This window comes from Equus caballus, chromosome 5 (assembly GCF_041296265.1).
Source record: "Equus caballus isolate H_3958 breed thoroughbred chromosome 5, TB-T2T, whole genome shotgun sequence".
NCBI classification, from domain to species: domain Eukaryota; kingdom Metazoa; phylum Chordata; class Mammalia; order Perissodactyla; family Equidae; genus Equus; species Equus caballus.
The window spans coordinates 59826446-59948341 of record NC_091688.1 but is presented as its reverse complement, the minus strand read 5'-3'; the positions used below and the strand labels follow the sequence as shown (position 1 = coordinate 59948341).

The window sequence follows — 121896 nt, the reverse complement described above, 5'->3', positions numbered from 1 at the left end:
AGGGTGGGGCTGGGTAAGCAGATGAAGCGTGGCGGCTAGACTGATTCTCAGAATCAGGCAAGTCTTGCAGTTCCAGGTGATCAGCCCATTTGGGAGCAGAAGCCAAGGTAGCAATGGAGGGAGGAGGAGCAGTGGGTCTAGTTCCCAGGGGAGGCCACTGCAAGGACTAGGCAGGGCCAGGTCTGTAGCCTGGTGGTGTGGGGCTCAGGGCAGGGGAAAGGAGGGCTCTTCAGGTAGCTCTCCAGGCACTCTGCCTGTGCCGACCAAACAAGCAGGGTGGCTATTGGGCTCACAGGTTCATTGTCTCCCTGAATTCAGGGTGTTTGGCAGCCCTGGGAATTCCTCTGCTCTGGCCCTTCAGCTGTCTGGACCACTCAGCCTGGAATATGCCTCCTCCTCACAACTTCCATATCCCCAGGTCCTTCCCAACCTTAAAAGGTCTAGCTCAGATGCCCCTTCTTTTTTGAGGCTGTCACTCATTTTGCTGAGCTGGCATATTCTTTCTTGGATTTCTGTAGTCTTTTATTTCACCTCGGTTCCTGCACTTACTGCTTTCTACCTTGGAATACAGTTACTTATGCTGCCAACTCACTAGACTAAAAGCTTTTTGAGGGCAAGATTCAAGTCTGAGGCTAGCACAGTTGGATGGCCCCATACATAGTTGTGTGGCTCAATAGATAGTCATTGATTTCATTCAACAATAAGTAGAACACAGTTTCCCCTTATTAGTTTCTCTGAATTAGCCATTCAGTATCTGTCACCCTCCACAGGTCTGCTAAGTTGCTGTGTTCTTCCCAAGTGCTGCTAACCAAGTATTTCCAGTTCTTCTTCCCATGGGCACCTGAACCCCTATGTTTTGGAGGCCACATGAGTAGTTCTGGGCAATGAACTGTGAAAGAAAGTAACATGTATTCTTTTCAGGCCAGAGCACTAGGGCCAGTATGCGACCTTTCTGAGTGCTCTTTTCCCTTGGGCATGGCAAGTGGCAACATTTGAGATATTGGCTGCTCTGTCATCTCGAGTCCCCCTGAATAAGTCCATGAGCAGCTCCCCCTTTCTGATCTGTGATGGACACCTAGCATGAATAAGAAATAAACCTTTGTTGTTTTCAGCCACTGAAATCTGAAGGTTGTTATTGCTGCATACCCCAGCCTAGCCAGCCAGACACATTTACCCCATTGGTTGATCAGCTCGAGATACAATGAGCATATCACTGAATCCTGCTGGCTGATGGGGGGCCTAATGGGAAGACAGAAGCAAGCAGAAGCTGCATCTTTAGGCAGCAGAGTGCATTTCTCAGCAGTTCAGCTCCCTCAGTCGTGTCTCACTGTGGAGTCCAGCAATTTAGATGCAGATGTGCAAGAACGGATGCCGCCTTCCACTCTCCTCTCTATGGGCTGCCTTTGAAATTAATTAAACCTGGGGGTGAGCAGAGAGGGTATTCTATTAAGTTAGAATGTTCTTTTTAAGTTTTCGAGTCTGCAATGGGATCTTCTCATCTCTCGGCCAAAATGTGTTTTACAAGAGTTAGCAGGATTCCTCTCCTGGTGGGCGAAAGCATCACACTTTCCAGATCGGAGCATGTGACCTGCTTCCCTAGAGAAGCTTTGGCATCTGGAGGGACTGCTTGTTGAACAGCTGAGGAAACAGCCAAGCCCTGTGCACCAACTGCTCTGTGAGCAAGAAGCCTGACAAAACACAGGTGAGGCGCAGCCTTAGACGGTATGCAGGTATTCCTTGGGCAGAATAAAAAACCAACAAGTACCTCTGACTGAAGGGAAGTGGTCATCTATATGAAACAAAGATTACAAATAGAAGCTTTGCAGTGTCCTGTGTGTGTGCTGACTGCAAAACCTCAGGAATATACAATGCTAAAAGAAATGGGCAAGAGACAGAGATTTAATTGAATAAAAACGCCAGTCTGTGACAGGGGGCGGAAGACACGAAGCAGAAATTAACAACATAATTTTTTAAATGACGATGCAATTAATTAACATCCTGAGTATGTGAGAGGTGGGGAGGGGAGAAGCATCTTTCAGAAACACTGCTAAATAAAGAAGGGAATTGCATTAAAAAAAAAAAAGAAAATCTATGTGCAAAAGGCCCTGGTTATCGTGACCTCAGCAAAGCTCACAATAGCAACTGAAGAGGTTTCTCATGGCGGGGGAAGCTAACAAATGAATCAACCTTGTATTTCATTTTATTCTGAAACTTGTAATTCCTTTTATTCTCATCTGTAGGGGAGAGATATTGGGCTAGATAATGAAGTTGGCAGACATTTGGGTTTCATTCATGCTTCAGGTTGAGGACTAGTCTCCTCTGAGAATGCTGGGGGTGGGCTCCTGAACCTGCAGAAATTTACCGAGATTGCTGGAGCAGGAGTGATAGCAATTGTTACGGTGGTGTCGGGTCTGACCATAATCTGCTCAGGAAATGATTTTCCGAAGCTAGTGTGAGGTTCCTATGAGAGATAGGTACTTGGACACAAGAGGAAAGTCTGAGAGCAATAACTTCCATCATTCACACCAATTACATTCCCTTCTCCAAAAGTTTAGAGTGGTCATCCTCCTCTGCCTACAGGTTTAAAGATGACAGCTGGACATGCATTTTGAGCTCACTTCTGGAAGGACCCCCTTACACTAATTTCTGGGCTCCTTATGACGCAGGAAACTCAATTGTCGCCTTCATCGTTGCAGGACACACAGTATCTGCCCAAGGAGTGAAATGGCCATCTAGATGGATCAATCTAGAATCAAGAAACAGAATGAAGTTCACAGCCGGCCAGAAGTCTTGTCGTGACCTTGGGATTTTTCTTACTCTAGAGAGAATCCCCAGCTGCAGGACTGCCTGACTTGAAAGGCCTATCAATCACAAGACACTTGGGGAGAAAACTACATTAGCCCCTAGCCTGAGGCCCAGTATAGGGTAGAGTTTGCGTTTATCTACATTTACTTTTCCAAGATGAAAACTTCTTTTGTCCCAATATCCTGTTACCTCATGCCCCATCTGGTCATTTTTAGGACAAGGAGATACTACCCAAAGTTATATCAGCAGAGAAACCTGATAACTTGGCTTAAAATGAGGGTTACTTTATTGAGTTGCTGCTCCTAAAGCATGTGACATATACAAAGAATAAGACACGAGGTGTGTGAATAGCTTTTATGTTTTTGACCTTCCATTGTTGAAAGAAGGGTTCTTCAGCAGACTTACCTCTCGCAAGTCACACACACGGCTCTGGAAATTGACATTGTGTAAGTCACAAGTTGAAGTGGAAGTTCACCTCCACACATTTACCAGGGCAATACAGACCCATCTGAGCAAATCAACCTAGGTATAGGGGGTTGGTGGGGAGGCCGCTAGTAACTGAACAGAAATGTACTATTACAATACAGAATAGTTTAAACATTTTTTTTTCCTAAACTGAATTGGGCCTAGGGTAGAGATCTAAAGCAAAAAAACCCTTCACTACCACTGAAACAAACGAACACTACAGTACTTAGTAATTTATAGAACTAAAGTGTAAGATGAATCTTGTCCCAGAGTCAAGGGGGCTGAAATAGGATTAAGCTGACTTGGTTGCAATCAAGAAGATGCTCTTCGTAGAAAGATGGACTCCGACTATTACTTGGATTTGAAAACTCCCCATTCAGAAAAAAAAATTTTATCTAGGCTTTTCTTTGATCTGTTTAGGCATTTTAAACAGCTGCTTGATATTTCATGGAATTATGAAGCTATGTATAATGCAAAAATCATTCTGGAACATATGGGCTTCCTTTTCTTTACAATGAAGATTATTTTCGAGAACAAAGATTCCGTTTTCAAACAAATGTGGGCATTAACTGTGGTGTGCCAGAAAACGTGGCCTGTTTAGTTTCAGCAGAATCATTCCTAAAGAAAGCGACTCAGTTCCCATGAGGAATCAAGACGTTTTCAATTCATGAAGAAAGCCAGTGAGAAAGGGGAGTGAGGAGCCCCGAACGACCAGCGGAAGTGTCACAGACACTGCAGGGCGCTCGCGATGTCAACACGGGATAGGAAGTCCATCTCAGCGTGTGTCCTATCCGCGAAGAGCTTCAAAGCGTCATAATCAGTCTTGTAAAGGCTCTTTGACCAATGTGCACCGTTCCTGTGGGCTGCTGAGGACGCAGCCACGGCTCCATCCCACTTCCTTCTTCTCCAGGGTTATGGAGCTTGGTGGAGACAAAATTTCAGAAACTCAAACCACCTCCCCCCAAAAGACGACTATTTTACATTGTCTTTTATAGAACCAATTCCTGGGCTCTCTACTCTTGGTTTTTTTCCCTACTTTTTTTCCCTTCTTTTCTTGACAGCAGATCCATAAAAAGTGAAAACCACAAAAAACATCACCTTGGGAGACAGACAAGACTAAGACAGATCTGACCACATGACAAGTTGTCTCGGCCTTGCCCTACACAGGAGCAGTTAAGACTCTGGAGTGAGGGACCCGCTGTGGCTGCTACCACACAACACTGAGTTTAGACGGTTGAACAAGTGCAGAAAGAACATTGCTGAGTCCTGTTCGTGCCGCTGGGCCGCGCAGCTCACGGTGTTGGAGGTGGTTTCGGAGACGGGCAGGAGCTCTCGCTGTCGAAGCTGGCAGCTCGGCCCTGCCACTGCGGAGGGGAGAAAAAGCCGGTTATTGATTGCCGAGGGAATTCACTTCCAAAACTTATCTGGCCCATGCACTGAATTCACCTTTCCCGGCTTTTCGTAAGCTTTCTTGAATTTTGCTGTCAGCCATGCAAAAACAGAAGGAAAACAGCTTTACAGCTTCTAGTTTGGAATACCCGATTTTTAAAAAAGACCTATGGCAGAGATAATTAAAGCTTTCTTCACTGTGTGGACTGTGTGTGTGTGCGCGTGCGCGTGCGTGTGTGTATATATGTGCGTGCATGTCTGTGTTTTAATGAGGTGCTATGACTGGACCATTTCTGAGTGCTTCAGCCATTTTTCATAGCAGAAATCGGATTATGTTAGCAGCGAAAGAGGCAGTCTGCAGAGTATGCCCTTACTGCCAAGAACCCACGATCATGAATTATTAGCAATTTGTCCAGGAGCTGTTAGTACAGCTAAAACCTGATATTGCTTTAGCTTTGGACTCTTTTCTTCAGTCTTAATGCTTCCTATGGGCATTCACACCCGACTGTGAAGAGGTAGGAGGTGCTCGGAGACAGCCCCCACTTCCTTTGAGCACCTCCATCTTTGTTCTCCTCAGCGCTCTCCTCTCACAGGTTGCCTCCTCTCAACCCAGCTCTAACCCCTCTGTGGAGGTGGGTGATGTAATGAGGCACAATGGAGTGAGGAGAGGGCTGAGGATGCATGGACCCACGCTTGAGCCGTTCAACCCTTCTTTAAATTGAACAGCCAGTCATAGCTAGAGCAATGTTTGCTGGGCAAAGATCTGACCCTGTGAATATTCTTGCCCTGTCTGGAGCTGTAGGACTTCAAAGTGAGTCTGGGTCCAACACTCGTTCAATCCTTTTTGTGAGCTGAGGAGACCCAATACTCTCCTAGGTGCCCACAGAACAACACTCCAGAGAGATTTTACAGAGGGGTCAAGATGGTCTTTCTGAACCTGAAGTGCAGCCCCTCTGCTTCTCAGGATCTTCAGGGGACTGATGGGGCTGTGGCGTGATGGGGCCGAGGAGAAGCTGCACTATGCATTTGTGCATGTGTGGGGGTGGGATGGGGAAGGACACAGTTCCCCCCTCAACACAGCCATTCCTAGGCAGAGCCAAGCCACCTAAGGAACAGACCATTTGCCTATGGAATAAATGGGAAACCAGACCTACTGAACACCTGCATGCTCCTAGTCCAAAGGAAAGCCTCTGACATCCTCCGTCAGGCTCAGATCTTCATGGCCCCTTAGTACTCCCTGTAAGGCCAACCTGCAGATCTTGACAACTAACCAAAGGCTGGACATTCAGGTATTGATGACCTATTGTGGGACTTAGACCTGAGCAATCTTAGCATGCCAGAGCTGGAGGCAGGCCTGGGAAAACATCCAGTCTAACTCTCTTGTTCTTGCAGATAAGAAAGACACAGAGAAGTTAACACAGTTGGCTAGGGGCACAGCTGGGATCCAAAACCAGGTCTCCTACTCCCAACTCAGTGCTCCTTCCACTCCATCCTGCTGCCATCTTAGTCTCTGGCCACACGAGGGGAAAAAGGAGACACAAATGTAATATGAAACCTAACCTCTTTGGGTCCACAACAGGTACTTACTCCTAACTCCAGGTGGCAGTCTCTCTGCTTGCAGCATCCACGTGAATGAAATCACAACCGAGGGTTTCCCTGGTGAAATATTGTAGATAAATAAATGCCTGGGTGTTGAGCCCATGGTGACTTCTGACTCAAGTGTTTCTTAACCAGAAGGTGACATAAGACGATTAATAACGCTTCCATTTAACAGACTTTAATTTTAGAAGTTCTACTTTTTCTGTTATAACCTTTAATGTTGGTAAAAGGTACATTGTAATTACTGGCTTCTCCCCTGGGTAAGCATGCCACTTAATCTGATTGATGGGCCTGTTCAGAGGAGAAAAAACAAAATGGCTACACAGAGTACGATTTTTTCTTTATATAATTGCCCAAAGACAAGTCACACAGAGCATAATTGTTTATCCAGGACAAGTGAAGAAGGCACACTGGCTGCTCTGCTAGCCCCTGATTTTTCCTATGAAGACAAACAAAGGGAGGAGACAGGGTTCCTGGACAATGGGAAGGTGAATGATTCCAGGAAGCCTATCCTGATGGCTCTGAAATAGCAGAGAACTGGTCCCCAGCACACAGGATGATGATTGTTCCAGGGTGGCTGTGTTCCAGTAAGATCTTTTATTGTTCTGAAATGGGTCACATTCCAACAGAGATCTAAAATCTCTGGCAGATGATCTGAACTTGGCCCTTCAAAATAAAACGCCTTGGAGAAGGTGGCTGGTGAACCTGGGCTCTGTGTGTGGCGACAGCGATGACAGGCAGCCCTGGGCGGGAGTGCTGACAGGGAAGGGGGCCACAGCCACGGCCAGGGAAGGACACTTGCTATGGCTTAATCAATTTTTATTCATGAAAAAATCCCAGCAGGGAAAAATACCTTTTCGGTTAATTTGTTCCCCTCAACTTTATTTTAAAACCTCAAACAAGTGAGCAAGTATGGTGCCCTCTGTTCTCACTAATAAAAAAGAAATGATCACAGCGCTTAAAACTCCTCTAAGAAAGGTGCAATATAAATGCAGAGTGCTTTACAGATGCGATGCCATTTATCTTCCCGGGAGCAGGAGAAGGAGATTTCCTTACGTATTGTACACATGGGAGAAGCAAGTTCCAGGAGCAAACGCTTGCTCAATGTCCAAAACAGGACCAGAAAGAAGGCAGGCTGTGAGCTCCAAGGATGACTGAGATGACAACTGTCCAAGTCCAGTGCCTACCATGAACACAACGAGGGCTTGCTTAATATCAGCCTGGAGGGGTCTCAGAGGCATTTTTATAAAAGTCCTTAAACTGTGGGTGCTAAAAGTGTAGGTACAAATTTTTACAAATTTCTACTGATGAAATCCTGAGTGGCCAAGATGAATGTCATTTTCAGCTTCTTTGTACAAAGAAATGATCCGCTGAGCAGAAAACGGTAGGACGGCGTGTGGGGGAGGGGACGGTCTCGGGAGCTTGGTGCACGAGGTCAAGAAAAAAGTAAACCCAAAGGATAGGAATCAATTTATTCTCTCTTCGTTTTCCATATACTGTTACTTTCCCTTTACTGTCTCATCAAATATTCATTTTCAAGGGCTTGATTCTACTTTATCTTTCTTTCTTTTGTAGTCTGGAGTAGTGAGTTGGAGTTCTCACAGAAATAGGACTTGAAATCAATTATTTGGCTTAATTAGGTTGTATTCATCATGGAGAGGGATTCTGGGGCTGAGTCCCAGCACCTCTGTGCTACTCTGCACCCCACCCCCAACTCCAGCCTAGGCTGGTCTGTTGCTTCCAGTTTTCGAGGACAGACCCAGCCCGGTAACAGCGATGGGCTATTGCAGCTCCAAGATTAGAAAGGTGATACAAGATGCAGGCTCATTGGCCCCATTGTCCATCATTTAGGGTCAGAGTTTCCAGAAAAGCAGACCTGGGAGGAGCCTACCCCCTCGTTTTACCAACCAGGAAACTGAAGACCAGAGTGGAGCAGTGAGTTGCCTGAGGCAGCACAGCCCATCAGAAGCCTCTCAGCTCCCCTTCCACGCCCCTGCCCCTAAACCATTCTGAACATTTTCACTTATTTGTTCTATTCTTAAATATCTCCAAAGGATTTAAAAAACAGGAGGGGGCAATGGCACCCGCCCTGGGTTGAATCACCCCTGCATTCAGCGAGGCGCCAGATGCTGTCTTCAGGTCAGCTCCCGTTCTGCTCAGTAGCTGCCTCCTGTGTCGGTAGAGGCTGGTCATACCTCCTTGAAGCCCTGCAGAGAGGGCCTTCTGGAAAAGAGGGGGCAGAGGCTCCCCTGGGGGAGAGGAGCGCAGAGTTAAGGAACTAGTGTCCTTCATACAAGCTCCACAGCTGTGGTCAAATCAAGGCCACCACGAGACAAACATGAGGCTTCAGATGGGCAGGAACTTTGTGTCTTTGTCTTACTCCTCCGTGCTGGCCTCAAGGACCACAGGGCAGGGGCTTCACAAAGCACATGCCTGCTTGGGGAGGTATATCCACCAGGTCGGCTCCCCGGAGCCTCTGTCTCCCACAGGATTGCACAAATCCAATCCCCTCAGCTCTCAGTCTCTCTTGAGACCCCTCACACTGCTGGAAACAGGTGGAAACGGGCTTGTCTGCCCTGAGAAGGGAAGGAGCCGGCAGGTCCTCTGGGTTTGCAGCCCACACCTTTTCTGTGTTGCAGAGTGCGGGGAGGGGATTACACTGTTTTTAAGCTGAGGGGCTATGCGGTGTAAAGGTTAAAGCTGTATTTTTTTCATTAGTAGATTTCCCAGTTTTATCCAATTCTCTAGACGTACTGGGCTTGAAGCCTGTTAAGATGAGTGAATGATCACCTGGCTTTCTAGGACATGGATTGGGGTATGAGATACTCAAAATGAGTTACACACTGGAGGAGAAGCCCGTGGCCCCCACACCCCCCAGGAAGGACCCACGAAGGCGAGGTCTCGCAGCAGCCGACTGCCATTCTCCAGCCCGAGCTGCCATGCAGCAAACATGCCAAGGGCCAAGCACGACCTCACCCACCTCTTTGAAGGATTTCTTTACCTCCACCAAGGAGTGCCAGTGTGCAATGGGCTTCCGTGGGTACGCCAGCATCTCGTTCCAGTGGTCCCTGCCCAGGCCCTCAGCGCTGATCCCCACACGACAGACTCCAATGATCTCATTGTGGCCCACTCTGAGGGAGAAACAAAGGGCCCGGCAGTGGTGACCAGACATGCTCTCAGAAAGGGAGTCCCCAGGGTCTGAGACTCTGCCTGGCAGGACTAATGCAGAACGCTGAGCTCTGAAAATAGATGCTTGGCAGGGCCACAGGGCGCCAGCAGCAGTGACACTTTGCGTAGCTTCCTTGGGTGGACATTGGACACAGAATGGATGAGCAAAAAGTTATAAAGTTGTTTGGAACCTCAGGAAAAGGTGGGCAGATGGTGTGACTTTGGGGACTGGGAGAGTTTAAGTCTCTTCCCTTATTTGACTCGGCTAGTGCACCACTCTCTCCCTCGAGACATGAGCATTTGGAAATAAATCAACCTGCTCTGAGTACCACGTCTTCATACCCCCAGCAGATGGGATGTGATTTATTCACTCAGCAAGAACATCAGTAACCACTCAAATATGTTCACCAAGCACCTACTATGACCAAGAACTTGTGCTAAAAATCTTGGATTGAGGTTTTACTGCATGGCTTCTTTCTTCTTCAGCTAAACTGACAACTGGAGAGAGGAGTCATGTAGGTAAGTAGTTGGAAAATATTTTTGAGCCAGCCTTGATGGAGGAGCAGGGTTTGGATAAATGGGAGAGAAGAAATGTATCCAAGGAAGGAAGGAAGAAATGTATCCAAGGAAGGAAAAATCAAGTTGGATGGATACACTGGGTCCAGATTATGGAAGGGCTTGAGAGTCCAGGGGAAGAGCCTGGACAATAGGAGCCATTGATGGTTCTTGAGAAGGGCAGGTCCACGAAGAAAGTGATCTTTTAGGAAGGTTTGCCTTTAGTATGTTGGCTGGATTGAGGTAGGGAGTGACGGCGGCAGGGGTCAGCTAGGAGGCTGCATAGCCATTCCCAAGCAGAAGTGGCAGCAGAGGCAGAGATGGAGAGGATAGAGAGGCATTTTAAAGGACAGATGATAGGATTCAGAGCCAGACAGAGGAACAGGAATAGTCAGGAGTGAATTCAGGGAGCTGATGGCTGGAGCTGCCCTGATGGAAATGGGGCAGTTGGGAAGCAAAGCTTGAGCTTCTGCTTAGGGGAATCCATGCTCTTCCTCAAACTCCATACTCTTCTTGGGTGGAGCCAGATTTGAGGCCACTGGGTGCCTGAGCCACGAACCACAAGTTCAAGATCAAGGAGCCCTGTGCTACATTGGAGTGGGGGTAGAGGCAGGGAATCACGTCCCTCTGGGACCCGCACTTACCTATCATAATCCATAACCGAGATGAGCAAGCTGACTTGATCCATGTTCTCTGGGGGAATGTCAAAGATGATGGCTTCATTGTAGACAGGATTGAGAGTGTTCTTCTTTATGGTTGTTTTCTTCTTCTTTAATCTCCGCCCATCACAAAGTAGGGACACTTTGACATATGGGTCTGTGCCAATGGGGGCGGTGGGAAGGGAAAGGAACATGTTAAACAGATGTCCTCGAACATCATTTGCAGCAGAAGGATGGAAGTCCCAGACCTACTGTTGCTCATCAGATGGTATCAGTGGGTTGTTAAAATAATTAAACCACTTTGTATTTATGTAGCACACCTGTCTCTCAGGGCACTCCAAGCTTAATAAAGACAGAGTCTTTAGTGACCTCAGGATTCTTGGGAGAGCACTAATGGACTTTCACTAATGGAGAAGCTGGCCCCAAATCAGCCAAGACACTTGCCCGTGAGTATGCAGTTCACAGCCCTAAATCTCAGCTCCATGATGGCCGGCTGGCTCCAGAGGGTGGTGAGGCTGAACAAAGGCACTCTAATTCTTTCACCTACTTGGAGTCCTTTTCTCTGGGGAGTTTTGACAGCATTATTAACCAAAAGATAAGGGAGGTAAAAATAGAACTCGATGACGCCTCAGGAGTAGCAACATGTCAGAGTAAATGAACAGCCACAATCACAATGCTATTCATGTCCTTCCCACCTGACAAAAGGATTATGGGTCCCATTGTCCCAACAAGCTCATTTGCAGCTGGCATTAAGAAGGGGAGTAGTAGCCACTCCCTGCTTCCCTGGAAGCCATTTCCTGCCCACTTCTGGGCAGTGGAGGAAGAGAGGGAGCTGTGGTGGGGGGAGTGAATGAGGTGGCCTCCTGAGATTCAGGGCAGCAGGCTGACATTTCATTTCTCAGTGGGATCTTGGATTCTTTCCATCCCACAAGGAGATGTCTTTTTACTGAATCTCCATGTGCCTCGCATCCTTGTCTCTTCTTCAGTTTTCTGAATGGGTATTTCATGGTCATCTTTCTACCCTGAAATTTTCTACTCTTCCAAGTGAAGTGACACCTATTGTATCTCATAGCACAGGTGTCTGGGTCACCATCATAATTGTTATTTATGCTGCACAGCTCAAGAAACAAGAGGGCGACTCATAGGTAATAACAGCTTTTGAGACACTGATGTGCTGAGACATTTTCTTGCCCAGAAGCCAGGGATCATGTGAATCTGCCAGGTCTGGGCCAAGCAGCTGCTCCTGGCTCCTTGATTCACAGGCCTATGGTTCTATCTCCAGGGCACCCGAGCACCCACTAGGCCCCCCTGCTCCCTGGGCATCAGTCGGGGGACAGATGAGGCACACAGCTATAGGGAAGCTAGAAAGAACTGTGACACCTGATCTGAACTCCAAGCCTTAAAGGCATTTCTGTAGAAACCCAAATGGCCACTGACTAACCAATGTGACAGCAGCAGTTGTGCCTTGACCATGGGGACACTTGGCTTTAGGAAGGAACTGGGGACACCATGAGGTGTTTAATCACCCTGCGGTCTCTGACTACCCATTTGAAAGGGCCCTGTCTCAGGGAGATTCTCAACAAAAAGGAAGGGGGGGTTCTGAGAACTGCTATGAGACAGCTTTTTGTTTTCTGCAGGCTCCATTCTTTATGGATATGCTCAGGACAGTGTTCAGGTCCAAGCAGACAGGTGGGAAAGCTAGCTCCAAGACCTGTCAGTGACGTGGCAACTTCTAAACACCTTAAGGGTGTACATTGTTTTGAAAAGTGTCTTCAGGCTTGAGGCTGTTCATGTGCTGCCTCATCCCTAGATGCCCATTTCCACACCCTCCCACAGCAGACCAAATTTCCATGTCACCAGGCTTAGAAAAATATGGCGGAGCCACCTGTGCCAGGGACCACTAGATGAATGCCTTATGACTGACTGGGATCCTCAGCTTCCTTCCCCAGCTCTGTTCACTGCTATGAGGCACATCCAATTTATAAAATTCAGAGGCTGTGTTTCCCTTGAAGGAACCAACAATCTCATCAGCATTGAAGAGGCTAAACAGAGAGATGACTGTTCCCTAGGGCAAAAATTTGTGGCTTGTAGTGGAATGCTGGCTCCAGGCGACCTTTGAGATCCTTTCTTCTCTAACAGCCTATGACGTTCCATGCAGCTGAAGAAGGGGGCACAAAGACCAGCAGCGTATTTCAGCTCCTCGTCATAAGAGCCATCGTAATTCAGCATCTGGTATGTGCCAGACACTGTGCTAAGAGAGTTATGTACATCATGTCATTTAAACTTCACATCAACCGAATAAAATATTTATCATCATCATCCCCATTTTATAGATAGGGAAATTGAGATTAAGAAACTTGCGTAAGATTTGAACTTAGGTCTGTCTGACTCCAAAGTTCACATTTTTAACCATTAGACTCAAAGCAGTACAGACCAGATATGCCAGAGGTGGGTGAGTTTACTCACTCATCACCCCTTTGCCGCATGCTGATCCTTATTATTATTTTGTATTACTTTTATTGTCATCATTCCAGTAGATACGCTTAGAGAATTGATTCATGACTGGTTTAGATGAAGGAGAATAGGAAGATCCTTGCTTTTAGAGGTCAATGTCACATAAATCAAGAAGAGGCAATTAATAAGCTCCATTCACTCCCTAGTTTAGTCCAACATCAAAGCAGTCTGGGCAGAAGGCAACCTCAAATTCATCCTCAGAAACAGAAGATCTAGTTTGACAGGCCTCTGGATGCACGTCCCCACTGCATCACCCTCTGACAAGGTTCCTCATGCTATAAATTCATTCATTCAACACATGTTAATTCAGTTCTTAGTGTGTTCCGTGCACTGTTCCAGACACTGGCTTACATCGGTGAACAAAAGAGACAAATCCCTGACAAAGGGAGGACCCCTGAATTTTTAGAATCAAGCTGAGATTTAATACCAGATTCCAAATCCAGGTAGAACAAAGGAACAATTTTGAGAGGGAGGTTAGGACCTAGCAAGAGAAAAATCTCTCACCCCCAACCCTCTGAAGTGAAATGGCCTGGATGATTACCTCAGTAGCTTCGCCATAAGCTCTCTCTCCAGCACATCAATTTAATTACACCAGAGAAGATAGTGTGGGGACTTGGGCAGCAAAATCCTATTTCCCTCAGCAGCCTTGAGAGTCCTCAGTGAATTTCTGTCCCTGGCATGCACTTATTTTGACATTACAATGAAATCTACATTGGCTGTATTTTTGGAGGAAGCCGACTTGCGGCTGCCTGAGAACTTTGCACAGGTCGGAAGAGGTTCTTGAAGCTCTTCACACGTCCCCCTGTGTCGGGGGAGCTGCAGTGGGAGCAGAGGCATTAGGGTGGGCACTCTCTGGGGGGGCTTTCGGCCTGGAAGTCATGAGCACTGCAGAGACAGCGGAGCCTGGGAGCAGGGGCTCCGAGGGATTCAGAACTGCAACAAACACACGTTACTTCAGCGCTTCCCGACCACCTTCTCCTGAAACCCCATTTTTCAAGGTCTAATACCCCATATTTCAACTGCACCAGGTTGCGCCTGGGCCAGATGTTTTCAGCTGGACCATCACCTCTTTAGAGCAACTGTGATTACACTAAGGAGTTTTCCAGGAAATAATTAATGAATGAAAGGAAAAATCTTTCATATATTCCCCTCCAAGTTCAGAGGCCCCTCTGGAGGGTTTTACACCAGTAATTTGAACCATCGGAAGAGCCTCCTGGGCGGGTGTCTAGAGAAAGAAACCGAGCCTTTTCCCCACGTGCTGCTCTGCGTGTGGCCGGGCGGCCTGTGCACTTGCTCGTTGGGAGGCTTCAGCCCATTTCACTTCTCAGGCTAATCTGAGGCAATGGGGGGGAAGGAGGCTCCAGCTACTCCTCTGTTACATCAAAACTCAAATACCTTCTCTGACAACGACTTGCGGAATCATAGACGAGGACTGAACCTCGGACACCATGTCCAGCCTGCAGCCTCTGCAGCGGCCCCCAAACCAGTGCTTCCTTGTCGCTAGAATAGGACTTATTTCCCCTGCTGCACATGCAGCTCTCCCGGGGCTGGGGCTGAGGCGGGGGCCTTGCAAGAAAAACTCCAACACAAACGCACCGCGCTTTTCACGGATTCTGCCCCTTGGCGTCTGTCTGCAGGGCTGCCGCAGGGCCGTGCGGACCTACAAACACACGCTCAAACTCCACAGAACCCTTGGAAGTCCTGGGGCCTCCTAGAAACTGAAAGATTTTCCTTCATTTTTTTCCCTCCTATATATTTACTTCTTAATCTCTCCCTCCTCTAAGAGAAAGAATGACAGTAACAGCTAATATCTACTGAGTGCTTACTATGTGTCTGGCACAATTCTAAGCATTTACATGAATTAACTCATTTATCCTCAAAGCAACATGAGTAAGTCATTGCTTCAGATTAGGAAACCAAAGCATTATACCGCCAGGAAGTGGCAGAACTGGAAACCGAATCCAGGCAGTTTGCCTCCAGGGCTGGGGCTCCTACTCCAAGAACACTGACAATCCTTCCACCTTCTCTCTGTACACCTTTCCAAACCCCAGTGTCTGGGCTGCTGGGAGGCCACGTGGCAGGCCGCTTGGGTGGAGAGGTACCTGAATAGCCTGTGATGTCCATGGCCTTGAGGTTCCGACACTTGATCACCGTGAGGGTGAGCCGGCCTGCTGTGGGCAGGTAGCAGAGGGAGAACATGATCTCTCCCAAATCCACACTTTCCTGCAAAGAAGCAGACGAGAGGGCAGATGAGCGGCCTGCGGCTCCCTGTGCAGCGGCTGCAGGGCAGCGCCAGGGCCCAGGAGAATTCTCTTTGAGGCAGAGTGCCTTGTCTTTAAGACCTGATGGTCTGGCCTCCATGCTGGGACTAACTGGGTATAAAAGGCAGTGATGACAATATTGCCTCTTCAGCAGAATTTGTCCCCTTCAGCATTCCCTCTCAGCTCCAAGCAGTCTTTGGTCCTGGTCCTGGCCCTCCTGCTGTGGTCTTGACCTGCCTCCGTGAGCCCCTGGGCTGCAGCCCTTTGGGGCCCTGCCCTGCTCTCCTCCAGCTCACCCTTCTCAGTCGCTGGTCCCCTGGGCCTCCCGCCCCACCTGGCCTGTGGTCATGACTGTGTCTTGTACAAGACACACTCTGGCCATCAGGTGTCCCCTCTCACAACAGATCTGCTTCTGGCCTCAGCTCAGTTGTTCTGCATCAGTCTCTCTGCCTCAGCAGCTTCCTTGCCTCTCCCGAAACACACCTAGCAGTCTCACTTCCAGGTCTTGCACGGGAGCAGAAGGCTCCGTGATCCCGCTCAGGACATGCTGCTGACCACGGCGACGCACACTCGCCATCCCATGTTCGTGCCAGGTCTTGGGTTCACTTTGTCCTTTTTCCCTAAGTGTGGTCATCCTTCAAAAATGGGCACAGCACAGAGCACGCTCTCTGCCGCCTCTCCTGCCTCCAGGAGCATCACAGCCAGGGGTCCCAGTCCCTGGAGGTTTCTGAGCCAGAGGGAACAGGAAAGCACCAGGGATGGTAAACACGTCTGTCTGTTGAATTAAACAGCACCTCCCAGACTGCATCCTCATCCTGCTCTCCACCTGAAGGAAGAGGGTGCTGTCACTGTACCACCTCCCCTCAGGCGCTGAGGCTGGCTCGGGGCTTCCCTTAGGGTTCCCAGATGCAGAGTGGAGGAGGAGGAGCTCAGGGGTTAGGGTGGCTCTGATTTCAGAAGGGGCCATTTGTTCATTCATTCAGTCGGTCAGTTAGTTAGTCAACAGATATTAGTTGAGCACCTGCCCTGTGGTAGGTGTTACTCTGGGTGCTGGAGACACAGGAAAGAACAAAATAGACAAAAAGCCCACCTTCACGGAGCTTACATTTTACTAGGGCAAAGGACAAGGAAAAAAGTATCCAGGAGAACAAAGTAAGGCAGGGGAAGGGGATATGAAATGCTCATTGCGGAGGCCGTAGTGGTTGAAATTTTAGATAGGCTGGCCAGGGAAGACCCTCTGAGGAGGTTACCTCCGAGGAAGAGAGCAGTCAAGGGAGACACCAAGGTTTTTGTTCCTTCTCCTCACAAAGAACCACCCTCGACTGCGACTCCTAGGGAGCCTGATACTTGGCCCCACCTAGAGAATGATCCAAGGCCCCCCTCACCCTCCCAGAGCATGTGGTCCCAATGCTCTCCTCTAGGTGGCGCTGACACCCACCCTTTCCCTAGCTCAAGACTCTTTTTTTTACACCCCCAATCAAATCCTGGGAGTAGCAGAAGGTGAATCCTCCCAGCTCCTCAGGAGAGGGTCTGGCTGGGGCCGGCGCTGGATACCCTGTGGAGGCAGCCATCCGCACCAGCACACAGAGCCCTGGGGCTCCACAGAGCCAGCGAGCTGAGACCAAACCCGTGAGGTGTGCTCCACGAAGCTCTTCCTCAAACAGCGGTTCCACCTTCGAGGCTCACAGCCGCTCCGTGAGGCAGCGATTATTGTCATTATTCCCTCCAACTCACAGAGGAAGAACTCGGTGTTTAAACTCAGTTTTAAAAGCCCTGCCCAGGCTTACACATCCAGCACAAGACACAGCTGGACTCCGACTCTTAGGAGAACAGCGTCCTTCCACTCACCTAGGGAGCATCTCAAGGTAACCTGGCTCCTCCAGACCTTAGACCACAACTTCCGTTTGCTGGCCCGTCCATATTTACTGAGCACCTGCTGGAGGCCCCGGGCTTTGTGGAGAGTGTACAGTCCCCCTTCAATTGCACACGGTCCAGTGTGGTGTGACCAGCTACAAGAAGGCACAAGGATCCCCATCTTCCTCAGGTGCATCTCCTGTCTCTCTAGTCCCCTAGTTCAGGGAGGGAGACCCAGGAAACAGCCCTGCGACACAGTGCTGAGGGAGCATGACTGTCCCCTCATGCGACAGCAGTCAGGTCAGCAGTGCGCCTGGCTGAGTGCTCCATCTCTGACAGTGGCTCCGAGATACAAGGAGGCCCCCAGCTCCCTTTATTTCCCATATAACCCCGCAAGGTTGGGTCCTGCCCAAAGTTAGAGAAACCCTGCCAGACTCAATAACAGCAATAAGAACTAACACTGTTGCACACTTACCATGTGCCAAGGCCTTAGCTAAATTATCTCAGCGAGTCTTACCATGGCCCTGCGAGGTAGGTGCTCTTATCATCCCCACTGCAAATGGGAGAAAATGACTGTTTCAGGAAGTCACGTAACTCGCCCAAGGTTGCATGACCAGTGAGCGCTCTAGGGCCAGACCTTCAGAGACCAGTGCTGCTGCTCAAATGCCCTCAGCGGCTCCCCTAGTTCGGCCCATCTTCTAGCTTGCACTCAGGACCCTCAACAGCTGGATCCTGTGTTACCTTTTCACCTGATTATTTCTCTCTGTTCCTCTGTGCCAACCCTCTGCTCCATGTGGCTGGTATATCTTTGGTCCCTTTTGCCAAAATGCCCCTTCCTCTTATCTTTTCTTGGACAATTCCATGTATCTTGTAGGGCCCAGGGCCACGTGCCTCACAGGGATCCTCGCCCAGGGTCCAGCCCACAGAGAGCATCTCTCCCCTATGTCCCTGCAGCCTTCCTGCCCCTGAGCTGCTCACAGGTGTTCCCAAGGCCCCCTTGTTGCCGCTGTGCCTCCCACTACCATCTGGTGACTGGAGGCCCCTTTGGGGCAGGGGCTTGCCTTACACCTACTTGTGCTTTGGACGTGCCCAATAGTGCAAGAGGAGCTACACAAATGCCCATAGAAACGGATGGTGACATTTTAGCCAGAAGAACCCTCAAAGAAGTGATTCTTAATATCAACGTTATGACCAAGTCAGGGTCCTGGGAAGGAACCTGGAAGATCCTGTGGCCCCTCTGAGAGGGAATGAACAAAGGCTGCTGTCATGGTTTCTCCACCACTGCCACCCTACAGATGCAGAGTGGAGCTTTCAAAGTCTGTCTTGTCTAGGGGAGTCCAAGTTGATTTGTTTATGGCCTTGGGAGACTTGCCTGGGGATGTGGGGCTACCTCAGGGTAAAGAGAATCAGCTGGGACTCTGTGAACTGCTCTCAAGGATGGCTCCCTCCAGGGAGAGCCCTGACGCAGCAGGCCCCTCTGTTTTCTGCAGGGGTGCCCTTTCTTGATAGGACTGTGGCAGCTGGGGAGCATGCAGGGTGCTGAGTCTACAGCATGGTATGGAACCCCCTATTCCCACCCTGATTCTGCACCCAACACTGAACTCCACTTTCCGTCGTTGGGCCCAGACAGGCGAAGGGAGTGGGCCAAGATCCCACCATGGCTTGGAGACAGAGGGGAAACAAGAGCCAGGGAGCCCGAAGCCCGGTCGCAGGACCTTCTGCTGTGGGTGAGTGGGCCTCACTAGGCCTGACAGCAAGTTGGCTGCTTTTGGCTCAATGGATTGAGGGGGATATTGTTCCTCTGCACACAGAGGCAGCAGAGAACTGGGTGATTAGATAAAAGAAAATAAGTAGGTTACTTTTGAGTAAATAGAGAGAGAGGGACTAAGCAAAGAGAGAGTCAGCATCTCCTGGAAGCCACCTCCCTCTCTGGAAAGGCAGACCCCAGCCTGGCCCCATGGGTGGCCTTGCGAGGCCCTCTCTCTGCACCACCCCATTTCTCAAGAGGCTTCAGCCTCAGATCCTCTGTGCCTTGCCAGCCTTTATCCTCAGTGGGATGTTTGAGAGTCTGGCTTTAATAAAACCAGGGGTGACCAGGGGCTGCAGAACAAAACCAGTACATTATTGCTTTCATCTTCACTTGCTGTTGGAGGGGGCGCTGCCTTAGGGCCTCTGACTAGTATTGAGCTCCCCGGTGCTGGAGAGGTCACTCCTGTCTAGAAAGCAGCAGAAACCAACCTGGCCCTCTTGACTGCTAACCTAGGGGCTGACAGGGTGGATCCGAGCCCAGTAGCAGCTAGCTAAAAGTCTTAGCTAGTGCTTGGAGGGGGTGGGCCTGCTGCCAGGGAGGGGGAACCAGGATGTTGGCTCCTGGAGAATTCTGTCCTTAAGTGCAACCTGGCTACCTGATGTCACTGCCCATTATAGTAGCACTCTCCCCTGGCTGCGGTGCCTTGGCATCTGGGCAGTAAGATTCCTAAAGGCCCATCCGTTGCACAGCATTGCTCTTGCTGGTTCCCAGCAGCCCATTTGCAACAGCTCATTAAAGCACTTCTCTCTCCTTGATGCACTCACATAGCCCCAGGCACAGAAAAAAATCTTATCTCTGGGCTGTCCAGGAAAGAGCAGTGAACCACAAGTCAGGCGACTTGGGCATTAGTCCTTCTGCCACCAACTAGCTGCGAGACCTCGGGCGCATCATTTCACATCTCTGGGCTTCAGTCGGTAAAATGAGGGAGTTGAACTAGATGTTTTGGCCTTAAGGTCCCTGCCAGCCATAAACATCAAGGATCCAAACTGGAAAATCTACCATCAGCCATCACCAGTTGAGATGGCCCAAGGAGGCGTAACTGGCCTCAAGGAATCTACCAACTTTGTCTTGAATCCAAATGCTCTGATTCCTTCCGCTCGCACTGCCTCCAAGTGTTTTGGGCTTCTCTGGGCCTGGCCCTCTTTCTCCTAAACAGGCAATGAGTGGCGTCAATGCCTCTGCGTCTGTCTTGGGAATCCAGGCTGAGCGAAGCAAGAACGATGCTTCCTCATCTCTTAGAGAATACTTCTAGTCTCTTAATCATTAAGTGGCTTGTCTGAATCTCTCATCATCAGCAAAGAAACATCCGCTACACTTTCAAGAAAGCCACAGGAGACCTAAAAGGATCTCTGAAGCACTGGGCAGGAAGTGCTGTTAAGTTACCCTGGGGCAGAGGGGCTTGGAAGAGAGACGGGGTGGAAGCCAATTTGGCTCCAATGGGTAAAGAAGCATTCAGTGAGCAAGCCCTCTGTGCAGGCCTGGGGCTTGAGATTGGGGGCAGAGATGAGTCAGGTGTGGAGGCTGGCCTCCTCTGGTATCTGCCCCCACAGCACCACAGACCTCCTCTTCATAGCCCACGCACCACATTTCATGTTGACTGTGGGGATTATATGATGAATACTGTGTTCTCCCTAGATTACAGCTTTTTAAAGGCAGGGGTGGGGTCTGGTTTTACTCATCATTATTCCTCTCATGTCTAGTCCAGGGCCTGATGCTTAGTAAGTGCTCAGTAAATACTGGCTGATGAATGAATGGTTGAGAATACGCATTTGGGGTCAGGCAGCTCTGGGTCCAAGTGCCAGCTCTGATGTTTATGAGTAGCGCGACTTACTTAACCTTTCATAGTCTTGGTTTCCTAACCCATAAAATGGGGCTAGTAACAGTACCTGCCTCTTAGGGTTGTTGCAAAGATTAAAGGAAGTAATTTGTGCAAAGTGCTTGGCACAGAGTAAGCTCTCAGTAGGTATTATTACTACTATAATGACTACAGTTCTTAGGAGCTCACAGTCTTGGGGCAGGGGCAGAGGAGAGAAAGGCAGAGAAGGACCACCGTTTGGTTTGATGGGAGCTATGAGAGAGGTGTGGACCGACGTGGGAGAGGAGAGGAGGGAACAATAACTCTGCCAGGGACTTCTGGGTAGGCTCCCCAGAGGGGTGCTATGCAGTAGGATCTGGCAAGGTGAGTAAAGGGATTTGCTAGCAGAGGACATTCCAGGCAGAGGGATGCTTGGGCACATAAAGACACAGAGGGAGGGGACATGAGAGGTTCCATGTGGGGGTGGGGGGCCAGAGCACCCAGATGGCACTGGGAACGCTGCAGGGCCTGGCTGTGTCTGCCTCATGGCCCACACCGCGGGTGTGCCGTTGCCTCTGCAGGCCACGGCAGACGTCCTCTACACTGGCTCCTCCTCCCCTATTTCCCTCAGTCCACACTGTCACTTTCCTTCCCCCCAGACCCTCACAGCAGACTATTTCATGTGTGTCATTCATTCGTTACCCACCAACCAAATGTTCAGGAACATGGGAGACAGTCATGATAAGACAGACCAAGTCTCAGCCCTCCGAGCTTGTATTCTAGGAAAGGGAGACAGAAATCAACCAAGCAAGAGCGCATCCGAGGGCGACGAGTGAACCAGTGACAAGACAGAGGGTATAGGAGGGGTGGGCTTTAGACTGAGTGGTCGGGAAGGCCGGTCAGACCTGAAAGAGGGAGGAGGTGGCCAGCCAAGAGGAGGAAGAGCACCGGGCAGAGGGACAGCAAGGAGCACGTGGGGCTGGCACACGCCCGGGGGTGGGAGGTGACTGCTGTGCTGGAGCACAGTGGGGAAAGGGGTGGAGGCGGGGGGTGGGATCTCAGGGGCAGGGCCAGACCTCAGGGGCCATGAAAGATGTTTGGATTCTGTTCCCTGTGAAAAGCAGAGCCGTGGGAAGCAGTTTGGAGACCTCGGCAGGCTTGTCGAGAATGGACGGCAGAGGAACAGCAGAAGCCAGAAGTATCCTGGATTCCCTGCGTTCCTGCAGCCTCACACCTAGCCACCCGCCCAGCCACGCAGTTCTGCCTTCTAAGTGTCCCCACGCTGAGCCCTCTCATCCCCTCCCCTCAGCACTACGGTAGCTCTGACCCACACCCTCCCTCGCCAGGACATCCAAGCTTTCTAACCCCCTTCAACCTCTCCTCCTTGCTGGAACCAGTGGGTGCTTCTCCTGCTCAAAATTCTTCCATGGCTCCCCATTCCACACCTGCTTTGTAGTTGGAAAACCTCTTCTTCAAATGAAGTATTATCCGGAAGCCCAAATATATACAACAGATAAAAAGTGGCTCGAGACAGGGCACCCAGAACTCCTGCCTCCAAGCCCTCAGCCTCCCTCCTTGGAGCTTCCCAGAGTCAGCGTGACGTCACTTGTCCACAGAACCCAATGGCACTTGGGTTTCTTCAGGATGTGGCCTGCCACTCTTGCCAGCCATCCTGCTCCACTGCCCCACATCCTGTGCCCTAATCACCATTAACACTTACTGAGTGTTAACTATGAACCATCCCATCCCAAGTGCTGATGCATATTAAGCTGTATGATCTTCACAAAAGCCTTATCAGATGGGTACTATTATTATCCTCATTTTCTATATGGGGACACTGAAGTACAGAGACATTATGCAGTTAGCCCAAGGACACACAGCTACTAAATGGCAGAGCTGGGATGTGAACCCGCACAGCCAGGCTCAAGAGACCACAGTTTTAGCTACTACACCATCTCGCCTCTCTGTGACTCCCCTCCAAACACTCCAGGTTCTTCTGTACCTCCATGCCTTTGCCCTGTTCTTTCCACTGCACGAAATAACCTCTGCCTACTTCTGGCTGTCCTGAACCACACTCATCTTTCCAGGCCTGCTGTCCTGCTCCCTCCTCATGGGTCATCTTCACTCCCCTGCTCTGACTTGGGGGTGTGCTCCCATTGATCCAGGGTCTAAAGGCCTAGGGACAAGTATTACAAATGCCATAAAGCAAAGGCAAGGCATATCTGAGACAAAATCTGCAGGATCTGGTGACCCACTGGATGAGGGGGCTGCCGTGGAGAAGAGCGGAGACTGACACTCTGCCCGCCCTGCGCCCCCATGGCTGGCTCAGCTGTCTGCTGGGAGAGGGGGGCCGAGGGGGTGGGCGCTCCTTCCTGGGGTGCTGAGACTGGGCTCCTGCTGTGAGCACTGGGCCTGGCTGCCGTGGGTTGGTTCCCTGCTCCTCCTAAGGTCTGGGCTTCCAGGGCTCCAGGGAGAAGGCTAGGGGTGGCCGAGGTGGAAGGACGGATGCTCCTTCCGTGCTCCCTGCTGGGTGCTGGGGCAGGTTCTGTTTGTTCTGAGTTCCATGCCTGCTTTCTCTCTCAAGGACTTTCAGCCCAAGGGCTTTGCAGTGTTATGAATAAAGGATCCAGCAGAACTGAGGCGCCTTAAACAAACACCATACACTCCAACTGCAGCCTGTGGTGTGGGCACTGAGCACTTGAGACCAGCCATGGAGAAGAGAGAGACCCTCTGGCTCCCATGGAGCCAGGAGATGCGAGAGGAAGTGGGCGAGATCCTCAAGACTGGGTTTGGTCCTGGGGGATCTGTTGAGCAACTAAAGCACATCGGTGGGAGGCAAATGTTTCTGCATCTGAGCATCTTCAGGGAAACAGATGGTTTTATTTAGGAAACTTTCTCAGCCTCTCCTCCGTGAACCTGCCCTCAAAAAGAGGTTTGGTGTTTCGCACGCACCATTACTTTTTGGGCAAATATCCGCGAGTGAGTCAGAATCACCCTGGGAGGTGCAGATCTCTTGCTAACAACTTTTAGAAAGGTGGGCGGAGAGGGAGAGGGGCTAGGAGGGTGGAAGGAGCTTGAGGCAAGTGGAGTTTGGAGAAGTTCTAGAAGAGATGGAGACAACATCTGGTCAAGCTGAAAATTCTGCACCTTGGGTGCTTGTCCATGAGAGGCCAGGGCCTTGGAGCTCACCTCCCCTCTGGTCCTTCCCCTGGCATCTTCATTAATGACAGAGAAGAAGAAGTGGCGCGTTAATGAAGTTAACGATAAGAATCTGTCTTCATTTCTTGCCTCAAGTTGTCATGCTGTGTGGCTGTCAGACAGCCGTCAATTTCCCCCAGGAAAGGGTGGGCGAGTCGGTGGTGAGTGATCTGATCTCTGCCCCGAGCAGGGCTGCGGCAGCAGGGGCTCTCAGCAGGAGGGAGGATGCCCTGGTCCCAGTGGGGTGGTCTCCTGGGGCAGCTGCAAACAGGTGCCCTGGGGGATGCCAACAGGCGGGGCTTCGGTCTTAGCCAAGTGCACACAACTGAGCTGCCAGTGACAGGGGCTTTAGCTTCAGTGTTTCTTTGCTGACCTGAAGGGTTAGGTCCTTACCCGCCGCCTGCACCAGACTCTTCAGAATCTCTTGGTCTGGCTGTGGTGAGGCTGCTCTGTGAAGAGCCTCTTTACAGCCCTTCATGGAGTTGACCATCCTGCTCTTGAAACATCTACTTCCTTCGCTTCTCCTCGCACCTCTCCAGCTACTCCTTCCCAGCCTCTGCTGGGTCCTCTTCCCGTCCCTGCCTGTGCACAGCAGCACAGTTCTAAACACTCCTTCTCTCCTCGCTCATCCATAATGTTAATGCCCATCTCCACGCTCATGACTCCCAGATTTATGGCCCCTTCACAGACCTCTTTTCTAGACTCCAGACTCATATATCCAACACGACATCTCACTGTGGACGTCTCACAGAAATCTAAAACTTTTCAGATGCTCAAAGGTGAACTTTCATCTTCCATTTACATTCTCCTCTTGTTTTCCCCAACTCGGGAAATGGCCCCTTCATCCACCTAGTTGCTCAAGCCAGAAGCCAGACATCATCACCGATGCCTGCCTTCCTCCCTCCTTTGAATTTAGGTTATCACCAAGCCCTGTCAATCCTATCTCCAAATTCCATCTCGAGTGTACCCACTTCTCTCCAACTCCAGTGCCACCCAGAGGGCAAAATCATCCCTCACCAGCCTGCATGCAACCGCCTCCTCATGGACCCCCCTGCTTCTCTTTGTGCTTCTGCTGCATTTCCACACAGCAGCCAGAGAGCTCCTTCAAAATCGTAAGATGGATCACGCCACTCCTCTATTCAGAACCCTCCAATGGCTTCTCCTTGCAGTAGAATAAAAACTCAAACTCTTACCGAGACCTACAGGCCCTACATGATTAGGGCCCAACTCCTTACCCTCGCCCCTACCACGGCCCTCCTTACCACACTTCAGACTCGCAGGCTTTCCTTCAGCTCCTCAAGTGTCCCAGGCTCTTCCTGCCCCCAGCACTTTGCACATTCTACTCCCTCTGTTTGATCATTCTTTCCCCAACTCTTCCCTTGGCAAGTGTCCACTGATCCATCAGGCCACTTCCTCCAGAGTCACAGACCCTGCTCTAGACTGTGTGTTCCCAAAGCACAGGAACTGGAGCTGTTTTCTGAGGGCCAGGACTAAGGTGAAGCAACCAGGTGCCCAGGGTGCAAAACGGAAGGATGCCCTCATTCTCAGGCTTGTACCTGCCTCCAAAGGTGGGCGCCTCCTTAAATCTTGCCTTGTTTTCATTACCCTAGTCCCAGCCCTATATTTTACTCACTGCTGTGTTCTTAGGTCCGAGCACAGTGCCTGGTATATGACACATGCTCAACAAATATTTGTTGAATTAACGAGCAACTCAGCTTTGTGGGGCTTGTCTGATTGAGAAGGTAGTGAAAAGGATTGGTGACAAGAGTGGGCCCTTGCTTAACCTCAGCCCCTGGTCTGTCCAGGGCTGTCCCTATGGGTGATGAGATGGCTTCAGGGTGGAGCCCCACAAAGTGTTCCTCAGCATGTGGTCTGAAGATCTCCTGCACTGGACTCACTTGGGGAGGTGGGGACTTGATTCCCGAGCTGCGCCCAAGATCTACGGAGTCAGAATCTCCGAAGGTGGTGTCTGGAGGTGTGAACAATCAGTGAGCTTCCTGGGTGATTCTTATGTATCCTCAGTTTGTAACATAAGGAAAAGAAGAGGTTCTGAGGCCGCCCTGCATCAGACTCTATCAGAATCTCTGTGACATGGAACATGTCCTCATGAAGCATGACCAAAGTCATTCACCATCAGTGCTGCCAAGTAAAAGTCATGATCATAAAAGGGCCTCTTCTTTGTTAGGTGCAAAGGAGGGTTCCGACGGATCAAAGCCACGTGGGGTCCTCATGGAGCAGCTTACTCTCACCCTTCACCTTTTCCCTATGCACCACAGGTACACTGGAGACCTAAATTTTTGCAAGAAGGTGACTCACCCAAATTTAGAGGGTTTAAGAAAATTGGATAGTGTTTTAAAGATGTCTGACGCCACTCTGTAAATATTCCTTATTGTAATGGTTCTCGGGTCCCTGATCAGCAGCATCAGCATCACTTGGAAACTACCAGAAATGTACCTTATTGGGCCCCACTGCCACTAGGGGTGGGCCGAGCAATCTGTGTTAACATGCCCTCCAGGGAAGTCTTAGGAACTGAGAACCATTGCCTTATTGAGTGAGAAGAACCAATTGAGCATTCACACTCCAGCCAGGACTTGGAAGTTTCTTCCACTTCTTTTAACCTACTTATTTTGGCAAGAAAAGCCAAAGTCAAGAGAGGAGAAGGGGACTAAGAGTTATGGAACATCTATTAGTTTGTGGAGACCATGCTTAACATATATTTAATCCATCTCATTCTTCCAACATTCCTCGGAGGAACCCATAATTATTGCCATATTGAGGTTCATAGAGATCAGGTAACTTGCCTAAGGTCTCAGAGTGATCAACCAAGTCTGAGTTTGGACTCCTGTCTGTTGACTCTGAAGGCCTTGCTCTTCTCCACCATCCCACCCAGCCTCCCCTGGAAATGTGCATGCTCCACCCTCTCCACCCTACCTTCTGCCCCTGATTATTGAGGATCAGGTGGGCTAAGGACCCATGTGGGCTTTGAGGGAAAAATTTCTTGGTGTTCTGGAAGTGAGAAGCACTAGAGAGGAACTCTCTGAGACTTAGAGCATTCATCTCTCTCTGCCTGCCCCAGCCTGCTTCCTCTTGAAAGGAGACAAATGGGTGGTGTCAGCCCGCATTACAGATTGTGAGGGGAACCAACTCCTGCTTACTTAACCCAGCTAGTGCTGGCACCCTGGCCTCAGCCTGTCATTCCTCACAAAAAGAACCTGTATGTCATCATCTCATGAAGTACTCAGTTGCTCCAGTGGACACTGCCTTGTGGGAGAGGTTGGAAGAGGAGGAGGCTGGGCCAGCGGTGGGCAGAATCCCTGGGACAGAAGCTCTCGTCCCTATGCAGCCACTCAGCGGAAGGAACCTGGGCTCTTTCTGTACAGATCTTCCCACCTGAGCTTCTTAGGGGTGCAGCCCCTAGGACTGGGAGGAGGAAACCCATATGGGAAGAAGCTGGGCCAGGAGAAGCATTTCCCTCTGTCTCCTGCAGAGTTGGAGTTATTTTCCTCACTTCTATTTTCTTGCTTCCTTAGGTCGTGAGGGAGGTGAAGGGATGATTTGCAGTCCCTGTGGGCTTCCTGGGAGTTTGCAGGTGTCATATGTCAGGATTCATTCCCTTGGTGTAGGATCTTTGTGGATCAGAGCAAGGTGACGGCAATCACATGTCACCAGGGAGCAAGAGACCACAAGTGATTGGTCCATCATCCAGTCCTAACTCCCAAGCAGGACCACACTAAAACAAACAACAGAGGCCTCTTTTTAAAACATCTCACTCACACATTTTCCAGTGTTTCATCATCCTGGAACTCAGGAAGTTCTCCCTGATGTCTAACCCCATGCTTCTCAGGGCACTTATGCCCTTCCCTCCTAGTTCCCACCTACTGTTTCAGTCATCAAAGACTTGAAGACTGTATCAGTTTTTAGTGTCTTCCCTTCTCCAAAGCTGAGAAAGTCAGTTTCCTTGGCCTTATAAAATGTCCAGGCATTTTGACCTCATCTAGGCCCATGATAGTCATCAAGAAAGAACTCTCAACTCGGGGTCTGGTGAGAAGCTAGGGTCTTGGATTTTCATCCCACCAGGGGAAAGAGATCATGAATCAGCCACAAGGGAATTAGTACAAACAACCCCAGTAGGGATGCAGAGGGTTTGGGGCAGGACCCGGGGTTCAAATCCTTGCTCTATTGCTTTCCAGCTGTGTGACTATGAAAGTCATTGAACTTCTCTGAGCCTCTCTGACAATGAGCATCAGCCTCCTTGAGCTCGTTCCCCATTGGGCAGCTGCTCTAAGCCCCTGATTTGGAGGCATGTAAGGAAACCACAAGGAAGACTTTGCCAGCTGTGAGTAGAAAAATCAAGATTCATATGCAGCAAGCATACAGTCTGTTTGTAAACCTCTTATTCTCCTGGCATGTTGGGGCAGGTGGTGGCCCTGTACCCACGGGGTGTGCTGTCCAGAGCCCATCTGGTGGGGTGAGTGACCAGGTGTGCCTGTAGACATCTGCGTTAGCTAGAGGAAAAGGAAAGGGCAGCTGCCTTGGGTATGCCCCTGGGTGTTGGGTGGGAATGAGGACTTTATCTTTTAGCCTGGGTTTCAGAGGCCAAGCTCCTGGCTTCAGGGCCCATGGCAAGCTGTGCTGTGGAATTAGGGAGGGCAACTTGTGAGTCTTCTCAGGCTTCAGCTCAGGTGTCCCCAGCAGCAGGATAAACTTAGGGGTAACATCGAACATCGAGCCAGGAGGCCAGGGTTCAAATCCCAGCTCTGCTGCTAACTAGTGAATGATCTAGGGCAAGCCACTGTGCCTCCCTGAGCTGCGGTTTCCTCAGCTGTAAAATGAAAGCCTTGTACCAGACGACCTGCCCTTCTGAGGGGTTACCCGTGAGGATGAATGATGTGTGCATTTAAACAGCTTGCGTGGTGTCCAGTGCAGAGCAGACTTTTCATACATTTCCTCAAATTTTCAGGTCCCTTCCTGCTTTGTCCTGCTGTGGAGCTGCATCTGGTGGCTGACTGGGGGTGGCTTCAGCCATCTCTAAGCTGCATTCTGACAATGCATCACCGGAAGAAGAAGCCAGTGGTGGGAGAGGAGGATAAGGAAGGAGGGAACATGGTTCCACAACCTCTAAAGACGCCTGAGGAAGTGCAGAGCTCTGTGCCGGGAGGCTGTTCTGAACCAGGCCCCAGGCCTCCCTTCCCCCTCTGCTCACCCAGGAGCACGATGATGAAACACCAAATTAGCTTCATTATTGTAACTCCTCCAAAAATTATAGGCCGCATGTTCTGCCAGAGCCAGCTAATGTCTCCTACTGGTGAGCAGGTGACACTAATGGTTATTTCCTCCCTTCCAGGCACCAAGTGCAGAATGGCAGAAACAGAGTGTAAGGCTCAGGCTGGCAGGCAGCGTTGGGGTGGGGAGGAGAGAGACCCATGGAGCCAAAGCTCCTGGCCGCCCCTGTACCAGAGCCACGGCTAGTGGGTGCCTGGGCTCCAGAGCAGGACTTCTTTCAGATCCTCCCCTCCTAAAGGGACTGCCTCGTGGTGCTGAATGGGCCTGGAAGAGCTCCCAGGAAGACGCCAGCCTGCTATCAAGGAAAGGCCATTCCCCAGGGCCACACCCCTGGCCCAGCCTCAGCCCCTCTGCCTGGGCATCCGCAGGGCTCCTGCTACCGCTGATGTTGCTGCTGTTGAGGAGGGGCCTGCTGCTCCCTGGATCTCCCCGTCTCTCAGGCTCCTTCCCCAAGTCGCTGCCCAGCTTTTCCTGTGCTCCCACGCAGCAGCAGTATTTTCTCTCTCACCTCTGCCTGCCTCCCTCCCCACATCTGCCTCTCCTGTCACACCAGACAGAGCCATCTCCTGTCTGTGTCAGCTGAGGTCACTCTTCCTCAATGGGGTAGGCCTCAAACTGGAGTGGAAACAGCCCATTCTCAGGCAGACCCAGGACCCTTCCTGCCAGGCTGGGCAATGGGAAATCAGATTCCAGGACCTGGGCTGGCTCCTGGAAACCTGTGTTCACTGCCGTCCACACACCCCAGAGCTCTGCCAAGCACCCAGAGACTCTGTTCTAGCCCACCCTCTTTTTAGAGAGTAGGGTGGGAACGGGGTCTCTTAAAGAATTCCTAAACTGAGCACTTTCTGCATTTAGTAGTTTCAGAGTAAAGACGTCTCTGTGATCCTCGGTGTAAGAGCCCAAGAGTCCTTAGATATTACAAAGATCCCTTCCCAATTTGACAGATCAGAAAACCAAGGCTTTGAAAGGCTGTGTGGCCCAGTTAGTGGGGTTTTCCAATTCCCAAACCACTTTGGAATCCCTTTCTCTAACTTTCAAATTTCATTCCACATGTATAAACTGAATACCTACTAGATGAAGGCAAGGGTTACGGGCTACAGGGGACAAACAAATAAACAAGACCAATGGGTGGCAGTGGAAAGTCGAGAACCCTGGATTCCAGGGACTGCCTGCTTCTACCATGGTGAGGATGATGACAAGAAAGAACCTTCAAGATACTGCTCATAGCTGGCATGAATCGAGTGCTCGCCGTGTGCGGGGCCCTTGGCTGGGAGCTCTGTGTGTTTACGGAGTAGGCATTATGCCTACTCACATTTTACAGATGAGGAACGAGGCCCAGAGACATTCACAGATATTAACCAGGCCACTTTGCTAAAGGGGAGGGGGTGTGGCTCGAACACACACAGCCAGACCCAGGGGCCACCCTCTGACCACCATGCTGAACCAGCTTGGTCTTCTGAAAGGTTGTCATGGGGAACCATATTCGTTATACTCAGTACCCAGTGTCTTGGTTTCCCCTGAAGCTTCTGCAGCCCTGATTGTGTGTGACAGTGCTTTGCATATGTTACCCGTTTTTATAAATCTTTTTAAAAGAATCTCATTTGTCACAACAAATTTATGAACTAGATCTTATGAGTACCCTTCTTTGTAGATGAAGAAACTGAGGCTCAGCGGTGTTAATAAGGTTTCAGAATTCAAAGACCACGCTCTGAACTGGGTGTTCCTTATTCGCTCCTGTCCTAGGACCAGGAATACCTTTGTTTTTCCTAAGCATCTGGTTTACTTCAGGGACACAGAATAATTGTGTGACCGTTTCTCCTCCTGTGTAGCAGCCAGAATGCATAAAATCGACTGTGTGCCGCTCCAGGCAGTGTGTGGACGGCAGGGCACGCACCTTGTGCTGTGGCCTCTCTGGACTCCACTTGACTTTCTTTCATTTATGCTTTTGCTATATTTATATGATGTTTTAAGCTTATTTTTAATCATGTTATGGGTCTTGTGAGCTAGCTAAATCCTGTTTGGAGCAACACAAAGTGACAGACAAAAATAAATCAAAGTTTTTATTACATGCTGTGCAAGCTTCAGACAATTCACTTGGTCTGTTTTAGCTTAAATTTTCTCTATCTGTAGAATTAGGATAAGGCCTCTACAAACACTTGCTGAGGATTAAATGAGACAATGTGTGCAAAAAGGCTCTGTAAACTCAAAATGCTATATACAAGGCCAGGTGGACTTGTTATTAATAACAAGATGGGGGTCCCTGCCCCTGGGTACCTGTACCCTGAGTGGTCTGGACCCAGGGATTGGTGAGCAGGGCCTGGCTGGCTGGGACTCAGTCCCACATATTGGGAAGACAACCAGAGCTGCTGGTGGGTTTCTCAGAGTCACTCAGTGCTGCCCCAGCGGGCGAACAGAGCCGTGCCAGACCTCACACTTCCCATACCTGGAGGCAGGACCTAGATTGAAGCTGTTCCTGTCGCTCTGCCACTGGCGAGCTGACTGGCTGAGGAGGGGCAGGTGATATCCCCAGGGCCACCCCAGACCCAAGGGGAAGGTCAACAGTTCATTGTGAGGTTGTAGGGCTTCCCAAAGAGTCTTCCAGGATGTCTCAACCTCATTGCCTGGGAAGAGGAGACCAGCAGCCCCTCCCACTCCTTATATCTCAGAGAACTCAGGGATTCACAGACAATAGATAAGCTGTGGCCATGGTGTATGGCGAGAAAGCAGGCCTGGGGCCCCCCAGATCCATAAGCCTGTCTTCACTACCCCACCTCTAAGCCTTGGCCTTGCACACCTAACAGGTGCCTTCCTCGTGTTCTCCACACCACATCCTCCCTTTCTTTCCACCATTCTTCCAGAATCACTTAATCCCGAAAGTTCCAGCCCTAACCTAGCCAGTGCATCCCTCTTTCTCTGTCTCCAGCACATCCCTGGCCCTCTCTGCGTTCATGTGATTTTTCTAAGCAATAGGAAGACTTTGGATTTCATCAAAATGTTAATGGTGGTTATCTCGGAATAATGGGTTTATGGTGAATTGTATTTTTTTTTTGTGGCTTTCTATGTTTTCCAAAATATTTAGAACAAGAATATAACGCTTTGCCTTGAGGCAAAGAAGGGTAAAATATATTAGAATCATATAGCTTTTAAAGAAAATGATCTCAATTTTGATTCTCTGTTCTATCACTTTAAAACTGACTCTGGGGAATTTCCTCAGTTTGCCTCATCTATAAAATTGAAATACTGATTTCTTACTGCGTTGAGAGGGTTAACTTAGATAATGTGCTTGGAAAGTGGTATTATTGTTGTTAGAATCAGGAGCAGTAAACTGTGGCGAGAACCTCTGAAGGCCCTTTCTCACTGACAGTTTATTACATCCTCACTGCAACCTTGTGAGATAGGGGTTATTTTCCACGTTTTACTAAGGAGGAAACAGAGAGCTGGTGTGATTTGTCTGAGGCCACACAGTAGAGGAAGGATTCAAGGCCTGGTCTCCTGCTCCAACTCCTGCTTACCTGCGGATACTTGAGGGCTGGCACCGTGTTGGCCTAATGCCTTGCAGAGGCCTCATGGATGCCGCCTGACAGACCAGAGCTGACCATGTGGTCTGGAACAGTTTGCCCCCTTATCAGTGCCTCAGCTTCCCCAAGAGTGAACGGAAAGGAGAATCTTTATACTCCTTTCTCCACATGTGAGAGACACAATCTGAGGTGGAAGCAGTTGTGGGCTTATTATAGTCAGCCACATGGGTATGTAACAAGCTGCATAATATTCAGGACACAAGGTCTTCCCGAAATTCTTCTTTTCCAATTGCAGTTTCTTGGGGCAACCAAAAAGTATCCCCCTCTGGGCCGCTGGAGTCCTCTGGGGAGGGGAAGTGACAAAAAGCCAATCAAACAAGTTTGTGTCAGGGACCCAGCGTACGCACGCATGTGTGTGTGTGTTTGTGTCTGGGTCTGGCCCAGGGAGGCCCAGGCTGGCTCCAGCTGGCCAGACTCGAGGTGGCAGGGAACTCTGGTGGGATTCTCCCTTCCTATCTGATAGAGGAGGAAACAATCACTCAGCCAGGGTTCTCTGGTAAACATGGCCCAGATAGGGTTGGGGGATAGTTTTCCTTAGAGAACACTCACTCCCTAAAGAGAGCTGGGTGTCTGCCCAGTCTTGGATAGGATTTACTAATACAAAAAAAAAAGCCCTGTCAGCAGGAATTGGAATTATAAGGGCACTTGCGGCTTGCCTTTTTCTCTGACCCTGGCCTCTTTTTCTCCCTAACTGTGCCAAGAAAGTCCAGAAGCAAGAAGGAAGTTTGGTCCTCATGTTTCCCCCCTTAAAAGCCACCTCAGGGCCCCAACCCCCACCTTCAAAATGCCTGTGTAGGGTCTCCCACCCAGGACAGCTTGTCTGCTCCAGAATTCTCCTGAGTTACACTTCCGTCTCCCCACCGCCCTCAGGCCCTCGAGACTTAGCTGTTCTGTGTGTCTTGTTTTCTGCCTTCTCGCTTCCAGCGGACTCTCTGTTCATCGACACACCGAGCTTGGGGGATGGTGGGGAGGGCTCCTCAGTACCACTCTGGCAGGGCCCTCAGGGAGTGACTCAGCTGGAGATGGTTTCTGACAACGTGGAGGAGGCATTTTAAATGAGCAGGTGCCTCAAGTCACCAAGCCAGCCTGTCCCCAACTTCTCAAGAAGAGAAATGCTTATCATGTTTTCATGACACACCACCAGAGCTGTTTTTCTCTCTGGAAGTTGGACTGTCCCCAGCACATGGTCCAATGTGTCACTACAGAGATGTGTCACGCGGCCCCTGGGGAAGGAGCCCCACACCAGCGCTGTTCTGGGGGTGTGGGAACAACCCCTCCCGCCCCTCCCCTCAAAGACGCGGCCCCCTTATTCCAAGACGCTGCCTTCCTGGGGGCAGCAAAGCAGCTCTGGGGCGGGCTCGCTAGGTGGGGAGGGGGCTGAGGCAGTGGCTCCGTCCTGTCCCCCCTGAGTTTCTCCTTTGTTTCTTCTGAGTTTTCTCTTTGGTTCTAGCTGCCCCATCGTGTTCTGCACCTGCACTCTCTTTAAAGCTCCAACCCAAGTGTCGACACAAATCTGGTCTCATGGCTCCCACAGCATCCCTGAAATAGCCTGGCAATGTGAACAAGATCCTTGTGAAGAGATAGCTTGGTATCTCTAAATACCAAGGTAAACAAAAGGAAGTCATCACAGACAATGCCATGGCCCACAGGTGGAATGCCTTCGGAGTCCTCAGTCACTGGGCTCCACCCTGCAGGGCTGGGACAACTTCACAGGCCCCTCCCTGCATTTTTTCCCTGGCAGCTTTCTGCCCATTTCTAGGAGTGGCATCCTCTCTTTTCTCCACATCCATCTGTGGTCTCCTAACAGCCTGCATCCTTCCTGGCTGAGACCCCATCCAATCCTTCTACCAGTCTGGGGCTCCCTCTTAGGCCTCATTTTGGTGAGAAGGGCTGTTTCATTCTCAGCCCACTGGCAGAACTGGGAGGGCTGAGATGGAAAGTGGCTTCCCCTTTCCTATCTCCGGTGGCAACTCCACCTATCCCCCTAAGGAGAGGGTTCTTTCCACACACACAGGGCCAGCCCAACACGCCCCTTTATGGGCTCACAGAAGGCCAATGGCCATAGCAGTTCTTAATTAACAAGAGAAAAGGAACGCTATTTAAAACCACAGTTGCCTTCTACAGAGGGTGGAGCCTGGGAAAGGCAGTATACCACTCCCAGGGTCCCACTGCTCCCAGAGAAGATGGCCCTGTTATTCAATTGAACTTTTTGGGTTCTGAATGTTCAAAGATGTAGCTGGAACTAAGCCTGGGTACAGCGGCTGGAGAGAAGTAAATTGCCCAGGGCAATTTAAAGAGGGGCATTGTTTGTTTATTTGTTTGTGTTTTGAGGCCTGGAGCCTTGGGGAAGGTAGAGAGGAGCCAGCAGGATGACAGGAGCCAGCACCCTATGGGAGGCAAGACAGAAGAACCTTTCCGGGCATGTGCCCACCAGCAGTCTACTGTGCCATGTGAGGCTGTTCACTGGGCGGTGGGGCGGTAAATACCCAATTCCCAGGACAACAAACCTCCAGTTGAAGCACTGCTACTCACTGTGTGTTGCTTGGGGTGAGGTGGAGCTGGGCTTGTGTCCCATGACTGGATCAATGAAGGAAGAGCCACCAGAGGTGGAGAGGAGGACATTTCAGAAGAGGCAGAAAATTAGAGCCCAAAGCTATCAGGGGAACATCTGCTTTCCCCATCCCAGGAGGAGGCAGGATCTTGGGGAAAGCTGCTCTTAGCCAGCTCTGGGAGGCAGCAGAGAGGAGAGTTAGGCGCACAGACAGCGGAGCCAGCTCGCCTGGGTTTGACTCCTGGCTCTGCCTCTCATTGGCTTTGTGACCTTGAGCAGGTTGCCTGAGTTTCTTCTTCTGGAAACTGGAGATAATAACAGTACCCACCCTGCAGGGTGGTGGTGAGGATTAAATGTAAGCTATAGCACTCAGAGCCTGGCACGAGGAGGCAGGGAAGCCCAGCCGACACTCTGGGTACACCTGCAGATGGATTCCGCACATAGACAGTAATCTGAGTCCTGTTCTGTCATCCATTCCCCATCTCACCTCAACTCCCTCCCACCCCATACACACGCAGAAACATGATTTCTGATCATAGTATAAAATAGCTCCTGGGGAAACCAGTCTCGTAGTCAAGGATGTTGGTACCCTCCCTGGATTCCAAGCTGTGCCAAGTCCAGATCAGCAGGGTAGAACTCAAAAATGACAGACATGGAAGTCTTCTGATGTAGTCATTGGTGTTTCTCAGGCCATCAAGAGAGCAATGCCAGCCTGCGCTGGCCAGAGAGGAGTGAACGTTTAAACACCTTGCGCCACCCCTCCCATCCCAGGGGCTGTCTCCCTACTCTAATTCCCTCATCCCAAGGCCAAGTGGACTCCATGGAAAACCCTCCATCCCAAGTTTCGTGGCAGCCCTAGAGAGACCCTCAAGGTCTCAGAGACTTTGTCTAGGAAGGAAGGTATTAAGTATTCACGGAGAATGGGTAGGTGTCAATTCAGACAGGAGAGAAAAATGTGGCTACGGGGGACGACTGATGAGGATGAATGAGGGCCAGATGTTGCACAGGGTTGGCGGGGGGAGTGGGGTGGGAGGAGGCTGACTGCTGGAGAGGGAACACTTCTCTACATTGTTGCCAACACTGAAACACCATAAAAATATGCTAGCAATTGGACAAGGTTGACCTAAACTCTACAGCTCGCCTTGTCTCCTCCCTCCTCCAGGGTATAAACATTGATGCGCAGTGGGAGGCTTTAAGGTTGGGGGTGAGTTGGTTTAGGGTCCAAGGCACTTTGATAAACGGTCTCTCTTTCCTCTTTGGCTTTCTTGCTGATGTTGCTTATAGGTTTGCCTATTTCTAGTCTCAGGAGAGACTGTAAGTCTCTTGCACGGAAGAGACCAACTGTTGACAGAGAGAATGCCATCTTTGCTCTGCTCCCTCTGACACTGCATGCACGGGCTCCTGGTCTTTCCTTGGCCCTCCTTCCTGCAGGATAGAGAGCTCACAGGCACAGAATGATGACAGTGAGTGGGCAATGGCCTAGGAAGGGAAGGGGGAATAGTGAATTAAAAAAAAAACAGGGTAAGAGAATTCCCTATAAAAACCTAAAGACAAGGAAGGCAGTGGGCAGAGCACAGGACTGAGTTTCATGAGCCCTGGGTTCTGGGTCTAGATTTGTCTGGACTCACTGAGCCACCCCAGACAAGTTGTATGACTTCTCTGGTCTTAACTTGCTCACCTGTGGCAGGAGGACATTGGGCCAGATCATCTCCAGGGCCCTTTCCTGCTCTGACCTTCCCCAGGTCCATGAGCATATGCAGTCATGACACAATAGTCCACAGGAAATTAGAACACCCTCAGGGGCCGCCCCAATTCTCCCAAGTTGGTTGCTATTCTGGTCATAGTCCCATGCTGTGACCCCAGTCTCTTTGGATTATGGCTGATCTAGGGGACCCACTGCAGTCCCTTCCTCCTGAATGAATCCTGGAGTTCGAGCATCCTTGACAGTGTCTAGAGGGGATGTTTGGCTGTTGTTTTCCTTGTGACCAAATAATCTCTTTCCAGGAGAAAATGTCACTGTGGGTTATCAGGTGATAGAAGCAACAAGACAAGCACATACGCTCTGCGCAGCAAGGTGGGGGGAAGTGCATAAAGGCACCAGTGTTAGAGGAATAGATTTTTGTTGATGCATGAGCTTGTTGCTTAATGATTTCCCATTCATTCTCATGTAAGGGAAAGATTAGATATTTATACCATTGAGATGCACAGCTTACCAATGAGGTGCACGTGGGGCCGGGGCAGGGCAGGGTTGGCTGGCCCAGCCAGCTCGGAGTTGTAGCAGCTGCAAGTGGAGAAGGGAGGCCGAGCAGGGCTGCAGTCTGGTTGCCAGTGGGAGCTGGGTTCTGCAGGAAGCTGGCCAGAGTGGGCAGTGGGGCTGTCTGGATGCTAGGAATTTATCAAGGGTGAGATTAGAACTGTCTCCACTGTTCTAAGCCTCTGGCAGCCTCTTAAGGCCATTTCCTCTGAGTCTGCAGGGAAGGACCTATTGTGAAAGGCTGAGTTTAGAAACAACTTAAACAAGAATACCCAAGGCCAGTCAAACGGCTATTGAGCAGCTCTGCTTACAGGCAGGTCAGAGCCCTGTCTGGACCAATTTTCTTTGTTTTCCAGCACCACATGGGAAACCTTTAACTCGTGTACCCAAGAACTGCTACTGGTCCCAGTCGACCTCAGTGAGAGGGCGGGGAAGTGCCAGTGCACATCCATCACCCTGCTGGAGGGAGGACACGTAGACCAGGAGCTCTCAGCTTGGTGCAGGGCCTGGTGGCTCTCTGGAAGTGTGAGCCCTGTCTCCTGAAAGGACATGCCACCTGTGGGATGGAGCGCAGAGCCCACACCCCGCCTCTCCCCCTTTCTTGATGGCTATTCAGCACTCCTTTTCTATAGGACCTTTGGCCTCCTGGACAGTTCCAGAAAAGCCGTCCTATTGGCTTCAGAACCTGGGACCCGACAGGGTGAGCCACATTCTCAGGCCCTGAGCTTCGAGCATGGAGGGACTCCTTGGTATACCCCCTCCCAGTTTCCTCCCAGTCCTTATAGGATATAAGCTCTGAGGGTAGAGCTGCTGTTCTTGTTACCTGGAGCAGGAAAAGCTGCTCCTGGCTTTGATGTTCCCATCTGACCAAGACATCCTTCCAGAGAGGCTACTGGGCCCCTCCTCTCCTCCCTCTTCAGGAAAGAGAGCAAAAGAAAGATCCCACCCAGCTGCCCTCTGCATTGGCAGGGGCTGGAGGAATAAACTGGGTGGGGGCTTGGTCTGGATATTTCCCCCCGTTGGCCTGAGGGCACGGGTGCAGGGGGAGAGCTCAGCAATCCAGCGGATAATGAGGATAATGAGGCCAGGCCCGAGGGGGTGCAGGGGTAAATGAACGTTAGCGAAGACAAGCAGGCAGTGAGGCAGCTCCCGCTGAGCAGCAAGTAAACAAGGGAGCCTTGCAGCCCCGCAGCAGCTCAGGCGGCTTCGGGGTCAGGCGGGGTCAGGCAGCCGCTGAGGGCACAGCCAGGGCTCACTGGGGCAGCTCGCAGAGCAGGCAGGGCTGGCCGGTTTCATACATTATTCACAGCAGCCCTGGCTGAGGGCTTGGGGATCAGTCTTCTTGACTTTGGGCAGCAGCCCAGGCCCAGCCTTGCTCCCTTCACACCTCCTGGGGCTTCCATGTGACCCTGATCTGCCTGCAGGCCTCTTTTGGAAAGCTCTCCCTCTCTGCTTCTATGCTGGCTTGATCCTACCTGCTAAAGTTCAGACACCAGGGAATTTAAGGCAGAATTCTAGAGACACTGAGCCTTGCTGCAGATTCCTGACGGAATGTGTTGTCTTGGTCTGAGTTGCTCTGTGTGGCTGGGGCTGCTCACCCACTCCCCCATCCCCACCCACTCTTTCTCCCAAGGGATGGCCCATCCATGGAACCCGCCTGCCGGCACACTGCAAAACCAGCCTTCCTAGGCCTTGAAATGACTACCCACTCAAGAAAGGTTCCCTAAAATGATACAGTCTGTATCCCAATCTTCCACAAATGATCTCTTTCCCAGTCGGGCTCCACCAAAACAGCTCTTGTTAAGGCCAATGCTGAACAAAATGGTCAAGTCTCAGTCTGCATCGTATGTGACCAATCACAGCATCTGATACAGTTGATCTTTCCCTCTCTCGTCCTGGAAGCACTGTCTTTGTTTCCACTGCACTTTCCTGGTTTTCCGCCTGTTTCACTGGCTGCTGGTTGTCAGTCTCCTTTGCTGCTTTTTCCACATAGTCCCCACGTCTAAGCGTTAGAGTGTCCCAAGGCTCAGGCTTGGGTCCTTCCTCTTGTCTTCTCCAAACTTAGGATCTGAACTAGTCTCATGGCTTTTTTTTCCCTGCTTTTTCTCCCCAAATTCCCCCAGTACATAGTTGTATATCTTAGTTGTGGGTCCTTCTGGTTGTGGCATGTGGGACACGGCCTCACATTGCCTGACGAGCGGTGCCATGTCCACGCTCAGGATCTGAACTAGTGAAACCCTGGGCTGCCAAAGAGGAGCGCACGAACTTAACCACTCAGCCACGGGGCCAGCCCCTCTCACGGCTTTTAGTACTATTTATACGTTGACATCTCCTAAATGTATTTCTTTAGCCAAGGCCTCTCTCCTGGACTCTAGACTCTACATCCAAGTTCCTACCCAGCATCTCCACTTGGATGTCCCAGAGGCATCTCCAGTATACCAGGTCTGAATCCGAGCTCCTGATCTTCCTCCCCAGATGGGTTCTTCCTCCAGGATTCCCCAACTCAGTGAATGGCAATTCCCTCCTGAGTTCTCAGGCTGAAAACCTTGATTCTTCTCTTTCTCTATACCCTAGACCCTATACCCAATCTGTCAGCAAATACTACTAGGTCTACTTTCAAAATATTTCCAGAGTCAAGCCACATCTTACATCTCCACCACCATCCTTGTCCGAGGCACTGTTGTCTCTTTTTATGGCAATAGCCTCCCAACTGATTCGCCTGCCTTTGCCCTGATTGCATAGTCTATTCCCAACCTGTCAGCTACAGCAATCCTTTAAACTTTTGACGGTAGAACCCATTAACCTTTCCTGCCCCTTTACCTCTCTCACTTCATCTCTTACTGTCTCCCTCCCAGCTCCATTTCTGCTTCAGACACACTGGCCCCCTTACTGTTCTTTGAATAAGCCAGGCATCCTCCCACTTCAGGAAGTCTGCATTTACCTTTCTCTCTGCCTGAGCCTTTCTTCTTCCAGATATCTGCCTAGCTCTCTCCCTCTCATCTGTTGGGTCTATCAAATCGCTCCCTCTGGGGGACATCTCCCCTGACCACCCTGTTTTATCCTGCAATCCTCTCTTCAAGCCATCCTCCCTAGCCCAAAACTCCCCACCACGCTCCCCTGCTTTAGTTTCTCCATACCACTAACCACTCTCAGACACACTATTTATCTCACTTATTCATTCGTCTCCCCCTACTAGAGTGGAAGCCCCACAAGAGCAGGACTTCCTTTAGTCCTGCATCCCCAGTGCCAGGACTGTGCTTGGTACCTCACAGATGCTCAGACAGATCACTGCTGAATGCACAGTTCCCGAACTCTCCCTCCTTTAACTTCCTCGGCTCTCTTCTCTCTTGGCTCTCCTCCTGCTTGGTATGCTTGGCTGGCCCCTTGACCTCCTTCTTCTTGACTGTGGGTGTTTCCCAAAGCTCAGTTTTTATTCCCAAATTCTCCTTCCATCAGCAGCATCCCCCATCCCACTCACTCACTCTCCCAGCTTCTATTATCACCTCTGTCTGCCCCTTTTTCCTTTTAATGTAACTTAAATAATTACATTCCTTTGATTACGTTTTACTGGCTCTGAAACCTCCATTCAACTCTAAGCTCCTTGAAAGCAAGGACTATGTTCGTCCCTTCAATATCCAGTTGTTCTTGAACCCAAATAAGTTCTTTGAGGAGTAATCGAAGACGTTGCGTGGGTGAAGATTCATCCTGCTTCCCCCTTCTCCTGCCCGCCTCCCAGTCAGGATAGAACAACCGGGAGCCTGAGATCCAAGGGGGGCACTTAGGAGGCGTTGCATCAAGCTGTTGGTCAACGAGCCTTTTGAAGGCTTCATCCCGGGTTGATTTAATGAGTCACAGTGGAGCAATTTAGCCAGTTCTTTGGCTCTACTTGAAAAGGCCTTTTGAAGCTCATTAGACTTGAGTATGTAGGTGTGAGAAGAGGAGGCAACTTAACTTTTTTCTGGCAAGGAAGGCAATTTTGCATTTTGGGAGGCCAGCCTTCCCTCAACACGCTGGGCTGGTGAGGACCTGCGTGTCCCCCAGGACAGCAGAGCTGCCTCCCTGCCTTCCTGCCTCGCCCCCTCCCACCCCCCATAAGACTGTGAGGCTTTGAGGACAGGCCTGGAGTTGAATCATTGTATTCCCAAGGCGAGCCTGGTGCCTGGCACATAGTAATTACACCTCAAGTAGCTATTGCACAGAGAAAAGAAACCCAATCTTATGTGAGAGAAGTTCTTTCTAGATCTTTCCCCCAATCCAAAGAAAATAGAGAAACACTCTCCCCTACCTCCGCCCCTCGCCCCTCGCCCCCCTCTAAGCACTCTCTACCTTCACTACCATCAAAACCTGGCCTAAAACTTTCCTTTCCTAGAAACTTTCTCAGATCAATCTCATCTGACTCTGACTCCTTTTCTCCATCGCTCCTCAGCACTTCTCCACATGGCTTGTTGTAAGCATCCTGAACCAGTCTGCCCCCAGTGTATGCCCTGTGTGAGGGGGTCAGGGGGTTTGGGGGACACCGAACATACTCTCCAGTTCCCACTAGCCTGGCACTCTGAGGGGGAGGGCTTGCTCTTTGCCATCCTTTCCACAGCCCAGCTCAAGGTTCTGTATCCAACAAGCGCTCAGTGGCACAACTGACCAGACGTAGTTGCACTCAATGAATGTTTGTTGAATGAAAAAGGACTGAATGTCAAACTCAATGCCCACAGGAAGAATACTGGGGAAATGGTAAAGGAATCCAAGTGTCAGCACAAAAGCTGACCCTTGAAATGAGAGGAATGAGAGAAGCTAACCCGGCCACAAAGGAAAAACAAAACCAAACCAAACACTCTTCTGGATCCCCTGGTGAGCTGCACGCTTTCAGGGTCCGTCTTCTGTCCCAAGGAGCAATGTGATCACACTCCCTCTAGCCGTGCAAGGACCATGGGCTCTGTTGAAGACCTGGATTTGAATCTTGGCTCTCAACCACCTTCTCTGTGGGTGACACTGGGTGAGTCACTTAACCTGGAACCTTCATTTCTTTATTTACATATAGGGGACGATAATCAGGCTTGTGGTGCTGGCATGTGATCAAGTTAGCTGTGCTCTTCAAGTTAGCTGTGCTCTTGGTTCCTGGTAGGAGTTCAAGTAATAACCCACATATCCCAGTAAGTGGGGGATCTGAAGGGAGCTAGACAGGCGAGGAGGGAGCTGAGACCCTGTGTGGGACTGTGCCTTGGGGGAAAAGAAGGAAGACAGCTTGTTGTGGGAACTTCCCCGTGGCAGGAACCCCCTAGAGGGCATTTCTCAGGGGCTTGAAGAGAGAACTGATTCAGAGTGACCTTTGAGGGAGCAAGGTATATCTGGAAATTCTGCCTGTCAAGCTGGGGTTTCGGCCTCTCCTGTGCAGACCACACTCCCTGGAACTGGGTGGCTCTGCTCTGTAACGAAGAGAGCCAAGCACTCCTCTATAGGAAAAGCCGAGAATCCCAGAACCGCAGAACTTTGAAGCTGGTTTAATACTGAGGAAACCACAGCCCAGAGAAGGCAATCACTTTTCCAGGTCACACAGAGGACACATGGCATAGCTATGACAAGAAATAAAATAGGAATAATAATAACCAACAACCTGTCAGAATGGATGGTCAGGACCAAAGTAGGGGGTCAGGCCCAGGAGTGGTACAAATAGCGACCCACTGGCTGAGCTAGAAGGAAAGACACACGGGAATGGGGCTCAGGAGGCTGCTCTGTGGCAGTGCTGTCCTAGGCATCTGGAGTATTTTATTTAATTTACTACACGTAACGCCACTATGAGCTATATACTGTTGTTATCCCTATTTTACTGAGGCATGATTTACATAACGTCCTCAAGGTCTCAAAGCTAGAAAGTGCGGAAGCTGGGGTGTAACACAGGTGTGTTTGGCACCAAAGCCTGAGCTTTTTCTGTACAGCTCTGCTCATCCCCAGGCTGGAGACCCTTCCACCTCACAGGCCTCTCTCCCTCCCTGCAGGCTCTGAGGCTGGGCTCCCTGGACCTACACTGAGCACCCCTTCACCCCCAAACACACGCACGCATGCATGCTCTCGCACGCTCACTCTGACCTGGCGGGGACCTGGTAAGGCAGGGCGATGGCTGAGTCCATTAACGCCACCAAGCACAACACATATTTATGGCCCCAATTACAGCCTTCACCTCCCGCCGCCATGAAGGTGCAGGAATAGCGACAGGAATAGTTGTGTGCGCTGGGGTCTCAGGCCTCTGCGGCAATAACTAGAAGATTACAGAGATGTTGGCAAACCCTGGTGACGGCGGCTCTATGATAATGATAAATCTACAGCTTTATGCAGAAATAATGAGGCTGAGGGCAGCCAAGGGGGAAGGGAGGAGCAGGGTGATCCCTGCCAATCGAAGTCCTGGGTAGAGAGAAAATGGCGAGCTGCTGGGAACGCCCAGGAGACCAACAGGGACCCTCGTCAAGCCAGGCAGGGGTGGGGCAGCAGGAGCACCAGGGGCAGCCCTGCCCAGGGCTGGAGTGGATTTGATCAACTGCCTCCATTCCTTCCCACGCCTGACCTTCTTGATTCGGTGAACAGCAGAAGCCTCCGACCGACGCCTTCGCACGGCCGGCTATGGCCGGCTTGCCTGCTCCGCGCCCTCCAGGCCAGGGGGGAGTATATAGCTCCCTCGCCACCTAGGCTTCCCTCCAGAACAGCCTGGGGGTGGCGAGGTGAGTGTCCCTTGCAGCTTAAGATTTGCAATTAACAAAGAGCTAGACGCCCCCCACCACCATCCTGTACACCTCCCCTTCACTAGCCTTGAAGCTCCATGTTCAGTGGTTGTGAGAAAACAACACACATGCCCCAGGCTTTGCTAGCGTAAACCAACTTGAGCGCTGGGGCAGGGCCAAAACAAGGGACACCCCTGGTTCCACCTGCAAGGCTGAATCTGATTCCTCGATACAAGCGCGGGAACCACAAGGGGAGCAGCCTCCTGTGGCCCCATTCTCATGGTGTCTCTCCTTCTATCCAGCCTGTATGCCACCGACCCTCTACTTCAGTCCAGACTACCTGATCTGACTGGTTAATTTCTTTGCCACTCCAGACACAAACCACCTATCTGAACCATACCTCTGAAGTACCTCTGAAGCACAGGCTGGGTCTCTCTCCACCAAGCCTGGCTCTATCTACTTTCAAAGGACTACTTGACCTTCTCCTCCAGGAAGCCTTCCTAGGTTAACTGCACCCAACTTCCATGACTTCTTTAACAGTCATTTCCTTGTGCACCAACGTACAGTTTTAATGAAATTAACTAAGCCATTGGTCATTCACCAAGAATGTACTGAGTTCTTATGTTTGCACAATGCGATATGCTTAGCCCTGAAGGAAAATACAAGAGAAAGTCAAACATGGACCACAAGCCATTTCTGAACCATTGGGAGAACTTTACAAGACAGAATATGATTCAGGATGTAACTAAGGGACACAGAGAACAAATCAGGAGGAGTGATTGCTGTGAGAGTGGAAGGACTTCGGGGAAGCTTTGAAAGGCGGAATGATTTGGGCCAGGCCAAGAGGTGGGGGAAAGGCCGCCTGACCCAGGGAAGCTTGAGAGCCAAGGCAAGAGGCAGGAATGTGGGGCATGTTCAGGGACCCGCCTGCCGGGCAGAGGAGCGAGCTTGAGGCCAAAATGCAGCTTTAGGAAGGGAATCCTGCCTGCCGGAGAGATGGGGGCCAGCTAGCTGTGTTCCTCTGTACCGCCCCTGCCATGCTGGCTGCAGGATTTCATATACGCCAAGTGCTCACCCATTCCCGGTGACCATGACTTGGGCCTCTCTTGCCCCAAATAATTACAATTTTAGAGTCAGCACCAAAAAACAGGTGAAAGCACCAGCCTTATTTCCCTTTCCCTTCCTTTGCCTGATTCTTGGAGCGCCAGGATGAGGAGCCTGCTTCTGAGACCCAGCCCACTGGAGAGGCTGCGGATGGGAGGGCCCCAGGGGCCTCCCCTGGGGAGAACATGCAGCTCAGACAGACTGCAAACAAGACAGGACGTGTGAACACGGTCACTGCTCTTCAGCTTCAGACATTCCTGGGCCCAGACTCCCTCGGCTCCTGGCTAGAATGCTCCCGCTTCCTCTTTGCCTATCAATCCTACCAGTCCTTCCCTGCCTTGCTTAATTCCTCCACATCCAGGAAAACTTCTCTGGCTGTCCTAACTCTCAGGTCTTGCAACCTCATACAGGATACAGGATTTGCTACTTAGCATTGCTGGCTACTGCACAGACACTTCTTGTCTCTGTAATTGGATTATGAATTTCTGTGGGTTGAAGAGCCGGTCTTCTGTCCCAACCCCCCACACCTCCCAGTGCCTGGCACAGTGCTCTGCTTAGGAGGAGATAGAGGAGGACTACAGTGTACTGACTGAGGATGGTGAGGATTGCGGCAATGTGCGCAGCACTTCTGGATGATCCGCCTTTTTCTGCAGCTGGGCTGGGCAAGGGGGGGTGGGACGAGGGCAGGGACAGCTAGAGCTCTAAAACCTAGGAAGTCAGCATCCAGGTGAGGGGTGTGCCTGGGCAGCGACTGCCTACTCCAGGACTGGGGCTTCCACAATGCCCAGGGCTAAAGTCACAGGAGAGGGAGGGGAGGACCCTGGTGAGGAGAAGGGAGTCTCCTCAGAGGGCTGAGTTGAGCTCTGCTTCCTGCAGCCCCTGGCCCTCATCTCTCCCTCTCTCTGAGCCCCTGGGCCTCAACCCCAGTGTTGGGAGGACCAAGCTGCTTTTCGTTACCTGTGCAGTCACTGTAATGAAGCTGCTGCCTTACGAGACCACAGGGGAAGAGCTGCACCAGATGTAAACTTCAGAGTGATTTATAGAACAGAGCTCCTGGGCTTGGGGCTGGCACACAGCTGCTGTTCCAGCCCGCCCCGTCTGCCCGCCCCGTCTGCCGGCCCTGCTGCTTGTGCTGCTCTTGGGGATGACATTTCAGGAAAGCAAAGCTGGGGGAGGCACTGGGACACTGGAGTGGACTGATCAAAGTCAGAAACAGTGATGAGAATGGGGTGTCCCAGAGACCCTCCCTGGGGCAGAAATGGAGCCCACCGAGCCTCCTCTCTTTGAGCAAATCAAGTTTCTTACCCTTTTCCCACCAGAGTGGGGCTGATTTTCCCAGCCTCTCTCCCCACAAAGTCAACACCGAGATATTGAGTCTTGACTGTCCAAAGGGAGGGTCTGCAGACTGAGTGGGGTCACCCCTGCCCCAGAGAAATGGTGCAAGCATTTCCAGGGAGACACACAACCAGTGAGCACGCAAGACACCCGATGCAAGGCTGTTGGTGTGTGGTGGAAACGGCCCTGCTGGGCTCTCAGCTGCCCGCGTCGGCTTACAGCGAGGCACACCACCTATAGCTGCGGGACGCAGGTACGCAGCTTCCTCAACACCCACCCACTAGACTGGAGAATAGCGTCTACACTGGACTGAAGGGCTCTGGATAGGCCCTCTCAATTCTCTGTGCCAAACCTGTCTTCCCCCTTAAAAGCCAATCTGAGCCTCAGCCCCTTGAACCTTCCCTGGTTAATTGCAGCTGATTCTGAAAAGCCAGCCACCTCTTTTCCCAGATCTCCTTTCAGGCCTGCCTCCCCCATCTCCCAGACTGGCCTGGGCAGGCAATGCGTAAGAGAAGAGGCTCTGCTCTGTGGTTCTCACTAGTGTTGGTCATTAAGTACTTCTACTTCTCCTTCTGGGTATGTGCTAGGATTGCTTTGTCCTGTCCCCTTGATATTAGGAGTTTCCATGTGTCTTGCTTTGGCTAATGAAATGTGAGTGGAAGTGACATGTGTCACTTCTGTGTGGAAGCTTTAAGAAACAGTGCATGGGGGCCGGCCCAGTGGCACAGTGGTTAAGTGTGCACGTTTCGCTTCTCGGTGGCCCAGGGTTCACTGGTTTGGATCCCAGGTGCGGACATGGCACTGCTTGGCACTGCTTGGCACACCATGCTGTGGCAGGCATCCCACATGTAAAGTAGAGGAAGATGAGCACGGATGTTAGCTCAGAGCCAGTCTTCCTCAGCAAAAAGAGGAGGATTGGCAGCAGATGTTAGCTCAGGGCTAATCTTCCTCAAAAAATAAAAAAGAAACAGTGCATGATTTGCCACATCTCCTTCCTCCTGAGTGGGTAACTGTGAGAGCCCATGTTGAAATGGAGCCTCTGTTGGCTTGGATCCCTGGATAACAAGGTAGAGGAGAACCCTAGCCAGGCTGCAAAGCACGTGTAACATGAACAAGAACTAAACCTTGGCTGCTTTAAGCTACCAAATCCTAGCATTGCCTATTGCTGCATCATAACCTGGTTCATCCTGATTAATACAGTCTGTTCTTGATGGTCTTTTCCAGGCTTCTAGTACACATCAACGTCCTTGACAGATACTGCTGTGTGATTCAGTCTAGGGACCTGCCCATCCTTACCCATGATCAAAGAGATGTATAAGACTTAGGTGGTAGACCTAAGGCCTAGCAGATAGAGAGAACCACCTCAGAACATGTGATCAGAAGCAACAAGCAAAAATTCCCTTCCCTTCCCACCCACGTGGGGGCTCTGCTGCCCCCACCTCAACCTGGGGCAGAGTGCAAGGACTTCCCCAGGGTGGGCTGGGCCATTGTTTCTAGTTTCCAGAGTCCCTCTTCACATCCTGAAGGGCAAAGGCCCACTTATCTCTAGGGGTCAGGGTGATGGGGACACATCCCACTCAACCCAGAACTAGAAATCCTCAAGAAGCCCAGGTGCAGGGCTGTACTCACACTTGTGGCGTACTGGATATCCTTCCAGATGGAGGTTTCCCGGGACAAGTCAGAGGCCTCAAAGAGGTTGTCCAGGATGACCTCTCCAATCATGTCATGGCGGGAGAAACGGTCAAAGTCAAAAACACTGAGATGCAGCTTGCGGTCAGCCAGCTCCTCATAGGGCACAGGGAAGTGGAAATTCTCGTCAAATGTTGGGTTCAGGGTCTTGCGGTGCACCCGGGTCTGCAGCTTGCATTTGCGGTCAGGCAGGAGGTAGATCTTGACGTAAGGGTCAGAGCTGCCGCAAAAGTCCTTGGCAGGGAGGTCAAAGGCCTTCAGGATGCGCACGATCAGGGTCTCACTCTCGTAGTCATAGCGCAGGCTGAAGTTGATCTTCCCACAGCTCTTGGCTGCCTCGGATTTGGCCTCATCCGCATCCACCGACTTCTGCTTATAGAGCTCCGGCTTGATGCGGCCGATGCTGGTGGGCTGCTCTGCCGCCGGGGGCAGCTCATTACCATAGTCCACGCTGGAGACGTGCATCTGCCTTGGCAGGTGGCGCTTGAAGGACGTGTGCCTGGCAGAGGGCAGGAGGGGGCCAGAGAGTGTGGTCAGGGCTCAGGGAGGGGATGCAAGCAGACACAACCCCGCCACCCTGGTTCATCCTACCCCTACCCCTTTCTCCTCCCACTTGTCCACCACCTGTCCCTCTGCACGCAGTTTGTGCACAGGTTGTTGTGCGCATTACACGTCTTAACAAAGGTAAAGTCATTGGAATGGGGCCTGGTGTATAGCTCAAAGCATGATAGCCATTGCCATCATCATCTTCTTCCGTGCTTTTCTGTTATCTGCTTTCTAGGTTTCTTTCCCAGTAGACGTGATTCTGGTTCCCCTACTAAACCACGAGCTCCTTTGGGAGAGGGGCCATCCATTCCTACCCTTGATGTGGCATTCCCTTCATCATCGCCACCACCATAGTCAACATTTATTGGGCTTTGGAGCCAGATTGCAGAGGTTAATTTTGGCTCTGCCACTTTCTAGCTATGTGACTTTGGGCAAATTATTTAACCTCTCTGTGCCCTAAAATGAAAACAATAAAAGTAGCAACTGCATAGGATTGCTGAGGGTGAAGTGAATTGATGCATATAAAGTGCTTAGAACAGGGCCAGGTGTGTAAGAAGCGTATCATTAGCTCTCATCATCACACGGATTCTTTCGTTGCAATCTTATGAGCATCATTAGCCCTGTTTTACACTTCGGGAAAGTGAAGCTAAGGAAAGGTGAGCAACTTGCCTGTGGCCATACAATAAACTCCGTACATACCCCAGCACTTTCATTCCTGGCCTCCAATCTGAAGACCAGGCCTCTTTCCCTTCAGCCGGTCCCCTGGGAGCCTGGGGAGACATTGCAGGGACCCAAGAATCCACAGGCTCCCTAAGGTTTGGATAAGACAATGCCTCATACCTGCATGCACCACTTCTTTCAAAAGTGTTTCCGAATTTAGAGCAGGTTTTTGTCATTAAGTGGCAGTAGCTGTTTTTGTTGTCATTTTGTTTTTTCAGTTAAAGAATGCCATGAATGCAATTCCTGTCATGCAGGTAGCTCTGCCAAGGTTACAAAGGAATTCTCATTCTCAAAATGTTAGGCATCTCCTGCCTTATCTCCCAGGCACCACAGACTCTACCCGCAAGGCTTTACTGACATATCCCTAGATACTCCATGAGATTTTATGCTTTGGGCCTTTGCATATTTTCTTCCCTCTGCCAGAAGTCTTTCCTTCCCTCCAAACACCCAACACACACATCTCAGGGCACACCACGTGCCTCATGTCTTTCCTGAAGTCTTTCCTGGTGCCCGTCTCCTAGCTGATCCCCCACCATGGAACATATCATCTGATATATTCTCCAAAGCACATGTGCTATTACTCCTGCTCTCTGATCCTCACAGGCTGGAATCTCACTAACATATCAAATACAGGAACGTGGACGTGGCCAAGTTAGGGAAAGGAGGAGTCCACCCCTCACCTGGTGGATGATGCTGGCTCTGTGGTCTGTCGCTGCAGCCTCGTGTGACGCATGATGTGCTCCTTGACTGACATCTGCACCTCAGCAGGGATATCTGGGGACGTGTGGCTGATTTTCACAGCCGCCTCTAGGAAGCCCAGAGTGTTGGGGTCCTTCAGCTTGTCTGCCATGTTGCTTCTGGAGCTGGGGCTCTGGAGGGCCTCCAGGGGGAGGTTAGCAGAAGAGGGACTAGAGGCCTCCTTGTTTCTCCAGGGCATCCAGCACAGCTTCCAAAAGAGAAAGAAAAAAACTGCCACCAGGGCCACGCCACACACAATAACTACCACTGCGAGGAGGCTGACAGAGGTGCCTGCCCTCGGCGTGAGCCAGGCAGGGAGGGACAGAGACAGACAGAGGCGGGGAGAAGCAGGTAAGGGTGTTGGAAGAGGGGCCACACAGAAGGGACGAAGACGGAAGAAGAGAAAAGAATGGTCATGAGAACGCTGCCCAGGCAGAGGAGAGATGGTTTCAGGGGTGACGCTCCGTAGTCCACTTTGTGAAATATTGGCAGCCTCCCGTTCACCTCAGTCTGATTTCTCCAGCTTTACCCCCGCACCCCCTCTGCCAGCTTGGGGAGCACCTGGGCTGCCTCCCCTACTGCCTATTGGCATGTGCACGGGGAAGGGAAAGTAATTTAAATAGCAGCCTAAGCAAATGTGCAAATTTGTGAAGCATTCACATTTGGATGCTGTTTGAATTTCTATTAGAGCTGTTACTATGGCCAGACTTCTCGCAGAGTCATTTTTGTGTACAGCTCTCTTCCTCAACAGGCTGGGAGGCCTTGGGGAACAGAGGCCGGGCCAACTCATTGTCCTCCCTTACCCAACCCTGCCGCACCCAAAGCAGGAGCCCGATAAGTAGTTACTGAGTTGACTTGAAGTGAATGAGATGGAGCACATTCTCCCTGCAGACAGGGATTAGGTCTAATGCTTCTTCTGTCCTCCCAGAACTCTGCACATAGCAGGCTCAGTAAATACTGTGTTAAGTTGGAATCCAATCCACACAGTTTATCTCAAAGCTAAATACAATGGATTCCTATAGCTGTCTTTTTCCATTCCTGTGGCTATTTGACAGCTTTGCTGTAAAACTGGTATTTGTGAATGTGGTTGGTTCAGAGGTGGCCTCTCACTGTGCCGCCCCAGCCCACTGTGCCCCTGTAGGATGCCCATTATCCCAGGAGAGCTGTAAGGAATGCCTCCCTTTGGGGGAGATTATTAAGCAGACCTCCCATCCCACCTTTAGGAAGAAAGCTTTGAGCCCAAGGCCTCTTCCTTTTCTGAGTAGTCAGAAGGCTCTGAATGAATGGTACTCTTGGCAGGGTTTGCACAAAGTTTCATTTGTGGACAAGCCAGCAGGGGAGTCTTATTTGGCTTACACAATGATTGAAAAATTGAGGAATTCCATCATCATCATCATCACCACACTAGATTTCTGGTTCTCTGGAAAAGGCCCGTGGACTCGGTAACTGCACCTGTGCCCCTGCACAGTGGGAAGTGGCCACTCCCTTTGGAGGGGTGTGTCCTCACCAGCTCCACTCCCTGTTACCTGCCTGCCCCTGCAGGACTGTGAGTTTCCAGCCTCTATATTATTCTGTCCCAGTGCCTTAAGAATCTTAGGATTTAAGGTGAGAAATGACCCTACAAGCACCGAGGATAAGCTGTGATTTTGCAGATGGGAGCAGTAGTCCAGAGAAGAGACTTGCCTGGGATCACAGGTCGGTCAGAAGCAGAGCGTGGACCAGGGTCCAGATGCTCACTGCCAGTGGGGCTCTTCCCACTACCCCAGCCTGTTTGTCCCTGACTAAGCTGTAAGCTACTGTAACTCTGTGTTTTTTATATTTGTCTGACTCAGGGCCTAGCATAGAAACTGGCACATGAGAATGAAGGAGTGAATGAATGAATGGCACATAAAAGAGCTGTAATTATCCTTCAATCAACATTTACTGAGCACTTGCCATGTGCCAGGTTCTAAGCTAGGCTTAGAGTAGAGATGCCAGGTCCCTCCTGGGGGGATCCAGAGCACTCTCAGCCCCCAGGCCCCAGGGAACGCTGTCCCCTATCCAGAGGGATCTGAGGAGGAGGTGAGAACATCAGCCGCCCTCTCTCGGGAGCTAGCAGTGCCTTCTGACTCCCTGGCTGTAGGGTACTGGCCTTGATCGCTATCACCTCCATTAATAAGGAATAACAGCAGAGAATCCTCAAGTCCTTAGCCACCTACTCCAACCCCCAGCCCCACACAGAGACAGTGGAGTCTTTCCCAGCCAAAGCAGCTGGAGCTAGTCCTTCACCCAGAGTCCACCAGGGACCAGGAAGGCTGATTCTAAGTTAACTTCTAGCCTAAAGGTCTCCAGTGGGTGTGCATGCACCCCAGGGGCACAAGAGAAAAAATATCAGATTGTTTCAATACTAATTTATTATCTTAAAAATAAGAAATCAAAACGTTAATATACAGGTTGATAGTACTAGAAATGATAGCATTTTATTATTGGATTTAATCAAGTTATGGAACATTATCATGTCCAAGGTACAAAGTGCTTTTTATGTATTCACTCATTTAATACTCTCCAATGAAACAGGATGATTATTATCCTCATTTTGCAGATGAGGAAACTGAGGCACAGAGGGTTACATGGACTGCCCAGGGTCACACAGCTAGTAAGTGATGGGACCGGGATACAACCCTGGCAGTTCAGCTCTGCAATGCCCCCTCTGCAGACATGTGTATAATGTGGGAATAAATAAATGTATATTGGAGGTACGAAATCAAAATCATTTTTGCTGTTATGAGTTCACAATCTAAGCGGTTTGGTTTAGGCCTTATCCCCCTGGGTTTCACTGTGAGAGCCACCACAGATAGACGTATCCTTATTCTAAGTATCTGGCCATCTCCAGACCCTTCACATCTGTTCTCTGTTACAGCTGTTCTGGATGCATTCTCTGTAATATGAGTCACCTTAAAACAAAAGGTATTTCTAGGGCTTTGCTTTCCTTTGATCATACCTTTTACTTGCTCTGGTAATAATTAGAATTTTAACGAGAAAGGGGGAGCACTGGGGGGAATCCAGAGAGCATAGAGTGCATTTAAATGTTCAGCCTGACAAAAAACTGACTTCATAAATGAAAAGAGAGGTGGGGGAAAGGGGTGGGCCGAGGGAATCAATTTTTACTCGGTGTGGTAGCTATTTTGAATGCTTCTCCACGTGACCCCCGGCTGTTGCTCCCTGGGAGCTGTGATTAGGGAAGGAGAGGTATGGATTATCAAGAATCAGCACCCAGTGCTCAATACTGGTTATGTAAGACCAGGAGGCCCTTCCTCGGTCTGGAGAATCTTCTTCCGGGACATCTCCAGGCAGGCAACGCAGGGAGAATTGGGTCTTGGGCGCCGACTGTGTTCCCACCCACAGAGGATCCGAGGCAGTGAACAAGCCTGGTAAGAGCAGATTAGGCCAGGGCAGGGGTGATTGTACAGGATTTAGCCCCTTTAAAATCACTATATGTGGCCTTGAACTCAGCCAGCCCGCATAGTCTGGTTAAAAGTGCATTGAGGCTGGGAAGTTAGGCTCCTATATGGCCTCAAGGCTGTGCAAAGGCCCAGATAGCCTAAGATATGTGCCTTCCCACCCTGAGCCTGCTGGGACCAACCCACCAGGACATGTTGCCCTCTAGAAATCATAGGTACCCAAGTTGCATTCAAAGCCTTTTTCCACTCATGTCTTGTTTGAACCTTGTGAGGCAAATGGAATTTTGATGGGCAACTCTGCCACCTTTCAAGTCCTGATCCAGAGCTCTTCACATTTATACCATGCACTAGCTCCATGACGAGAAAGAGGTGACGCTTCAGTGAGGGAGAAAGCCCCTACCACAACGCTGAGAAAGAGAAAGTACTTCCTCAGTATTTGCGTTCTGCCTCCCTCTCTTCTTCCTTCTTTACTTTCCCTTCAGCCTGGAGAGAAAGAAACGTTGCCCTGGAGTCAGACTGGGCTCATTCAATGTCCGTCTCCACTGGCTTTAAACTGTGTGACTTTGGTCAACTATTTAATCTCTCTCAGCCTCAGTTTCCTCATCCATAAAATGAGTATAATAACAGTATCTACCTCATAGGGTCATTGTGAGGTTTAAACAAGATCAAAAGTGTATCAAAAGTACTGAGGACGGTGCCTAGAAGGTAGTAAGCAATATAATAAATATTGGCTATTTTTATTAGAATTGCCCAGTCTGGTTCTGAACACTCCCTAGTTTTGAAATTTGTTTGGTTGGCAGAACACCTATAGGCCATGAATACTAACAGAGATAGCTTTAACTTTATCATTACAAACCAGGAACAATCTTACTAGCAGAAATAATATAAGTATTTCATTTATAGCTAGGTCTCTCCCTCAGGACATAATATGTACTATATTAAAGTTCTCACATCTCCAAGTTTTTCTGTCAATACTCATTTACTTGCTACTTGTCCATTTGTTTTGTTGTTACTATCACCAGCTGGTGAACAAGTGTGAGCTCCAAAGGAGTAAGAAGAGGGGCTGGCCCCATGGCTGAGTGGTTAAGTTCACGCACTGTGCTCCGGCGGCCCAGGGCTTCGCCAGTTCAAATCCTGGGCGTGGACATGGCACTGCTCACAGGGCCAGGCTGAGGCAGCGTCCCACATGCCTCAACTAGAAGGACCTACAGCTAAAGATATACAACTGCATACTGGGGGGCTTTGGGGAGAAAAAAGAAAAATAATAAAAAAATTAAAATTAAAAAGAATCTTTAAAAAAAAGGAGTAAGAAGAAAATCATGGAAGAAAAATCAACAATTGAGAACATGCTATGCTTTTGCCAAGTTTTCTTAAAAATTGGGGGAAAGAAGTCTATGACTCAATATTAGCTGTGAAATATCTTCATTCAGATGTCAGAATTCAGTATTCCATGGACACCTGGTTTGGGAAACCATATTGGCCATTACCCAGCAAGCTCTGGGAAAGCAAAGAGCTATGGAACTAGACTTTGGAAACACACCCAGTGACCTGGCATCATGCAGGGGCACAGGGCTTCTAGCCCTGGCTGGGAAAGTGGACTTCACCAGGTACTGAGACACCAGGCGGACATCTCAGGTGAGCAACTGCACCAGAATGACCACAGAACACGTGTCCGCATTTCTAATTGTGTGACCTTGAGCGAGTTACTTAACTTCTCCCCACCTTGGTTTCTTCTTTTATCTAATGGGGATTCTAATTTATGCCTACTTCACAGAATCGTTATGAATATTAAATAAACTAAGACTTTGAGCATCGTGCCTGGTGTGCGGTGAATGCTCCCCACATGTAAGCCGCTGTTATTCTTCATGTTTTGCTTTTTTGGTGGAGATAATAGTTTACTGCATACAGAGTAGACCCAAAGCCAGGTCCTCTGAGGCACGGAAGCGAGACGCCAGACCAGGGGGCAAAGCATCATAGAGACCTCAGGCCCTTCTTCTCTCCTGGGAAGTTAAGAGCTTCCTGAAGGCCATCAGGGCAGGACCTGCTTGTCACCCTAAGTGAGACTGTCAGCAGAGGTGATGGCTCATGGCCTCCCTCTCTCCCTGGAAAATGCTGGGTTGTTAATTAGTAACCCAGGGCTTTCTTATCTCCCCCACTGACATTTCTTTCTCCAAAGACAGAGCCCTGGTGTCCCCTCCCCTTCTCTCCACCCAGAGGGTTAGGATTCATCAGCAGTTCTTATCGCTTGCTATTGTTGCCATTTTTCTAATGGGCTTCCAAGTCAGGAAAATCCATTTTCTAACAGTAACAGGCATTCTCGCTAACAGAGTGTAATTGAAAAGATAAAGTGGGGAGAGGAAGTGACAAGAAAGGACCATTTCCCCCGCTACCCCCAAAGCTGGAGAAGGTAGGCTTTAGGGCCTGGGGTTGCTGGTGGACCCTCAGAAATGGTAAGGGCAGGAGCTGCCTTGGCCGAAGCCCTTTGGACACAGACAAGTACAACCCAGAGGCCAGACAGCAGGAAATGCAGAGGCCGAAGAGACAGGAAGGAACAGTGCCCAGCCTGCGAAGGGAAAAGACTCTGGGCAGAGCAATTAATACTAATACTAGTAATATTACTTGTTATTTATTTCTACATGGTCAGCACTGTGCCCCTTACATTATCTCATTTAATCTTTACAGCCTCCGTAAGAAATCAGTACTCACTTCTCAAAGATACATTAACTAAGGTTAGAAGTATTAACTAAGTAACCCGTTTGAGGGTACATCGCATCGAGCCCAAGAGCTGGGTTTTGAACCTGAGACTTTCTGATGCTCAAGTCCAGGCTCTTGAGCCAGGCCTCTGAGGGGACTCGAGCCTGAGCAGAAGAACTGGCTGGGCAGAGAAGCTGGGGAGGAATTTCTTCGTTATAATCAGGAGCGGGTGGGGGCATCCTCTACTCTTTGGCCTGACCCTCTGAACCTGGGAAGAACTCTGGAGACCAGGATTATGACCAACCTCCTCATGCCCCGTCTCTTTCTTCTTCCTTGGAAGGTGCAGACACTGCAGATTACCCACTAGCCACCAGGTAAATAACCAATGGCCCTGACAACATCTCCTTCAGAGATGTGGCTAAGAAATACCTGAGTGTGTGTGTGTGTGTTGGGGCAACAGGGGCTATTCTGTTCTGAGGTTCACAGACATGGCCCACTAATAAAAAGCTCTGCTGTGGCTTGTAAATTTATTAGGAGAACCTGGTATAATTAATATTAGGGTGGGGGGAAGGGGAGCAGAGAGTCTTTGCTTCCTTTCCTTCTTTCAGAGATCCAGGCCGAACTACCGATGGGGATAATTAGCGCAGTCCAAACAGAGAAGGAATTAATGCTCCTGAAAAAGCTGTGATGAGGAGAGACAATGCTGGGCTAATTAGGGCCGCACCAAGCTTTATGACTGGGCTCCTGCTTCCACCATCATTAGGGGATTCAGAGATAAATTGGAGACTAATGTGGAGTGTTATAGCTAACAGAGCATTGACATTAATTTAGCAATTATTAGTATTATTATTTTGCCAGATGGTAACTGTACCTTTCTGCCTGATTGGTCAGGGCATGTGGCCCCTCTGAATGTGGAGATCAAGGCTGGGCTGATGGGGGGAGGGACAGACAGAACAGAAAGATTCTTTTCCCTCTACACCCTCTTCCTGTTTGTACCTGCAATTAGTGAGAGGAGAGGTGTGCCTGGGTCCACACGGAGCAAGAAAAACAGATCAGCAATAGAGAGAAGGGCGAGATGAGGTGGCGTCATATACCCGGAGCCTCCAGAGCTGAATGCTCAGCTCACCTCTACTTTCAAAGGCCCCTCTGATTTCAGTTCCTAAGTGTTGCCCCGTCCTATAGTCCCTAGAGACCTCTTTTCCTAAGCAGGACCAGCAGGGCTGCCACCCAGCTCCGTCAGGACATTTTTTACCCTGCTTTCCGCCACTCCAGACAGCCCTACACAGACCCTAAAGAAACCTGGCTTGATCCGGATGCCTATGTCTTAGTCCTAGTTATTTGCAGCCAAACGTTATACCCCCAACTCTGTGGACAGTGTGTGGACTAAGTAGCATTAGAACAGTTAGAAGAGAACACATCTTTTGTACACAGCTTGGAGGGATGGAGCATTCTGGATCTACCATCCCCACTCTTGAAGTTCCCACAATCAGAGGGAGAAGGAACTTCTAGAACTGTAAATCCAAGGGCTCTACAACTCCTAGATACTGAACCCTGATTCTAGAATCCTAAAGCTCTAGACACACCCCAGAGTCAGAATATCATCACCATCGGTTCTAAAGGATCGTGCCCTCAAAGAAGGCAAAGTCTACAGAACTCCTTCCCTCCAGCAAGGAGTGAGGGAGTAACTGATTATTCAATTATAGAAACAGGATTTTTGTGTTTTGATGAAATGCTGTGCATTTAATTGACCATTACAAGCCAGAAAAATCTCTCTGCTGCAAAAGGCCAACTTCAAAGCCAGGGGACTGCATCACAGAACATCTTCAGAGTCATTAGAGAAGTGAGCAACTATCACACACATCTCATGGCCATCTGGAAGCCAGAGAATAACCATTCCTGGCGGCCAGCCTGGGAGGGGCAAGGCAGCTCAGGTCTCCCATCAGTTTTCTGCATTGTCTGGAACACCTCTGAACCTCTGCTTACTACCTCAAATCCAGAACCCATGCTACCCACACCCAACACTCTGCAGCTTGGCTTATGGAAAAAGTTCATTCACCTCCACAAGGCAAATGACACAAAGAAAGGTAGAGATCTGCCTGTCAGCATCCTCTTGCAGGGGTGGGGGGAGTGTATTAAGGAGGAAAACAGACCTTTCCCTTTAGAGTTTTTAAAGAAAAGGGGGAACTTGCTTTTAGCTGGGACAGTTTGTGTAGAGGTGTTTCTAAGTCAGTGTCTGATGGACTGAGATTTCCTGTGCAATTCCTAGCACAGACCCCAGCATATCAGAGGATCCCAGTAAATGATAGTAGAGTCTGAATCTCAATTGTTGAATCTCAGGGTATTACGAGAAATCCCATGAGCTGGCAACTTAAAGCAGGAGGAAGGCAGGAGAAAACATACAATGGTAAAGGGAACTGGGCATGCTCTAGCCACTTGCATTTTTCATGAAACTGCAAATGAAAAGATCCAGCATTTCTCTGACTGGAGAATCTGGAGCCAGGCAATGGCTCTGGGATGCAGGGAGTAGGCTGAGAGGCGGCATACCTGGCAGCCTGGTCCTAACTCCACAGCATCTCCCCAGACCCCGTGCTCACCTGAACCCCAAGATCCCGAAGCCACTCTCAACCACTGTCTTTCTTTTGCTATGATCAAGGGTCTCCTTATGCCTCCCCATCCCTTTCAGCCCCCCAGCTTCATGCTCCCCACCGGCCCCTTCCCCCCCGGCTTCCTGAGGCTTGTGACTCAGCAGCCCAAGTTAAAGTTCCCCAGGGCTGACAACTCAAACTCTCTGAAGCAGCCTGCAGGGAAGGCATACTGATTCATCTGGGCCCACAGGCTCTCACTCCTCAGCCTTCTCTCACCCTTGGCCTGGCTGTCCAGGTACCTGTCATTTCAGACTACAGGGTGTCCCTTTGGAGTCAGAACACCAGCGCCTTCCAGTATCAAGATGAGCTATATACATACACTGCCCCCAGTCCCCCCGGCCCTCGGCCCCCCACCCCCAATTATTTCTGCCTTGGACAGACAGAGGGGCAGCCTCTATCCCAGGTGGAACTCGACAGGTGTGTTCTCACCTTGAATTATCCCCTTTAGGGTTTGAAGGCTCAGGACCAACATTAAGGGCCCCACTTGAGATGGACATTGGAGGAGAGGATGGAAAGGAGCTGAGGAGGCAGGCAGGAAGAAACTCCTTGTCTCAGGCAAAATTGTGTGTCTGGTGGATATGGGGAGTTGGGTGGTGTTGCAGGTGATGGCACTAGAGAACCAAAGTCTAACAATACTTGCTGGGCCTAATCTATCCTGAGATTCTTCAAGAGGAAGAAATCAGCCTCTCCAACCTCCCTCACTGTACCACCCTCTTCAAAGTTCTTTATGTTTAACCCCAGTGCCTTCTGCTGCAGTAATCAACCCATTGATTAAACATTGCCAGGGCGAGAGAGAGCCAGCGAGTAGCGTCAGCCCCCTACAACCCACGGAGGGCTGAGGTGGGCTCCATTCCCCCAAGGATGGACACAACCCCCTGGCACACACAAACCTCCCCTTGGCCCGCTACCCTCCTCCTTCTCGTCTACCCCTCAGCGGCCCTGATCCTAACCCAGGACTTACCTATATCTCTGACCTTTAACCTCAACTGAAAACAGAACCTTGGAACCTGCGGCCTCTGGGGAGTTTACCCCACCTGTACCCGCTCCCAGAACCGCTGCGCCAGTCCCCGGCTTCTGGTCCCAGGAGAAGAACGTGGAGACAAAATTCCCGCCTCTCACGGCCCCTTCCTCCCCTCCCGCGGGCTCACCTCCGCGTACCCCTAGGCCCAGGCCCGCTGGAATCAGGGTCGGGGGACAAGGAGGGGTGGAGTCTGTGGAGCCAAAGGAACCCCGGCGCCTGGGTCCCTGCAGGACCTCCCCACCCCCACTACGCGTTCTCCCGAGGCCTCGCACTGCCCCCTGGCCCTCCCCGCCCAGGGAACGCGACCCGGTACTCCCTCCCGCCCAGGACCCTCCAGACGGCGGGATCCGGACAAAGAGCCCGGCTGCAGCGGGAGAGCGGGGCCGCACGGCGCCGGTGCGGCAGGTAAATACCCGGGGCTGGCGGCCCCCACGCTGCCCACCCTCCTCGGCTCCGGCCGCCAGGGCGCGACACGCCATTCCCGCTGTCGCGATTCCCGGGAGACGCCGCCCCTGCGCGCCGGGCCCGGGCCCCGCGGGGCTTGGGCTCCGGACTCACCGGCTCCGGCGAGCTCGACTCGGCTCGGGCTCCCGCCTGGACTCGGCGGCCGCCCGGGGCTGCGTCCGGCGCAGCGTCCGCGCCGCGCGGGCAGGAGGCGCCCGCTTGGCAAAGTCGGCGAGAGGCACCTGCTCAGTCGCGCACTGGCCTGGAGTCTGAGTGAGTCAGAGAGACCGAGGGAGCGACTTATAGGGGCGGGGGTGGCGGGAGGATGCCGTGACACCCTCCCCCACCCCGCCCCCCGCCCCCGCCCCCCAGCCGAGACGCAGAAAGCCACTCGCAGCCGGAGAGACACCCGGACACAAAGACCTCATGTCAGCTGCAGACGCAAGTTTCTTCCTGAGATACCAGGGGGCTCGGGCCGCGTTCCCCGAGAGAACAGACAAACGGACGAACAGACCAACGGATGAATCCCGAGATCTCGACACCCCCGAGGAGACGAGTTTCTTCCTGAGCCTGGATGTCCCCAGTCTCCTGCTCACTCCACGGCCCCTTCCCCTGGCAGATCGCCTGCAGGGCGAGCGGAGAGACGCGAGGGAAACTAAGGACCCCAGAGGCGCCGCGTCCCGGGAGCCCGGCTGTCCACGGGGTTCCTGCAGAGTCACACGGGAGGGTGCAGGGGGATGCTGTCCCTCCCGGGTCCCCCTCGCGTCTCTCCGCTTGTCTTGCGGGCGATGGGCCAGGGCACTGGCTGAAGCTGGTTCCCAATCCAGAATCCTGAGCCGGAGTTCTCTCTCTAGGCTCTGGGGCTCCCGAGGCCAGGGCTTTGGCGGGGAGGGGAGACAGCCAGGGCGAGAATCCAGAAAGGGAGGGGGCCTCGGGTTTCCCGTTACCTGCGTCGGCAGCGCTCGGACTCCGCTCTAGGGGCTGTAGCTCGAAGCTCCGACAAGTCTCCACGTCCAGCCCGAGAGGGGGCGGCCGGGCCCGGCACAGCGAGGCCAGGACCGCAAGCGCCGCCTGGCACTGAGGCCCCCCGGTCCCCCACACCCCGCTCATGCCCCAGACACCCCGGCCCTCTGAGCAGACGCCAGAACTCGCGCCGCGGCCGGACCCGGAGTGGCGGGGGGGGGGGGGCAAGGCGGCCCCAAGAAGACCCTACCGGCAGCGGCCCCTGCGGCTCCGTTCGGCTTTTAATCACTTCCCGGCAGGGTCTCCGCCCCTCACGTGGCATCCCGCGGCAGCTGGCAAGTCTGGCGCCTCACGGCCGCCCCCTCTACAATCAGGGACCGATCTGAGTCCCGGCGGGCTCGAGGCAGGGAGCTCTGTTGTCCCGCATCCTGAAGGGTGCAAGGCCAGTGAAAGAGCCTGGGATCTAGCTGCGCATTCACTCCTGGTGTGAGCTTGGGCCTCTCTGAGCCTCAATTTCCCTCTCTGTAAAAGGGGTATAATGACTACGAGTGCTTCACGGGCTGCCTGGGGATACAAGATAGTGTCTGTGAAAACACTGGGTAAATTGCCACACGCCAAATACGTGGCAACAAAATAAATAAACCCATTAAAGAAAGAAGGATGACCCATCTGGGGTGGGAGAACCTTGGCCAAGGTTCCTGATGGGAGAAGTTAGTCAGACTTGCCCCAAGTCCCAGCTTCGGAGGCTGAAGACCCTAAGACTGCGGGGCTATGCGAACTGCAAAAAGACTTTCTGAGCCCCGCAATCCTACGGTCCGATGTACCCGCACGTTGCTATGGCGACGGGAGGCAGCGGCCGTCTCTCTCCATGGCAACGGGAGGGGAAAGTTTCTAGCGAATAGGAATGGGGGCATTTCAAGAGGGCGCTCCGTTCCCGCCAGACCCACCTCCCTGCATCAGTGCAACACCACTGGAGAGAATGTGTCTTGCTATTAAGCGTAACAAGGGCCAGAGAGACCGAAAACTAAACGGGAGGATTGAGGCTAGACTTAAGGCAGAACTCCCCTCCAGGAACTGTGGCGTGAGGTCCAGGAGCCGATTGGCTGAACTGCTCAGAGGAGCCTCACTCAGCCCAGGAGATCTGTGGGCCGCCACCAGGCGCGGCCTTGCGGGGGCCCTGTCACGGAAGTCTTGCATCCTCGGCTTGTCTGCAGGTGGGCCCCTGTCGGCGGGTGGGGCTCACCCAAAGCTCCAGGCACGGCTCGGGTCCCTTTGCCTTCCCGGAGCTGGGAAGGAAACTTTAGCAGGAGCCTTCGGAAGCCGCGGTGCTAATGTGTACCCGGGTTGCGGTCGGGGAGAAGGGTCCTTCCTCCTAATTAACATGCTAATTGGAAGTGGCCTGGGCGGTGACTCACGTTGCGTAGGGAAGAGATTTGAAGACTCCTAGCGGTCGCCACCAAGCGCCAACTGCCCCAGCCGCGCTAGCTGGCCCTTGGACTTGAATCCCCGGGCAGCTAAAGCCCAGGTTATAGAGGGCCAAGCCGAGGCAGGAGAGGACCCTGGCCTAAAGAGGCGCGTTTTCCCGTTTGCACACGCTCCCTGGATCTGTCCACGGTGCTGAAGGCCCAGTTGACGCAACTGTCGCGTACGCGCAAGGCTAGCGAAAGGGGAGACGGGGGCAATTGCAGCTTCCACCCTGACCTCTGGAGCCTGAGAGAGGAGAGGGCTAGGAACTCAGGCGCGAGAGACTGAGCAGGAGTGATCCTGGAGACACTATGCAATCCCGGCTGCCTTCCTGATGGAGGTGCTCAGTTGCTGTTCCAAGAACAGATGAGGCTGTGGAGTCCCCATTCGCCTCCCAGTGCTTCTAGAACCCACCTGAGGAGCCTGGAGGTCCCGTGACCTTCCCCTCCACCACCCGATGAAGAAATCAGCACCTGGAAGAGACAGGTGCTCAGAGGCTTCTTGTTACACGCTCATTAGCAGTTTCCCAGGCGGCAGGTTTGTGTTTACATAAAATACAATGGAGAAGAGATGCTCTCTGCCCATGTTTACGGCAAATCTGTCACTCCGCGGCGATTTCTCCCTCCCCCTCTTGAGTTCCCGGGGAAATTCGCAGAACAAAGCGCCTTGTTTTGCCTTTGCAGAGAAGGAAAAAACACAGGACTGTTCCAAGGGCCCAGGCTAGTGATGCAGGGAAATCAATATTTCGCTTACAACGAGTCGGGGACTTTGCATCCAAACTGAAGGCAAAGGAGCCTGTTCGGAGCACAGCAGGTGGCAGAAGCAGAGAATTAACAGATAATTTCTCATTGTTCCCGGATTCAGCCTCCACATGCAGCAGGCGGTTCTGCAGCGTCTCTGGCGCCCCAGCAAAGGCTCCGGACCTGGCATTTCTCAACCGAACAGGGAGAGGGAGGTTCTGCTCTGTCAGGGCTGCAAGAAGGGGCTGGGGCTCCGGGGTTAGTCAATAACTATTGAATTTGGAGTGTGCGAGTGAGTGTGTGCGAGAGAAACAGAAAGAAACAGAGATAGAGACAAGAGAAAGACAGAAGCACAGAGACAGAGAGGCAGAGGATGAGACACAGATACATACACAGATATAGGAGATACAGAGAGAGAACAGAGAGACAGAGGGACTGACACATATAAAGGGACACTCATTGCGAAAGAGAGATAAAAGAGAAATGTATTGTTTGCTTACATTAAGAAAAAGCTCCACCCTAGTTGTCATCTCCATGCCCTCTCCCCAGATTAATTGCTGATACCTGGGGTCACATAACCAGCCACAAAGTAGAAAAAAAAATCTTCATATAAAGATGGGAAGTTTTCCTCTCTAGAACTCCTTTCTCCCACAAGCCCACTCCGAAAACACGTCTATGCTTCTTTCCATATGAAGAGATGAAATTCAGACTCCCAGGGTCCCACTCAGACCCAGGGAGGGAAGGAGAGAAAAGAAGTGGAATTGTTGCCCCTCACTCTGTCTCTTAGAGAAAGACTATTCTGAGTTTCAGTTTAGGGGTGGGGAGGAGAAAAGGAGGAGGGGAGACGGTCAGCAGGACATAGTGACAAACAAGGGTACTGGGCTGGCACCTGGAGGCTAGATCCAGAACTGGTGCACCAAACCAGCCGTGGGGCAGTCACATATCATGTCAGGACATCGCTTTCCTTATCTGCAAGAAGATGAAGTTGGATGAGGAGCTCTTTGAGGTTCCTTTCAGCAACAACAGTCTAGGATTTTATATGAGAGGAAAGGAGGAGGCTGTTTCAGGAAAGGAAGGAAGGAGGCAATTGAAGAGCAGGTTTTCCTGGGTTTGAAGACCAGGGTGGTGTTACAGATGTCCAGGCTCACTTTGGGCCTCCCCTCCCCCATTGCTCTCATCTCATCTACAGCCACGGTTGGAGCATCCTAAGTCTGGGGCCCCCCAGGCCAGACAGAAGCAGCGAGGTGGGAGGACGGCTTGGTGGTGCAGCGGTTAAGTTCGCATGTTCCATTTCGGTGGCCCAGGGTTCCCTGATTCGGGTCCTGGGTGCGGACATGGCACCGCTTGGCAAGCCATGCTGTGGTAGGTGTCCCACACATAAAGTAGAGGAAGATGGGCATGCATGTTCGCTCAGGGCCAGTCTTCCTCAGCAAAAACGAGAAGGATTGACTGCAGATGTTAGCTCAGGGCTAGTCTTCCTCAAAATAGAAAAAAAATGAAGCAGAGAGGGGGATTGGAGGTGGAGTGGGAAGCAGAATGAGAGGAGGTTTGAGGCAGAAACCAGCAGCCTCCCACTCCTTTGCCCTCCTTTCCTCAGAAATAGCCAAAGTGCACATCCCCTTCCCCCACCCCAAATCTCCAAGGCAGTGGCCTGACTGCCCTTGGACAGATTCCCACCCTGCTCTGAGCAGCAATGTCCTATTGAGTTATGCTACAAATAAAATAAATTAAAACAAAATAATAATTTCTAAAAAATTAAACCTCAGTAGGAAATTGCTAATGCTGTAGGCGGGAAGAATGAGCTCCTTTGACATGAGCCGATGTGTCATATTGTCTTTCCATCTCAATGCAATTTCTAAATAGGGAGCCCTTTCCCCATTCCCTCCTCCCCTCCAAGCCCCCAGCAGAGATGTAAAGGGAGCAGTCTAACGTTCATAGCTGAATTGTCTGACTTGCAGGGAAAGACACAGAGCAATAGACACAAGGGGACCCACTGCTTTGCCAAGAGAACTGGAGCCAAGAGGGCTCTGATCCAACCTTGAGGGCTCCTGATCTCCTCTCCCCACTACCCCCATCTGCTTACTGAGGCTTGTGGCCACTTTCCGCAAGAGTTTTAAATTTACTCTAAGAAAACAGACATCTATTGAACCTGTTCCGCTTCTGGTGGAGAATGAAGGTGATGTCCTACATTGGGGAGTGGGAGTCACTTTACACCATTATTTGGAACAAACTATACTATGGAATCCCCATGGGATTTCTGACAGAACAGCTTTATCAGTATTTCCAGTGTACGTCACCATCAGCCCCCCATCCCCCACACCAACATAGCAACTCTAGCCAAAGCTGAGTAACTTCTGCAAATCAGGCCATTCCGAGTCATCATAAGAGTTTTCAAGAATCTCTCCTTACCTGAAAAGATGCAGAAAACATGGCAGAGCCCTAAGTCAATTCCCAAGTATTTGGGGGAGTCCGGTCTTGCTTTTATTTTAGAGAAGATTCTCGGCAATCCAAACCTCCTGAGCCAGGTGTATACTTACCTCTTTCTCATTTCTTCCCTATTTCAGAGGTCTCATCTCTGTTCTGTGCTCTCTGCTCAAGCCTACAATCTTCCAGATCAGACTTGGGAAGACCAGGCAGGGTTTGCTACTTCCAGCAGGCTGGGGACTTGGGAAGCAGAGACAGGTTCAAGGTCGGAAGGCAATATCATCCCTGAAACAATTTTAGAGTTTGACCTGACCGTGGTGGATCCAGGGCTCTCTCTGCGTTCTTTGAGATGTGAGAATGATAGTGGAGGGGAAGGGCTAGGAAACAAGCCAAGTGTGCTCCTCTTAATACCAACCTTGTGCAGAAGAAAGAGCGCAGGTTTTGGAGTGGACAGACCTGTGTTCAAATCCTAACCCTATCACTTACCAACTGTATCACTTTAGGCACTGCACTTTAGCTCTCTGAAGCTCCTCTTCCTCATCTGTAAGATGAGACATATAAGAACTGCTTTGTAGTGCACAAGGATTATATGAGTTAGGTTACATGCCTAATATAGTGTGACTGATTCGTGGCACATGTTTAAACAAATGGCAGTTCCTTCCCTCTTCCATCTCTCAGAGCGTAGCGGGACATCTAGCAGGCACACCATTCAGAGGCTAACCCATACTCTTCTATCAGGTAAGTCCTTGAAGACCACCAAGAGGGAACGCCTCTCATTTAGTCCTATAACAACCCCAAGAAGCAGAATGGGTGAATGCTAATAGTCCTTTTGGTAAATGAGGAAATTAAGGGACTATTCTCTGGTCACACTAGCTAGGAGGTGGTAGAGAACTGGAATCCAGGCCTTCTAATCCCTAGTTAGTGCCCCTTCCTTCTACTGGGGAGGATGGTGAAGGTGTGAATAATTTTTCTTCTTTTACAAAAAAGGTTATAATATTTTTTAATTGACTTTATAATAAATAAAAAATATTTGGAAATAAATTACAGAGCAGTGTTTACTCCTATGTCTCTTTGCAAAGCTCTTGGCCCTCTGACCTGAACCATTCTGATTGCCTCTTAGATCCAATTGCTGGTTAGAGGAAAGATAGTGTCACTGATGAAACACAGGGCTGGGGCCTGGGAGCTTCATGGCTCAGGACATGTTGGCTGCTTCATTCTTGACAGAGATAGGATTCCTCAGAGGACAGCTTGGGGAGTCTCTGCTGCATCTGAGTGGTGTCCTGTGGTCAGAGCCCACCTTCCAGGAAAGGGCTAAGCCAAGATTCTTGTAAGACCAGGACCCAAAAGGCTGGAATTCTCCCCAAGGAGCCCAGAGAGAGTTTGCAGTCTCAAGACTCTGACTGTTCCACTAATGAAAAGAAACCAGATAAAATGCCAAAACTAATTAAAGTGACAAATCCAAAAAGGTCCTGTCAAAACTAGGAGGTCTTAATCCTTGATTTCAGCAGAACCCAAACAGGGAGAATCAACAGAGCATGCTTTGGGTCAGGGCCCTGCAGCCGCTGTGGAAGTGGGGAGCTGGAGCCCCTGGAAAGAACAAATCTGTTCCCCAAATTTCAGCCTCCCTCCACTGTGTAGAATAAAAACCCTTTTCCATCCCAGCCCCGATGCCTTAGCTACGTTTCTGTGGTCAACTAGAGGTACAGTAAATGGTTTTAGTCAGTCAGCCCCCAACCTTTATTAATACTCTCGTACATTTGTAAAGCCTGGTAGAGTTTACACAACACTCTCACTTATGTTATCTCATTTCACACTCACAACAGCCCTGAGAAGTCGATATTATTATCCTCATTTCACTGGTGAGTTCTCAGAGGGGCTAAAAATAACTGACTTGGAATTATAGCTAGAAAATGGCAGAGCCCGAACTTGAGTCTGTCTTTTCATGTCACTCTTTCATTCATTCATTTATCCAGCACTTATTGAGGTCCTATTAAGGCCCAGTTCTGTCCTAGGCACGTGAGACACAGTGCTGTGTCATTTCCCACACACACTGGCCTTCAATCACACACATGTGCAGAGCACAAAGCATGTGGGCTCCGTCCCGGGGGAGTGCACATAATCGACATAATCGGTTGTGGAGAGAGGCCACATGTGAAATTGGTTTAAAATGAGTTCTTTGACCTCTTTGCTGCAGAGTTGCCCACGGCCACATCGACTGTGAAATTCTCTTCTCTTCAACATGATTCTCTCTGGATTTCCCACCCTTCCTGATTCTCTCACTCTCTCCTCTGCCTTGTCCCAGCCCTTCCATTTCTCCAGGGTTCAGCGCTCATCCCTCCTTCCTTCTGTCTCTGCACATTCTCTCTGAGTGATCTCATCCACTCGTAGGGCATCAAATACTAAACAATACTGACGTCAATAGCAATACCACTAAACATTCACTGAGCACTTACTCTCTTGCAGGATCCATGCTGCTTGCTTAATGTAGATTACATCATTATGTTCTCAGACAACCCTATCATTGTCCAGTTCACAGGTATCAGGTGATCGAGCCAGAATGTGAAAAAAATCTCAGAGCCCTCCTTGATTCTTCCCTCTCCCTTATCTACCCACATTCAGTCTGTCACTGAATCTTCTTGTTTTTATTTCTAAAATGTTTGAACCCCTGTCCTCCTCACCACTGTCACTGCCCTGGCTCAGGCACCCCACATCCCTCTTCTGGACCATGGCAGTCGCCTTATGGGATAATGTGATTGTCATCCTCTTGTTTAGAATCCTTCATAGACTTCCTGGGACCTTCGGGATGAGATTGATACTCTCTGGCTGGGCATAGAAGGCCCTTCTAGACCTGGCCTCTGTCCACCCATCTAGCCTCCTCTCCAGACACTCCTGGGATCTCTGTATGCTGCCTGTGCTGAGGTCATAGAGTGATAATTCCAGTCTCTCATCTTTACACCCCACCTACCCTTCTGTGCCTTTGCTGTTTCCTGCAAAAGTTTGCAGCTTCTCTTCTTCACCTGTGCTCTCTCTAGATTCCAGAACTTTGCAATTGCTTGTCCCTCCACCCTGAACACCTTTCCTCTTTTCTTCATCATCCAGCTGGTTCCTACAGGACATCGTGGGGCATAAAGGTTAAGAATGTGAGCTTTGGAGCCAGGCTGCCTGGGTTCAAATCTTAGATCTGCCGTGTAGTAGCTGTGTGACCTCAGGCAAGTTACTAAACTTCTCTGTGACTAGTTTTCTTGTCCATAAAATGGAGATGATAATAGTAGTACCTCTCTCATCAGTTTACTGAGAGGTTTAAATGAGTGGATACACATGAAGCGCTCAGAACAGCTCCTTCCTGGACTGCCACAGCTGTCTCAGATGTCCCCTTCCTTGTCTGCCCATTGCACCCACTGCTTATTTTTGTCACAGAGTTTAGCAACAGCACACTGTTAACTGTTGCTAGACCGTGAGCCCCTTGAGCTGGGTCTGTATCTCCTGCATCTTTACGTCCTCAGTGCCTCGCACCTAATCCGCATTCGGTGAGTGTCTCTCGCTTTGAAGAGAGGTAGATGTGTGGAGGTGATGTGCAGCAGTGAGTGTGCGAGAGCCGGAAGATCCCAGAGTAGAGTCAAATGGGCCACATTAAGGAAGGCTCCTGGGGAGTAGCATTGAGTTTTTTGACAGGTGAGGCTGGAAGGAATAGGGGAACATGTTCATTCCGGGCTGCAGGAACAGCCCGTGGCAAGGCTTTCAGGCAAAACTAAGCAGGAGGAGTGAGCACTTTCTCGGCTGGAGCACAGAGGAGGGACAGGTGAGGGAGGACAATGGGCCTCAGCATCCCCACGCCCAGGCTCCATGCTCAGTCTTACTCAGCTGGGTTTGTGTGGAGAGCCCACGTTGTTCCAGCTGGTCAGAAGGCGAGCAGAGGAAGACCCAACCGCTGCCCTCGAGGGGGTTATGACAAAGTTACAGGAAACTGGAGGGATCAGCTCCAAACTCCTCTGTGAGCCCACCAGAGTTTGGGCCATGAAAGGTTTCCTTATGAGAAGGAATTGCTCATTTTTCTCAAGTGTCAAGCTATCGCTGTGAAGCAAGTATGTGTCTGCTGGAGCAGCTGACTGTTTTCCAGGATAAATTTCTGATAATAACACAAAGTCATTACTGTGCAATTAGTGCTGCTAATGGGGAATGCAAAGTTCCCTTCCCACTCTTTCCCTCTTTCTCCACCTCTCTCTCTTTACCTCTCTCGGCTCTTTCCTACCCCTGCACACATTCTTTTTTTTTTTTTTTTTTTGAGGAAGTTAGCCCTGAGCTAACTATTGCCAGTCCTCCTCTTTTTTGCTGATGAAGCCTGGCCCTGAGCTAACATCGTCCTCTACTTTATACGCGGGACACCTACCACATCCTGGCGTGCCAAGCGGTGCCATGTCCGCACTCGGGATCCAAACCAGCGAATCCTGGGCCTCCGAGAAGCGGAACGTGAGAACTTAACTGCTGCACCACCGGGCTGGCCCCTCTTTCTTTTTCTTTTCTTTTTTTTTTTTTTGAGGAAGATTAGCCCTGAGCTAACATCTGCCACCAATCCCCCTATTTTTGCGGGGAAGATTGGCCCTGAGCTAACATTCGTGCTCATCTTCCTCTACTTTATATGTGGGACACCTACCACAGGATAGCTTGACAAGTGTTGCCACGTCCACACCGGGGATCCAAACCGGCAAACCCCAGGCGACCAAAGCAGAATGTACGACTTAACTGATGTGCCACCAGGCTGACCCAGCACACACATTCTTCTCCAGCCTCTCCCTCCCAACCAGCGAGCTGGCTGTGGGAGAAGAGAGGGCCCAGGGTGGGGCTGTCAGAGATTGGATTTTTACTCTCAGGCCTCCCAAATGAGCAAAGAGCCTGTGGAGCTGGGAGGGGCAGAGAACAAAGGGGCGAGTATGAAGGGGAAGGAGAGGTTGGCCTCAGAAGAGAGCATCTGTAAAGTTAAAAGGGAGGCACCAGCGAGCCTGTGGGGGCAATTTGCCCTTCAGGGTATGTGGCAGCGATCTGCCACCCTAGGGACCCTGTCTAATGCCCTGGTAATAGGGGGATTTGCCCTAGCAGTGGGGAGATGGCCCAATGCCGAGGCCAGGTAATGGAGCTGTGCGTGGGTGATGATGTGTTTGTTTAGGCTGCTGGTAAGAACAGCAGCTAAGCTTGAGGAGAGCATATTTTGCTTCATTCTGAGTAATTATTTCCCCTACACACACATGCATGCACATGCACACACACACACACTCAGACACATAGACACATTCAGACACATGCCCCCAGGGGGATTTTTCAGCCATGCTCCTGAATGCACCTGACAGATTCTCTGACAGGCTCTCCCCCCAGGAGGCTATTGAACTTCAGGAAATCTCAGCAATCTTTGTAGGATGGAGATGGGCAAGATTTGAAACTTGAGAAAATCATGGAGGGGAGACCCAGAGTTCATTGAGGCCTCTGTTCCTGAGTGGGCTTCTTCACAGTGGGCTGGAGAGTCACCCACCGACCTGACTAGCAGACGCCAATGGTGGCTGATGGAGTCTAACCCCACTGCCCAGGGGAAGAGGGTGGGCAGAAGAGGAAAGGAGGAGAACCAGGGGGCAGAGGAAAATGGTTAAGCCTATGGTTTCAGGAGGAGGAATCAGGGGTAGGAGGTTTCTGAATTGGGGCCTGGATGCAAAGGAAACTTTAAGATAGAGCAGGTGTGGGGGGCGGCAGCCCGGCCACAGCTCCACAGCTTAGGGAAGCTGCAGAGAGTGAGTGCAAGTGCCTCCAGCCCCAGCAGGAGGTGGATTGGATGGCCTGGCTTGTCTTACATCCAATGCTTTATGATTCTTGTGTGTGAAAATTGCCAAAAACCAAATGCTTCCCTCACAGCTGTGCTCACCTGGGGTGGTGGTGGGGGATAGGGAGAGTGGCGGGGGATTTTCATTATTCAGTGGATTAAATTGTTAGAGCTAAACAGACAACAAAGGCAATCAGTTGCTTTCTCTCAAAGCCATTCTGATTGTCAGCTGAGCTGGTGAGCGAGATGTCCCGGAGGCACCCAGTGACTTCACGCTGCCTTCAGGTTTGTGAGCAGAACTTAGGCAATGCTTTCCTCAGTCCCCTCTGGCTCCCTCAAACCCTGCTCAGACCCATCCTTGGCCAAGAAGGCATCTCCTATGTGCCTCCCTCAATCCAGCTGCCCTCTCATTCCCCCATAAGGCCCAGAGACTCAAACACTGAGGCTGTCCTCACTTTGAGCATCTTCTTTGGAGAGAGGGTCCCATCTTCCTCCTCTGAGTTAGGTCCCGTAAAGCCCTTTAAGTCTGCTGTCCTAACCACCCTCAGACTTACGGTCGTTACTCTTCTAATGACCTGTCTCCTAGACCAGGTAGGACTAGTGGGACTAGACCACGGGCAGTGGGAGGACAAGTTGTCTCTCTGTTCACTCGCTATTCTCAGCCCTTGATTACTCTCTGTTACCTAGTAGGTGCTAATCAGTTTTAATTGGACGAATTAACTGAGATAGGAGTTTTAAAATTGGTGATGGGGAGATTGTTTTTAATTTGATCAATTCCTCCTTGCCAGGGAGGGAAGAAAAAAACAGGAAGTACCTAAAGGCAAAGGGAAGGTTTGTGGACCACAGAATGGGAGAAGGGCGCGTCCTCAACCTGAAATTCCTACAATCAGCGGAATGGTGAGAACAACTGCTTTGAAGATTTACCAGGTGAAGCTTTGAGATCTTCCCAGAGGCCCAGTTGCCTGGACCAGGACCCTGGGGTGACCCTCCAAGGAGGCTTCAGTCTCCCTCCTCTGATCTCCCTGGTACTGATGCTCGGGCCGTCCAGAGATGAAGCTCAGGGAAGGTGCTGCCTGATTGGCTCCACACCCTGGAAATCCTCTTCCTTGAACCAGTCATCTCATTTCTTTCCCTCAGTTTCTGCAGGAGCTGTTGCTGATTCCTGCTGCCACCTCCGTGTTCTGCTTCCAGGGGGAGCTGCTCCATTCCTTAATGCTCCCTCTCAAGTGAAGACAAAAATCCTCTTCCTTGGTTCTCTTTAGTATGCAATGACAGGCTGGCAATTTGAAAAAGAACCTCAAGAACTGCTAAGGAGGGGCCGGCCCTTTGGCCGAGTGGTTAATTTCATGCGCTCTGCTTCAGCGGCCCAGGGTTTTGCCAGTTCTGATCCTGGGTGTGGAAGTGGCACCACTCATTAGGCCATGCTGAGGTGGTGTCCCACATGCCACAACTAGAAGGACCCACAACTAAAAATATACAACTACGTACTGGGGGGATTTGGGGAGAAAAGGCAAAAAAAGAACTGCTAAGGAAGGAATTATAGATCACATTAAAAAAATTTGCATAGTCAAATTCCCAAAGTACAGCCTCTGATCAGAGAGTCACCACACTCAAGCCAGAAGGAACAGGCACATGTCACAGGCATCTGCCTGGAGTCCTGGCCTGGTATGGTTGAGCCAGTAGGGTGGGGCTGGAGCTAGGTTCTCAAAGGTCGCCAACTAAATGATAGGAATGAGAGGCTCCTGACATTCACCATAAGCTCTATGGTGGCAGCCATTGGTAGCTTGTACAACCTCAGAGAGACCAAAACTAAAGGCCTCCAGGACCAGAGGTGGGAGATGAGGTCCCAGCTGCAGACCCAGAATGTCAGAGGCCAGCAGGGATGGGGTCAACACTAAGCAGGCCAGGTCCCAGGGCAAGTGCCACAAACACTTGTGAATGTTCACAACTTGCCTTTATGGGGTGGCATGCTGCGTGGCTAAGTGGCTTGAACAAGATTAAAGAATTTGGGGCAGAGCAGAACACTTCCTTTCCTTCTAGCCACTGCCAGTCTTCAGATGAGCTGGTCCAGCTATGCTGATCTCTCTGATCAAAACATGAAATAAGACCACAGTAAACTGTCACCGAGAGTTGGATGACCTTAACTTTCAGCCCAAGACAATTGTCAATGGGTAGGTTCCAGCAGAGGTGAAGAGCACGAGCCTTGGAGTTGACAGAGATGGGTATAAATCCTGAGAGTCTGACCAGTCCAATGTATGTAACCCCCGAACTCCATTTCTTCATCTATAAAAGGGCATAATACTGTCACCTGTTCGAGTTGTCAGGAGGATTAAATGTGGTAATACCTGAAAAAGATCTAGTATACAGTAAGTGCCTAATAAATGGTAACTCTGTTATTATTATTTGGACTTGGTAGGTGATTACTGAAAAAGATCTAGTATACAGTAAGTGCCTAATAAATGGTAACTCTGTTATTATTATTTGGACTTGGTAGGTGATTACTGAGTGACCTCAAATACAAGGAAGTGGTCTTGATAAAGTCCCCTATTACAGGCCCCCAACTGAACACCTTAACTACAAGACAACAGTCACATCCCCACAACAGAAATTGTCCTCACCCCAGCAGGAGTGATCTGCCCCCAGGTGAGGTAGGCAGGTGTCTTTGCTGGCCTGGAAACCCTCGCATGGCCCCTTCCCCTCACTGCTGAGGTGGGCACTAGTGGAGGAGGGGTCTGCCCGTTAAACTGAGCCATTTAGACATAAATTATGAATCAATGACCTTTCCCAGCTTAATTACTCCCACAGCTGGGTGGTCTGGCCTCTGGCACTGGGCCCCGGGGGGCAAATTCCGCTCACAGTCAGCAAAGCCAGGGCCTGGAGCTTTTGCTTTCATCCATCCTGGTTTATGTGGCTATTTCTGTGGCAGGAAAATTCTCTTACCGTGATGAAGGTCACGCCCTAGACCAGGGGCTGGCCCCCTTTGGGCTCTCCTAATCCCTTTGACCTTTGCAGAATCATCTTATTCTTCTTTTAAGCTTGAAATCATTGACAGCTCATTTTTTTAAAAAAAATTGAACCTGAGGGTTATTAATAAAGTTGTCATACTTTAGTAGATTTGTGGGCTCTTGAACTGATACGTAGAAACAAATACATTCAGACAAAAAGTGCACAGGACGCTCCAGGAAGTGGTGACGCTCTGGAGCCTGAGGGGGATTCTGTTAGTCTGCAGCCTTGAGAGGGCAGAAACCAGGAGGTCGACTTTTTTTAATAGAAATTTTCAAATAGATGCAAAAGTAGAGAAAGTAAAATGAAATCCCATGTACCCATCACCTAGCTTCAAAAATTGCCAGTGTTCTCCCAATCTTATTTCATCTCTTCTTCGACCCTTTACTTTCGTAACATATTTTACAGCAAATTCCAGACATTATATCATTTCACCTGTCAATTCTTCTGCATGCACTCCCAACAGATAAAAACTTTAAATACATATGTGTGTGTGTATATATATATGACCTTGCATATATAAGTATCACCCCTAATAAAACTAAGAAAATAGTAACTCTCTAATATTATCCAGTCCATATTGAAATGACCCAATTGTCTGAAAAACGTCTTTTTACAGTCGGATTATTTCAATTAGGATCCAAAGTGATTGATTTTTAATAGTAACATCTACCTTTCTCTAACCAAATTTGGTGGCCCAATGGAATGACCTGGAGAGCAGCCAGACATGGGCAATGGTTAGTGTAGGATGGAGATGGGGACGTGGAAAAAAATCTACATTTTTCTAAAGATAAGGCGTGAGCTGCAGGAAATCATTTTAAGCTTGGGCTTTTGGGGACTGCGCCCTGGAACCCGGGGAACAGAGAGCTCCTTTGGCGGACTGTAACATCCTCTGGGACAGGTCTCGTATGATCGCTACAAAACCGGGCTTGCGGCTTTGCCAGAGCCTTTAGGCTGCTCCTGTCTCCAAAGTTGTGGCTGTCTCTTCCATTCATCGATTTAAGGAATGGTTACCGGGTACCTGTTCTGAGCTGAGAATTCAGGGAACAGAGACAACAAGCAGACACAGGCGTGCTACAGAAGCTTGCCACAAGACAGCTTTTTAAGCCCCTTGTCAAGTCTGTGCAAAGAGCTGCAGAAGCCAGAGGAGGGAGCCACTGAGTCTGCTGAGAGTCAGGAAAACCTTCCAGAAGAGGTCATATTTTGAACTGATTCTGGAGGTGTTGGAGTTTCTGAGGCTGCCAATGAATCAATTCTCCAGATTTTAAACCAGAAACAGACACAGAAATCAGAGAGAAATAAAAAATCTGCTTTATTACAGGTGAAGCTGAACTGGAGTAAACAGCTTCGATCCCAGGCCCAAAGGGGCTCCCTGCTCTTCATCCTGAGAGGTTTTAAATTAAATGCAATGGAGAAGCATAGAGGATGCAGGCAACAGAATGCAACATTAAACAAATACCAGAGAGGGGCCGGCCCGGTGACGCAGCAGTTAAGTTCGCACATTCTGCTTCTCGGCAGCCCGGGGTTCACTGGTTCGAATCCCGGGTGCGGACATGGCACCACTTGGCATGCCATGCTGTGGTAGGCGTCCCACATATAAAGTAGAGACAGATGGGCACGGATTTTAGCTCAGGGCCAGGCTTCCTCAGCAAAAAAGAGGAGGACTGGCAGTAGTTAGCTCAGGGCTAATCTTCCTCAAAAAAAAAAGAAAAGAAAAGAAAAGAAATACCAGAAAGCTTGTAAAATGTTATTGTGAACAGGTCAGAGCTTCTTTAGAGTGGACCCTGGAGAGCGACACTGAGGAGTTTGTCTTACATGGCGTGGGCCAGGAGAAGCTGTGGATCAGTTCTGGGCAATCCGAGGAAGACTTCCTGTGCAGTCTGTAGCCTCCTGGCCTAGGGACTCTGCCCAAATATTTCAGCCTTTTTGTGTCTCTCACATGCTCTTCTTCAGGAAACCTCTTCCATCAGTTCTTCTTCTCCATGTCAACCTCTACGGACAGGCCCACCCACATCACACTCACAGACCCGCAACAGAGCCCCCAGCACTTCACACAGGCGCTTCCACCTTATATAAACACTTGTTGCCATGGCTAAGTTATCTCTTGTGGAGTTCTGGATGGCTGTCTCTGCCTTGGGTTTCTTTTGTCTTCCCACAATACTTGGCATAAATGCTTACTCTTGGTAACAGCCTATTTCATAAATAAATTCATTCAACTAATAATCAAACCACCAACTAAGCACAGGAGACGCAGTGGTGAGCAGAAACAAACTCCCTGCCCTCTGGAGCTTAGAAGCAACTGGGGGAGATGGATGATGCACAAATAAACAAGTGTATAAAATCATGTCAGGTAGCAAAGTCCCAAGAAGGAAAACGAAGAGAGAGACAGAAGATGGAAAGTAACATGTGATGTCTTTAACGGTAGGGTGTTCAGAAAAACTTCTCTGAGGAGATGAAATTTGACCAGAGTAAAGTAAGGAAGTGAGACATTTGAATTACCCAGGGGAAGTAAATTCCAGAAAGAGAGAAGAGCAAGTGCAAAGGCCACGAGGTGAAAAAACGCTTAACACGTTCAAGCAGCATCAGGAAGGCCAACGTGAGCGTGAATGAGAGAAGGGAAGAGGGGTAGGAGGAAACGCCAGAAAGGATGTATAGGTTGTGCTGTCCAATATGGTAGGCACTAGCCACATGTGGCTATTTAAATGTGAATCAATTAAAATAGAATAAAATTTAAAATTCAGTTTTTCAGCTGCTGAAGCCACATTTCAAATGCCCAGAAGCCACATGTGGCTTCCGGCTGCCGTTTTGGACAGCACACATCTAGAATATTTCATCATCGCAGGAAGTTCCATTGGACAGAGCTGATGTAGAGCCTTGTAGACCTCAGTGAGGATTTAGCATTTTATTCTAAGAATGATGGGAAGTTCTGGGAGGTTTTGGGCAAGAGTATTCATGATCTGATTTACATTTTTTTTTTAAAGATTGGCACCTGAGCTAGCAACTGTTGCCAATCTTCTTTTTTTTTTTTCTGCTTTGTCTCCTCAAACCCCCCCTGTACACAGTTGTATATCTTAGTTGCAGGTCCTTCTAGTTGTGGGATGTGGGATGCCACCTCAACGTGGCCTGATGAGCGGTGCCATGTCTGCACCCAGGATCCAAACCCTGGGCCGCCACAGCAGAGCACGAGAACTCAACCACTTGGCCACGGAGCCAGCCCCTGATTTACATTTTAAAGGATCATTCTGGCTGTGTGGAGAATATGATGTAAGGGGCAAGGGTGGAAGAGGAGAGACCAGTTAGGAGACTGCTGCAATAATCCAAGAAAGACTTCATGGGGCTATGGACCAGGATGGTGCTGGTGGAGGGGGTGAGACTTAGTTGGATTTTGGATACGTTTTAAAGGTAAAATTGAAAGAATTTGCTGATTGATTAGTTGTGAGATGTGTGTGAAAGAGAGAAGTGAACAACTCTCAGGTTTTTGATCTGAGAAACTGGGTGAATTGTGGTACCACTTACTGAGCTAGAGATTCCTGGAGAAGAGCGGTTTCAGTGGGGGTGAGGGTGGTACGGAGATCATACATTCAGTTTGCATGTGTCAGGTGTGAGATACCCGTTAGGCATCCATGTGGAGATAGAAGGGAGCAGTTGGATATTCAGGTTTGGAGTACAGGGGAAAGGTTGGGTTGGGTTGGGTTGGAGATAAAAATCTGAGAGATAATCTTTAACGCTGTAAAACTGGTTAAGGTCATCCAGGGAAAAAGTGAAGTAGAGAGAAGAGGTCCAAGAACTGAGTCCTGGGCTGTACCATTTAGATGCTGGGAAGAGGAAGATCCACAAAGATAACTGGGAAGGAGCAGCCAGTGAGGTGGGAGCACAGGAGAAGGCGGTGCCTGGAAGCCAAGTGAAAAAATTGTTTCAAGAAGAATCACCCGTGCCAAACGCAACTAAGATGTCTGGTAACATGGGACCTGAGAGCTAACTGCTGGATTTGGCAACTTGGAGATCACTGGTTTTATGGGCCGAATGTTTGTTTCCTCCCCAAAATTCATATGTTGAAGTCCTAACCCCTCAATGTGATGGTATTTGGTGATGAGGTCTTTGGGAGATGATTGGTTACAATGAGGTCATAGAGGTGGAGACGGACTTAGTGCCCTCATAAGAAGAGGGAGAGACCAGAGCTCTTTCTCTGCCATGTGAGGATACAGGAAGAAGACTGCTGTCTGCAAGTCAGGAAGAGAGCCCTTACTAGGAACTGAATCGGCCAGCACCTCAGTGTTGGACTTCCCAGCCTCCAGAATTATGAGAAATAAACGTTTGTTGTTTAAGCCATCCAGTCTACGATATTTTGTCATAGCATCCTGAGCTGACTAAGACAATTGGGGACCTTGACAATGGCTCTATCAGTGGAAGGCTTGGGAGAAAAACATGATTGGAGAGCAGGCAAGAGAGAGCAGTAGGTGAGGTTGTGTAGATTACGAGTCTGGCCAAGTTTTTCAAGGAGTTTTCCTATAAAGGGGCACAGAAAAATGAGGTAGCTGCTGGAGAAGATTGTGCTGTCAAAGGATATCTTTATTTTTAAGCCGAGAGCTATTACAGCATGTTTGTGTGCTGATAAGGATGACCCAGCAGGGAGGGAAAGTGTGATGCAGAAGAAAGAGGAGTTAGTACAGGAGCAATGAGCTTAGGGAGGCAAGGGGGAGATCCAGTGCTGAGGCGGAGGGTTTGGCCATGATGGTGGCATGGACTCTTCACTCCTTTAACAGCAGGGAGGTGGACTCTAGATTCAGTGTGCAGGCAGGTTGATGGGTATGGCAGTGGGAATTCTTATTTTCTCAGTGAAATAACATCGTAGGTCATCAGCTGAGAGTGAGGAGGGGATCATGGGTGTAGGAGGGTTTGAGGAGAGAGGAGAAAGTATGAAAAAGTGCTCTTGGAGAGCAGGAGAGCGAATTAACCAGGCGAGTACAGGAGCACTGCCTGGCAGCACTGAGGGCTCACTTGAGGTTTGTGGTCATGAATTTCAAACGAGACAAATCAATATGGGTGTGTATGGGTTTTTTTCAGCCATGATTGCAGGTGAGGAGTAGACAGAGAGTTGGGTTTAATCAGGATTGGAATTTTGCCAGGCAAATACCGAGAATGAGGCAGGGGCAAGAACGTTTATTATAACCATGCAAGGCGACAATTCTATGGATGGATGTAGGAATCTAAACTGGGTAAGGAGGGAGACAGGGCACCAGCAGGAGAATGGAGAGTGAGCAGTGGTGGAGTCAAAGGTTTGGAGGTCCTGGTTATGTACAGATGACATTATAGGAAAAGACCAATGGACAGGAAGCAGGTGGCTAATGAGAAGGAAGACAGGATTGGGACAGGGAGCAAGTCAAGGAAGTGAAAGGCCAGGGATGTTTGTATGGTTGTGGAAGTCACCGAGAATCATGACAGGTCGAGAGAAAAACAATAAAGCAGGTGATGAAGTGGTCAGTGAACGGGGGAGTCTTTAGCAGGACTGTGGATAACTGCAAAAAGAAAGGACACTGGATGGTATCATCTGACAGCCTGTGCTTCAAAGCAGCTGAGGAGTTCTAGGGAGGAAGGAGAGAAAATCGTCCAAAAGGGGCAAAGAAGACTGAAGGCACTGACCCCAAGTCCAGCTAGGGAGGGGGACGCGGTGTAGGACTCCCAGTGCTGGGAATGGACTGTGAACCAGACAGACGAGGACTCTGATTTTATGGAGATTATACTTCAGTTGAGGAAGACAGATAATATACAAGTAAATAAATACGTATACAAGATACAATCAGATAATGAGAAATGTTATAATGAAAATGAAAAGGGTGATGGTAGTCGTAGTGTCTGGTGGTGGGCGTGAGGATGGAGGTGTTTTAATTCAAGTGCTCTCAAGGAGTTGGCCGCCGGGATGGGTCATCCCAGGCAGAGGGAAAAGCAAACGCAAAGACAAGTTCAAAAGCCTGGTATGCTTGAGGCAAGCTCAGGAAAGATCAGGATTCCTCCAGACTTAGGGGAATGGGTTCCGAAGTCTACAAGAGGAACTGAGCTGAACAAAGCCCCCAGGAAACAAGGCTCTGAACTGGAAGTGTTTGTCCACAATGCCTAAGGATGCATTAGAACTGAAAATAACAGTCTAGATGAATCTCTCTTTGGCTCAGAAAAGTTACAGTATTCCCAATACCTGCTTTTTATCAAGCTCCACATTTTTTTTTTACCCTTAACCAAATTCTTCTCCCTTTGTCTAAAATCGAAGAACATTTTTATTCTGTTTGCATTGTTGGCTGAACATTACATTGCTGGTTTTCCCTCTCACTTGTTCTCATTTTTTATTTTATTGTTATTCAGTGCAAAACAAAAAGCTGTGATCAGGAAAAGACAATAGACGGACGGCTGGAGAAAGCTTGTCAAAAAAACCTCCTCGTTAGTAGTTCCGCTTCTGCTCATCTCTAAGACTTTCATATGCATAAAAAGGCCAGAAATTTATCACAAATGGCAGAAAATTGCATTCCATTAATTTCAGAGCCTTTGGCTGCGACAGCTCAATCTTTAAGAGTGGTTGCTTCTAGGACACTTAAGAAAACAGAGCACATTGGAATAAAAGCTGTTTTGTTTATCTGTTTCATATTTTAGAAGAATATCTTTCAGCACATTATCCAGAGAGATTTTGCTCAGAATCTCATCAGTTTGTGTAGAGTCAGCTTGCCTGCACAAGCCCTTGACTTCAACTTGAAGACAAAAGCTTAGAAACTGGGTGAGGTTGGTGTAAGACTCTTTTACAGGGACAAATTAAGGAAAGTGCAATGCCTTTCAAAATGAACAGAATTACTTGAGAAGTGAAGACTGAAAAGTCAGAACTTTAGAATTATTACCCCACTGTATCCCTGATATTTGTTCACTCAGTCTTTGGTTGAATTTCTCTAGTGACTAGGAACTCACTAACTACAAAGACAGACCTTTCCACTGTTAAGCATTTTAACTGGGAGAAAGTTCCTTGTAAGAGCAGAAATGGACTGTCTGTAATATTCACCTGCTGGTCCCAGTTCTACCCTCCAGAGCTGCCTTTACACAGCAAATCTCCACGTAGCCCAAGGCAACCCTCCCACCTCCCTTGGGGTCAACATCTCTGATTATTTCTCTTTGGGACTGCCGCTTTCCACGGTCTCTTCTGCTGCCCATGGGACCTGGCTCATGGCCTTCTAAGGTCCAAAATAGCAAAACTCCAAGACTGCAATTCAAATTCAGACACAGGTTTATCTCATTGTGTTGAGGAGACACTGGGCAGAGGGACACATGATCTGCAGAGGCCAAGGGCCTGGAAGCAACTGCCTATCACTCAGTATCTCCAGAAGATGGCCGGTGCTGGGCTGCAAAACCAGAACTCACTCCCACCCCTCTTCCTCCACTAGGGCCAAGGCCAAATATTACACAAGCACATGAATTTCTTATGCTTCATGGGGGTCATGGATCATTTTAAAAAGCTGATAAAAAGCTAGAGGCATTCTTTCCAGAAAAACGAACATGCATAAAAAATATTGCATTCAATTTCATCAAACTTACCCACCCCACCCTGAATCCATGCACGAACCATACCCCCTCCCCGGGATACATAGACTCCAGGTAAAGGAGCTCTGCTGTAAACAAAGGCGACACAGCACAGCACTAGGTCCTCCACAGGATTTCAAAAGGGTTTTCAATTGAGGGCTTTATCAGATGAGTCACCCCATCCACCCATTCTTTCAATTAAATATACCAAGTATATGTTACATATCCCACACCAGGGGATGGCACTGAACACAGGGCAGTCTCCATTTTCAGGGAGCTCATAGACAAGGGGGCAGAGAGCCAGTAAGCAATTTCACTTACATAATTATGCTAGTTAATGACACCACTATAAATAGGTACAAGGACATGGCATGCCCAAGGTGAGGCACACAACCTGATCCAGAGTGTTTCCAGGAGGACTTTTCAGAAGAGACTGCTAAGTCCCCAAAAACTTTCATATTTAGGTAACTTTTTAAAAATCCTACCTGTGGTCCTGATTCGATAGACCAAACTGGTCACTCTCGGCGCAGCGCAGCTCCGCACGGCAAAGACTCCCTTGGTCACTGGCTCTGGAGGCCGCCAGCCCGAGCCGCCCAGTAAGTACTCCAAGAACCACTTCTCCCTGCCCGTCGTGCTGATTCCTCCCTGGGCACATGGTGGTGACTTCCCACAGCTGCTGCTCCTTCCAAACGTCGCTGGCCTCCAGGCAGGTAAAATTGGGACCCAACTCCAGTTGCTAATGAAGAGATGATGTTCCTCTAATGAAAACAGGACATGGTGCTAGGAGCCCACTATGGATGAATAATTACATTCTAATTAAACACTGCCTTTTGTTTCTCACTCATTTATTCAGTATTAAATGTGAATGAAGTTTGCTTTTTGCAAGACTCAGCTCTGACACAAATGGAGTCAGTGAGAAGTTATTTCTTTCCTGATGCTTACACAACTTGGTGCTGTTTTAAACAGTTGAGATGTATATACAACCTTTGTAGGTGGAAAACACTCCCTGTAACTCTGGATTCTCCTCAGACAGATGATCTGCACTGGGATTTTTTCTGAATGAACCTTGCTTCCAGGTTCTCCTTGGCATGATCCTCTCCACTGATTAAACCCATTCTTCAATGCGGTAACCACCAACTTCGTTTCCTCTTCATGCCACTGCAGCCAGGAAGGGAAGGGGGAGGGAGAGATCTCCTTAGCCAGTTCTCGGCATAAGGCTAGGAGGGAGTACAGTCATCTCCGAGCCCAGAATAGGGCTGACTTGGGAGAGCTAGGCAAGTTTTTCAAGGCCTTGTAGGTTATTTCTTCATGGTTTGACTTTATCATCTGTTCAGAAGCTTTGCAATTTCTCCAAATGTTAGACCTCTTCACATTCAAATACATTTCAAAGCCCAAACAGGATTTTTTCTGGGCTAGACAGGCTTATCTGGGCAACTTCCTGTGGCATAGAGCATCAAGAGCTATGTGTATTTTGCAATGATCATGACCCCGGATGGGCAGGAGACAGCACAACTGGTGCAGAAGAAGGAATCAGGAGTGGTGGCCATCGTTAGTCCTTGCCAAGATGGCAGTTCTGGGTCTCTCTATGTTTGGGCCCACATGGTTGGTTTGGGCCAATGAGTTGTAAACAAAAGAAACATGTGACTCTTTCAGATGGGAGCATTTAATTGCTAGTGTGAGAGCCTCCAGAGCATTTGAGCTGGTGGCAGCTCCGTCAGCAGCTCCCCAGGCACCCCCTAAGTATGTGTGAATCACACACACGTCCTACCATAATCAACTAATACCCCAAGGTCGCCAGGGTGACGTTCATTTCTAATAATGAATATAAACCCACATTTCAAGAAGTGCTTCTGATAATCTCTCCTCTTTTTGCCAATGTCTTGTGAGATCTGATTAGATCATCGTTGTTTTCCTGTATTACGTGGCAGATGCAGGACTCATATAGGGAGCAGAAATGTCAGCTCTGTCTCTTTCTTATTGCTCACTCAGGCTTATATTATTTGTGTTAACTTCAAACCACAGGAATCCTTTTAAACCATTTGTCTATTTTATGAGGGCTAATTTAGTTAAAACTAGGTAGCATAATCCCTAACTTAATAAAAGCTAAAAATTATGGGAAAACAAAAAAAGTGCTCTGACAAGCAAGGGATCCTCACCTTTGCCTCTGGGTCTCTCTGGACCATACACAGTTCAGAACCATCCAACATTTGGGCCAAGTAGGGGCTCTGGTGTCATTACAGTATTAAATAATGCTAAGCGTAATTTCTTTTTTATTTTTTAAATTATAAAATACAAATATTGCATTTTATTGATTCAAAGACAGGCATTTTTTCACACTTTAATATCTCTGAAATTAAAATGGATCTTACAATTGATAGTGTGTCATAGTTTAATTGGTAGCTTTTAAAAACTTTTTGTAATATACGTAAGATGATGGTAATCAGTGGCATGTTTGGTACATAAAATACGGCAAATAGAAATTCCAAAATCATCTTCTCTTAACCTGAATGGATTGTTTTGTGATCACTTTTAGAGATCACTGTTCTAGAATCTTGCTACTCAAAGTGTGTTTTTTGGACCAGCATCACAAGCATCACCTGGGAGTCTGTTAGAAAAACAGACTCCCTGCCCCCAACACCCCCCACCCCAGACCTCCTCAGTCAGATCTGCACTTTAACAAGACTCCCAGGAATCCGTGTACAGATTAAGCTTTGAGAAGCCCTGCTCTAGGGGCATTGAAATTTGGGACTTTTCCAGTGGGAGCTTATACTGTATGTGATGAGAGCAGACATACTTCCAAGGCAAGCGCCTTATCTACCTGGCTAACGTCTACTCTTTTAAGACACAGCTCTGGGGCACCTCCTCAGCGGTGTGCTGGTAAATGTTTAACAACTGGCTCTCTGGGAAAGGAAAAAACTGATTCATAGCATTTGCCAGTTTCCATGGTGTAAATATTCCTCCTGTGACTGTTTTCAAGCTGCCAATGGTTGTTCTGGGCTGTGCTCCTGGGAATTTGACAATCGGCTCTCTAGAGTCAGTACAGATCAGCTGCAGCACCTTCCTCCAGAAGGCCCGTCCTGACCACTCCTCCCCTCTCCTTTCCCAGACTGGGTGAGAACCGCCCCACCCATGCAGCTCTCCAAGGCACAACCGCATTGTGCTACTTAATCTTATTCAGTGTCTCTGTGGTAGGCCGAATAATGGCTCACCAAAGACGTCCACGTCCTAATCCCCAGAATTCATAAATTTGTTATGCTATTTTACCACTCAGCTGACCTTGAGATAGAAAGATTATCCTGGATTATCTGGGTGGGTTGAATATAATCACAAGGGTCCTTGTACATCAAAGAGAGAGGCAGGAGGGGCCGGCCCAGTGGTGCAGCGGTTAAGTTCGCACATTCCCTTGCACATTCCGCTTCTCAGCGGCCTGGGGTTCGCCGCTTTGGATCCCAGGTGCGGACATGGCACTGTTTGGCACGCCATGCTGTGGTAGGCATCCCACGTATAAAGTAGAGGAAGATGGGCACACATGCTAGCTCAGAGCCAGTCTTCCTCAGTAAAAAGAGGAGGTTTGGCAGCAGATGTTAGCTCAGGGCTAATCTTCCTCAAAAAAAAATAAAGAGGCAGGAGAGTCAGAGAGGTGCAGTGTGAGAGAGACCCGATCAAAGCCAACAGAAGGGATCATGAGCCAAAGCCTCCCTCAGGGTCTCCAGAAAGGAAGGTGGCCCTGCCAACACCTTGGTTTTGGTGTGATTGATTTAGTGAGATTTGTTTTGAACGTCTCACCTCCAGAACTATAAGATAATAAATGTGTGTTGTTTTAAATAACTAAGTTTGTGGCAATTTGTTACAGAAGCCGTAGAAAACTAAGACAATCTGACTCTCCCTAAGATGAGTGGTTCTTAGCCTTGCCTACACATTGGAGTCACTAAGAGTGTTTAAAAATTACAGACGCTGATTTCATCACGGCCTATGCATTAGGATTTTTAGAAGCATCCCAGAGGGCATGAGGGAGCACTGGGCTCCTGATTCCACCATCTGAGAACTTGTTAGAAATGTGGACTTTCAGGCCCTAACTCAGAGCTACAGAATCGAAGTCCGCATTTTTACAAGATCCCCAGGTGACGTGTGAACATTAAATTTCAGGGCACTGCTCTAGCTCATGAGCTTTTGGAGGACAGAGGCTGTGTCTCCTGACCTGGGATCCCCAGCATCCCGCACAGTGCCTGGTACGGAGTAGGCACTAAGTAAATGTTGAGTGAGTGGATAACTGAGTTCTGATCAAACAGGAGCTTGAATGCTAGAGCGATACAGCAATAAGCTGATGGCTTCAGAAAGATCTAAGATGATGGTTTTCAAGATTTTTTAAAAGTAAAAGAGCTTTTTTCTCTTAACTGAAGTCTTATGTATAAATTGAAATATAAGACAGATGAAAGTGACACCAACAGATTCCCCTGCTCAGCCTCTCCCCTGGCCTCTGGACCCCCTCCATGAGTGGTCCACTGGAGCTCAGAGAACACAGCAGGACACTGGCTAGAGGAGAGGACAAAAGGGGCCTAAACAGGACACTGGGTACAGAAGGAGAAGAGCAGTATAAACCAGCTGCAGCAACAGTCACTTCTGAGGGGTAGTCGTGCAGATAAAAAGCAGGGCTGGTCCACTGCAGGCCAAGGTGTCAGGCCTAACACACCAAAGAGGCCCACTGCAAAGTAAGCTAAGGTCAAGTTGCAGAGGCGCCGACCGGGCAGGCGGAGAAAGGCAGACTCAGAGTCCCAGCATCCAGACAGGGCTCAGACAAGACAGAGGGAACAGGCAGGCCTGTGTGCCTGCCATCCAGTGGTGTTTCCATTCGTGCGTCATGCTATTCCAAATTCAAAGTCCAGGAAAAGAGAGTCCGTTTGGGCTCACGTGGGGTCATGTCCTCCTTGGCAAGACCTCTATTTACAATCCCGTCAAAACTGTACCCAGTAGGAAATAGTTAATTCCCTCAAAGGAAACCAAAGTGCTGATAGGAATGAACAGTCAAAACCAGCACAGATGAGTAGTGTTATCTCCATTTTTCAGATAAGAAATTGAGATTCAGCTTGGTTAGAAAACTTGCCCCACGTTGGCACAGAAAGTAAGTGCTGGCTCTGGGGTTTGAACCCAGAGTGGTCTCATGCTGGTACTCTTTGCAGGACAGCATGTTTTCTGGTAAGAGTCCAGTTCCTGGGGGCTGAGGCACTTGGACAGGGCAAGACCAGCAGCAGGACTGACGATGGGGGCAACCAGGAGTCCCCATGTTCTTTCTGCCTGAACAGGGTCCAGGCTGAGCCTCACGAGCGGGGGAAGCACAAGACAGGGAGGATAGTCGCCCCGCCAGGTCACCCTGCTGATCCTGGGGGCTGTTGCCCTCCACTCCCGTTTGAAGCGCCCGTGTTAGTTTGCCAGGCTGCCATAACAAGCCATCACAGACTGGGTGGCTTAAACAACGGAATTTATTACCTTACAGTTCTGGAGGCTGGAAGTCCCAAATCCAGTGTCTGTAGGTTGGTTCCCTCTACAGGCTGTGAGGGCGTGAGCTGTCCCAGGCCTCTCCTCTTGGCCTGTAAAGGGCTGTCTTCTCTCTCCGTCTCTTCACATCGTCTTCCCTCTGAGTGTCTCTGTGTCCTTTGTATAAGGACGCCAGTCACGTTGGATTAGAGCCCACCCTAGTGACCTCATTTTAACCCGATTACCTCTATAAAGGGCTATTTTCAAATAAAGTCACATTCTGAGGTACCGGGAGGTAGGACTCCAGCGTATGAACTTGGGGGCGCAGGGACACAATGCAAGCCGTGACAGCCCCCTTCTTGGCACCAGAAGAAAACTCCTGGCTGTTGTATTCTCCTCCTTGACCCAAGGCAGGACTGCTCGCAGGGCATGTTATTCCCAGAAGCTTTTGGACCGTCGACTGTGTGCCTGGCAATAATTCCAGCCCTCACAGAACTCACAGGCTGCTGAGGGAAAAGGGCTTGTAAGTAAACAGACTATTCTTTTTTTTTTTTTTGAGGGAGATCAGCCCTGAGCTAACTGCTGCCAAATCTCCTCTTTTGACTGAGGAAGACTGACCCTGAGCTAACATCCATGCCCATCTTCCTCTACTTTACATGTGGGACGCCTGCCGCAGCATGGCTTGCCAAGCGGTGCCATGTCTGCACCCGGGATCCGAACCAGCGAACCCCGGGCCTCCGAGAAGCAGAATGTGCGAACTTAACTGCTGTGCCACCAGGCTGGCCCCTAAATAGACTATTCAACAAAGCATTTGGAGGCACGGTAGATAGAGTTTAACAGAGTGGTGAAGAGCCCAGAATCTGCAACCAGATTACGTTTGAATTCTAGCCCTGCCACTTACATGCTGTGTGACTTTTAGCAAGTTGCCCAGCCTTTCTGTGCTTTTGTTTTCTCATCTATAAAATAGGCATACAATATTAATTACCTTATTGGTAATTATATGGGTTATGAGGATTCAGTGAGTATTCCTAAAAGTGCTAGCAAGCACTATATGAGTGTTTGTTAAATAAAACCATTGAGAGTGAACCCAGGGTGCCAAGGAAACACAGAGGAGAGATACCTAACCCGCTTAGAAGCTTAAGGGGCAGTCAGGTTGTCCTGGGGTCCTGTGGTTGTAACCTGAGGGAGGCTGCTGAGAGGACAAAATGCCAGCGTCTCCAGAGGGCATTTGTGGCACGTTAGAGGAGGTGAAGGGGTGATGGGATGGGGGCTGCGGCTCCCCTGGAAGGTGTCCCCCACTCTTCCTCCAGGCACAGCAGGAGAAGGCTGGGCCAGCTCAGCCACAGTCAGTTCTTGGAAGAGGAAATGTCAACAGAGAAAGCACAGCCCAATCTGAGCCCCGTGTGAAGCTCTCACCGACTGGAAGGGGATGGGACTCTCTCCTGTTCACGCACAGGTCAGGTCAAGATTTCAGTCTGAGTCCAGCTACCTGTGGTTACCAAGTGTGCATCTGAGTTGCCTCTACGTAGAAGTCTGTGTCCATCCAAGGGATTAAAAAAAGTTAACAAGCTAAGACTGATTAGAAACTCAACACTTCTTTAACCCCATCCCAACCACCACCCCCTCCCACAAAATTGTTTTTAATCATCTCACAGGCCTTCGGCAGACATCCAGTCATCTCTGCATAAACTGTGGTTTAAAAGATTGTGCATGCCCCCAGGACCCCATCCCCAAGGGTTGGATAATTAAAGGCAGCCTGATTCCTACAGATTGCAACTAGAGCCGCCTTTGCTGTGAGCCTCGCAAGCACTAACGCGCCTTTGCTGACAGGTGGAGAGAGGGCCACAGTCCCCGGAGTCAGAGGCACCGTCGCAAACCAGAGGGAGCAGACACCATTTAAAAGCCTTCGCTCTGGGGTCTGCAATCAGAAACCAATGCCAGAAGCTCACATATGACCAGCCGCTCCTGAATCTCTTGGTCCCTGCAGAGCCATTGTCCCCTCTCTTGTCCCAGGTGCTCTGAGGAGGATCGATCCGAGACTGATATCTCTCATTATTTCCGTTTCTTGGCTTGTTTAGAATTTGTTTCTTCATTGTGCATTGAGTGAAATTGGGAAGTGGGTTACCAGGGAGAGTGACCCCCACTGGGCCTCCACCCATTATTTATGAGGAGGTGACACGCTGGGAAAGGCCTCCCAGCCTGGAGGTTGTTTCCTCTCGAGATGTCACATGTATTACAGGCCTTAATGAGGCCGATGTGCAGTGAGTCAGAAAATTAGCTTCTTGCTGCATGTCTTATTGGTGAATGCTTGCCTATTGATACATTGAAACTGCAACAGAGCAGCCCATTAAGTGGCTTAGATCGGGAGGTCACCACACTGTGAGTAAGGTGAGGGAGAAGCGTTTGTGTGGGAATCAAATTTGCCAGCCCACTGGAATCCTCAAATAAGCCACTCCTTGCTGTCTCCTTGCCCTCCATCCCAGACAGGAGAGGGTAACGTATCAGAGAGGGAAGTGGAATTGCATTAAAGCAATCATGCACCAAATGATTGGGCTTAACATTCCTTCTCTCTTTTGCTGGAAGCGTCTCAAGAGCCAGGAGTGTGTCTTGTTTTTCCAAAGCTAACTGATGTCCTGCTCTACTTCTGTTCACGCTAAAGTGGATTCAGGGCTGGGATAGAAGCTCTGTGATCGAAGAGGGGAGGAGAAAAGAAGATTCCAGCTTCAGCCACAGTCCCAAAAGGCCACGGAGAGAAGGCGAGAGGTAGTAAAGATGGCAGTTGCTGAGAACAACATGGTTGCTTCTGTTTATTGAGGCGTCACTCAGGAGGAGGCACAGTGTTAAGCACAGTCCCCTGGGGAGTGCAGCTCTTCAAGAATCCAACCGTGGGGGTCCTTTCACCCCTGAGTGGGGAAGGGGAATGCGCCAGGAGGCAATGCCCAGATGCCCTACTGCAGGCTGCGGGGAGCTGTGGCCCTCCGTGCATTCATTTTGTTCCAATGCACATACATCAGGATGCTTTAATTTAATCTTCACAGCCACCTTCAGGGGTAGGAACTATTATTCCCAATTTACATATGAGGACACTGAAACCCAGAGAAGTCAAGGGGTTTGAGGAACAGCGGGTGAACGGTGGCACTTGGATTCAAAGCCAGCTCTGCCTGTCTCCAAGGCTGGCACGCTCGAGTCTCTCCCCACAGATATCCATTTAGGGGAGGCCCAAACACAAATAAAGGGTCTGGTCGCTAACACTCAGAAAAATGCCAGCTCGAGGGCACATGCTCCCATGAAGTTTAGCTGGAACTCCGTAACCTTCTCTGCTGGTCCCAGAAGCTAATCATCATGCAAGGGTGTGAGAGCCATGCTATTGTATCTGTTCTATTCAAAAAGTACATAATTCCCCAAATTGGGTGCTTTAAGTATTATTAGTAACAAATTATTTATAACACCCTTCACAACTGATTGTAGCATAAGTCTCAGTGGTCCTCAAAGGAAGTGGTGCCTCAGAAGCAGACTCCTGGCCCGCACACTGATTCTGATCTAGTCTGTCGGGGGCAGGCCTCAGAAACCTCCGTGTTAGTTTCCCAGGAGATTCTGAAGCCAATTGGTACATAGGCCCCACTCAGAGGGCCCCAGCTAGAGTGTGCTGGGTCTTCATTCTCAAGTCCTGGGATGGGGACCGAAGGACCTGAAGACCAGGGGCCAGAGTGCTGGGTTCTCATCTCAGCCAGCTGCTCCCCAACTGTGTGGCCTTAGACTGGTCTCTCTGGCCTCAGTTTCCTCCATGGACACTGGACTGGATGATTTCTGAGGCTCCTTCCAGCTCTAAGAGTGGAGACTTCTGAGACAGGGCCCCAGTCCAGTCCAGCAGGAGTGGAGCTGCGTGCTTTCTTAAAGGTAAAGATGAGGGAAGGGAGCTGGAGGTGCAGGGGAGGAGGGTTAGTGGGCAGACATGGTCCTGCCATCCAGTGAGCAAGGCCCTGTGGACAGAGCTGCACCAAGATGCTTCAGAGCACCAGGAGGCTTGAATCACCAGAACCTCGATTCCTGGAAGTTCCGTGCTGCCCAGACAGAGGAGAGGCTGACTCCCTGGGGCCTCGTCACTTCTGCAGACAGAGTTCAGGTAAAAAGATTCTAGACCACACAGGTCCCTGCAGGGGGAAAGCACTTAGGTAGGAGTCAGAAGGTCTGGGTTCTCCTTGCTCTGGCACCAACCCCGGGTGCTTTCCTGAGTTCATTCACTTCTCTGGGTCTCAGGGCAGGATTCCCTTCATGCTGCCCTTAACCTTGGCTGTGAAGAAACCAAGGGGACAGAGCTAGAGCCGGGGAGGTGGGGGTGGGAAGAGGGCAGGAGTGACACTCTCGCCTTGGTTCACCGGTCTCGCCTCTTCCCAGGCCCCTTAGCCAGCTGTGGAGAAGGTGGGAGGGACAGTGGGAGCCGTGTGGTCTCAAGCGTGCACAACCTTTCCTGTCCTGTGCCCTTGGGTCAAGAGCCATGAAGAAACAGGGAATCTGCTGTTCATTTAGCACCCAATTACTGAGGAGCTACAGAAGCGCCAAGCCCTGTGCTAGGAGTAAAGGATACAGCAATGAATGAGATCCCCATCCCTGCGGACACCAGCCTTGAACCATGTCTCAGTTCAGTTCCCACCGCCAGGAGCTACCTGCGAGGCCCAGGGGGAGGAAGCCTAGCCCGATGGATGCCTCTACGCCCTGCATATCGAGGAGCCGCGCAGGCCAGCAGGCAGGGCAAGGTGATGGGGAGGCTCTCATTCCATGGTATCAGGGACATTTCTCCCTGCTCTCCTGTTTCTCCTGACACTGTCCTAATTCGAGTCCTTGTAGGGGGCTTCAATGGCCTCCTCACAGTGGTGAAGCCACGTTCCAACAGCAGAACAAAAAAGATGGCGATTGGGTCCTGGGCTGTAAGTTGATGGGTCAGTGTCTCAAGTCTTGCATTCACTCCAAGATCTCTAAGGCTCCTTTTCTTTTAATCACAGTCTTAGGAGCAGCCTTGTTAACACACTACTTCAAATTGTGGAGAAGGCGCCACATAGAGGAGCTATGCTGGAAAGGGTCTCACTCCGCCTGCTCCCTCATTCTCCCTCCAACTGGTCTGACTTCTAGGCCCTGGTCCCTTTTTGTACGTCTCAGCTCTGCCAGGTAAACCTCTCCAAAGTCCACTTAGATGGGACACTCTGCTGCTCACAGGCACCTCAGGTTCAGGCGGGCCCTCAATGATGCTTACAAGGACGCTGCCACTACCACTATTGTCTATCTGTGACATTCTAGAAGTGGTTCCAGATGCTTCGTGTGCTTTACCTCATATAATCTTCACCCTGTCCTATTAGGTAAGTATTATTACTAGCTCCATTTTGCAGATGAGAAAACTGAGCTTTGGAGAAGCTAAGTTGCCCTAGATAATAGTGTGAAAGTGCAGAGCCAGGATTTGAACCCTCAGCCCACACCTTCCCACTACACTTCGGTGACTTTCTGTGATAATGTCACAGACTGGTCCGCGCTGAATGTCAAAGGCCAGAGTTAGGAACCCTTAACTGCTACTTTCTAATGCTATCCAAAGGTATGTTGCATGGAACCAGTCCCTGAGACACCTGGCAGAGAGGGTTTCTAGGTGAAATACGCATAGGAGAGGCTTTGCTTTCTGTCTGCCTCCTGAGGCCCACAATGCACAGCAGCCCTGAGAAGTTCTCCGAGAAGGGACCACTCTCTCCTTGCATGACAGCGCAATGTATTGAAATAATGTTTTGCATTTTGTTCCCACTCCATTTTTCTTGCCCCAACCCCATCTCCCTGAGAAAGTAACCAGCCTTTTGTGTCCTCTTGACTGAGGGGAGATTTGCTCTGTATACTCAGTAGCCTCTTGTTGACACATGCTTTCCTGCCTGTGATTGGGAGAAATTCTGCTGGACCCTCCCAGAGGTGGGGGAAAAGGCAAGTGCTTGTGCCTGGTGGAGAGAGGGATAGGAGACAAGGCAGAGAGAGGAGCTAGAAATTCTTGAAGACAGAAAGGGAATACAGGTTGGGGCTGGTGTGGTTCTGGGAGAAATAGGCCCCAAGGCCCGATGGGAGCTGTGAGGACCTGATAGGGGCTTGTGGGGAATCCAGCACCAGGCACTGAGGCTCTGGCCTCGGTTAAGTGCCCCATGCCCAAGCCTGGCACAGGTACAGCAGAACAAGTGTCCCTCACATGGCCATGGACATCTGCACCAACAGCCCATCTTGAGGCCAGAGAGTCCTGCTCTGTGTCATATCTCATACCTCAGGACATCGCCATAACCCTGAGGGGGGAGAGCAGTGTGGGGGACTGGCATTGGCCACCCCAAAATATGCCTTTGACATGGGGATTCTTTGGGGCTAGTTGCTTTGATAAACTGGGACAGGGAGGGAGGCTCTGAGGAGTGGAACTTGCTTGCCTTTTGTTAAGAAACATTTACATTGTAAAGGAGATCTCCATCTGCAAAGACATCTCCCTCTCTGTACCAGGAAGAAGGGGAGATGACCTTATCTCTAGAAACTCTTAATCAATGGGGAAGGCAAGGACTTAAATCTGTATTTGTTTATCGTGCTAGTCTGGTAACCTCCTGTAACTGACTCCGCCCACCCCCAACATCCTCCTTTGTCTTCAGCTGGATATGATACTTAATGTGGTGGTTTCAGCCATTTTGGCCAGTTGCTCAGCTTGCCTGAGCCTCTCCATGTATACATTGACAAATAGAAATGGCAAGCAATAGTATATATTGGAGTACGTGAGGAAGCCCTTTGGTGTAAACCTAACTCAGCCTGACTTTGCTTTTTTCCAGAAGGGCCTGACTGTGGCCATTGAGCACACACTGTATATCTGCTTTAAACATTTACTATGGCAAGAACAAATGCCCTTAAGATAAAGGTGCAACTCCCCGTCCCCCCTCCATTGGCATTTCCTTAGGGATGAGCATCTTTCCTTGGGCTAGGAACTGATTGCTGCACTCACCTTTGACCACCCAGCTCACCTGTGACCACCCAGCTTGAGACAACAGACCTGCCACCCTGCTGTGTTCATTGAGACAGCAGACCTACCTGCTGTTTCCATCAATCGCTGTGCTGACAGAGCAGTCTCGCGACTATTGTAAAAGGGACATTTCAATCCTATGTGAAACATCCTGTTGGGGGTACATAACCACTCTGTGCACCCCACTTCTTCGGTGCCCTTTCTTCTTTCAGGAAGAAAGGCCCCGGACCATGGTCCTCAGATTTTAGATAAAGCTTTGTTTAATTTTCTCCTGTTATTCTGTCTCATGTGAATTTAATTTGTTCTCCGGCCAGATGAACCCAGAGAGGGTAGAGGAAATGTCTTCCTCCCCTACAGCAGGAGCAGGAGGAACTCTCACTGACCATAGGGTGAATTTTCCATTAACTTTGTGGGTTGGAGGCTTAGGTTCAGAGTCATTTGATTTTAAGAAAAAAGGTAACTCGACAGTTCTTGCACATCCAATGGGTAATTCTTACCCATTAAACTTGATTAACTCTTGATTGGTCCACAGAAATCTTCTTAAACACATAAAATCTATATTAACAACTGTTGGAATTGCTGGTTATTGGATCATGTTTTGGGAAATTCTGACTTCAGAACATTAGCCTCCACATCTAGGACTCAACTTCCCAGGAAAAATGGGCCAACTGGACCAGGTAAGAAGGATGAGATGGGTAGAGAGCAGGGGAGAGTGGGAGAGGGAGAAAGGGAAAGCCAAGGAGTGGGGGCAGGTGGAGAGGGATTGAGCTAGAGAATGATGGAGAGAGAAGGACAGAGAAGAAAGGAAGGGGAGAGACTGGGGAGAGGGAAGGAAGTGGGAGCAGGTTGCACTTGGCCATGCTGCTCAGAATACCTGGGCCCAGGTAGCACTCAACCTCACCCAGGAGTGAAGCAGACCCTAGGGGGTTGCAACACCAGCTGGGCGCTCTGTGAGAGGGAAGGGGGCTGGATGTGTGTCTGAGAAGAGGCCCGGCTCAGTTTTGAGGGCAGAATCCTTTCAGAGAGGTGCCTTGGAGCTGATAAGAGTGCACTGTGGAACTGAGGATTTCCTCTAGCTAGAGAGAGAGGCTCCACTGGAGGCTCGGCTGGTGCCAAATCCTTATGTTACTGCCCAAGGAGGGTTGTCTGCTCACCACACGATATGCCAATAGTCAAGAGGTAAGGTGGTAGGAGAGAAAGGACTTTATTAAGTCCTTTATTAAAGCTTGGTAGCAAGAGGGAAGATGGCCGACTCATGTCCAAAAGAACCATCTCACAGAACAAAGACTACAGGCCAGTTATATATGGGGCTATTCTCCAGGTGGGGGAGGCAGCTGGTCTCTGGGTGGAGGCAGACATCTGGTCCCAGTTCCTTTATAGTCCTTTGTTTTACTGGATATGCATCAGAGAATGGAGCAACTGCGCTATACCTTGATCTTTCAGCTGTCATTGTGATGGTCATCAGCATAGGCTCTCTGCCCAGGGTCATCACATTCCTAAGGAACACAAAAGAACAAAGTTATCATTTTAAAGCAGCTGAGAGGGGCCACAAAATCTATAGAGCCTGTCTGGGCTAGTTAGTCAGAGATCATTTAAAGCTACAATATGGTTTCCTTTCTACAGTATGGCTTCCCTTATGTCAACCTCATGTTGAACTGGTATCACTTAAGAGCATGAGAGGCAGTGCCTGGCTTCTCTCTGCTGGCCCAAAGACAGAGCTGACAATGCCTGCCTTCCGTGAGCTCCCCTCCTTCTCTGCCTATTTCCTTCTTCAGAATCACTCCTCCCACCCCCCTCCAGGCAACTTCAGAGAAGATGTCTAATAAACCTATCCTCACTAAGTGTCCACTCTGTTACCTCTCCAAAAAGTGTGAGAATGCGGGGAAAGAGCAAGGAAACTATCTCTGATTGTGGAATATTCATTTACATTGCCTAGACAATGGGAGAGATGCTTAGGAAGGAAGGGAATTGAGGATTTGGGCCAAATTTTTTGTTTGTGCTTAGGGCAAAACAGATGACTAAGCTAAAAATGCAAACTCTGACTGTGGAGCTGAATGGCAAAGTGAATTGGGAATCAGGAGACTAGATATAGACCTGCCTTGGCCAGTTGGCTGTGGGCCCTGAGGCTGGTCATTGACCCAGTGCTCCTTCTGTCCCCAGAGGATGAGACTGAAGGGCTCAATCCAGACATTTCCTTATGTAGGGTACCTCCCAGCTCTAATGTTCTACAGTTTCACAAATGAGGTTTAATATAAAAATCACGTAAAACTTATAAACAAATCAACCCAGAACAGATGTGGGATGCCCGTAGTTGTTACTGAGCTATATAAATAAATGGTCAGCAATTCATTCAAAGAGCTATACTTAGTTGTACTTTTCCCTCCAGAACAAGTATTTCTGGGGTCACATGCTCATTGATGGAGCAAGGAAAGAGAGGAAAGCGTCATCTGTGGGCTCTGCCCCTACCCGCCCACCCCCTACCCCCAACACACACACACAGGAGGGGAAGTTCTCTGGCTTCTACGTGCCTTAGGACTGATGACTGAGGCCCAGCCTGCCCCAACCTTGTCGTAGAGGAGGAGGATGGGACACCATGACCCAGCCATAAATCCCTTTACAGGCATTATTCCCTCAACAACCTTGAAGTAACATACTAGTCAAGAATTCTGGTTACAACTGTCAGAAACCCAACTTAGACTAGTTTAAACAAGGGAATTTATTGGTTCAGATAACTGGAAAATCCAGGGATGCATCTGTTTTCAGACACAGCTTGATACCAGCTCAACATAAGGTTGACATAAGAGAAGCCATGTTGTAGAAAGGAAATCATATTGTAACTTTAAGTGATCTCTGGCTAACTAGCCCAGACAGGCTCTGTAGATTTTGTGGCCCCTCCCAGCTGCTTTAGGATGACAACTTCGTTCTTTTGTGTTCCTTAGGAATGTGATGACCCCGGGCAGAGAGCCTATGCTGATGACCATCACAATGACAGCTGAAAGATCAAGGTATAGGGCAGTTGCTCCATTCTCTGATGCATATCCAGTAAAACAAAGGACTATAAAGGAACTGGGACCAGATGTCTGCCTCCACCCAGAGACCAGCCGGCCTCCCCCACCTGGAGAATAATCCTATATATAACTGGCCTGTAGTCTTTGTTCTGTGAGGGGGTTCTTTTGGACATGAGTCAGCCATCTTCCCTCTTGCTTGCAAGCTGTAATAAAGTCCTTTCTCTCCTACTATGAGGAGAGAAGTCCAAGGTGTCCTACCCTACACACTGATCTATATCATTCTCCACGAAGCATAAGACATCCTGACCCGATCCAACCTGATTTGTATCCAAAGTTATAGGACCACCCAATGACCAGACCCCGCCTACACTCCTACCATTTTAAGTTTTTTCATGATCTTTCCTTTGTCTTGTAAAGAAATAATTCACATACCTATGCCTTTATAAATTTAGCTCTAACCCTCAACACACTGCAGCTCTCACTGCCCATGGGTCCTGTCCCCATGCTACTCCATGCTCTTCTCTGAATAAAAGGGCACTACTGCCAGACCTTGAGAGTCCAAGAAATCTTTTTTTTCGACGACTCAGCTCGCCGAACCCATGTCACTACCACCTTGCTTCCTTGACTATTGGCATGTCTCACAGTGAGCAGAGGACCCCCCTTGGGCGGTAACAAACTGAAACCAGAAATCAAGTAATTTCATTAGGGCTCTCTCTTTTTTAACCTCTGCTTATTCCTTCTCTGCTTCATTCTTTGGACAGCACATACCCACATGGTAGGATAGATGGCTACCACAACCCCATACTCCTATCCTCCCAGTTAGCAGCTCCAGCAGAAAATCTGTCTTTCTCAATAGCCTAGCCAGAAAGATCTGATTGGCCAGTTTGAGTCATATGCTCCTCCTTAAATTAAACTCTGTGGCCAGAGGGATGAAATTTTCTGAGTGGACAGACCTGGGTCACATGCCTCTCCTGTGACTGGGAGGATGGACTTGAGGTCAGCCCCACTTGAACCCATGGAATAGGTTACCTATGACAAATAGAAATGGCAAGCAATAGGATATATTGGAGTATATGAGGAAGCCATTTGGTGTAAATCTAATTTGGCCTGACTTTGTTATTCCAAAAGGGCTTGACATGGCCATTGAGCATGCATTGTGTATCTGCTTTAAACATTTGCTATGTTCCAAAGACAAGAACAAAGGCCCTTAAGATAAAGGTGCAACTTCCCCCCACATTGGCATTTCCTCAAGGATAAGCATCTTTCCTTAGGCTAGGAACTGATTGCTGCACTCACCTTTGACCACCCAGCTCACCTGTGACCACCCAGCTTGAGACAACAGACCTGCCACCCTGCTGTGTCCACCGAGACAGCAGACCTACCTGCTGTGTCCATCAATCGCTGTGCCGACAGAGCAGTCCCAGGACTATTGTAAAAGGGACATTTCAATCCTATACGAAACATCCTGTTTGGGGGTATATAACCTTTCTGTACACCCCACTTCTTTGGCGCCCTTTCTTCCTTCAGGAAGAAAGGCCCCAGGCCATGGTCCTCACATTTTAGCTCAGAATAAACTCACCCAAATTTTCATTTATAGATTGGTTATGGATTATTTTCGTCAACCTCTGCAGGAAAAAAGAGTAAAGAAGGAATTCTAGACAGGTGGAAATATCATATTTCCTCAAATACATTGTTTTTAAGACCATTTTACAGAAGAGAAAATAGAGGATCAGATTGGTTAACTAACTCGCCTAAGTTCACAAAACCAGGAAGTCACAGAGCTTGGACTTGAAGCCACATTGTCTGCCTCCAACATGCATATTTTAATCCCTAAACTCTACTAACTAATCTGTCCCAGCATCACTGGGAGCTCCGTTATCCCAACTGCAAATACTCGGACCTAACATCTAGAACCTCCAAAATAGGGGAGGTTGCAGGGAGCCTGACAGTAAGTTCAAGACCCCTGGAATCTCAAGGAACTTGCTGCGTTCTCCATTCCTCTTCCTCTGCCTTTCCCCACTTGGAAGGAAGGAACTGGGGAACCACAAACATGCCTCTGGTTACCCCTCCCAAGGCTGAATACACAATATGTGGAATGAGCCGAGCATCACCATTTAAGACAAAAGTTCTCAACCACAGTATGTTCACACTGGTGTGGTAAATCATTTGCAAAGTGTCTTGCAAGTGATTTGTTTTATCAATAGTTAAAATACTGGAGTTTGCAAATGATTTACCTTTTTAAAAACATAAAGCAGAGAAAATTCAAGGTTATCCCTGTAATGACACCCATGGCATTTGCCTGTATTTCTTGCTTCCTTGAGTGGGAGAGAGGTGAAGCTGAAGCCAGCAGGCATGGTTTTGTCCTTACCCTGTGTTGGCCATGGGAGAGCTTCTTGCTTGTGTGGCCTACTGGGGAAAGGGTTGGGAATTATTGATTTAAGGGACGACTTCTTCCCACAAATACCTTCTCAATACCTACTTTCAATTCCACCAAGGAAAGCTATATTGGTTTTAAAAGCTAAAGCTGGTAGGGAGAGTGTTCAATGGTAGCTCGCATATTAGTGTGAATTATAGGATATCCTTGTTCAAGAATAAAGTATTCTAGAGATCCTACATGAATGGAGATATTTCTGAGTGCTTTCAGATAATAAAATCTTCTGAAGGACTAAAAAAAAAAGCCAAACTTTAAAGTGGAGCTTTAAATAGAGTTGAAAGCTTTGAGTTAATAGATAATTTTATGCAAAATAACTTTCACACTAGCAAGCAGCTCCAGAGTGAGTGACAAAGTAGCCAGCAGATTTTTTGCCATTGTGGCAAAGTGGAGCTTTTTCCTTTCAGTTCTTTTTTGCTTTCTGGATATTTTTAATGTACTTGTAGTGTAAGAAAGTGTCAGATTGCACACCCATGTTCACAGCAGCATTATTCACAACAGCCAACAGGTAGAAGCACCCCAAGTGTCCACTGATGGATGACTGGATAAAGAAAATGTGGTATATACACATAATGGAATATTATTCAGCCATAAAAAGGAAAGAAATCCTGTCCCATGCTATAACACAAATGAATCTTGCAGATATTATACTAAGTAAAATAAGCCAGTCACAGAAAGGCAAATACTGTATGAGCCCACTTATATGAGATATCTAAAGTAGTCGAACTCATATGAACAGAAAGTAGAATGGTGGTTGTAGGGGCTGAAGTGAGGGGAAGATGGCAAAGTTGTTGTTTAATGGGTATAGATTTTCAGTGTTGCAAGATGAAGAAGCTCTAGGGAGCTGTCGCACAACATGAGAATACAGTTGACACTACTGACCTGTACACTTAAAAATAGTTAAGATGTAAATTTTATGGTATGCATTTTCTGCGCATTTTTTAAACATTAAAAGAAGAAAAAGAAGAAGCCAGAAAACTAGGGCTAAGCCATTCAATCATTTGAAACAAACAAACAAAAAAGGACGGAGGTAGAGGCAGTAATTGGTCCAAGCACCTAATTCTAGGAAACTTTGGAAGTCAAAAATGACAGTGATCCCTCTCTAGTAGAATAAATGTCAAAAGAAAAATCTATATGGAGTAATTTATTTCAGAAAAGGAACACTCAGAGGTAGGAAGAAGAGGGGAGAAGAAGGGAAGAAGAAGTAGTGAGAAGCAAGACTACAAGTCTAGTGTAAAAAAAGAATTATTTTTGACAACATACACAAAAAATAACACAGTAATGCCATGCCTAGCATTGTACAAAGTGCAAAAGTGTTGCCACAGCCATCACAAAAGCCCTTCATGCTCCTGGCAGAGAAGGAGGGCTTATGACTAGTTGAAATACAATCTCTCCAATCACAACGGTGAGAGTTTTAGAGTTTAATCAGATTGCTTTCCCCACACCTAGCATAAGAAAATGGAATGGAGATAAAGAATAATTCAAAGACATGGAACCCTACGAATATAAACCAGCCAAAACCAGGGGTTCTGGGTAGTCATGAGTGGTTTGTGGAGATGAGCATGAAAGGGAGTGTGTATTGGCAGGCTGGAGGAAGCAGGGCATTGAAAGAACGGTGAGAAGTAGACAGCTGAAGACAAATTTTATCAGTAGGAAAAAAAAATTGCGGAAAGTTGGTTTTGCCTTCTCCCTTCCTAGAATCGAAATCATTTTTACTTAGAATTTTTGAGTCCCTGCCTTCTTCCCACCCTAACCCCACGTAGACAGTAGAGCATGGAGACAAGGCAGACAAACCTGCCCTGGCGACCTGGCTCAGTGGCAGCGCTGGGGCTCTCGGGGGTGCCCGAGGCCAGCTGCAAGGCACAGGAAGGACTGGGTTAGGTTATTGACGCCATGAGGTGGTGGACACAAGGCAACTTGGTGGCAACTCTGTCACACAGATGGCTACAAGAAAGCCAGGCTGGCCAGCAGCCATACATCATGTCATTTTAACGTGCAGCCCTTGTGGACTGGGAGAAGGCTGGCTGAGGCAGCATTCCCTGAGGGAGGCTGGGTTACTTGCCCTGCCCCCTCTGGACACCAGGATCCTGTCAGCAGTGGTTAAGTGTGGCTCTTCTCCCAGTCAGATTCTGCTTATGAAGATCCTTGGAGTTGTTCTTTTGTTTAGACTTCAATAAAGGTAAGACCGAGGTTAATTGAGAATGGCTGAGTCTCACGTTATGAACTACGTCAAATTTACTGTACTGTGAACTTGGGAAAATTGCACCTTGGTTCTGCCGTTGACTTCCACTCCTTCCACAGTAAGGGACTGATGAGTTGGTTGACTTTATGTTATGCTAGCTGATCTGCTTCTTCTCTTCCACCTAATTCTTGGCTCCTACTGCTCTGGGTTCCAGTATTGTTTCTTGTATTGAGGCTTTTGTTGCTAATGGCAGAGAATTCTCAACCTCTATATCTGTAATCTCTCAAAGTTCCGATTTGAAATAACATAGACCATATTAATCAATATCTAGGGAAGTTGGGTTTTCCAACGTGTCCTGCAAAATGCCTACTGTCAGTTATTTATAACCTACAAATGGCTCCTTTCTCTCCTGGCAATGTGTTCTTCTGCTCCATCATTAGCATCTGCTTGCCTCTGCTCAGCTGCCTCTATGGTGGGCTGGGTTGGAACTGGCTCCTTTTGGTAGCAAGAATTACTTCCAGACTGAATCTGATCTTCCCCCTCTGGCAAGAAATACAGATTGTAGGAAACTTTTTGAACAACCCCATTCAATATCCCCCCTTCGCTTCAGATGGTTTAGAGTTTTCCTCTTTAAGTACTTCAAATGTGTAGATGAAGGCAAGAAAGAACTTCAAGACTGGGTCACCGTATATGGCCCCCTGTACGGCCTAGTGTGGATATGAGTTTATATACTGAGCAAAGGTGCCCAGCCAAGGAGGCGGGTAGGTCAGAATTCCAGTCCTGCAGGAAGGATGTCTTTTCTTTGTATGAACGCAATAGATTCCCACCAATCCATATGCTGGTGGAGTGTGTCCACATGGAAGGGGTATCCTTTTAGAATATACACACTTTATAAGCTGGCAGCAGCCTTCCTTGAAACAGATGCTGTGGGATGGGGAAAATTGGGTATTTAAGGAGCCTAAAGAAAAGTTTACCAGGACTGTGAATAGAGGAAAAGTCAGCAGGATCATCCCCCAAATGCAAGCCAGTGATGTCCAGTCGGAAGACCAAAGTCTAAGAGTCTAAAGCTCTGTTGCCTAGACGACTCTCCACTGGGATGTGCATCACTTTCCCAGTCTAACTCCTTTTTCCTCTCTCTCTACACTATTTCAAAAAAGTCAGAGCTAACTTTTCTATGTGAAACTGGGAGGAAGAAGGCTGAGATAATGCGACAAATACCACAGAGCAAAGTAGCCACTTCAAAGACACATTAGATGCCATAACCACAGATAACACCGACTTAGCCAGTGAGGTAACTCTCAGAACTGACTACATTCGGCCACAGTGCAGGTGGCTGGGGGCCCAGTGCTCTAGGCTGACATGAAGCAAAGAGAGCTTTGTTCAGTATGGTGATGTCTGCCCTCAAATCTTGCTTCTCCAGGCTTCTCTTTCATTCTCTCCTCTTTTGCTGCTTATGTTCTATGCTCTGGAACTCTCGCCAGCTCCCAGACACTGTGGTCTGCTTTGACTGATGCTCTTTGTTCTCTGTGTAAGTGGAGTGCTGCTGAACAGAATAACATAGTCTCCAGCCAACTCTGGTCCCTCCTTTTGTTCCTACCTTCACTGCTCAGGCACAGAAGAAAATGTGGGAACAAATATTTCTGAGCACCTACTACATTTTGGGCATGATAGATGCTTCTAGGCACTGGGAATACAGTGGTGATCAAAACAGCCCAAAATCCCCTGCCCGCATGGGACCTACCTTCCAGAGCTGATGGGGTAAGGGAGAGAGGGGTAATAAACAAAACAAGTAAGTACAATGTGTAGTACATCAGATGGTGACACGTGTTAAAGAGAAAAATAAAGGAGGAGAATGTGGAGGTGGGGGTAGTTTGCCATCTTCTAAAGGGTGGCCAAGAAGGCCCTCAACGAGAAGATGGCACGTAACTAAAGATCTGCAGGAGGTGAGTGAGCTTGACTCATCTGAGGGAAGAACTCACAGTGATTCTTTTGTAATTCTCACACTTCTGACTGGCTACACCAGGTTTGTATTTTACTAACTCATACAAAGTGTATTAGTTACCAGTTGCTTTATAACAAATCCCCCCCAAACTTAGTGACTTCAAACAAATTTTTATTATCTCACAGTTGCTGTGGGTCAGGAATCCGAGTGTGGCTTGACTGGGTCTCCCCTGACTTAGGGTCCCTCTCAAGGCTGCAGTGAAGGTGTCGGCCAAGGCTGCAGTCATCCCCGGGCTCAGCTGAAAGAGGACACACTTTCAAGTTCTCTGAGGTGGCTATTGGCAGTTGCCAGGTCCTCACCAGCTGATAGCTGGAGAGACCAGCTCCTTCCCACTTGAAGCTCCCAACAGAGCAAGCCAGCAAGAGCATAAGCAAGACAGAAGTCATAGTCTTTTTATAATGTAATCTTAGAAGTGATATTCCATCATCTTTGCCTTGCTTCCGATGGAAATGAGTCATTAGGTCCAGCCCACATTCAAGGAGAAAGGATTACAAGAGGGTAAAAATACGAGGAGGCGGGGCTCATTGAGGGCATCTTAAAGGTTGCCTGCTACCCCAAGAGTAGAACACAGGCATACACATTCTTTAAGAGTCACCTGGGCAATCTTCCCATCAATTTTCTCTGTAGCAGCCAGAGTGGTCCTTATAAAATGTAGGTGAGATCACATGACTTACCTCTGCAAACCCTCCATCACGTCTTACAGCAGCGCCCGCAGTTCATGTCCTGGCCTCTGCCTAGTTCTCCCACCTGACCCCTTCCCCACGTGACTAACGCTGCTCTGGCCACAGGAGCCTTTTTGCTCTTGCTTGAATATGCCCAACCCATTCCCCCTCTTTGCATTAGCTGTTCTTCCTGCCTCAAACCCTTCCCACATGGTCCTCTTCCTTCCTATCACTCTGGTCTCTGCTCAGCTGCCACCTCCTCAGTGGGCCCTTTTCTGACCACCCCCATCTAAAACGTCCTCCATACCTTCACTTCTCCTTGTTCTTCAGCTTGTGTTCCTCAGACCATGTATCACTCTCTGAAATTGCAGTATAGTGTTTGTTTGTTTGTCTGTTGTCCATCTCTCAACTGGAAGGTAAGATCTGTGAGGGCAGAGAGTGTTGTCTGTTTTGGTCACTGCTGTAGTTGCAATCCCTGGGGTTTAGGAGAGTCTCAGTAAACGCTGCCGGAGTAAACGAATCAATGAGTGACATTTGAATGTATTTAAAGATGAAATCATCTCTAACACAGTAATAATAGTTTCCATTTGGGGGGCTTATTATATCCCAGGCAAGTTACAAACATAATTTCACTTAATCCTTATGAAGATCCCCTGGGGTAGGTACTATCGTTATCCTCATTTTATAGAGGAGGAAACCGAGGCTTGGTAAGACCAGGAAACTTACCAGAGGTCACCCAGGAAATGGAAGAGCTGGGATCTAAACTGAGGGCTGTCTGACCCCCCAGCCCACACTCTCACCACGGAGGTAGACTGTCTCCCCAGCAACAAAGCAACGGGCCACCTGCAGGTCGTTGGCCCCACCACCCCCGATGACAGTCACTATGATACTACTTCTAAAACTGCTCCCTGGGAAGTCCTGATGTACAGTGTTTTCTCTAAAGAATCCTGTGTCAGAATTCAAGATCCTGTGAAAAATATTAATGCAGTGCCTACCTCAGTCTATAATTTAACAGGATACTTATTTAATCTCAAGTCAGCTTCAGGCAAAATTGTGATATTTTGCTTGGGATTACCCAGAGAGCCCGCTGAGACTTGGGCAGCCCCAGGTCTCTGTCCTCCTCGCCCACAGTTACCCACACTATGGCCTCCTCCCTCAGAATTCTGTGGTGCCCCTCAGGGATGGTGAGAGGATAGTCCAGGGCTGCCCCCCGATGCAGAGAGTACTTCGCCTCCACTGCTGCTGCTGGCTACAGCCTCAGGAACAAACGAGGTCCCCACCCCTTGACTTATCCTCACCTCCCTTCTTGGTACAATCAATGGCAACATCATTGCCTTGTGGCCCACCCTGCCTCCCAGCATCCCCTGCTTCTGCCACGCTGAACTTCTTTCAGGCCCTGAAGTTGTCAAGCTCTCTCACCTACTGGAATGGCTCATACTTGTCCTCCACCTGTAAGTGAACATGAGTGAGGCCATGTTGTTTCACTAAATGACCTCTTCCTAGTTAAAACCCTTCTAGCATGTAATCACTATAAATTACTACATGCTTTCATGATTTTCTGGCCCTGATGCTGTGAGTCTATCCCTGCTGAGGGATCCTGATAGCTTTGTTCTTAACAATCTTAACAAATTTTCCCAAGGAATAGGAGGGCCTCCAGAAAGAAGTAACACCTGTAGGATATTCATCATCACTGACAGAAGAAAAGAGCAATGAGGGACCCTGCAGTCCATCCAGCCTGAAGGCCGACATTTCTAAATCCCTTCCTTACCACCCATTTTCCCTATGTAACTGCCTCAAGATTCTGTAATTCTTTAACATGGTTTTTTTTTGAGACATTAGTCTCCCATCTTCTGAATATGCTGGCTAATTGATTAAAAGTGTCCTTCCTCGATTTCTAACTCATTGTGATTAATTGGTTCAGATCACGGTGAGCAGAACAAGCCCATTGCTCGGTAACTTACCTAGAACAATCTTTCCCTCTTATCACCGGGTTAAAGCCTATTCATGTTTCTGGTCTCAGTGTAAATGCCACTTCCTCCAGGAAGACTTCCCTAACCACCTCACTCCTGGCCTGGGTTAGGTATTTCTTTTTTTTTTTGAGGAAGATTAGCCCTGAGCTAACATCTGCTGCCAATCCTCCTCTTTTTGCAGAGGAAGACTGGCCCTGAGCTAACATCCATGCCCATCTTCCTCTACTTTATATGTGGGACGCCTGCCACAGCATGGCTTGCCAAGTGCTGCCATGTCTGCTCCTGGGATCTGAACCTGCGAACCCTGGACCGCCAAAGTGGAACGTGCGCACTTAACTGCTGCACCACCAGCCCAGCCCCTGGGTTGGGTATCTCTCTGCTCCACTGGCACCCAGGATTTCCTCTCTAATAGAGGAACTCCATTTTGGATTCACAATTACCTGCTACTTCTATAGAGGCTCTCTGAGATGCAGGACCTTGCCTGTTGGGCATCTGTTGTTCATAGCCCGGCATTTACTCCCCCTCCTCTGAGAAACAGTTTATCAAATTTCTTTTAGGAAACCTCCCTCCTCCCCATTTCAGCCATGTGAGCTGTGTGGGATGACACCAATGCCCAGCTCCAGGAACCAGTATCCCTTGTCTTCATTCTCCCTGTCACGGTGATTGGCGCTCAGAGTTGACATATGACTCAGGCTGGTCCAGTCAAACTGAACCTCAGGCCCCTGCCTCAGGCACCCCTGCCTCAGGCACCTTGGCCTTTCTCCCCTACTGGACATGCAGCCTCCTGGGATATTGGGGCCACCAAGGACCAGTGGGGGTGAAGCTAAGGGTGGGAGAGTCTGACCAGCAGTGGAGCCAAGCAGAACTGAGAAATGCAGTCCCCGTCACATTATTTGAGGCCCTGAGTCAAGCATTGCCTGAAACTAGAGCTACCTCTAGACTTGCCAGTTACATGGACCAATAAATTCCGTATATATTTAAACCAGCTTGAGGGGTTGTTTTGTTGTTGTTGTTACTTGAAACTAAGAAACATCTTAATTTCAAATTCTGCCTTATCACCACTGTATACTCAGCCCTCATCACAGTGCCTTACACTTCACTGCAGGTGAATGAAGAAGTTTCTTTGTTCTGGGTAAGAAATCTGGGACTGGTAACCACGAGGGCTGGCACAGGGCAGGCACAGGAAGCACTCAGCTCTCTCTTGTCTGGTCCCTGAGAAGGCTGGTTCTTCTTTCTCCCCTATTCCTACTCAAGGGCCACTCAAACCTCCCCTCATCAGCTCCCCTGGTCCCTGCAGACCCAGGAGCTCTTCCGTCTGACTGGGACACAATCCCCAACTCCTGGCCCCACTTACGGAATCATCTCTGACCAGCTTCATTCAAGGCCCCAGCCTGCCTTAGTTACTGCCTAGTAACTCACTCAAAGCACAGATTTAGGGCACTGTCCACTTGCCTTTTTAAAAAAATCCAGGCTGTGATTCGTTCTTCTACTCATACTCTGAACAAATTCTGTGCCCTGTCTTGTGTCAGCAATCTGCTTCTATTCCTGTTGTTGGAACCACAGAATTTGAGAAAGAAACATAGAGGTCATCTAGTTCAATCCAACTCCCAGAGCAGGTGCTGCCACTACTGCATCTCTGACTGAGGTCTAGCCTGCCTTGGCTTAAACACGACCAGCGACCGGCTGCTCCATCCTTTGCAAAGCAGGCATACTGTCAGGCAGCTCAGATTGTTAGAAAGTTCTTCTTGAAATTGAGCTGGAATCTGCTTCCTTGTCATTCCACCTAGTCCTGGATCTGCCATCTGGAGTCCCTGGCATCAGCCTGATCCCTCCCCCACATGGCAGCCATTGGGATATGTGAGGACAGCTCACACGTCCCTAAAGTCTGCTTGACTCCAGGCAAAGCATCTCTTGTGCCCTCACCCGTCCTCAGATGATTTAGTCTCCTGGTATTGCCCTAGCACCTCATCCTCTGGATGTGCTCCAATCTGTGGTTGTCCCTCTGAAAATACGATTCCTTGAAGAGATCTCAACAGTCTAGATGCGGCCTGCCCAGCACCAAGTACAATAGAATCATCCCACACTTTGTTCTGGACTCACCACACCTATTAATGATGGCATGTAAGTTTCCAGTACCATTTTTACAGCCTCATCACACTACCGGCTCAATGTAATATAATCAAGAAAAAAATGCATTGAATTTTCCGTATTTGAACTTGTGATGTATGGAGCTCTACGTTGATTTCCTCTAAATCTTATCTTGTCAGTTTCAGACTCTGCAGAATCACTAAGGTGACCATATAATTTATCATCCAAATGAGAGCCCTTTTGAGAGTGAAAAGGATGCTATTACTGCTATTTATAATCACACTGAGACAACAAGCATAACCAGGACTGTCCCAGACAAACCTGGACACAAGGCCACCCTCAGCATGGTAGTCAGGACCACAGAGTCCAGGTTCAAATCCCAGTGCTATCGTTCACCATCTCTGTACCTAATCTCTCCAAGTTTGTTTTCCCATCTTGGAAAGGGAGATAATATTCCTACGTTGTAGGATTATCATAAGCTTTAAACGAGATCATGTATGAAAAGCGTTTAACCCAGAGCCTGGCTTACATTAAGTACTTAGAAAATATCACTTGTTATTTTTAGCTTCTCAAGAACGTTTTGGATTTGGCCAACTGTCCATCTCAGTATCGTGTCATCTTTAAATCTGATAAGTATGGCTTCCACAGCTTTGTCTGAATTATTGCTTAAAATAACCTGCATTAGCGTCCAAGACAGGGCCCTGTGGTGTCACTGGTGTTCTCCTTCCAGGTTGATGCTGATGCATTGGTCTCTAGTTTTTGGGTACGGCTGTTAACCCAGTTAACCCGATGCATTAGAGAAAAATGAGTTCAGTATTAAGAGACCTCACAACAACTCAGAGGCTTAAAGATATTTGAATTTATTTCTCTCTAAACCGTCTGGAGAGGCCCTTCTTCGGCAGGAGGCCATCCTCCCACCGACAGTCAGGGACCCAGACTAAGGGCAGCCCTTCTATCTTCAGCATGAGGCTTCCTAAGGTGTTCTCCTGGTCACCATTCCAGCCAGCAGGAAGGGGGAGAAGAGCTTGGAGGAGCGAGCAGGGGAGGTTTATGGGCCAGAAGTGGCAGATTTGTGCCTGGAAGTGGCAGGCATCACTTCTGCTCACATGCCAGTGGAGAGACCTTGGACATAAGGTGCACCTCACAGCACAGAAGGCAGGAAATGCGGTGCAGCTGGGCGGGCAGGGGCCAGCTCCGCTCCTGTCCCTCTGAAGAAGGAGAGAGGGGAATTTGTGGACAGCTAGCAATCGCCACCTCAATCACACACGTGATGCATTATCATTGAACCCACATTTTCTATCTTGTCCTCAAGGAAACAAAACGAGACTCTACCAAATGCCTCATGAAATCAAAGACCTCCAGTATGCTGCTCTGCTACCAGCCTGGGACCCCTACCACAGAAGGACATCATTTCCAGGCCTCGTAAGAAGATGGCACACAGGCAGCCCGCACTGTCTCTGAAAAATGGTTTCACATTTTGTATAGTGAAATTCATTTAGTTCTCCCATTAATCTGTGTATGGAAGAAACAAAGAGGAGAGGCAGGAACACGCTGGAGTCCAAAAAATGAAATCAAATGAAATTCCAAGACCTGGAGCTTTACAGAAGAGTCGAGAAAAAACAAATTCTACATAAAAATTAAAGTAATCTTGTGGATTGTTCAACATTCCTCTTTGAGCAGTCCTGAACCCCTTGAAATGGGTTGTAGCACCCAGATTTCTGAGGCAAGTAACGTAAGTATTATATTCAGCTCTGAAACTCCAGCCTGTAGCTGTTAAAATCAAGCACTGAGGGGCCCCATGGCCGAGTGGCTGAGTTCGCGCGTTCCGCTTTGGCGGCTCAGGGTTTCACTGGTTCGGATCCTGGGCGTGGACATGGCACCGTGCATCAGGCCGTGCTGAGGCAGCATCCCACATGCCACAACTAGAAGGACCCACAACTACAATGTACAAGTATGTGCTGGGGGGATTTGGGGAGAAAAAGCAGAAGAAAAAAAAAACCAAGCACTGAGGATAAGCAACCTCCTCTGAGAGAACTCATTTCTTCATTCAACAAACATGTATCAGAGGCCACTTGGTGCCAGGCACTATGCGAGGAATAAAGAAATAAACAAGCAGTGGTCCCTGCCCTTAAAGGTTTTTCAGACTAAAGGGCAAGGTTCCTAGCTGCAAAATTTAGAAACCAACACTGGCTACTTTAAGCAGAAAATGAATTTATTAAAGAATATTAGTTAGATCACAAAATCTCTGGGAAGCGATGCAGCTAGGAATCACACCCCAAAACACTTTGCAGCACTAGTCTAGAGGAGACACCACTGGTCCCGCTGTTGGCACAGACACACAGCTAGAACTGGTGACACTGCCAATGCAGAGCCTCAGATGCTGTCATCAGAATCTTCTACCACCTCTGCCTCTGAGAGCATGGTAGATACAGCCACCTTTGCCAGAAGGTATTCCTCCCAGTGCGCTCTGCTTTGCATCACTAACTTCTGATTCAGAGTCCTGAAGGGGCATACGTGGTTGGCGGTCTGCATCACATGCTATGCCCCAGATGCAAGGGATGCTGGGAAAATGAGTATGTGCCTTCTAAGGTGGCATGTGGGGATTCATAAAACAGAATTCTCCAAACATAGAAAGGATGTGAAAGGTCCTGGGTGGCCAAAAAATTGATAACTGCCCACTATGAGATGAAAAAGAATGCATGTGAATGCATACATTAAAATGGAGTAAGCTCTTTATGAACTTTAAGAACAAAGGGTTGTGGAAACACAGAGGACAGAGAATAAAATCTGACCGGGAGGTCAGCGAGGACTCCACCAAGGCAGTCTCCACCTCTCCCATCCACTAATGCATTATCATTCAGCCCACATTTTCTATCTTGTCCTCTGGGTCATAAAGGACGAGTAAGAACTCTCTGAAGAAAGATTCTAGAGAGGCATTGCACACAGAGGAACAGCGCGTGAACTGGCACAGGAGTGAAAAGGCCTGGTATGTCTGCTGAGAGGTTCCGTGTGGTGAAGGAGAAGGCTGCATGCCAGCCACGAGGGGTACATGGGCTGAGAGGAACAGGCTAAGACCAGGTCACGAAAATCCTTGTATGGCATGTAGGGAGCGTGGACCTTATTTTGAGGGAAAAAGGAAGTCATTGGATTTCATTTAAGGACAGGATTGATAAGATCTGTTTGTTTTTAAGAGGTAAACTGTTGCAACATGAGAGAGTAGATTGGATAAGACAGAAAATGAGGTTGGAGAAAGAGACCAGAGGCTGGTGCAGAAGACAAGTGAGAATGACACAAACTTGAATCAAGGCAGTGGCAGCAGGAATGAAGGGAAAGTTGGATCTGAAAACTGCTTCCAAAGTGGGTGTGTTCAATGGGACACCCAAACTGTGGGTCTGGTACATCTACTTGGGAAGGATTAGCATTTAGATGGTAGCTAAAACAGTAAGAGAGGGCACAGGGGGTGAACAGAAGATGACTGGGAAATCTCACATTTAAGCATTAGAATGCTCAAGTCAGGTTTCACAACCCTACACCAAGGTAAAGGCAGGATGTGCCCAGGGCATGTGACACTGCACTGGGTATCAGCGGGAAGCCTGATCCAAGCTTCTTGGAGTTCATTGTCATGTTGAAGTATGTAGAGGGTATTGTGGTATCCAGTAGAGGGTTCTGTGGTATCCAGCAACAGTTTCCTCTTCTTATTGTGATAGTGGCTGATTTCTTTTGGAGGAATATCTCTCACCCATTGTGTTCAGTCTTGAGAGTGTCAACCAAAGTGCCCAGTCCAGCCCTGGATAAGAGGCGGGCATGGGGCCCAAAGGCAATCAGATTCTCTTCCACGACTTTGTACTGTGAGTCAAGTGAAGGTAGGCTGAAAGGAAGAGTTTGGAGTTGGTTCCACCCAGCAACATCTCTCTCAAGAGACCAGTCATCAGTCTCTGCTCTACGGAATCCTGAGCTGCCCTCGCTCAGTCCTTCTCCAAGCCTGCCTTCCCCAGGCTTCCTTTCAATTCTGTGAACTCAATAAGACTCTTCAATTGGATTTCTCTTCTGCTTAGAGGAGCTAGAATCTGCAGCTTGCAATGAAAGGAGCCCAACCAACTCACAGAGTGATAAACACTCATGGAAACTCTGTGTAGGAATCCTTGCAAACCAATTTCCCAACAGAGGCAAAGTCATTATGGCAAAGGAATGGGGCTCTCATGCATACCGGAACAGGGACCAGGAGACTTAGATTCTAGCTGTGAGTCCATCCTCACTGTGACAAGACCTTGGACAGGTCCCTCCACCTCTCTGAGCCTTAGTGCTCTTATCTGCAAATCACACTTCTGGGCTGGATGATACTTGGTTCCAGTGGTGTGCTGGTAAACTGGTCCTCAAAAAGCAAAAGGCCTTGAAACCTAGTGTTTGATGATTTCTGTGGTGTAAACACTCGCCCCATGGCCAATTTCAAACTACCAATGGTTTGACAACCAGCTTGCAAATTTCCTTAAAATGTCACTCTTGCCATCAGTTACAGGCCAGCTCTGGCACATCACTGTTGGTGTCCCTTCTAGAACTGGTTTCTGGTCTGTACCCTTCTAAATTGGGAGGCTGAAAGATTAAGTATTTGGCTTTTGTTGGAAGAAGAGTATGTAGGGCAGCATTTCTCAAATTCTGTGGCATATGAGAATCACCTGTGAACTTGTTAAAACGTAAATGACATGGACCACCATCAGACGCTCTGAATTAGCATGGGGGGCAGGGAGGCTCTGGGAAGTCTGCACCATTAACAAACTCCCCAGATGATTGTGGTGCAGGAGGTATGAGGTCCGTAGTGTAAGAGACACTGGCTTGGAAAGTAGAAGGGAATGTGATGAAGAAACAGGGTGAGAGTGGCAGTGGGAAATGGAGAGGCAAGAGGAGAGAAGAGGATTGTGGAAGAAATGGTAACTCAGACCACAACACCGCTGGGTTGTGGAGGCCAAGGGAGGGAATTGGGGGTGGAGACAGGAAACATTCTCAACTAAACAACCAGACTCAAGCCCTCTGCAGAACACCACGTACCAGAGGGCTTTTAATAAAATGTAATGATGATGATGATGGTGATGGTGATGATGGTGATGCTGCTAATGACGGAGGGCAGTAGGCTTTGTCAACCAGCCTTCCAGGGCTGGAAGGAAGCAGAGCCATCTGGTGCATATTCGGCACATTGCAGAATCTATTTTGCTTTTGCTAGTGCTGCTCAGCCAAATTTATATCTGTTTCTGGCTGCAAAACTTGCCTGCTATTGGACTAAGCCCTGAGCTCCGAGCAGGAAGGATCCCATGCCAAGGACGTGATCAGTTTTTCCCGAGCTCAGGGCAAGTCTACACTTCTGAGCCTTCCTAGAATCTGAGCCCTTGTTCTAGAGGGTGAAAATCCAGGACCGTCTCCAAATGAATGATTGAAAGCCCCAAAGGAATCTGTGCTCACATCACCAACCCTCTGTCCTCTCCCGCAGGAGAGGGTAGCTTTGGCCCCAACCTCACTGCTTTTTCACATCCTCATTCCTGTTCATCTGTGGCTTCTAGGGGGCAGGGATAGGTTCTTGTTCATCTTTTCAGACAAGGGCCTGTTCCATGGAAGCTACTCAATGAGCCTGTGCTAGGTGGATGGAAGGATGACGCAGGCAGGTGATGATAACACAAAGGGACGGGGAGATCCCATTAGGGCTGGCCTGAGAGAAGAGTGATTGACCAGTGGGAGCCGGTGGCTGAAAATAGGGGTCTAAATACCTGGAAATTTCCCTTCTTGAGGAGGAAAATGAATGCACTTAAAGTTACACAGTGAATTAATAATAATATGGTTTGTAAAAGTTGACCAGTGCTCCTTCCCACCATGATCACTCCCCAAAACAAAACAGAAGAAAACAAGACAACGTGCAGGAGGGTTGGGACAGGGAGATGCAGGCTGGTATCAGAGGCTCTTGGGACTGACAGAACATGCGTCTCTTCTTAGCCTTTCGATTTATTCCTTCCCCAACTGTTCCAAGGCACACGGGCAGAATTTCTCTTCCCTGGGCTGGAGCACAGGACGTCACCAAACCTCTCCTGGATCCTGGAGTGATCCTTCAAGTTTCATGCACCTGACTATCCCCATTTAAAATTCCTCGTCAGAAAGCCTTCCTTCCACCCTGACACCCCAGACACCACTTCCGGCTCTGCAGCCCTGCTTGCTTTGCGTCCCCGCAGCTCAGCTCAGACAGATGAAATGCTGGATAAAACCTCACAGTGCACAGGGCAGAGACCTTGTCTTTGTGTCTCATAAAATACCATGTACGCCTGCCGTGCTTTGTAAATAATAAATGGCCATAATAAAGACGCTGCCTCTTTGGGGTCAGGGGCGCATGTTTGCGGAAAAACACCCCCCACCAGGTCTGGCTCCATCTGGTGTGGCTGTCACCAGAGCCTGAAGATGTACTGCATGGAGATTTCCAAAGGGACATGTGACCCAAAAGCTTAGGGTTCCAAACAAAATAAAAGGCAAGACGCCAGGATTTCTTGGCCAAGGGAGGTCAGAGAGCAGCCTGCTGACATACTATGTATTTGAAAAATAAGTGCAAGGTAGAAATGCAAGATGTCAGTATTATTACTTCAAGTTTTATTGTTCTGCTTAATCTGGCCTTTACAAATTACAACAGCGCAGGCCTTTTTAGCCAAGCACGTAATAATAATTTACTATTGAAAGAGAGATTGACTGGTAAAAACAGGTATTATTGCTACAATAATGACTTGCCAGTCTGGTATAAAGGCGAAGGGAGACCTCTTTCCACAGGGGAGAACAAACTGAAATAGAGGTTCTCAGTAGGGGAACTGTGGGAAGAGCAGGGACACAATTACCACACGGTCACTCGCTCCAATGACCCCAACCACTAACACTGGGACCAGGTAGAATAAAGCACTGGTACCTCCCCCTCGTCTCTCACTACAACTAAGAAATGACAGTTCATCTCTCTGAAAACACGAAACTAAAATCTCCCCTCCTTGTTTCCTGTTGCAGGGCATTATCAGGGCAAGAAACGCTCTATCACGATGTGCCCATCTGTTAGATATTCTGGTTGCAGAAACTTAGAGCACATTCAGCAGAGCAGTAGCTGCTATTTATCGCAGCCTTGCTGCGTGCCAGGCTCTGTGCAGCCCTCATTGAAGCCTCGCCACCTGCTCTAGGAAGGAAGTCCCATTATTACCTGTTAGGGTCATGGTCCGTGAGAAAGACCTAAGGCTCAAGGTCTAGAGTCCAGAGTGGTTAGGATTCAAGTCATCTTTTTAAAAAAAAAATTACATTAAATTTTATTTATTTTATTATTTTATTATTTTTTTGAGGAAGATTAGCTCTGAGTAACATCCTCCACCAATCCTCCTTTTTTTGCTAAGGAAGAGTGGCCCTGAGCTAACATCTGTGCCCACTTCCTCTATTTTATATGTGGGACTCCTGCCACAGCATGGATCAATAAAGCAGTGCATGGGCCTACACCCGGAATCCGAGCCAGCGAACCCCTGGCTGCCGAAGCAGAGCGCACAGACTTAACCACTCCGCCACAGGGTGGGCCCACATTAAATTTTTTATTGAATCATCTTCATTTTTCCTTAGGACTCTTTAGTCAAGTGAAAAATCACTCAGTTCAAGACAGACTGATTATAAATAGTCTTATATTGGAATCCAGAGCCCAGAATGTACTAAGATCACCTCTACCGCCATTCGGAAAATTCAATGGTTGAAATAATTTGCTCAGCGTAAGTGACTCAATCTTGACATCTCCAGACAGGAGGGAATAACTTCCAATCGTCCAAACCAATGGAAAGGACAGTGGTGGCGTGGGTAATCCCAACACACGGACACCCGGGAAGTTGTTTGGATTTGGCTCTGGACTGCCCGGCTGGGATGGGGTGTCACAGATTAGCCTTCTGAATGATGTTTTTCTAAGGCAGTTATTAAAAATGGCCTATGGTCTCTGAGAAGACTCTGACTGAGGAGAAGAGGGGAGTGACTCTGAGGTGTGGGGGGGCGGGGCGGGATGAGGGACTGCCGCGGCAGGAAAATTTTACCTCAGATGATCCGTAAAGCTGATCACCAAAGTTGATTAGATTTACTCTTTCTAATTAGCTGAGCTAAATGGCTATAGCTCCTCCGTACCTCTGAGACGTTATTTTTTAAAATTTCTCTATCTTTAAATGAAGAAAGTGGAGGAAAATTAGAAGGGTGGATGCTTCAAGGTTCTTAAAGATAGGCCTGACCATCTGCCCTAGACTCAATTTATTCCAGATTGCAAATTCCATGAGCCATATTAATGAGCAAGCAGGGAGAAGGTCTCAGTCCAAGGCTTGCTCTGGACTAGAGTTATTGCCTCACAAACGACTCACTAATTTCTAATTAATCCTCTGATCCATCCCAGAGCCCTGGCTTGAGCATATTCTGCCTCTTCTCCACCCTCTCACAAACAGGAAGAAAGATGACTGGGGCAACGTGGTGCCTGTTGTGACAGGAAATGTAGCCAGGGCAGCACACGTCCCTTCCTCCTCAAGGAAGTCACAGAACCACGTATGTTTTTAAAAGTGCAAGATTGGAGAGCTGGAATGGGGGGAGAAGGGATGTGTGTATGGCTGTGTGTATGGCGGGGCGGCTAAGGATGTGGTGGTGGTTATGGTGGGGGGGTGTGCACACACACGTGCATGGGAAAAGGGACAGAGTGAGAGTGAAGGCATCTCTAACAAAATACACTGTTTGTACAGGGAGTTTTTCTATTCCCTAGAAATTTGCCAGAATGACTTCCTTTTTGGCTAAAGCTTCTGTTCAGAGGGTCTCTGATGCTCTGCATAAAAAAGGGCAAGCTGGGTCGCAACCAAATAAAATGAGTGTTAAAGATATTTTGGGGAGAAGCATTAAAAAAAAAAACTAAAACAGTGCTAACAATACAGAGGTTTCCGTTTCCTTACATTGGTGAGAAGGAATATTTAATTTTAAAACAAGCTAAATCTCAAGCACTACAGCAGGAGGGAAATGAAACAAGCACGCCGCCCTCTTTGCAGATTCATCTCCGCTCCTGCGATGGCTCCTGTTTGCCAGGTCACGGATGGGATGAAGTTCTCTCTTGGTGGAATATTAAAAAGCACTTTGGGTCTCCCAGGGTTTGGAATGAATCCTACAAAAACCGCTAAAGTCACCCTGATACGGAGGTGCCATCTAGGGGCAGCAAGGGGCTGGAGGCTTGTGTCATGCCGCCACAAGCCAGCTTCCTGGAGCTGCGTCCTTATCCAGAGAGGCGTCCTGGAAGGGGATCTGCCCAGACAACTCCAGCAGCTTCAGAAGTATTCCCCCTGAGAGGCTTTTCTTCAAGCTGAGCTCCCCTGCGCAGAGGCATGCCGGAGAAATGCAAATGTAGTAAACATACAAAAGGAAGTTTAACTCCCCAAGTCTTCAAGGAAATGCAAATTAAAACAATAAATCAATTCCAACTTGGCAAAGATTTTAAAATGATCATGCCAGAGCACTCTCCTATGCTGCTGGAAGAAATGTAAATTAGCGTAGCCTTTCTCAAAGGTTTGGCAACATATATCAGGAGCCTTAAAAGTCTTTCTACCCTTTGACCCAGTAATTCCATTTCTAAGAGTTTATTCTAAAGAATTCATCAGAGCATAAAGATTTCTCTGCAAGGATGCCCCTTGCAGTGTTATAAATGTGAAAAATTGGTATTAACTTTAATATCCAAAATAGGGAAGTTTTAGATAAATGGTGAAACAATCACATGATGGAATGCTGTATAGCCATTAAAAATCTTATTTTTGGACACTACCAAATGACATAGGAAAATAGTGAAATACAATGTGAAATGAAAAAAGCTGCATACAAAAAAGTGTATATATAATGTATATTCATAGAAAAAGGGGCTGGAAGGATATACATCAAACAGTTAATAGCTGTTTTCTTGGGGGAAAGATTATAAGTGATTTTTTCTGTATATTTTTCTAAATTTTCTATTTTGAACATGAAGTAGTATTATAATAATAAACACAATATATGTAATTTTAAAAACGAAATTGCTATAAACAACAATCACAAGGACAGTAGAGGAATTCCTTTCAGCTTGAGGGAAAGGCACGAACGTTTATAAGTGTCCCCTATGTGCCGGGACCTGTGCTGTGTCGTCTCAGTTAATCCTCACAACAGACCTGGGAGGGAGGTCCCTTCTCCACCTCCCACGCCTCTCCCTTCCCCTCACTTTCAGCCCATGGCCTTGCTTCCTATTTCACGAGAAAATTGAAGCAATAGGAAGAAAATATCCACAATCTCCCACCGCTGCCTCACCTCCCACCTACATCTGTGCCCACGGATCTGGCTTTCCTCCTATTGTTACAAAGACTCGCCTGTGCCAAGGCCGGCCTCTACATTTGTGCTCTGCATCAAACCTCCTTCTCCCTGTGAAAGGGCTTTTCTCCAGCAACTCCTCTCTATCTTGCTTCATCAATTTTCCCTCTGTATTGGGTCATCCCGTCAGCATATAAACATGCTATGCCATCTCTCACATTAAAAAATCGAAAAACGAACCAAAAAACCCTAACCCCTCTTGACTGACAGCCCCCTAGCTCCACTGTCTCCTTTGTATGCCCCCTTTTGCGTCCAACTCCTCAAAAGAGTTGTCTATATTCGCTGATTACATTTCCTTCTGTTTTCTTTTAAACCTCAGCCCATTCCATTAGAATTGTTCTTATCCAGCTCACAGTTGACTTGCATGTTGCTAAATCTAACAGGCAGTTCTCAGTCCTCATCTTGCTCAGTCTGTCACAGCCTTGGATGCCGTTGATGCTTCTTGCAACAGTTCCTTCACTTGACTCCCTAGCCTCCCCGCTCCTGGTTTCCTCCTACTTCACAGGCCACGCATTCCCGGTCCCTTTTGGATAATTACATCCTCCTCATCCCCAGGGTTCAATTCTCTGACCTCTTTTCCTCTCCAAATACTCTTTTAGTAAAAGCTTTTAGTTATCATCCCTATGCCAAGACTTTCAAATTTATATTTCAAACATGATCCTCTCCCTTGAAATATATTTATATTGGGCGTATCAAACTTAATACAATCAAAACCAAACTTCTGATTTTCTTCCCCAAACCCATGCTCCCTCCATTGCCTTCCTCACATCAGTTAATGGCAACTGTATTCTTACCATTGCTCAGGTTCAAAACCTCAGCATCACCTTTAATAAATCTCTTTCCCTCCTGCTCTGTATCTAATCTATTAGGAAATCTTGTCTCTTCCACCTTCATAATATATCCAGAACCCAACCACTTCGCACCTCCCCTGCTACCACCCTCCTCCAGGCCACCATCCTCTCTCTCCTAGATTTTCTCTAGAATCTCCTAACTGGTCTCCTTAATCTCACCCGCGACTCTCTGTGTTTATTCTCAACACAGTAGCCAGGGCAACCTGGTAAACTGCAAGTCAGATCATCTCTCTTGTCTCCATCTCACTCAGAATAGAAGCCCAGGTCTTTCCAATAGCCTACAAGTTCTGGTAGCACATGGGCTCTCAGTTCCTCCTCCAGCCTCATCCGACTTCTCTCTTTCTTGTTCGCTGCTCTCTCCACATGGTTTCCTGGCTGTTCTTAGAACACACCAGGCATGTTCCTGGAACACACCTGCCCGACTTGCTTCCTCTTCTCCTCAGGCTTCTGCTCAAACGTCACCTTCTCACTGAGGCTGTCCCTGAGCATCCTGTTTAAAATTGCAACTTCCGCCCACATCCCCTTTCCCTGACGCATGGTCTCCGTGGCTCTCTTTGCCATCTGACATATTGTGTGGTTTACCTTTTAATCTCTTTGTCGTCTGGAATGCAAGCTCCCTGAGGGCATGAGTGCTTTGTTCACTGTATTATTCCCAAAACCTAGATCAGTGCCTGGCATAGGAGAGGCATTCAGTGAACAGCTGTTGAATGAATGAATAAATGAATGAATGAATGAATGAATGAACTCTAGTGATTGAAAAGGACTTAACACCCTACTCTGTGCTTTAAAAATGTGCTACTAATTACAGGAACAGAAAGGAAGTTGGCCATGAGTATTTCTTTTCTGTTCCCGTTAGAACTTCTAATGAGGCTGCATGGTTGTGTTATTATTCCAAGAGTAACAGCTTTCCAGTGTTTAACAATGTGCTAAATGCTTTTCCTGTTTGTTTCTATTCCTTTTTCCCTAATGGGAGAGGGGATTCGCTTGCTGATTTCCCCACCCTAATCACCATCAGGAGGCTGGTTGTCCCTTTGGCATTTGACTTCTCTTCTCTGATTCAGCCAGTCACTTA

The 121896-nt window shown here is 49.1% G+C and overlaps 1 protein-coding gene across 13 annotated transcripts; it reads right to left on the bottom strand.

Moving 5' to 3' along the window:
- Positions 1-3068: 3068 nt before the first annotated feature.
- Positions 3069-62099, bottom strand: SYT6 (synaptotagmin 6). Of its 13 annotated transcripts, none has more exons than XR_011438758.1 (8): positions 61769-62099; positions 50520-50785; positions 48514-49072; positions 15257-15377; positions 10626-10797; positions 9239-9389; positions 6247-6315; positions 3069-4634 (listed from the first exon to the last, which is right to left on the bottom strand). XR_011438758.1 is itself a non-coding variant. In XM_070267215.1 (7 exons), the coding sequence occupies exons 2-7, from the start codon at positions 50774-50776 to the stop codon at positions 4563-4565; spliced, it is 1332 nt and encodes a 443-aa protein (XP_070123316.1). In that variant the 5' UTR covers positions 50777-50785; positions 61769-62073; the 3' UTR covers positions 3069-4562. The 13 variants fall into 13 exon arrangements, 7 of the variants coding, with proteins under 7 accessions (XP_070123316.1, XP_070123318.1, XP_070123312.1 ...); XR_011438754.1 differs by having other exon boundaries at positions 50520-50868; positions 61769-62060; XR_011438755.1 differs by having other exon boundaries at positions 9260-9389; positions 50520-50868; positions 61769-62033.
- Between the last annotated feature and the right edge of the window lie 59797 nt (positions 62100-121896).

Excerpts from the sequence above, each read along its gene's own strand:
- SYT6 (XM_070267211.1), bottom strand. The coding sequence starts at position 61,931 with ATGAGCGGGGTGTGGGGGACCGGGGGGCCTCAGTGCCAGGCGGCGCTT. Across the intron at positions 10,798-15,256 it reads GGACATCACAGGCTATTCAG|ACCCATATGTCAAAGTGTCC; the intron begins GTACCTCTCCAC and ends CCATTGGCACAG. Across the intron at positions 9,390-10,625 it reads TCGGTTATGGATTATGATAG|AGTGGGCCACAATGAGATCA; the intron begins GTAAGTGCGGGT and ends TTTCTCCCTCAG.